This window comes from Calypte anna, chromosome 18, assembly GCF_003957555.1.
Source record: "Calypte anna isolate BGI_N300 chromosome 18, bCalAnn1_v1.p, whole genome shotgun sequence".
In the NCBI taxonomy this organism is placed as follows: domain Eukaryota; kingdom Metazoa; phylum Chordata; class Aves; order Apodiformes; family Trochilidae; genus Calypte; species Calypte anna.
This window is the reverse complement of record NC_044263.1, coordinates 5,963,873-6,085,230: the sequence shown is the minus strand read 5'-3', so window position 1 is coordinate 6,085,230 and position 121,358 is coordinate 5,963,873. Positions and strand designations below refer to the sequence as shown.

Below are 121,358 nucleotides of genomic sequence, written 5' to 3'. Positions count from 1 at the left end.
CGAGACTCTTCACCACCCCTCAACACCGTCCCTCTGACGGCAATTGCGGGGCCGGGGGGATCGCCGCTTCGCTGCCCGTCCCCCTCAGGGCCGCCTCCGGGGCAGCGGAGCGGGGGCTCCCCGGGTCCCCCCTCAGCTCCGACCGCCTCCCCCTGACAGGGCGGACGCTCGGCTTCGCGCGCCACCCCGCCCAGCCAATCACCGCGCGGCGTACGGCGGCCCGCGCCAGATCCCACCAACCAGACAGCGGCTTCTTGAGGCGGCTGCGAAGCGACACCGCGGGGTCCCCAGCGCTGTGGCGTCCCGTTTGCCAGTGACGCTGATGGCGGAGCCGGCGGCGCGGGGGGGAGGCCCGGCGGGCTAGCGGCAGCCCCGCCGAGATTGCCCGGCGTGGCTGGTGAGTAATGGCCGAGCGGCGGCGGGGTGCGGCCGGGCTCCGTCCCGTCGGGGAACAGGGCCGGGAGGGCCCGCCGCTCCCTCCGCGGAGTCCCCGCTTCGGCCCGGGCTAGCGGGGGAGGCCCGAGGCGGAGCTGGTGGCGGTCCCGCCGCGCTGCCCTCCCTCGGGTGTCGGGGCTCCCGCGCAGCACAGTTCCCTCAGACACCCTTCGCCCTGGCACCTCTCCGGAGCGTTACGTAGCGGCTTGTTAGGGAGAGGAAATAAAAAACTCCCGAAAAGGCGCTCCCAGACGTGTCCGGCTCAGCGCAGCCGGCGGGGTTCTCGCACTGCTGAGGGACAACCCCGCGGGCTCCGGTTCCCTCAGTCCCGAACCAGGCCGAGCCCCGGCAGCTCCGGGGGGTTCCAGTTCTGCTTTGTTTTCTGCACAAGGATCTTAGGGGTAATCCCAGATTCTAACTGTAATCCCTCAAAAAGTTCGCCTGGATCCTTTACGAGCTTGGGGTGCAGGCTCGGCCTGGCAGTTCCGTTCTGTTTCCCTCCTGCTCCTGCCTTCCCGGGGTCAGTATCAGCAGAAGTTTGCAGCACACTTCATGTAACCCCAGACCTCCTCTTGTCTGGTTTCCAAAAGCTTTGATCCATGTACTTGTCTCATGACATTATCAGTTGTCTGGGAGCTTTCCCCTATGGGATAACACAGGCCATTATTGATAAGGAAAGACCTGAAAGTTCCAGTTAGCAATCTCATTACATAAAGTGCAAGAAGTTTGTCCTAGGTGATGGTATCCACCCTAAAGATTTTGGTTTTCTACAAAAGATAACTGGAGAAGAAGGGGAAAGCCCACAGACAGACAGACACATGGTGTTTTAGTTATCCATTTAAGACAGTTTTCACAGGACTACTTGTGCCACAGGTATTTGTTAGTCTTACCAGTATTTAAAAGTCACCAGGATGGCAGCAGATGAATCTGAGCACCCTTCCATCTTCCCCAGGCAGCTACCAAGCAGTACATATTGTCATATTTTCTGAGAAAAGCTTGTTTAAAATGCTATTATTTACCTTAGTGATTGTAGAAAAAAAATACCTAGTTGAACAGACAGTTCACAGTGCAAAACAAAGATTTAGTAGTGCTTGATCTCTATGAAACACTACAGGTTCTTTAGAAATGTAAATTTCTATAGAAACTTATTTAGCAGCTGCTCTACTGCATTACACTACACAACTTGCTCAAACAGCAAAAGTTGAATAACCTGGCAAGCAAACTACATTTACTTTCTAAGAAGCCTGCTTTATACAGGCACATGTCTTAATAGCTACACCGTGCTGCTTTTTACCTTTTGTTCCTTAGAACAGCACTTTGTATTTCTTCGGTTTTGTGTTTTGTTTTGGTTTTTTTTACAGCTCTAACTGTTTAAGTCTCTGTATCTTTGAGGCCACCCATGCTTCTTAAGAGATTCCTACCTAAACAAGCTGCTGGAAGCCACAAGCACTGCAAAAACCAAGATGCTCTAGGCAGAAGAACAGCCCTGAGGAAGGGGTGTTGTGGGGTTTTAAATACCCACCTGGCTGGGTGGGACTTTCCAGGAGCAGGGCCAGGGGACACATGGGATTGGCCAAAAGGCAAATCCTTCTTTGGGTTGGCCAGAAAGAGCACCTGGGTGGGCAACATTGTCCAACAGGGAGAAAGTGTTGCTTTGGGTTAACAGCTGTGATAATGTACAGGATACTGTGAATCCCTGTCCAGAACACTCTTGAATAAACAGTGAGTGAGAGAAGTTCTTAAGGGTCTGCAGAGAGAGCTCCCCTGTTTTCACAGTAGTGAGTCAGCTCTCTGCCCAGCTTCCAGGTGTAGTTGGTGATACAAGTAAATACAAGTGATTCATCATAAAAATTTAATGGAGTTTGTTGTGAGAAAGGGAAATTCTCAGTGCACTGAACTCAGAGCCTTTTCTGTGTAAGGGCTGTGCTTGGCTTTGAGTGAATGTGTGAGCTTGATCTTGTTAATCTCTTTCAGGTGCTGGGCCTGCTTTGGGGAGCTCCTAATAACACACCTTCCCATCTGCATGATATTTATTAAATATCTCCAAAAGGCAGACACTGATGAAGGAGTGGTTTTGCCTAAATTTACTATAAACAACTATGGATATAACACTCTTATTTATAAACTGAAGAGAAAAAATGCACTTGTATCTATGAGTCAGTGTACCTCAGCAAAACATTGGTTTGCTAGAAGGCCATATAATTGCAGCACAAGCTTTTTTTTTTTTTTTTTTTTTTTTTTTTTTTTGGCCTGCTGCCTTTTTGTGGCTTTCTAGCATTTCAGATTTTATTTTTTGTTTTTAATGGAGGTAGTTATACAGTCCTGGTTACCATAATAACCAATATCATGATGATGAATGATAGCTGTCACTTTTGCAGTGAATTCTTTCATACACTTGCTGTAAAGTGTTTTAGCTGTCATCTAAGGCATCGTGCCACAAAGCAGATGGATGTCTCATTGCTCTGCAGAAGCTGAAGGGGTCCTTACAGCCTGTGGAATTATGCCTTTTGTTGCATTTTTCACTTTGATTCAGAGTGAATACATGCTGTGTCTTTTTCTGGCAGGCCTCGAGTACCTGTAGCAGGAAAGATAAAGTGATCCTTTAATTCTCAGAAACTTTTTTTTTCCCCTAACCAAAAAAGGAAAAATGAACACAGCAAAGATCTTTCAGATTTATTATACTTTTATTTGAAACAGGGTTCTCCCAAGTGGAAACAGCAAGGTGGACAGCACTAGTTTGATCATACTCATCAATTACTTCTCAACTCACTGAAACAATACTGAAACAAAAATAGATGCTTTGTTTCACTTTTGTAGCATCCTGTTTTACCAGTAGTAATTTTGCAAGTAAACTGAGGGTCTGCCCCTGACAGGTGTTCCAAAGCTATTTCCGACTCCCCTTCTCCCTCCTGGTTGCTCAGATTTCATTTTAAGCTACCACTGGCCTTTGGAAACAAGTCTAATGTGCAAGTCCTGTGCAGAAGAGGGAAGGAAGGAATTGGAGATATTTTCTATTATCACTCAGCAAGTAAATTTCACACCCAAATGGCACACTTGTCAGTTGAAATGCAAACTTTTACGTTCAGGTTTAATCATGTTCCTGATTCATGGTAGAATAGATCTCTCTCTAATTCCTGTCATTTAGCAAGGGAATCAGAGCCTGTGTGAAATACTCCTGATTCTTCACAGGCTTGCTCAGCTGAGATACTTGTTCACTACTGAGTTGATAATACTTAGCACATATACAGCACTAATTCAGAAGATCTCACTTACTTTTCATGTACTAATAATTCTACTCCCCAGTTTCTCTCAGAAGTAGATATTCAAATCCCTATCTAGAGTTATTGAGGCAGAGAATGTTTATCTGGTCCAAATTTTGACAAGTTTTTCACAAGCAGATACTGAAGCTAAGAAATGTGGCTGCCAGCTCCCATGCTGTAATTATTCTGTGCTTTCAATTTGTCTCAAAGCAATTGACTTGATGCACCTCTGGAAACCCATATATCAACAAATGTGCCCCTGTTGCAAATGATCAGGCAGGCAGCAGCTACTCATGAGTAGGAAGACTGTATGGTTCTGCTGACAGCAAAACAATCAGCTCTAATCTAAGCCATTTTATCCAAGGCAGCTGCTTTTTTGGTTATCATCTGCTCCCCCGTGTTTCTATTCTCAGTGGTAGATCAGGGTTCTGTTCTAGAGTTCACTTTTGGCAGCAAGACATGTTCAGATTCCCCATAATTTTCATAGAGGAATCTATGTTGGGAATTTTCAGTAAATCAGATGAAAGCGTCAGTGATTGAACACTTTAGGGAAAATAGTATCATTAGCTTGAGTTATTTTTCTCCCTAAAGACTTGCAGCTTCTGAAACACATTTTTCTTTTTAAGAATCTATAGGTTGTATACTTACCTTTCTGCTTGCTAGCTATTTGCTAGGATCTGTACATAGTGTATCATGCTGCATAGTTTCTTATTAAATTTCAACACTGATACCTCATACTGAATTTGTGATGTTTGGTAAGATGACAGTCCTGCCTACAGAATTAAAGAACACCTTCAGCTTCCTTGTGTGAAGCTGTTTTCTGAGTGTTTGAAAGACCTTGGTAATGTATGTGAATATTTGGTTGGTATGATATAAGTCTTGCAAAATTTTTGCACACTCTTTATTTTGATAAATTATGCAATGCTGCATGCAGCACTGATTACTTTACAGTGATTACTTTTAAGATGAGAGATGTCCTCTGGCTCCAGTCAGCTAATACAGTTCAAGCTTCAGAAATGGCTGAGGATCAGAGTTTGTCAGGTGTCAGACTGCCTTACAAGATTTGTTTCTATTGTTCAATATAACAGCTTTTGAAATTGTCTAGGTAGAGAGATTCACTCTTTAAAACCAATCTTTCACCTTTTTACACCCTTCTTGTGTATCCTGCTCCCTGAAGGACTTCAGGGTGGTGTTCTTAACATGTGGATGATGTTCCTTGAACTTGATGTTCCTTGAACTTTAAGGAATGGCATGTTTTGCATTCAGGATCACATTTCACTTTGCTGCCTAAACCAGAATGTCACTCATACCAGTGCAGCAAATCCTGCCTTCTGCCATCTGCCTCCCAGTGTGGTCCATACCTCTCAGCCAGAGCCACCCTTGATGATGGTATGGGCTCCATGGGCTTAGCATAAACAGTTTAAGATGTTTTTTTCTTGTTCTGCTTTTTGTGACTTTGGCTTCCCAGTTACCCAATTGTGCCATGAGTAATTACCCCTTTGAAGTCCAGATCCAGAGAGAAATTCAGGCACTTAACTTTTGTTTTTCAATGAGTGAGAGCACAGTGCATAAATCCTTCAGTAGATCTACTAATAAATCTTATGTCGGAGTGGAGTAAAAAAACCAATTATGGATTTATTTCTTAGCCCTTTTATTGTTAGTGACAGTTTTCTCCCTAAAATGGTCTCCTCTTATATTGAAGTCACTCTCTAGTTAAAGACAAGATACTAAGGCTCTTAGCTTCTGCATGCAAGAATACAAAAGTACGTTTATCCTCCTGCCCACTCCCAGCCCTCTTTGTCAGCATCACTCCAGTAACTTTGATCCTCTCTTTGCAGGATAATTGGCCTGGCAGGGATATGAGGTGACTGAGCTTCATTCTCTTGGTGTGTGCACATTGACAAGGTCACAGAACAGAAAAGTAGGGCAGAGTCCAGGCTTGTGGCTCATGCCAGCCAGGCAGCAGCCAAAAACTGGCACTCGCAGGTGCTGGTTGCTGTGCTGCAAGCAGTTCTTTGATAACCAGCAGCCTGAATACTGAATGCTTGCTGCTTCCCAGAAAGCAGGTGCAGAACTTGCCTGCATGAAAGGAAATACTGACATTAAGCCTGGGGCAGCAGTGGCTTTCTGAGTAAGCTTTGGGTACCTTTTGTTTTCCTTGAAATGATGCAGCATCATGGAATGTAGTGCTGTAAGTGACTGCCACAAGGATGAGATCTCCAGAATCTTTGAAGAAGGCAGTATGGTATAGATCATAAATGCCAGCTGGCAAAAGCCAGTACTGTTGTATCTAGGAAGTGTGTGGGTGGTTTGGATTAATTTGCAGCTCTAGCTGCTTTCTTGTTTGTTTGGATTTACAAGAAGTGTATGTCCAAGCTCTGAGTTTTTGAGTGATAATAATAAATAGAACCAAGAGTTACTAACTGCCAAAAAGCCTTTCCCAAGATCAGTCATAGCATAATCTTATAATAGCTCATTGTGTTTATATGTAAGAGACTCTTCTGGAGCAATGTACATATATCTTTTGTTTTGACCAGAAAAGACCCTTTGCATAAGTGGTAGGAGAACAAACATGTAGCACTGTAGATCAAGGGGGAGATGGGCTGGAAGAAAGATGTGAGTTCCAGATCTGCTTTCTACCTCAATTCTCCTAGAGTCCCAGTTTTGCTACAAAGGAAAAAAAAAACAAAACAAACCAACAAAACAACAACCTAGGTCCTTGCTAATCTGGAACTGGTTTTATGACTTCTGGCCTACTTAATGGTGGTCAGATAAATGCTCAGCCCAGCAGCACAGCCTTGTCAAAGACTGGATGTGTTGTTCAGCAAATGGAAGAATCATTACTGCAGGCTCTGTTAGAGATTAGGAGGACAAAGCTCCTGGTAGATAAGAATAGCAAGACAAATAGCCCTGGGTGATAGCATGCTCCAACACCTGGTGGAATCCAGTGCTTTGTCAGCTTTTTTTGGAGGCTTGCCCAAAAGTGTGTCAGGGCTGCAATAATACTCTTACTCTGAGCTATAAGGAATTTAATTCATCTACTGTTGCCAGTTTTTTGGGGGGAACTCAAGCCAATGGAATCATCTGAGTAAGGAGGGTTGATGTATTGTCAGAAACACTTGCAGCTCCTCAGTGCTCCTTCTTTTAAAGATCAGCCCTGTAATTTGAATATTGTGGATTTCATCACTTTCTTGTCCTCTATAGAGTGATATGGGGAGATTGACTGCTTCCCCTGTTTCCACAGATGGTGATGTGATGAGTGTAGACAAGCTCATCTCTACCTAGGAACATTGTCCCCTGAGGAGCAATCCCCTTTTGCTGGACATGCTTACAGAGCTGCATAGCCATGGACCTCAAAGAGAAGTGTCAGGTAGGTTTCCTGATAAGAGTCATGCCCAACCTGAATGAGTCCTTGCTGAATCTTTCTCATTGTCTTGCATTATTTCAGTTCAAGACCCACTGTCTGGCATTATTGTTTGATGGTACAATCCACAAGTAGTGTCAAATTTGAGAGTTCTGTCAGCTTCACATTCCTAGAGATGTACATGCTTGTAAGTCCTTTGTAAACTGGGACTGAGGAACCATGGTGAAACAATATAGGTGAAGCATGAGCTGCCACATATGCTGTGTCTTTCTTGAGGTTTAAGGTAGGGCTTCAGGCCTCTGAGTGCTTGACTTGGCATTATTTGAAAGGCTGAGTTCACTGAGAAGATTTTAAAAATAAACTCAGGTAATGAGCTTATGAGTCCAGTTTTTCTGATGATAAGTATGTATGTATGTATATATGATAAGTATGATATGTATGTATTTCTTGAGCAACTGCATGTCTTTCTAGGGTGTGCTGCAAGATATTATTTCTAGGTCTAGTTCAGAAAGTGCCAGATACATTTAAATATTTTAGGGAGGGGTAGTCTGTGTCTTGCTGTCTTGGCATGCTTTGAGCTTCAAGGGAAAAGAGAATGAGATCTTCATGAATAGCTGCTGTAGAAGCTAAAAAAAACCAAACCTGCTGTGACTGACATTAGGCTGTTAACTTTGTACAGTTTACTGCTTCCCCAAAGTAAAATATTTGTGATCACCTCACTGAGTAGTCTTCTGGTCACTTACTTCTTAGCCATGTTTCAGCAGCCACCTGAGTATTAAGTGTATTTCTGACTCAAAAAAGCTAACTGGTCCTTGTTCTGGATCCCAGTCAGAAATGAGGCAGGCAGTTTGGGACCAGTGGAGAGCAGTATATATGCCAAGCTCTCAGTTGGCTCTAGTAAGAACATTATTTGCTTTCCTTTTTGGTCTCCCTCTGTCCATCACACTGAAAGCTTTGTCTGCCAAACTGTGTTTTCTGTCTCTGACACTCTGTGCATCCCCTTCTTGCTGTTTTGTTTACAGTGCTTCCACCATCAAGAAGTAGTTTTATTCATTAATGCAAAGTACCTGTTAGATGATCACTTAGGCCCAGATCTGCTCTAAAAGATTAGTGAAACAGTGGAAGTGACTTAAAAGGCACTCAGTTTTTCACACCAGCTCTTGCCCTTGCCTACTAGGGTTCTTATTTGCAGGGTTTTCAGTTCTCTAGTGTACAAAACCAGGAAGCCTGCATTTACTCATGCCTGAACCTCTCACCACTGGTATGCTCAGAGGACTTGTTTGAACTACATTTTCTTCATATCAAATTGCTGTATTACTATGGAGGTAACATTCCAGTGAGGATAATTATCTATTTATTCTCTTGTTAATGACATCATGGGCTTATCTGGTATTGAACATTTCAAGAGATGACACAATTACCATTCTGTACAGGAGTGTCTTCTGTGTAGGATCTGAGAGCACCAACACCAGCATTGCACCAACCATGGCAGAACACAGTGTGGACACTTCACTGCAGGTCACTATCTTTGGTTCATCTTCCTCCCTCATATGATATTCTTCACTGAACAATGCAGGGACAGCATATCAAATTGCTGGGCAGGCAGCAGAGGGGACAGGACTGTAACAGACCTTTAAAAGGCCTATTAGGAGAGTGTCTTGCACAGGACTGCAGGGAACCATTGTGTTCTGCAGTAGCAGTTTCCTCTCCTGACTTTCAGATTTTTTTTCTCTCTCCTATCTGAAAGGAGGTTAAAATTGAAGGCAAAAAATTCACCAGTCTTTTTAATAGTTAGGTTTTGGGTTTTTTCCAATACTGTAGATAACTCTTTCATCCCCTTTAAGGTGGAACTCATCTTTCTTTCCAAAGTGAAGAACTTGGACATGTGTCTGCTGATAAGGGAACAAATTAATCTACTATGTAACCTCAGCAGTAAATTTGGAGTGCGAGGTTTGTTTTAAAATGCTAAAAATAAAATGAACCCAAGTGAAAACATCAGTCCTAGATCTAGGTGAAAGCAATCTCTTTGCTCTCATATATGTGTGTGATGAAGAGTTAGCACTTCTGGAACAGAAGATGTGCTCAGAGCACTACTTCAGCACAGACATCTGCCACTCAGAAGATGAGAGACATCCCCTGGCTCCAGTCAGCTAATACAGTTCAGTTTTCTGAAATAGCTGAGGATCAGAGTTTGTCAGGTGTAAGGTAGACTGCCTTACAGTTTTTGCTAGAAGCCAGACACTGCAGAGACAGGCAGAAAGTATTTTGGGAACAGTGCCAAAAACCTTCTTAAATTAAATGTGCTGATATCTTTTTCTTCACCCTCTTCTCCTGACTTTTAAATTTTTTGTGTATTTCTGAAGTGAATTTAGTACTAGTGAAAGGTGCCAGAATCTCTACTCCAAGACCCACTCAGCATATTCCAAGACAGACAGCAGCACTGATTGCAGCAGCACAGTGTTAGGCTCCTGAGTTTGAGTTACTTTAGACACAGGCTGTGTTTGCTGGAGCAACATATATTAAAAATTATTGCCATCATCCCTACCACAGTTACCAATAACAACTGAGCTGTATCATCCCAGGGTAATGGCTGCAGCTGGGATATAGCACCCTGCCTCCTGGACACAGTCTGCAGATGCATTCAGGGAGCCTGAGCCTGCTCCAGCTACAGCACTCTTGGTCCTGAGCCATTTTGTTCCAGGATGCCAAACAAGAGCTGCAGTCCTACCTTTAAACTGAAAAGTAGCCCAGGTCCTTTGTCTATGCTCATCTTGCCAGCAACTGTATCTCCATTCCTATTCCCTGCTGTTCTCTAAAACCTCAGCTTTTCTTCCAAGGACTTTTTCACAAACTGATCCTTTCTACCCAGGTGTCTCTCACCTGTGCTGCAGTTCTTGTATGGGTCTCAGTCCCTATCTTTAAACTCAGTCTTTTATTTCAACCAATAGTTTTATCTTCAGATCTCAAGTTTACAGCCTCTGTTCTTTCATTCTGTTATTTAATGCACAAATGCATGTCCAGGTGTAATTTACGATAGCAGCTGATATCAGAAGGAGGCTACATAGTGCAAATTACTGTCCTACACAGAACACTTCAGAGCAAGGTTCCCCAAGAGTGAGGTAGACAAGAAGTGGCAATTTGAACTATTTCCATTTGTGTTCACAACTAAAATTGGTGTTTCAGAGCTGGGAGAAAGTTGTGTTGGGACCTCTTAACCACCTTCACTTGAAGCTGAAGGGTAATTCTGGTACTGCACTGTCACTAGCAAGCAGTTTCACTCAGTCATTTGAGTCTCCAGAAGGTGCAGAACCACAGGAAGCAGCTCAGCAAGGACTAAGAAAGGAGGCAGCAGACACGTGTGTTGTGTAAGGGTTTGCTCATTCTAACCCCATATTGTTGTTGATACCTTTGTTTTTCTTCTCTCCTTTTATTCGTGTAGCAGTGAGTAGGTGGGTAGTTTCTTAGCAGGAAAAAAGAAAGGAAGGAAAAATTGTGCCATCAGGACATATTGTTCCTCTCTGCAGTTTAAAACTGTTGTCTAGGTAACAAAATACCCTACAGAAGGATGAAGGATGCCTTGCCTCTTTCTCTCTCTCTTTATTCTGAAATGACATTTAATGCAGTTTCTGCTTCCCTTCAACTTTAAGAGCTTTGTGAGATTACACACTGATGTGCAACTCAGTGAACAGAGGTGATAACTTGTCCTTTCAGGAGTTGTCTTAGATCTGCCCTGCACTGGGTACAGAGAACTCTTAATCTCTGCACTTCTGGCTTTAAATATAATAATTTGAGCATCTGAATCCCAGGGATGGGGAGGAAAGGAAGTGAAGAGCTTGGCCAGGAACAGCAGGTGACACCTGTACACAGTTCAAAGCTACATGGGGTGCTGAGACAAGAAGCCTTTCTTTTGGAATCCTTGGCAAACTATGGACATTTTTCTTAGCTGGGCTAGTTCTTCACCTCATTCAATGTGGATTGAAAGTAATTGTTTTAGTGGTTGCTTTGCAGAACTGGAAAACCTCAGACAGAACTAGGACAGCACTGAAGTCAGAGCTATATAAAACTCTCATAGAAAGGTGCTTCCCTCCAACAGCAAGAAGGAAGCATACCTGTAAAAGATAAGAATGAGAGAGAAGGTTCATTCCTCCTTCACCCCCAAGGGCCTTTTTATCCCATTATTTGTTGTACTACCCAGCACTTCCCTGTCTGCACTATTCCTTTGCTTTCGCTGTGCCACTGTCCAGGTGTCAGTAAGCAGAGTGCCCCAGGGATGGGGCTCATGACTGCAGAATTTACTTGCACCTTTCAGTTTAGGTTGTGTGGCTCAGGATGTACGAATATTAGATGCTGAGAGGGACTTTTTCTGCTTTCTTTGTCAATTAGAGAAGAGGGAGGGAACATTTAAGACTCAACCTGTAACTCTCTCAACTTATTTAAACAGCAAATGCTTATATTTTAAAATTGAGCTGGAATCACAAAGCTGTGGAATCATCTGGAAGACTCTCCTAGATTTATGTGGAGGAGTTAGTATTCCTGGGTCTCTCTGTCTCAATCTGGTTTTTTCTTTGCCTGCTCAGGTGCTCCCTTCCCTGTAGTATATTTTACAGCACTTTGTCCTGTCTGATTTGCCATCTGCTTTTCTACAGACCCCTGTCTGTCAGCATCAACCCTTACTGTGCATGCATATGCATCTCTACAGGCAGGGAACACAGGGATTCTGGCTGTGTCGGCTCCATCAGATGAATGGACCATTCTTCCAGACATCTGGTGCTATCCTGGGCAAACTTTCTTCTCTTCTCTGCTTCCCCTCCTTCCCACCCCCCCGGGCCATTCTCTCTCTCTCATCTGCCACCCCCATCCACCGCCTCCTTGCTGGATCTGCAGCGTGACTGGGAACAGCCTGAATTAATCAGCAGACTGGTGCTTCACTCTGCTGCTTCTGTCTCATTCTCTGCAGCGCTGGGCTCTGCACAGTCTTGCTCTCTCTCTCTCTCTTTGCTCAATCATTTTTGGAGGGCAGCAGCAGTACAAGTTGCTGGGGAAGTGGTGCAGGAATTTAGCCCAGATGATCTTCAAGCAGGCTGATCTCTGGATCCCCCACCGAGGCAAATGCCACAAAGTAAGTTTTTCTCCTTAACATTTAAATTCAAAATGGCTTTTCCTCTTTCCCTCCCCAACCTGTATCCTGCCTGATGCGATGGTGAACCAAGAGCTTTGAGAAGGTTATGGCAGGACATGAAGCAGTGAATGATTATTTTTGCTAGAGAGTGGCTTGGTGTTGGAGATGATGGGGGAAGAAGCTGTGCTTTAAACTGCAGATTTAACCCTGGAACCAACAGCAGGGGCCGAACATGATTTTAGCTACTGACTCCTGCTTTGCTGCCCTCCTGCCTCAAAACTTCAGTTTGTGTTTTTAATTCTGTGGGCTGTGATCTGTAGCTGTTGAGCCTCCTTATCCTTTTGAAATGTCTCACACCCGCTAGGCTGTACCTGTTGTAGTTTTAGTCTCAAAAGTCCTCAGATAAAGAACTGGGGACTAGAAGGAAGCTAATGTGGGAATGAAAGATGTGCTGAAGTCCTGGGGATCTCTGAGCACTGCTGGCCTCTGGGAGGGGATTAGCATCCTCTGGAGTAAGCCCTGCATTGACATAAAGCAGTATGCTGTGTGTGGAAGCCAGAAAAAATATGGATCCCTAACTGCTCTCTGAACTTGGAGGAATATTGTACCTGGATAAATTACAGTAATTAGAGCTTGATAATTGCATAGTACAGGTAAGCTTCCAAGCGGTGCATAAACACTGCCTCACCCTGCCAGCAGCCTGCTGGGGCAGGTAACTATGGTTGGGGATTTGCTGCTGCAAACAGGTCCCAAGAGACAGAGGAGGGAATGTAGGATTCAGAACTGGGCTGCTACCTGGGGAGTGGTCACCTTTTTCTCTGCCATTGAGCTGCTGTGGGCTGAGGGTGAAGCAAAGCACTGGGCTTTGCATAACCCATGTGGTAAGGTTGATTTTGCTTCTTAGCATCTTACTCTGTGCTTTATGGGGGGGTGTAAAATCTGAATCTCATTGCCTGGGTTAAAATTGACTCCATTCACATCAAAGTACAATAGTGATTCAAATGGCTGATTAGCATTGCTTTGGCCAGGTCTCTCAGAGATCTGTGCTCCTGCAGCTGTGTCTCTTCCAGTGTAAGTTTGCAGGCCATGTTAGTGCTGAACTGTGGAGAGCCTCAAGGCCATGGTCCACTGGAGCTCCCCCAGTCACCCAGTTACTGAGCTGTGGGAGCCCTTTTGTCCAGGAAAGGTCTAGGCTCACCTCCATACTGTTGCTGCAGGTGCAGATGGAGACAGCTGTTGACTCCGTCCATTAATTTGGGCACTGCTGTGCTAAAGACTTTTTCTTGTTCCATTAGATTTGAGACCACCAATAGCTGAGCCATGGCTACCAAGCTCCCATCAGATGATGTTTAAACTGAGTTCAGTAGCTGTGTTCCTTGTGCCTTCTGGTGCCATTCCTGGCACGTCCAGTTTTAAAGACAGTGGTCTCAATAAAGCCACGATCTCTTTGGTGGAGCTGCCTTAATTGTGTAGGTATCAAGACATGTTTCTTTTTTTTCTGTGCTTTCCAGCAGTGTTCAGGTGGGTTGGTGAATGTCACAATCTTCACAACACCTACAACTGATTGGGAGTTGGTAGTCCTCATGTAGAGATGAGAAACTAAGGAGCAAAAGAGCATCTGAGGAGAATCAGATGCAAAGGAGCATCTGATTTTCACATTGCCATGCTGGAATTCTGTGGCAGAAGGAAGAACAGAACCAGCTGTCCAGATGGATAGTCCAGAGTCTTATTCATAAGATCCTCCTGTGGAATAAGAATATGTCAAGGTGGAGGCTTCATGTAGCCTGGATGCTTGTCCTGGACTGGAGAAGCAGTCTTGCTAGATGTCAACCAGACATCTTTTGAAAAGTAATCAGGTGAGCACTAAGAATGACAAAAAGAGGACGTAGGTATTGAAGGGAAGCATTTGGCCAGAGTGTCCTGTTTACTGGCTTTGTTGGCTACACCTGTATCATTCTCTAGCAGAGAAATGCCATTTCAGGCACTCAGAGTGCACTGAGCAGTTGGGCAGAGCTGTAGCATATTGCTGATTTGCTTTCGAACAAGAATAAATGTCTCTAGCACTAGCCTGTTGTAAGGAGTGGTGCCTCAAGAAACTGGGTGTTGCCATGCATGTGGTGTCTGTCATCCTCTCTGTTGAGACCCAAAAAAACTCCACTATGGGTCATATTGTGCCTTATCCTAAGCAAGAATCTGATTACAGTACTAAATACAAATATATTCAGTGGAGTTACTTATGTGTTTTTGAAACTGAATAGTGCTTACATTTCAGGAGGTGTAATCCCTGAAGTAGATTAATAGTGTGCAAATTGTCAGTGTTAAATTAAAACTTGCCTCCTTGTTTCTGCTAGGAATGCAGAATAGCTCTCAGAAAAAAAGGAGAACATTCTGTTGCCCAGTTGCCCACTTCCAACTGTTGAAATCTGAAAAGCAACTGAGTAGAAGCATTTTAAAAAGGGACCTCGTATGTGCAGCCTGGAAAGAGGGAAACAAACTGCCAGCTTCCTGGAGGGGGTTTTTGTACCATTTTGCATCAAAGGTCTGTGAAACTTTTGCAACTGCAGTCTGTGAAAACTGAATCTTCTAGCACAAATCTTCTGTTTTCTATTCCTGTTTTGTTTAAACAATCTTTGTAAAGGCAGTTACACTGAAGTGTACAGAAGCCCTTATTCTGCAAGGGACCCACAGAGGATGAAGGATGATTCAACCCACTTCGTTGAGTTGAACCAACTGACTTGCCTACAGAAGCAGTTGGAAGGGTGACTTCTGTAAAGCAAAGAATATATCTGTGCTCCAGTACTACTGACAAAAATGTTTGGCACATGTGATACACCACCACACATTATATCAATATATATATTTCCCTGACATATGCAGGCAAGCTAAGCAGTAATTTGAAGTGAAGAAAAGAGGAGCCCATTCGTGAGTCTTTTCATCTTCCCGCCCAGTCCACACTTGGGTGCATTCATTCCCTCTAGAAAATGAAATCACAGGTACAGAAACATCTCCTACACTGTGTGCTTTTTCCTTAACAGCCATCCTGCAGATTACAACTCTAAGTGAGACACATTATCCTCTGCAAGGCAGAAGGTTGCCATCATCTCCTGTTTACCTGGCTTCAGCTGTGAAAGCCGGGGCAGGGGTCAGCTCCAGATGAGCCATAAGTGCACTTAGAGGCTCGTGTGTTCTCCAACCTCTCAGGGCAAAGGAGGAAGTAACTGCTTATTCTCTCCTCAGGACATTTTTCCTCTAGACATCGGCAAAAGGAAAGTGCAGCCTTTTAAAATGCCTTCTGATACCCATCAGGGGTTTGCTTTCACTGTAACATGGCATTTGCTGTCTATTTTTTTTCTTTTTTGTTCTTCAGAGGAAACCCTGTGCTAAGGCAGCTGGGTAGGAGGGTTTCTTGCTGGTTTTGTTTTGACCAGAAAATTAGCGGATTACTGTTTGAATGCAGCTTTGCAAAGCAAAGAGGTGCATGCTGAGTTTTTAGTAATGAACTGACACCTCTGGTGAATGGCTTCTTCACCCTGGGGTGCTCATCTCCTGTTTCGTGGCAGGAAGAGCACTGGCAGCTGATGAAAGGCTGGGAAGATCCCTTTGGGACAGAGCTTGAAAGCACCTAGGTTTGCCATATAGAAAGGTTTACTTTAGGGCATCTGAAAAATGCCTCATTAGCAGCTGATGGCTTAGCAGGGCAGCTCTTGTTGTGCAAACCTCCAGCTGCCCCTTGCCAGCAGCTCGGGGTGGCTCTTCTCACCAGTCCCTTTCATTCTTCAGTTCCAAAGGCTTTCCCTTGATGTTCCCCAGCAGTAGGTTATCTGAGTCAGGCAGCCTCTCACTGACATTATTACAGTGTTTGCCAGGCTGGCTCTGCCTGCTTTGCTGAATACTCCACGTTTTAGGTGTCAGGATGGGTGTATAACAATCCCTGCCCTTCCTGCTCTTCTGCCTCTCCAGCCCTGCCACACTCTGCCCTTGTCCTTGCTCTCCTGCTACAGACACCTTCCTTTGTGGCTGCCCTCACCTCAACAGATACTACTGCAGAACAGTAACTCCTCTGTAAAGACTGGAGCAGGTATGCAGGTCTTTCAGGAATCTTTTTGATGACCTCTGGATTTGCTGCCTTTCCCTGCCTGCTGTCATGGGGCAGTTTCTCTGTCTGGCAGTTGTGTGCTGGCAGATGTTGGCATCAAGTGCAGCTTTCCTCTCAGTTCTTCTGTAGGTCTTGATGTGTCCATCGGAACCAGCTCAGTGTCTAAGCAGACTTTGCTTTTCAAAGTCACTCTTACTTTCATGCCATGTCTTTTATTTCTCTGTCTGACTTTCCTGTGCTGGGTGTCTCTGGGGGTGCTCTGCCATGCCCCACACAGCCAGCAGTCAGCAGAGAGAGAGAGGAAACCTCATTTTGTCACTTGCTTTGTGTTGCTCACAAGCACTCCTGTTTGCAGCACTCCTGTGGTGCAGTAGCATGTCTGTTGCCAGCTCTTCTGCCTGCCATCTTCTCCTCTGGGAGTCTTTGAGAGACTCCTACGTTTAGTCCTGTGCTGATGTTACCTGGGCTGCTTCCAAGAACAACAGAGAACTGCTTCCTATATTCCTAAAACTGACACAGAATGAAAACTACAGCAGGATTATTTTTAGTCCTGTAAAAGTGCAGCTAAAGCAGTGTTGCTAGACTCTGCCTGGACAGAATTTACTGTTGCAAATTGTCCCTGATAGATGGGGAGTGTGTGTGTAGGTGGTAGTTTAAAGAGCATCTGTCTGCTTCATGCTTATGTTACAGTTTTGGATTGGATTTTCAATGCAAACGAGTCTAAAGTCCAAGATTAGTTTCCTGTAAATGTTCATGAAACCACTCATTTAAGGAACAGGAAGAAAAGTGCAGACGATAACTGAGCTGCAGTTGCAGAGCTGGGTGTGTGGATGCAGCTCCTGAAGAGCAGAGCTGCTGCAGCTTGAGATCACAGTGGATTTGGCAGGGCTGAGAAGAGCTTGTGACTGCAATGACAGGAAGAGCTGCAGCTCTGTTGCTGGGCTGTGTCCCACTGGTGGGAACTGGAGGGGAAAGCTTCCTGCCTGTTCTATGCTCAGTAATTCTGAACTTTCGTAAAGAGTGTGATACACCTGAGCATTTCTAATGTGCAGGGTATCCTTTGCACTGCACACCATCAGGGTATTTGTATTAAAACATGAAATGCAACTAAGAGCTCTCACTGACCATTACTATGCTACCTGCTGTACCCCTCTCACAGCCTCCTGCCTGCTTGTCATTTTTAACCAAAAATTTGTAATGAGTAGTTGTGGAAATTCGACCACTCTCATTTAGAATTGCAGATTCTACTTAGCTGTTATTACTGTCATCAGAATCCATCCTGTATCATAAAAATTCTATCACAACTGTCTTCTGTTGTCTCTACAAGCTGGTACCAGTTCAAGTCTGTGTAACCTCCGAGCTGCGCAGCCTCCCTTTGTATTGTCCCCAGCCTCTGCTGATTAGAATCTTGTTTCACAGAAATAAATTGGTATTGTGCTTTGATAAAGTATTTATCTGGCCCAGGCAGGACCGGTTTGCTTACCTGATATTATCAAGGTGCTCTAATTCCAGGCAGCAGTCTAAAGTTCACAGGAGGGGTAACTTCAGGAAGATGAAGAATCACACTGGTGATGATGAGTGCTCAATCAGCCACTAGGAAAAAAGCATAAAAAGAAAATAGGAAAGGTACTTAACAGTTTGTTTTGCTGGCACCTCAGGATGAGATGACCTCAAGTTTGGGCCTTACTACACAGAAAGCCCTCACAATCCTGAGAGACCAGTTGTCAGCACTGCTGGAGGGGCATCAAAAGGAACGGAAGAAAGTGACTTCATGGAAGGTGAGAAACCAAACAGGTTGGGGACTCAGTCTCCCCATCTCAAAGTAAAGCTGAAGATTAAACAGAATTTGACTGCATCCCCTCCCCGACTGCTGCTGCAGTGTCTGGGTGTTGAATTGCTAAAGTCCTTGGGACCAAATGAAGGAATTACCTAAGGGTATGTTTCTCTCAACACTTCTCTCCTGGATGCTGGAGCTCTACAGGAACTTAGCTTCAACTGTGAAGGATCTAAGGGCCTCAAGAGTCACTAATGGCAGTGGGGGGGGTCTGTATCAGGTGGAGAGAAAGAGTTGTGAAGCTCAACAGTGTCCCCTTGTCCACCTTATTTCTCTGGTGTGTGTGCTGAATACAAAATGTTAGTGTTTATTTACAGTAATTAAAAGTGTTCCTCCCTTGGTTAGTGACAGTGGGGCAGACTGACACAATAGTTTTCATTCTTCTAAGCAGAAGCAGAGCAGAGAGTGTTCACCTGGATGAGGAACTGTTAGTGCTGTAGCATTCACACAGCTGGTCTGGGATGCTCTGTGTCATTTTCAGGGGTTTTTCAAAGTGATGTTCTCTCTGGAGTGTCAACTGCTGCCTTCATCCTTTCTCACTCTGCTGTTTCAAACTTGTGGCTCTGTATTTTATGAATACTGACTGACTGCTCCTCTCCTTTCGTAGGAGGTGTGGAGGAGCAGTTTTCTTTACCATGGTAACCGTTGCTCCTGTTTCCATTGGCCTGGTGCATCTCTGATGCTTCTGGCAGTGCTATTACTGCTGTGCTGCTATGGGAGCCAGCCACAGGGGAGGTAAGTAAAACATCCAATGCTGGTTAACTGAAGCAAGGTGGTAGTTTTATAGTGTTTCTACACTGTATGTGGCTGACATAAACAATGTTGTCCCTCATTCTGTCTAGACATTTAGATATTAACATACTCATACTGGTGATTCTGTGTTAGTCCTGTTTGCAAAACTTCAGCCAACTTGATGGTACTTCTAAAAGACCCATGGAGTGTCCTGTGGAGAGACAGATTTTTTTTTCCTACAAAATTCCTAGATCTTGAAAAATCCCAAGGCATTATCATAGTAAGAAAGGATTCAAAAATTGGGAGTAGTTAGTGGCTCATGCCACATGCACCATAGCATGCCTTGACTTTATTTGTAAGGGACATTTTTCATTGAGATGTGTGCTTTCAGTCTTCCCTGGTGACATTATACTAAAGAAGAAAAGTGATCATAGCTTCCCTGCTATCCTTTTTTAGCCCTAAGTCTGTGGGATGTAGGAATAAACAAACAGGCAGGTGCTCATTTATCTCTGTGGGTGGCTGGTAGTATATTCTGCTCATTTACTCAAACCTCATGTTTTCTGCTTTCTTCTGTTCTGCTCTGCAAAGCCAAGGTGCTGAGATAGTTAATGCACTGGCACTCTTCCTCCTCCTCCTCTTGGATCTCTTCATGATCGGGCGTCAGGAGAGGCTGAAGTGCAGAGAGGTGGAGAGGAGACTTCAGACAATCATTCAGAAGATAAATGGTGAGGTCTCATTCATCTCTTTGTGTTTAGGTCTTCCTCCCATTGGAGTTTTCTCTGAACCTGATCACATATGTTACTAATTGAGCTTGCTAGCCTTCTCCTGTGTTACACAGAAATGGGCTGTGAGAATTGTGTCCTACTCATGCCTGTCCTGTAGAATAGTTATTTTGAGCTGTCATGTGGCCATGTGTTTCCAATCTGTGTGTTATCAGGTAGGTGTCTGTTATGTCTGTACTTTGGAGTAATTCTAATCCTCAGTATCTTACAAAAATATCTGACTTGGAGCTGATGATGATAGGAGAATCTGTGGGGTTGTACCAAAACACAGAACAGAGGAAATAAATTGCTGTGTGTGAGCATCGTCTCAACAGGGGCATTTGAACCTGAGGAGGCAGTTCATTATAGTGCAGCAGTTTTAAGGACAGACTTTAGCTTTTCCATTGTACAAGTTTGACTTCAAGGTTATAAAATGACTGTTGAGCTGTTAATACTGAGTGGAGTAAGAGGGGAAAAGCCAGCAAGGAAAAAGAGAGAGAAGATAAAAGATCATAAGAATGGACTGAGCTTAGCACTGGAGGACATCTATAGCCCCTACAAGGATGTAAATTAATGCTTACTTGGCCCCTCCAGAATTATCACTTAATTCTTTTACACTTTGTACTTTCAGATACACTTGGCAAAGAGGTGAAATGGCCAGACTCCGTGTACCCTGACCTTCACATGCCCTATGCCCCATCCTGGTCCCTTCATTGGGCCTACAGGGATGGTCATCTTGTCAACCTGCCTGTGAGCCTATTAGTAGAAGGAGATGTCATTGCTTTGAGGCCAGGCCAGGAGTCATTTGCCTCTCTGAGAGGGATTAAGGTAACTTGCTTGTCTTATTTCCCTGGCCTGTAACAATGTATTTCCTAGAATTTTCTAATACTCTTAACTCCCAGTGGACAGAAAATTGGAGTGTTTGATTTCTTCTGACCTTGAAAAAAGTTTGAAATTCCATTTCAGTCAAGGACAGTGCTTCATTAGACAGACTACAACTTCTCTACAAACTCCCAAACCCAAAGCACTATATTTCCATCTATTCCAGGTCAAGGAGGAATAGTAATTTGTTGTTAAATATAAGTGGAGTGAATCTATCCACTAGGACGATGTGACATAAACCCTCCCTACTTTATCCTGCTTTTTATGTGGAAAAGTAAAGTTTGTCTGCTTTAGCCTTCTCCTTACTACTGATTTACTATAAAAGAACATACTATAAAATCCTTGGAAAAGAAATAAATTATTGAATCAGTGACAAGATCTATGCAAAGAATTTGCTGAAGAAGATTGGAAAATTTTTAAAGCTTGAAATATACACCTTTGTTGGGTTTCATGCTGACATTCATGTCAAATTTCATTAAATAAGCAGATGTTGAAATGAAACACAAGCATTTCATTTTAGCTAATTTAGCTAATGAATTTTTGAGAGCTGAGAGAGAGAACTGATAAACAGGGATTGTGTCCCTTGCAGTGGGAGGGATCCTGCTGGACTAAACCTCAGTCGCTTGCAGCAGGATTCCACCAAGGCCCTGACTGTGCAGCCTTTGACCTGTCTGCCCTTTTTTCTAGGATGATGAGCACATAGTTCTTGAGCCAGGAGATCTGTTTCCACCTTTTTCTCCTCCTCCCTCCCCAAGGGGAGAAGTGAAGAAAGGACCTCAGAACCCTCAGCTGTATCGTCTCTTCCGTGTCTTGAAGACCCCAATAATTGATAATGTCAGGTGGGTTAAATACAGTGCACAGCACCTGCACAGCTTGTCTGTGTCTTTGTTGCTGCCTTACATCTTACAGTGCTTTCCATTTTTTTAGGTGGTGTCTGGAAATGGCTTTGTCCCGTCCTGTGACAGCCCTGGATAATGAGAGATTCACTGTACAGTCAGTGATGCTGAAATATGCTGTCCCTATTGTACTGGTAGGTCTCATTTCAAGCCTTTGTTGTTGACTATAGCCATGATTTGTCAATAAAGGTGAAGAATTTGCAGCCATCAACAGGAAATTGTGGCCAGGCTGTAACTTATGCAGCTGACTCAGTATGTACCTTGGGTAGTTCAGAGAAGCAAAGATGCTGAGCCATCTAACCATGAGAGTGGTGAGAAGAACTGCAGCAGCAGACCAAGTATATCTTTCAGACTTTCCCAATGCTGAGAAGGTTAGAAGGCAGTGGAACCTCCTTTCCTACTAATAGTTAGCTGCCAGTGTCATCTCTCTTTGAATTGCAGGCAGGCTTCCTGATCACCAATGCTGTACGCTTCATTTTCAAAGCTCCTGGAATTGCTTCTTGGCAGTACAGTCTTCTTCAGCTGCAGGTAAAGGAGGGCTTTGGGCTCCACTACACCTCCTCTCCAGAGCACCACTGGGACCAATTCCCTCCCTTAGTCACTTGCTTCATCCTGTGACAGCATCTTATGCACAACTCCTGTGCGTGCTGGGTCCAGGAGCTCTTGGTGGAGCTGGGCAGCAGCTCTACTCTGGCCATTCCTCCTAGACTGCTCTTTGTGTTGCTTGCTCTCTCACTTGCCATGTGTGCATATATAGTATCCTTTGCCTTTAAACTTGGAAAATTCAGCAGAAAAAGATGCTGCACGTTGGTGTGGTTTTTTGATGGCCTCCTTCATTACAAACCCACAAGGGTGGATGTGTCTTCCCTTCTGTGCTACTCCTTGTGTTGCACTGCTTCCAGAGCAAGCAGTCTCCTTCCTCCCATTGCCTTTCAACCATCCTCTCTCTCACTGGTCATGTGAGAGTTCTGACTTCTTGTTGTCTCTGCTTGCTGGTGATTACGGGTTTTTTTTTCAGGTGAATGGTGTCCTACCCATCCTTCCATTGCTCTTCCCTGTCCTGTGGATTCTTGCTACAGCCTTTGGAGAAGCCAGAGTCTTGGCCCAGATGAGCAAGGCCTCATCCACCTCACTGGTAGGTATCTCTCAACATCAAACCATTGCAGGAGAGGAGAAAGGCTCTGTGAAGCGAGCACAATGAATTCAGCAGACATGTCCACATAATTATAAATGCTTTGGATCTTTGGTTGTCTCAGCTATGCCTTCTTGATGGAGCACAGGCTTCTTCTTGAGCAGGTGTTTTAATTTTTTTAACCTGTTTAGAGATATCCCAACGTTTTAGGAAGCTTCATGATTCCGTAAATCTCTTCAAGGCATATGCTTTCTATCAGGTCTAAATGTAATCTCTCTAAGAGGTCAACATGGAGATAAATGCCCTGTGGTGGCTGTAACTAGAGAACATTTAGCCAGAGGAGGAATGGGATACATGAGATCCCCTGCAATCCCCTGGTTTAACATGTGGCCTGAACAGCCCCTTCCTGAGGCTCTGGGGCTTTGCTTGCAGGCATGACCTTTGCAGTAGGTCAGGGTGTAAGAGGAATTTCTGGGGGTTGTGCTGATTTGAGGAACGGAGTTTGGATATGTGATCCTGAACTGGATGTGCTGATGAGTGTCTCTTGTTCTCTCCTGGTGGCAGTATTGGCAAGATGCACTGTGTTGTGTTTGTCTTTTGTGCTGACTTCTGTTTAGCCTGTTCTCCAACAGAGTTTCTCTCTCTTTGTCCTTCCATGGCCTCTGTGACCCTAGGTTTGTGTTTTCTGTTCTTTTTCCTATAGGTTGTACATGACTAAGCTGCCTGTGTCCTGTAAGGGGGGACAGGCATTACTTCCCTCAGTGCATTTGCACCTTTATCATCTCTCTTTTCAGTGTTTTCTCCACTTTTACCTTTCCCACACCTTCTCAGCATCTCTTGCTTTCTGTCTCTGGAACCTTCCTCTTTCCCCTCATACCTTACTATTTGGTTGGGAAAAGCCAGAGCTCCTTGGCTTCCCTGCTTCATTGTTCTCAACATACCATTTACCCTGTCACTCATAATTGCACCTTCCTTGTGTTCTTTCCTCTCCTTTTTCTTGTCCAGGCAACTTACTCTGTCCAGCCAGCTCTTTCTGTGACATCTCAAACATGATTCTCCATCTCTGCTGCTGCAGAACAAGTGTTGTGATGTGCCTTGGTCATTCTCCCCTTGACTAGGGTAGTCTTCTCATGGCCTCTCTATTTCACCCCTTCCTTCTCTGTACTCTGTTCAAAATGTGGCAGGTAAGACCCTCTTGTCTCCAAGCACCTGACCTGTGTGATGCTCTTCTCTAACTTCTGCCACCTCTCATCGAGTTCAAGCTGTTTGATTCCCAGTTTTTCAAGGCCATAAGTGACCCTTGTGACTGATTAGTCAGACACCCTGCAGGACACAAACCTCAGCCCCCCTAAACAAGCCCCTCCCTCAGGTTGCATTACTACAGTTGGACAACAGCAGCATTCCTTTCAGAAAGGAATTTGATATTGGTTGGAAAACATTTGTACTGCCTTTGGTGCATTGGTTCAGTAATTATTTACCTTCACTGCTAAAAATGGGCATTCTGTGTTAGTGGGAATTTTTGTGCTATCTGACTTCCAGCCCTTGGAACATTTACATCTTTGTCTCCTATATTTAAGAGAGCATGTCAATCAAATTTCTGGTTTACTTTGGATAAGTAAACAGTTTAAAACACCTCAAATCAGTATAAGTATATTGTCCAACCCTCTAAGCTTTCTCTTGTCTTTCCTCCTAGCTATCTCCAGTGCTTCAGGATCACTGTAGAATTATGAATCTCCAAAACTCACAAAATATTCCAGCAATATTCCAGTTGTGCTTTTGCTAAATTTCAGAATAATTTCAACTTTCTACTCCGTGTTCCATTGTTGTGCAACAAAGGATCATATTAGATCTTTTAGACAGTGTTTTAAATGGCCAGGCTTTGTTCAGCAGTTACTGCTTTCTAAAGCAGAGCCCTCATCCTTTAATTTTGGCTCAATTTCCTCAACCTTCATTTTTGCTCCTAGGTATGCAACATGACTTTTGTGGCTGTTGGTATGCATGGTTTTGCTTATTTAACAAGCAATCCATTTGTTCTGTAACAGTGGTCTTTTTTTGTCTTTATTATTGGACCCTGCACCAAACTCTGTATAGTTATAGTTTTATAGTTATAATTCTATAGTTATAGTTATATTACCATAAGTAATGTTTTTTTAGTTTGCTTTCAGGCTGTTAGCAAAATACCCAGAATTTGTCCCTGCTTTAACTAGTAACACATCTTACTGAGGATAATTCTTCAGTTTTTATTCCACTTGCACATAATTTATTTCTATTATATATAATATGGGCCCAATTTCTCCATTATTAATCTAAAGCATTTTTGTATCAAGTCAAAGGACCAAGTAGTTTACATCCAAAGCCTTACTTATATCACTCAAATTTGTAATTTTGTCCCACCCAAAAATCACAATATAGAAAAAGCCTGGGACACCACCAGCAAGTGCCCCAGTTACAGTGGGGAGCAGCTGAGCCTAAGGGGAGGACAAACAATAGTTTGTTGAGATTTATAACCCATATTCTTGTGGTGTTTGGCACTGATCTTATTGTTCACCTTTTAATTGAGTTTCATATTAGCTGCTTCGTTTTTCTGTCTGAAGTCAAAGTCTGGAGTCCTGTGGTCACTTGGTTTGTTCTCCTTACCCTTTTTTTGGCATTGGCACCATGTTAGCTTCCTTCTATTGCACTGGGACTTAATCCATGCTTCAAGCCTTTTGCAAAATCAGCAGTAGCAGTCAGAAAGTTGTCCAGACCTGCTAATTTAAACATATTTACTTTCAGTAGCTAGTGTTGGAATGGAAAATATTTCATAGGTATCATATGGTTTGATTATATCACTGGATGAAGAATGGCAGTATTTTATTTAACGTGTCTGCCTTGCCTGCAATATCATTTGCAATGCCACTGTCTTCAGCAGGCAGTGGACTAGATTTAGTTACCTACTAATACACTTTTTAAATTTTATTTTTTACTTATATTTTAATTTCCACTTAAAACTGGGCTTTTTAATTTTTGCTATGAGATTATTACTCTTTAAACAGTTCCTAATTATCCTTCATAGTTCTCACTTTAAATTATTTCTAACATTTATCTTTCAGTTTTGTTAAACATCCTTTTAAAGTACTAGATATATGCATTATTATTTGGGGTGTTGTTTTATTGAGGTTCAAATGTAATTGCCATATTCACTTATGCATATGAGTATACTTTAATGCAATATTTTTTTTCCAAGTTACATCATCTGCTGTGGAAATTCTTTGTGCTGGATATTTTGAGTTAGTAGATTTCTCAGTGTCATTCCAAGGGCTCCAGGCTGATGCCTTGCTGTCATTTCTTTTCATTTCCTACCCGCATCCCATTCACATCACCTTATTTCTCTGTGTCCATTGTGTTCCAGGCACCTGCTTTTACAGCCACTCTTCTAACTCCTGCATTTTCACTGACCAATATAGCCTAAAAACAGATCAGTCAACCCAGGCTCTTTCTGTCTAAAAATAACCATCCAGAGAGAGCCTCCTCTGGGCCTAATTGCTGTTATTTTCTCTGTAGACATTTAGGTAATGACTGTGTCATCTTCTGTGATGTACAGCACCCAGCACTTTGACTGTGCTTCACAAGTAGATAAAGACATAGTCCATTAAAGACTTAATTGCTTTGATGAGTTATTGGTCTGCCTTGGTACAGTGATTCCCACCGAGCAGGGCTGCTGCCTTTTTCTCTCTCAAAGCACAGTATTTAGGGAAGGATGTTCCTCATGACACATTTCTGAGCACAATTATAGTAACTGGTCTCTTCTCTTGCTGCAGCTTGCTAAGTTTTCAGAGGACACTCTCAGCAGCTACACAGAGATGGTATCTTCTCAGGTACTATTATTATGAATTGTTTTCTTCCATCTTCACTGCAGAACTTCATGATATCCTTTCCCTTCCTCTCTGATGTCCTGCTTGTTTCTAGACCCTTCTGAATTGTGTCAGTTGTCCATTGTCACTCATTTGCTGCTTTAATTTGCTGTGCACGCAGGTTGCATGTCTTTCCCCTACTCCTTCCCATGTAAGCCTGCTCTGCTGACCAGAGGTTAAGGTGACTTTGAAACTGAGTCAAGTTTTGCCTTTCTGAATATTGCAAATGGTTTGAAATCAACTTTTTCTGTCCTGAAGAAAATGCTTCTTTCAAGTCCTCCTGTGCCAGGAGTAAAATAAGCCTTTTATGGTGAGTGTCAGAGAGAAGGGAAGTATTTTGCTCGTACTTAGAAAACTGCCTTCTTCAGACCAAAACTAAAGAACAGAGGGGATGCAGGTCAGCACCAAGACTGAATGTGGAGAGGGGGCCATGGGGTGTTCAGGCTTTTTAAAAGTCTGATCCTGTTTCATAGGCTCCTTAACAAGCTTAAGCACATTACTAGGTCTTCCAAAGCTGGGACAAATAAACATTCAAAAGATCTTTTTCTAGGGAGGAACTGCATCTGGCCACTCGATAAACTGCATCAGCCAGATTGAACAGGCAGGTAGAAGAAAGAGTTACTATCTAAGCTGGCATTAAGATCCTTTTCTCCATAACGAGACAGATGGACTCCAGGAGTTTTTAAAGATCCCTAGATAGTATAAAAATGAATTCAGTATCTCCTTCCTCCCAGCCACACATGAGAATGCACATGGATGCACACATACACACACTCATGCTTCTTTAGCTGAATATTTTGTTATCTTTCTGTGCCAGTACATAATTTATCTGAGGTGTTTTTCAGGTATTAAATGGGAGTGATTTAAGCTAACCTTTGTTTAAAACATATGCTGCTTTCTTTTTGTACCTATGTAGCATTGTTGCTTATGAGAAACTGGTTAGAGATTTTTTTTCTTCCTGATGATAGCTGTGATTGTTGTGCATTTGAGTTTAGGGCTGTGCTAGCACTCAGGATCTAAGGAACTTGATCTGAGGAGCTTTGGGAGGAGTGCTCTGCAGTGCTCTGCAGTGACAGCATTCCAGAACAATAGCTAAAAAGCAGTAAAATAACACTGTAATGCAAACCTGGTTTTGCTGGCTTCAGGAAAGCATACAGCTCTGGTGCTTGGCTTGATTGCTGCCACCCAGACTCCCTCTGAATCATTTTTGTGTGGCAGATGATGGGTGACAACCTGACATTTAAATTTTGCAAAATATTCCCTTCTTTACATTTATTACTGTGTTGCTTACAATTATTTTGTAATGAAGGAGTAGTCAGGGCACCTGGGCTTGATTTTCAACATTGTCACTGCCTCAGTAACCAAGCTTGGGCAAGTCCTCTCCCCACACTGACTCCACTTACTCAATTCACAGCCTGGTGATTGTAAGCTCAGTGCTTCAACCTCTATAATCCACCGGCATGAGAGTTACTTGAGGAAAAAATACCAAGAGGTAACAACTGATTCAGCCCAAATCAAATCAGAATTCCTTCCTGTGTTTTGGGGTAGACAAAGCTAGTTTTTGTGAATTCTCAGTTCAGCAGTCAGACTGCCGGCTGGCATCCCCTGGATGGGGGAAGAAACGTCTGTCCCTGGAGAACATCAGCACCATATCAGTTAGCAGGTTCCCACAGAGACTGATGGTTATCTTACAGTGTATCATTGTGTTGAACCTGAAAGCAGGTAATGTCATACTCCCTTTCTTCCTTCTCTCCCTTATCTGTCACTGAATGAGTCTTTAATTGGCTGATGTCCTCTGCTTCCCTCGGCAGGAAATGATACGCTGTATCTGGAGCCACTTCCTCTGTGTTTTAAAAGGCAAATCCCCAACTCTGAGCTTCACTTCCAGCTTGCTCCACAGTCTAGGATCTGTTACTGTGAGTATTGCTGGGTTGTCAGAAAGAGGAGCCCTACATGGATGCTTCATTTGCATCATTCATGTTTTCTTTCTCTGAGCACTGACTGTTAGCAATCAGTTCACTGTGCTGGGAGTAGAAACCCCTCAGGCACTTACTTTGTAGAAGAGTTTATAACTTTCTTGTCTTGTCTTGCCCAAGCAGTGTATTTGCTGGCTAAAACACTGGCTAGAGGTACTCTGTGGCATATAACAGGGTGTCTGTATTTTTCCAGCTCTGGTTCTGGTCCCATAACCCTCTTGGCTCAAGAACCAGCTGGCTCTATTTCTGATAAGGTACTAACTGGTGAAACAGTAATTGCTTCTTTCAGTGGTCTGTGTGCCTAGTTTTGTAATATCGTGAGATAAAACTGATGTCAAACAACCCATAAATCCTGCTAGAGCAAGGTTATTAGGCCTAGTTTCTTAAGAAAGAAAGTTGGTGAAGGAGCAACTTCTCCCATGTGTTTGTAAAGCTTACAATATTTACAGCATGAACACTGAAACATTTTCACTGAGATTTTGCTTTCCTGGGGGTGTTGTGGGATGTTCTAGGTGCTCTGCTGTGTAGACAAGCAGGGGATTCTTTCCTGGCCAAACCCCAGCCCGGAGACTGTTCTGTTCTTCAGTGGGAAAGTGGAACCACCTCATGATAGCCATGAAGATCTGACTGATGAACTCTCTACACGATCCTTCTGCCATCCTGAGATGGAAGATGAGGTGAGGGCCATGTAATCCATAATGTAATATACTGGCTCTACTCATAGTTTGGCTGACACGCACAGTGGGGTTTTACAGAGCAGGCCCTTTGCTACTAGAGAAGTTCTGTTCCATAATGCTTTGCCTAAGAGGCAAAGCAGCAGCGAGGATGAGATCCTCTTCTACAGGAGTCCTAAAGGAGCACAGGAATCAGCAGTGGCTCATGTTCACCCCCTGAATCAGCACTGTTCATTTGGCTGGTCTCTTGCAGCCCCACGAAAGAGATGCTTTGCTCTCTGGCCCCCTGGCAGACACAGTCCACATGACCAATGAGCAAGAGAGGAACAACTGGTCTAGTGACCCTCCAAAGGCTCCTGACACCCATGCCCACCGAAAGCCAAACAGCAGAAGCAAGCATCCCTCTGGGTCCAATGTGAGTTTTAGCAAGGACACAGAGGGTGGAGAGGAGGAACATACTCAGGTAAGATTTGCTGAAGGGGCACACATATGAAGCTATAAGACAGACTTAAACCCATAGAGTCTTCCCCTTTGGGAACTGAATTGGGAATTCCCTGCATGATTTTAGGCTCAAGCTGTATCCATTATAACCAACTCAAATTTTCCTGTCTGTTGGACCAGGTTGTTGGTGACAGTGAGGTGCTGGCTTGTGAGGCTGAAGACTTTGTGTGTGACTACCACCTTGAGATGCTTAGCCTGTCCCAGGACCAGCAGAACCCTTCCTGCATCCAGTTTGATGACTCCAACTGGCAGATGCACTTGAATTCCCTCAAGCCTCTGGGCCTGAACGTGCTGCTCAATCTCTGCAACGCCAGCGTGACCGAGCGTCTGTGCCGCTTCTCTGACCACCTCTGCAACATTGCCCTCCAGGAAACTCACAATGCAGTGCTGCCTGTCCATGTGCCCTGGGGCCTCTGTGAGCTTGCCAGGCTAATAGGTAAGGAGAAATTGGATGAGCAGACACAGGGAAATAAGAGCTGTCGATAGGCACTTAATCCTTAAAGAATACAAGAAAAATACTTCCCCGGCCCTGGTTGCCGAGGAGGTGGAATTACAGAGCTGACTCTGTTGTTCAGTTGCCAGAAGAGTCTATTAAAGACTTTGCTTTTGGCAAGTTTTGACATTGTAAAAACTATCAAAGGAATAAATGTCATCAAAGATATTTCCAGCTTGCTCTGGCTAGGCTTGGTATTCTCCTGGCCTGAGTCTTACAATCTCATCAGGTGACAAAGAATACCTGCTAATGGACAGATAGCTGCTCTGTCTTAACAATAATGCTTTACCAGTTCAGGTATACATTATGTGAGGAACCTCAGCCTATTTTGTAGACAGGAAGACAGGCATAGAAGAGATAAAAGGTTAGAGGTAACACTAGGGTTAAAATCTATAAGCTCTTGGAAGTCCCTTCTTGTGAATTCCTTCAATGTCACATTTCCTTTCTTCAATGAACTAGAAACATGAAATCTGTAATTACTAATTCCATCTAGTCCTTCTGAATGTTTTTCATCATAAAACTTGAGCCATGTTGGTGTCGATGCAAAGTAAGCACAGCTCACCTACATATTGCTGGAGAAATGTCAGAATGAGCATAGGCAAAGTGTCACACAAACAGGAGAGAGGACATTTCTTTGGTTAAAGCCTAATTTTTTCTCCTCATTGTGTTCACATTTCAGGTTTCACACCAGGTGCTAAGGATCTTTTCAAGCAAGAGAATTATTTGGCTTTATACCGCCTGCCAAGTGATGAGATGGTTAAAGAAACAATCCTGGGGAAGCTTTCATCCATCACCAAGAGGAGACCACCCCTGAGCCACATGATTAATTTGTTTGTGAAGGACACCACTACCAGTAAGGCTGCCCCTTTCTTTGGGCATCTGCTTAGGATGTGAGGATCTTATCCACAAAGCCTAGAAAATGTCACACTGGGACAGTCTAGAGTCATAGAATCATAGAATATGCCAAGTTGGAAGGGACCCATCAGGATCATCAAGTCCAACTTCTGTCCTTGTGTAGGCTGACAGCTTTGCTCTGCCTGGGACCAGTGCAGAAACACCCCACAGACCTTAGTGATCAGTGTGACAGGGGTATTTTTCCCAGCTCTGGCTCACTCCAGAATCATGCATAACTTCAAAAAACTATCATATTAGCTAGCACTTAGTAAACCTATTTTCTGGGACCAAATTGCAGAGCAAGGTGGGGTTTTTATTTGGTTTTGAACACATTTTGTTATGTTAGTGAAACTGGTAATTACAAAGGGTTGAATATTACTCAGGAATTTAGCTGATTTTGCTCATCCCTCTGATAAACCAAATCATAAATCATGATGAGGCAGTTGTCTAGTTTACTATATTGCATACTCTAGTTCTGTATTTCATACTAATAAGAAATTGCAGAAATTCTGTGCAAACTCATGATGATTATGAGTACAACACTTGAAGCCACGGTGACTTCTCCACTCCTCTACTCCTTCCTATTCTGATAGGAATAGGCTGGGATGGAAAGCTGAGCACCATGAGGTCTTAAAGCACCTCAGAAAGATTTAAGCACCTCAGCTTGTCTGTCAGGGCTCTTAGTCACTTGCTAATACCTTAAACTGACTGAACTTGGCTCTCTGGAATTGACATATGTTCAATATTGAATCTGAAATATGATTGTTATGCTGGCCAGAGATTTATGAGCTAAACTGTCTTCTCTTGCCCAATTCTTGTGAAATTTTGTATCTTAATCTGGGGAAGAGCTTTTTTTTTTTTTTTTTTTGTCCTGATTGCTTCTATCTTACCTTTGTGAGCAAAAGCTTTTCTGATGCTGAGATTCTTAGTGTAGGGAAAAACCTGTAATGTTGCCTCATTTCAACTCCTTATCCTCATTTCTAAACGGTTTAGTTTAGAGGCTGGAGCTCAGACGAATATTTGTGTGACCTGGATTATGCTGTCTAGAGTAAATTCTAAGAGGAATTTATCCAGTGGGGTTAGTTAACCATTGGAACTCCTCTCACATGACAGTCTTGTTCCTTGAAACTCTCTAAAATGTTTGCAACCAGAAATAATGGTTCATGCAGATAATACTGGGTGAAAACAAATGTCTCTCTTTATGCAGAAGCGTCAGACCAGATGATCATAACTAATCTCTCTTAGTACATTGTTTGTGAATAAATCTTTGAATCCACCCACTCCCCTGGTTGAAGTCAGGGGGAGATAGGCAATAAATTCTACAGCTGTAGCAGAAATAGGAGATGGCTTGTCTGTATTTTCCTTTGCTATTCCATTGAAATGTGTCTAGCCAGCTGGCAGTGCTCATCCCAAATCCACAGAAAACCACATGGAAATAAGGGGCTCAGCAGCATCTTCAGGGCAGTTACCACCTCTGTCTTCCTCTGATTTAGGTGCACTTTTTGATTCCTTTTCTCTCACTGCCTCAGCTGTAATGGCTTGGTTATTCCAGAGGAGTCCCAGCAGTCATGAATCCCTACTGAATCACTCAGTAATGGCTCCTCATGCTCAATGTCCCATTCATTACATTTTTTTCCCTTGTGGCAGAGAAATTGTGGCCTTCAAGTTCATGATTTAGGAAGGGAAGAGGCTGAGCTCACTTTGCTGGCAGTGACAATTGAATGAATCTCTTTCCAGTTTATAGCATGTGCTGTCACTGTTATTTGCTCCTTAGAAGGATTGTTGTGTGGGACACTGATGATACTGAATGGGGAATGGATTGCAATTGCTGCCAGGGTGTATGTGTGTGGTCATCTGCAAGCTCTTGCTTTGTGTCCAGGGCAGAAGTTTTGCATGAATCAATAAACATCTCTTCTTCCCTCTTTCCTAGCAAGGACTATCTGACCATAGGCCCAAGGTGGGAAGGATTAGGTGTTTATACAGTAAAATAAACCAGAGCCCTGCACAAGTACTCCTTTGTGTCCCTGAAACAGGCTCCTTCTTTCACACACAGCTCCTATTCGTCTTGGAGGTTTGTTATGCTGATAAACTTGGCGTGTGATGACTATTTATAGCAGAAAGCAGAGAGCTGCTATGTTTTGGAAAATCCTCCAGTGTTCCTGAAAGTCCCTGCTTGGCTTGTGCAAGTGGATTTTCTTGGCTCTTGACTTCACCAGCTAGTGTGAGCACTTCCAGTCAGCAGCAATGCCTGCAAGAAGCCTCTGGGCTCATTTTTCTTGGCAGTGATGTTTTTTTCATTAGATCAGCTTTGAAGCTGTTGGGGGCAAAGTCACAGAGCAGCTGGAGGAGGGAACCTAGACAGAGAAGTCTACGTGCTTGCAATGCTAATGGATCAGTGGTGATGAAAGGGAGCAGGAAACATGGAGGGGGAGGAATCTCCACGTCCTTTAACTTGTGTCCTGTGCCTGGGACCTGCATCAGACAAGTGAAATCAGACACCTTTGGGAAGCACTTTTTAACATCTTTGTCTACAAGAGGAAATGAAAGATTTTAAGTCTGTATTAAAGAGTAAAGTAGTGGAAGGAAAAAAACCAGGACAAGCTGTGGTGTCCATTCATTTCCAGTTCTTCCCTGACCACATGAGTTATTTTTTTCAGTCTGTTGTATTGAACTTTTGACTCATACTGGTTTAACTCATTTTCAGGGCACTTTGTGAAGCAGGTTGCTATCTAATGGGTCTCACTGTTAAATTATCTTCTGCTACCTGAATGGAAGGTAGTCAAGAATACCTCTTATCCTTTATATCCACCTCTGGTCTAAAACTGAATGCCCTTTCCAGTGTTGGCAGACTTTGGTCCCCATAGGCTCATCACTGGTTCTTGTATTCTCATGAGAAGAGGCACACAGGAGTATCTTTTCTTTTGTTCTCTTGGATACAGAAGCAAGATATTATCCAACCTTTTGCAGGAGCAGGATTTTTATGCAGTGTAAAGGAGGACTAGGAGCTGACTGCATGGCTCACTTATCTAAAGCCTTGTTTGAACTCACAGTTAGACACACAGCTGCTGAATACTTATCATCCAGTCTTGAATAATTTCTCATTGGAAACTGAAGACTTTCAACAGAGGGAAGGGGATTTCTGGAGTGCATCAAGGCACTTTGCAGAAACACCAGCTTTTAACAAATAAGGGAGCAGTTGGTATGTTATCCCTTTCCTGGAAGTTTGTGATGCTGACTTATTGTTCTCCTGCACCCCAGGTACTGAGCAGATGTTTTCACATGGGACAGCTGACATCATCCTTGAGGCCTGCACAGACTTTTGGGATGGTACTGATATCTACCCCCTCTCTGGCTCTGACAGGTGGGCAGCTTTGTCATTTTGGCAGATCAGATACAGAGGGAACCTGGTAATTATTTGTTAAAATTCCCTTTACTGGTGCTTGTTAAGCTATTTAATAGAAGCTTCAGGTAGGTTATGAACATGAGCTATCTCTGCTTATAATAAATTGTTATAATTATAGCAATAGAAGAGATTAAATAGCAACAAGCCATGTGTTGAACTGAAAGACTAAGCCAGATCTTACTGTATCTGTTACCATGTTAGCTTCTTATAAGGGGAGTCTGTCTGTACTGTGTAGCAGAATCATCAATTATCATCAGATCATATACTGGTGGCAGAGAATATGTTTTGTTATTCAAGACAAATGCCTTGTCTTACATGAAATGCAAAGTGATCAATTCCACCTGCTGCTGACAGCTTTGAACCAGTCCACCTCCATGATTCACACCCTTTTAGTCCTGCTGCAATATCTGACAGAATTGGTGGCATTTTCATCTACAAGCTACATTTCTGTTCCTGCTATCAGAGCAGACCAGTAATACTTAGTTTCATTGACTGGTAGCACATTGTTCTTGTAAGTCTGCTTATTGTCAGATGTAAGAAAACTCTTACTGATCCTTTCTGAAATACTTATCACCTTAGAAGGCAAAAAATCACTCCCATGTGTAGTCTTAATTTGTTACCACTGTGACTTTAACTTAGAGAACTTCATGCTATTCCAAAGACTGAATATTGACTAAACAGAGACTTCACACACAGCTCCTGGGACCTAAACTCTGAAAGGGGATAGGAGAAAAGTCTGTTACTAAACAATTTCTGCCATAGATACTAGATTACCAGAGTTATCATGTATGACTCTGGTCATACATATTACCAGAGTTATCAGTTCCTTCCTTCGTGTATTTGCCTACAGAAAATCATCTCTAATGATAATCATGATAAATCAACTGCTGTCATGCAGTTAACTTCCTTGGAGTCATGTGACAGCTATATAGAGCATATTATATTAGTAAGTGTATTCAAAGACCTCTGTGTTCATACTCATCAATCTGTCTGATGAACAAACAGAAACACTCAACACTGCTCCTCCTGGAATGTGTTTTTGTGCTGTAGTGCCTGCAGCTCAGAAAATGCAGAAACAGTAAGAAAAGGCTTTTTCAGAGTCTCTGACCACTCCTCATGGAATACATTTTTCCAAATACCCAACTGATGGTTTCTACATCGAACTGCAGTGAACGTTATCAGAAATGCAGCACATTCCATAGAATGGTTTGAGTTGGAAGGGACTTTATTTCTCCTATATTTTTTTCTCTCTTCCACACAGGAAGAAGGTGTTAGATTTTTACCAGCGAGCCTGCCTCTCAGGATACTGTTCTGCCTTTGCATACAAGCCAATGCATTGTGCCTTGTCCTCCCAGCTCAATGGCAAGTGTATAGAACTGGTGCAGGTCCCTGGGCAGAGTGCTATCTTCACATGCTGTGACCTCCCTGGGACAACCCCCATCAAGCAGAGCAGTCGGAGGAATAGCTGGAGCTCAGATGGTATGTGTCTTCTGTGCTGTCTATAATCAAGTCTGCTGCTGGGCTAGGTGCTTGCTTTCTGGTCAGTCTAGAGCTGTAATGGTTGTTCAGAGCATCAGACAGAAATTGAGAACTAGTGATTTCTGAAGTAGATTGATTTCCAGAGGAAGTAATGATGTAGCAGCTGGCAGGTAGGTTTCTAGTTAAGTCATTGAGGCTCGCAGAGAAATTCTTGTGGGAAGTCTGTTTCTTAGATCAAGCAACAGAGAGTCAAGACTTCTGGGTGTCTGAATACTCGGTTTGTTATTTGTCTAATTCTATGTAAATCACATATATTGGTTTCTTAAAAGGAACTGAATGTTTGGTAATATGCAACTGTTCTACCTTGATGGATTTGGTTGCTGTGCTGTAGAAATTGCTTCCCTCTAGAAGAATTGTACCTGTACCCCAAAATAGCAATGGAAACTGAGAAATAAGCACATACCGTTGCATTACTCCAGGAGGCTCTTCTGGAAAACCAGTCTTAATCTCTTTCTGCCTTGGTCTCCCATTCTGTGAAAAGTGGATAATGGGGTTTCAAGAGCTGGGAAGCAGTTGTGACTGAGTGTTTTCAAAACACTTTTTCACTCCCACCTGTGGCAAGCTTTCCAGCTGTCTGAAGTGTTTTCTTATTTTGTTTCTCATGCTGCATCCAGCTGCCATTCACTATAGGCTGATGTGGTGATGGTGAAGGAACTCTGCCAAAACAGCCTTTGCAGGCTCTTTGAGAGTGTCTGCAGTGTCACTGGCAGGAACACCCTCCAGTTCCTTTGCATCAGCCCATCATACTCTGATACCACTGCCTCAGCTACACTCACCGTGTTCTTTAAGCACAGTATGATGTGTTTAAAATGCACATGTGAACATTATGCAGCATACATCCTTCACCTTTCTGCCCCAGTTCCCTGTGACTGACCCGTGCCTTCTGTTTTGTCTTTTTCCTTTCCATGCTCACTGTATCACACTTCTGCTCTTGGTGACATATGTGGGGATGACCTGAAACTACTCCTGTGATTGGGTATGCTGGGACAAACGGATGTCTCTTCATCTTTCCTCCTCTTCCTCTGCATATCTGCATGTTTCTGGGAATCTGGGTACTGTGTCCTCGGGTGTGATCTTGGTGGCCTCTCCCACCATGTGTGCTTTGTCTGATGCGCACCTGGCCCCTTGTGTCTCAATGTGATTGGATGTTGTTTGCATGCCTGAAGAAGGGATTGGGGAAGTGATGGAGAAGGAAGACTGTATCCAGGCTCTGAGTGGACAGATCTTCATGGGAATGGTCTCATCTCAGTATCAGGCCCGCCTTGACATTGTCCGCCTCATTGATGGATTGGTCAATGCCTGCATTCGTTTCGTCTACTTCTCCCTGGAAGATGAGCTCAAAAGCAAGGTAAGCTGCCTCTGTTGAACCCCTTGAACTTGCATGTCCCCTGGCTGTCTGACTGGAGAATTTATCTCCAGTGCAATCTAAGGTTAATCTGATTCAGTTACCTGGTGGGTCCAGAAGGTGCCTACACTGCAGCGTGGCATTGGTTTGCAGTACCTCTACATTAAAGCCTTTTGTCTGCTCACTTACAGGTGTTTGCTGAGAAAATGGGTCTTGAGACTGGCTGGAATTGCCACATATCTTTAACACCTAATGGTGATGTGCCTGGCTCAGAGATCCCTCCCTCTAGCCCCAGCCATGCTGGTTCTCTGCACGATGACCTACATCAGGGTGAGAGAACTGCACCTAAGCCACTTTGAATGCCACAAGTGTCTCCTGGATGTTCTTTTAAACACCTTCAGAGGTTTCCATGTCCTCACCAGATCTCATACTTCAGAGCTTTGAGCACAAAATTGAATGGGCACAACACTGAGATGTGTGTGTATGAACAAGAAGGCCTTACATTTATAGCCTTTCTAACCTCGCTGGGACCCTGGTCAAGCCACTGAGGGTCTCTTGCCTGTGCATTACTTGTTCTTCCTACTTCAGATGTGATTTCTTTATTCTTACCCTAGAAGGAGACCAGAACAGATAAACTACTGTGTTAGTTTATCTAAGAGCAGAGACTAGGCTCATATATCTACCTCTGAGCAGATTAGTCATCTAAAAATACTGCATTTTAGATGACTGAGTGGGATCTTAGTGTTGCTAACCTAGAAAATCAGGCCTCACGTTTCCAGGCTTCTGCAGCACCACATGAATTTACCATGTAGGTGGCACAGGGGGGTAGAGGCAGTTTTGTGCTTATTGCTGCTTCTCTCTGCTCCAGTTTCTAGAGATGATGTGGAGGGGCTTCTGCTGATGGAAGAGGAAGGACACTCAGATCTCATCAGCTTTCAGCCAACAGACAGTGACATCCCCAGCTTCCTGGAGGACTGTAACAGGGTGAGGCCCTCTTTCCCCGCACATCTTGTGCAGCTGTCATGGGCAGCAGTATTATCTCATTACTCCCTGGGGGTTTTCCTCTTTGAAGCAGATTGATTCATTTGCACTGGAATTCCTCATTTCCTACACCTTCTTCCACACTGGTACCTAGAGCTTGGGAAGTTTGGGATTGTCTCAGTTAATCACTTTTGCTGAACAGGTTTTTTCTTTGGGGTTTGGGAATGGAGATGACCACACATAGGGTAACCCTGAGACCCACACCTCAGTTTGTCTTGATCTTCTTTCCATTTGCTGAGCAGGGACCAAGAACATCTTCACAGCAAAATCTCTGACTAGATTCTCCACATATGTAAAAAGTCCTTAGCAAACCTTGAGCAGAGGATTAATTTGCTAATCTGACAAACCCTGAGAGCAGGCACAGACAGCTTGGTGTGGCAGTGTAGGACTTTAGGAGAAGACTTTTTATTGTGCTTGGGAAAGCCAGGTTCTGACTGCTGGGACACCTGTTTGTATCTGATCTTGAAGTTGCATAATTGTGGGAATCACAGTTCTCATTCCAGGAGTTCTCTCTGAAATGCCTCTCCCTCACACACACTCTCCCCTGCTTAGTCTTTTCTGGCCAAACTTCAAATGCAAACTTTCAGGCCTGCTTCTCTTTTTCAGGCCAAACTCCCAAGGGGAATCCACCAGGTGAGACCTCACCTGCAGAACATAGACAATGTGCCTTTGCTGGTGCCCCTCTTCACAGACTGCACCCCAGAGAGTAAGTGACACAGAGCCTGGATCTGTCCTACTACTGCCCAGGAGTACCTTCCCCATCTGTTGGCTCACCTGGGATACAGCAGGGGATACAGCAGGAATCATCTTTGATATTAAATTCATGATTTTGATATTAATGACCCTCTATTGCTACCCGTGGGAAGCCAGGTGTTAACTTCATTTTCGTGCAGCTGTTTCCTAGCTACAGAACTGGGCTAAGAACCACTCCTTCCAATTTGCATGTGTAAGAGACACAAAAGCAAATATCCAAAACGCTGCTGCCTTTTATTAAATAAGCATTATCAGTGTGCTAGGAGGCTTTGATCTCTGCTCACAACCCTCACTGCCTTATATAACTCGGAAATCACTTCCTAGAATAATTTTCCTCTGACAGTTGCTGTTGACACTTTCGGCTCCTTTGCAGAGTTTTTAATTGCAGAGACCAGAAAGGACAAACTCTGAAGGATACTATTTTATTTAAGAAAGGAGCTGAGTGCTGAGCTGGCTAATACCTATCCAGTCTACAGTGGAAGTGCTAAGCATCACTGTGATTTGGCATAGCTTAGAGTGCCAGTGAGAACCAGTTACAGCCCAGTCAACCCAAGCAGTCATCTCCCAAGAGATTTCCTCTCTGACATAAGTGGCACTTTCAGACTTTATCTAACCCCTCACTGTGCTGTGCATCTGCGTGCACCAGATCATTTACATAAATTGTGTACACAGGAACTGCAGAGGGTGGGTTTGGATTTGTGATGGGTTTTTTTGCCTAGAGCATTCTAGAAAATTCATATACACACTGAGCACTGTGCAGAGCTCCAGAAGAAAAATCAGATCAAGCAGTAGCTTTGATTTCAAGGCCCCAGGAAGGTATAAAGATTGATGAAGGCTAAAGGTAGTGGTGGGAGTGCAGTAATGGGCTGATTCTGAGGATGGCTAAGTGTAGCACTGCCTTTAGAGTTATTTGTTATATTCCCTCTGTTGATTTAGACTTGCAGTTTTGATGTGCTGCTGAGCTGAATTTAAAATTTATTTCAGGTTTGAATTATTTAGGTTTATTTAATTTCTGCTGTTTTCTGACAAGATCATTCGATGCTGAAGCCATCTGTATTATAAACTCAGGATATACCTACAGCTCTGCAGGAGGCAGGTATACAGAGCACTTGGACTACAATAAAATTAGCTGTCTAATTGTGTACTTCGACTTTGATCTCACTATACAAGAGTGATGAATATCAGTTGGGGGTAATTTTAAAAGATCTGACTGCTTGTTACCCAGCCTGGAAAGGGTGTGTGAGACACTGCATCCTTGTGTGCATAATGAGGTAAACTGTGTTTCTCCTTTGCAGCCATGTGTGAGATGATCAAGATCATGCAGGAGTATGGGGAGGTGACTTGCTGTCTGGGAAGCTCTGCCAACCTGAGGAACAGCTGCCTCTTCCTGCAAAGTGATATCAGGTGGGGCAGAATCTATACTCTTCCAGCTGCCTTTGCCTTGCGCTTAGCAAGTGCCCAGCCATTGTTTACAGCAGACCTGTGGGTTGTGCAGGGGATGCTCACAATTGCTCTGCCCATTCTTAGCTGCATTTGTCTCCATAAGGGAGATCTGGGTGGTATTGTTTGGAATACCTTGCTGCCTTCACACAGAGATTTCTCTCCATCTTTGAAAGGAAGATGTTACTCTTGCATGATGAACTATTGGGCACCAACTGGCATTAAAATGCTTCTCATTGTATGAAAGAGTGGAAGTGCCCCTCTGGATCAGTCAATTTGTTGACCTCAAGCTACAAATCCACATATGTTCATTATTTCTCTAGGAATCACTGAAAGTCTTGAGAGATTAATCCTAAACTGATGTCTTGGCTCAGTACTTCTCTAGCAGCAAGGCAGACAACAGTGGCATGGACTGCCAGCTAAACAATTTCTCCTCTGGGGTGAGGACTTCAACTAATGCTCCTGTCTTGCCCTTGCAGTATAGCCCTGGACCCTCTCTACCCATCCCGCTGCTCCTGGGAGACTTTTGGCTATGCCACCAGCACCACCCTGACTCATGTCTCTGAAGAGCTCACCCCCCTGCAGCTCTCAGGGCACCTCAACAGCCTCCCCTGCTCCATGTCCTTCCGCCAAGAGGAGAGCACCAGCATCATCAGGCTTATTGAGCAGGTGAGCCAGGCACATCCCCTCCCTCTTACTCACCCCTCTGCCTGCAGCTCACAAAGAGCAAACCCAGGAGCTGAGGTGAGCATTCTTGTGGAGCTGCCCACAGCAAGCTGCCAGCATTAGCTTTGCTCATGTCTCCTGTCCATTGTTCAGGAAGCACAACAAGAGAGACTCTTCCTGCCTGGCCCTACCAGACCAAGATGTAGAGGATGGTTTGGGAATGGTGCCTTGTGGAAAGGGGGCATGAGTATTGTTCAACTGATTAAAGAGTAAACTTGCAGAGATCCCTAGCCAGACAACAATGCAGTGCTGGGGAGAAGTGTTACCTCAGAAAAGCCACAAGGTTTAAACAAACTTATCCCTTGGCTAAATTCTGCCTTTCCTTCCAACTTCTACATCTAGGCAAGAGACCTTCTCCTTTTGCTTACACTGTGTCCAGATCCTCTCCTCTCCCCTCCCACTTCCCCTGCAGGCCACATGTTCTGCCCCTGCCTGCCAGTAACTGCTCTTGGCTGATAACTGCTCCCATCACAACCAGGGCTCTGAGGGCTTCTGCTTCCTTCCAGGCCAGGCATGCAACCTATGGGATCCGCAAGTGTTTCCTCTTCCTGCTGCAGTGCCAGCTGACCTTGGTTGTCATTCAGGTGAGTCCTGACCTGGCTGGGGACAGCATTTAGCTCAGAGGGCAAGAGTGCTAGCACAAATATGGGTGGCTGCAGCAGGGCCATCTTGCAACAGAGGAAGGTGGCCTTTAGTCAGGTTTCCACAGCATGTTTGAGGAAGTTACAGGTAGAGACTACGTGATCTCAGCCTGGGTTGCCCCTTCTCCTCAACCCTTATGCAGAGGTTTCTTTTATACTCCTTTTTCTTTGAACAAAAGCAGCACCCAGCAGCCTAGATCATGTGAAGGGACTGCAGTGGCAGCCTGGTTATTAGCTCATCCCAGTGTTTTGGGGTAGAGGATGGTAACAAGGCTGTCCTAGCACTGCCCATGCTCTTTACTCTGGACTGTTTCTCTCCAGTTCCTCTCCTGCCTGGTGCAGCTGCCCCCCATCCTCAGTACCACAGACATTGTGTGGCTCTCCTGTTTCTGCTATCCACTGCTCAGGTAAGTATCAGAGTGGAATCTCCTGCCTCCAAACCACAGGATGCACACAGCTTCACTGTGCTTGTGTTAAGAGAAAGCTGATATCACCCACTGCATGCTAAGAAGACTGCAAGGGTTATTCGAAGCACCTGCTTTGACAAGGCCTTTGAAAACACAGATAGGAACATTTGCAGTCTGCTGTGTTAGCCCTGCCTGCTGTCTGAGAGTTGCTGTTATCTCATCCCTTGACCCTCCAGCTGAAAATCATCTTCTAATCCTGATACTGTTGCACTGGCTGGGTGTCACACAGAGAACAAGGTACCATGGGTGGGTTTTGCCTATCACACATTTGGAGGTCACCTCTCTCCCTCTCTGTTTCTGCCATGAATGACACCTTTTAGAGCACAAGTTGAGGCAGTGGCCAGATCAGTTTCAATGCTTCAAGTAATCCAACAAGGTTGTTTTGGTTCAGATATCAGACACAGACAAAAAAACAGTAGTTCTGTTCTGTGAACTTAATACTGACACTAACTTACCTTTCTCCAGCATCTCACTCCTGGGCAAGCCTCCCCACAGCTCCATCATGACCATGGCAACAGGAAAAAACTTGACTTCCATTCCTAAGAAGGTAAGTGGCCTATCAGATTAAAATGTTCACACATTTTTCTCTTCTGCTTCATCTCAGTGATGATGCATACCTAAAAGGCCCTCTGCATTCCCACCTCCCTTGGTAAACTGACCCATGGCATGAGCCATGCTCTCCAAAAGCCTAGCATGAGCAGGAAGGGAATCCCTTAGTGCCAGCAAATTCCCTGGACAGATCCACAGTGCAGGGTCTCATCTGTGCTACAGCTTGTCTTTTGGAGCCACCAGTTCCCTGATGGTTCCTGCAGGAAGGTTACATAGGGCTGGTTACATAGCTGTGTCATCCTCCTGCCTCTCCATTATCCACAGACTCAGCATTATTTCCTGTTCTGCTTCCTGCTGAAATTCAGCCTCACCATCTGCTCCTGCCTCATCTGCTTCGGGTTTACACTGCACGAGTCCTGCAAAGAAGTGAACACTACCAGCCTCAACCTCACAGCCTGCTCCTCCATCATGCTGCACAGGTGAGGACCTGAGCCTGGCACACACACCCCTCACCCTGCAGGGCCTGTTGCTCTCACCCCTTCCCAGGCAGAACTGGTTCCCCTCTAACAAGCCTCAGGCTGTTGCATGGTTCAACTATAACAGCTACACAGAGGACTGGGTGCTCTCCTTATGCCCTGAAAATGGCATCTTTTGGGGACTTGCTCACTGTTCCCTGCTGGCAGGAGGACAGCCTGACTCCAAGCTCACTTTTAGTTCTCTCAGCTATCAGAGGAGGACCTGGCCCAAGTTCCCACTGTTGACTTCTTTCCTATATTCTCTCACTTACTAGTAATGCTGATGGTGCTCCTGACTGGTTTGGGACATTCTCCAATGCTCTTCTTGTAGCCCAGAAGCTCACAGCTGGCCTGATTGTTTTACACACAGGTAAGTCCCTGCTCCCAGACTCCTACTTCCCACTCTGAAGGAAAACTTACACCTTTTGCCTCTTTCTTTGACCCCTTACCAGAGTACGAACTCCCTGGTAGAAGCAGACACAGCAGTGTCCTCTCAGCACAGGGGTTAAGCCCCTTGTTTTACTAAACTTTGCCCACACAGATTAAAGGCAGAACCTTCAGGGCTGATTCTGCCTCCTACCCACCTGGTGAAGTGCCCACCCCTTTCCAGTCTTGCCAGAAGAGCAGCATCCATCCTTGCCTTCTTGCAAATCAGCCAGCAGCATACTGCAGCTCTCCAGAAATATTCCCTATCTTGTAAAACCTTATGTGCCTGCAGCCATTTTGTGAAGCACCCCATTTCCTCCCCCCAAGCAGCATCCCTGCTCCTGTGAGTGCCATGGGGCTTGGAAGCCTTTTTAAACCCTCTGAAGGGGTGGGGAGCCAGCACCTGGCTGACCCTCATCACCTGCACATGGCTGCCTGGCAGAGTAGCTTCAGCTGCTCTCTGACAACCTTAAAGGGTCTCTACTCCCTTTTCTCCATGCCATGGGGTGCTGTGCCTTGGTGCCAGGCAGAGCACTGCATGTTGGGATGTGTCCAGGCCAACAACCCAGGCCTCCTGGTTTGAGAGGCAGTGTGCATTGCTGCTTTATCTCCTTCAGACTGCTGAGGCAAGGCAGGGAGGCTCTGCCTGGCAGGTGGGAAATATTGGTTTGAAGAGGCCACACAAAAGCTGAGCAAATGCTCTGCCCTGTGTTGCCTCTGTGTGTGATCCTAAATAGCCTCCTTGTCCCTCTGTCCCCACAGTGTTCATCTCCATCACCCACGTCCATCGCACCAAACCCTTGTGGAAAAAGAGCCCCCTGTCCAACCGGTGGTGGACACTGACTGTGGCTGTGGTGTGAGTATCCCCAGGCCCTGATGGGGCACTCAGTGCTGCAGGAGGGAGGGCTCTAGACCTGACCCAGCACCAGTTTGGTGGTGCTGAGAAAAATGTTCCCCACAGCTTACTTGGTGAAGGGTCTCTTGCAAATCAAGGGTGTGACATCGGGGCCTGAACCCTGATCTGCTGGTCCTGAGAAGTTTGTTGGCTCTGCTGAAGTTTTCTGTGTCTGTTTATGATCTCAGATTGCTGGGGCAAGTGGCACAGACTGTGCTGGACCTGAAACTCTGGCAAAACCTCGATTCTTCATTGACCTTTAATCACATCTCCATCTCCCCGGTCTCGTGGCTCCTGGGTTTTCTTTCCTTGGTCCTTGTGGTGATCATCAATGAGATTGTCAAGCTGCATGAGATCAGGTGTGGGGGTAGTAGGGAACATGGGGAGAAAAGGCTGGAGCCTCGCTTCAGCCTGGCCTTGAGCTGCAGAAAAATGATGCACAGGGAACAGGGAGGGGAGTAGAAAGGAAAAGATGATTGCACTGTGTAAATCACCTGGGAATTGTGTGCAAACCCCTGTTCCACCTCTCAGGGAGGAAGTGCAGGGGAGGAAAGAGGGTCAGGGAAGGGCAGTGGCAGTGATTGGCAGCAGGAAGGGAGACCAAAATTTCCTTATCACAAAGCAATATGAGGGAGACAGCCAAGGCCTATGAAATACCAGTATGAGACTGGAGAGGGCTGTTCTCTTCATCTCATCTCAGGAGGACAGAGGGGCATTGAATCACAGCAGAGGAAACATCTTCACACAGTGCCTGGACTGTGGGACTCAGTTTCACGGGAAGTGGCTGAAGCCAAGAATTAGTAGCAGGCAAAGTGAGTGACTGTTCTTCCCACCACAGGGAGCAGCCAGAGCTGGGAGTTCACATTAATGAGGACTGGTGCAGGAAATGGGCTGGTGAGGAAAGGCAGTGGGGATTACAGGGAATCCTGGTGGGGACAGAGTTGTTGCTTCTGTTCCTGGGAAGGATTTCTGGACCTGTCTCTGGTGGCCCTGGAGATGGGACTTGGCTGGGTGGGTTAGGGCTGAGACCATGGGTTGGTCTCTGGATTCAGTTCCTCTCCCAGGGTACCACAGAGTCCAGGACAGGCTCTGCTGGGCTTCTTGGGGCTGTTCAGCTCAGGAATTGCAGTGGGGCAGCTTTGCCTACCACCCCTCCACCTGCTGACTGTCTTTCTTCTGCCTTCTCCAGGGTCCGGGTCCGTTACCAGAAGAGGCAGAAGTTGCAGTTTGAAACGAAGCTGGGGATGAATTCTCCATTTTAAACACTTCAGCTCGAGTTCCTTGGAGCCAGGGCCACACAGCCACATCCTGCACTGGGAGAGTGGCTGCACCAAAGGCTCAAGGAGTTTTCCCTCACACATGCACACCAGACAGCCTCCTTGCAAAGCCAAATTGGCACCTTCTAGGGGGCCACAGGCAGGGCACTGCTGTCAGGATCCCCCAGCAGGTATGCAGTACCCTACCCCTGCTAGGGTACTCTCAAGGGAGCCTGCAAGTTCTGGTGGCTGTTCAGGCTGCTCTTCCTTTATTTATTTATTGCCAGAGGTTTTCGTTGGTGGTGATGCTGAAATGAAGCAACTCCTTCCCTCTGTGTGAGCAGGTGGATTTCCTCAACCTGGCAGGAGAATCTGGGGCCAGCAGGGGAGACATAGGGCTGCAGAAGCAAGAGATCTCTATTGAAACCCATTTTATTTTTCCATCGCCGTGTGCCCTCCTGGAGGATGTGTGTGTGCATGGCCTGTGCCCTCACCCACCTCACCCCTGCACTCCAGGGCAAAGGAGCCACATCTCATGCTGCTCCAGGAGTGCTGAGTGCCAGGGGAGGGACTGGAGGTCACATTTCCAAGGGGACACTGGGAAGGGTTTCTGGCAGGGTGCTGGAAAAGCCCCTATGATGCTCAGGCTGTGCCAGGCCTGCCCTCTAGCGTTGCTGCAGCCATATGTCTGCTGCTGAGTGCTGAAGGGAGGGAGGAGATGGGGCTGCAAGAGGAGATGTCTGCCCTGGAGCCTGGTGCAGAGGGAGTCAGCATGGCTGAGCTTCCTCCAGCCCTGTTGACCTAACTCTCATCAGCCCACAGAGAGGTTCATAACTGCTCTCATTTTTGTGATTTGAAGTGCCATTTGAAGTGACTCCCTTTCCAGTTCTAAAACCTAGCTAAAGCAGGTAAATCCTGGCACTGTTTTTGCTCTCAATATCAACACTACAATATATGGCGGCTGCTGGTCCTTACCTGGCAGGCAGGGAGCTGGCTGGGAACCCCCAAGCTCTGCCCTGCTGCTCTACCTTGTCTTCCTTACCTTTCAGCATAACCACAGAGCACACACACCCCTATGTGTCTCTAAGCAATACCCCTCCCCCTGCTGGGAGTCTGGTAGGAGAGCAGAGGTGGTACAGTCAGCCTCTGAGCTCTGGGGACAGACAGAGGGTGCTGGAGGGAGGCAGCTGGGGGGGGGGGGCTTAGAGGCCTGGCCCCTGTTCCTACATCCTGAGAGTAATGTTTAGGTTCTGTTCTCCTGGCAGGGTTGTGCAGGGGAAGGCAGGGCAGCTCTCCTGAACACAGCAGTACCAGGCAGCCCTGCGTACCTTCACCAGCTGGGCTGAACTCTGCCTTCACTCCTCTGGGGCCTGCAGAGCAGCCTGGGTTGAGAACAAGCTGCATCTTTCTCAGTCTCACTTAAAATGCCAGCTCCAGATCCATTACCTGAGAAATCAGCTTTTCTATCTGATTGCCAGGCTCACTCAGCAGGTGTCACACACTCCCCTCTGTGGCCAAGCTGAACAGAAGTCAGAGGCAGCAGGGTACTCCCAGCTCTTCCTGCAAAGCAACCTTCCTCCCTGCCTTGACACCTTAGCAGTTGCCCTGTGCCACTAATTGTAGGTAATAAAAGGCAGCAGATACCAGGGCTTCCTGCTGGCCACACCTTCCTCCAGAGGAGGCACCTCCAAGGTTTCCTTCTCTGGGTGATCATAAATGTTTTTTTTCCTGCACCCTCCTTCCCCTGCTAGACTTGGAGGGACTTGAGGCTTTTGGGTGGAGGTATCTGAGGGTCAGGGTGCATGGCTTCTGAAATTTCCTACATCAAAAGAGGTTTATAAATGGTGTATATTTTATATTAAATTTTGGGGATGTATGTAAAAATATTTGATTTGTATTAAAACTTGTAAATTGTATTAAAAAAAACCCCAAACCAACCCTGACCCATACGCATCCAGTGTCTGAATGGCAATAAATGATTGTCTTGGATAACATACACACTGTGAGAGTGGGAGGGAGTTTGCACCCAGCAAAGTGAGGAGGAAAAAAGGTGTATGGCTGCCCCTGACATAGGGCAGGAGTTACCTGGCTCACCTGCTGTGGGGACACAGCCTGAGAGTTGGGTCCTGGGACCCAATTCTGGCACTTTTCCCCACTTTCTACTCAGCTTTGTAACCATTTGTCCAGCTTTGGATGCCTCTTCTTACAGAGGAACAGTTGTCCTGGGTTGGGCTCACCTGATGCTCTCCTGGAGCCCTGGCACAGCACACGAGGTTGTTCCCAGGTGCAGCTTTGTCCCTGGCTGGTTGAATGGTTTGAAGCCTTCTGAAGAAGGGTCAGGGTGAGCTGGAACAGGCACTGCAAGCGCTGGAGAAAAGCAGAATGGAGAGCCAGGAGCTGGGCTTGTTCTGAGCAAAGCAGGACCTGGTGTCACTGAGGAGCTCTGTGCCTCTGGCAGGGGGGGCTGAGGCTTCAGACCTCCCAGTGAAGCACTGGGAGGTTGTGTTGGTCCCCAGTGCTCTCACCTCACGTTACTGCTGTGGTTGTAAGACTCAAACTGAACATTTCCACTGGAGATTAACTGGGGAAACACAGATCTTAAGCACCTAAAGGGCAGGATAAAGCTGATCCTCAATGAACTTCAAACAGAATAAGAACCATGTTTGGGAGATTGGACATGAAGGACAACCAGGCAAAACTATCAAAAGGGTAAAATATGCCCCACTGTTTAATAAAATTTAGTCTTAATGAGTGTTAGTGGAAAACAAAACACATGATTAACACAAACAGAGCAGATGGTTTAAAATCTGTTGTCAGTCTGGTGATTACATGGGCTATTTTTCCCCTCACTGTCTTGCTGCACAGAGCAGGTGCAGCTGGGGTCAGTTAGTCCCAGTTGCAGTGTACATAACTTAGACACCATACAGTAGCTTCAAAATAGAGATCTAGAGCTTAAAAAATAGGCATTCTTCTGCAAAATCAAATGTTTAATTCCCTTATTGACAATGAGAGCAGCGTAGTGCTGCCCTCAGGTGGCTCAGACAGCAACAGCTCCACCCCAGTGTCCTCTTATCCCTGACCCTAGAGTACAGGACTTGCAGTTCTGGTTAGTAAATATATATAATAAATCACATTTAAAATATGTACATTGGCCTTTAAAAAAAACCCAAAACATTTACAGTTTATCAACATCGGAAAAAAATAACTGGGCTTGTCCCAGGTTCACTTGTGAGAGTAGAATCAGTTTTAAAAGGTTTCTGCAAACCCTTTAATAAAGTGCCACTGGCTGTAGCTATTTAAAAACAATTGGGTCCACGACGTAGCACTTGCCTGTCAGACACAGTCATTTACAGACACTCGATGGATTGTGTAAATCTGAGCAACCAATTAGTCAGGAGAGAAATGTCTTAACCGCCTCCAACTGACATCAAGTCCCAGCCAACAATGTGATTTTTAAAAATTATTTTTTTTTTTTCCAGGGATTTTTTGTCTTTTCAGCCAGGCAGGTGCCTCCCCCCCATCCAGCCTGTGGCACCACTGCTGCTCATGAGCAGAGACCCTCAGGAGGGTCGAGGTGGGCTCTGCTTGCAGGGGCTGCAAACAGTGCAATTCAGTAGCAAAGTCCTTAAAAGACTGGGAAACTGCCTCTTCAGCCTCCTCCCTTTCCAGTTTGATTTCTCTTGGTGATTTTTTAAAAAAGGATATGTAGATTATTTTTTTTCCCCATTTTTTTTGTAGCAAATAGCACTTTAGTACAATCTTCAGTTCCCTTCTGGTGCTCTGATGCTTTCATGTGCTTGGCATGCCGAGTGCAAGCCAAGTTCGGGGCTCTTGGACATATTTAGACATGCACTACTGAACAGATCCTGCTGGAGAAATCTGTCTCCAAGCTATGCAGCCGTTCCTACCGCTTGGATGTGACAGAGCTATCACTGCTGCTCCCCAGCTGCAGCCACGGGGCTGAAGTCACCCCATGCACGTGGGGTCACCTCTCCCTCTGGCTTTTAGTGCTGCAAGGGAGCACCTTGGAGTCCCAAGTGCTGCTACTCCTGATACCAATGCTCATGGCAGAGTTTGTGCCAGCAGCTCCCCAAGAGGAGGTGGGGTGGGAAAAGAGAGTATTTTCTCCCACCAAAAAAAAAAAGAGATAGGGGAGGAAAAGAAAAAAAAAAAAAAAAAAGATGGGAGGAAATATAAACAAAAGTAACCACACTGCTATTTCACCCTGGAAGCAGTGGGTTGATGGTTTCTGCAGGCATGGTGTCAGAAGAGGGCAGCCTCTGGTTAGCAGCACGATCCTGCTGGACTGGCACACACAGAGAGAGAGAGAGAGAGAGAGACAGACAGACAGACACACACGGCTTCAGCACTGCCATCACCATCCTCATTGCTCCAGGGAAGGGGCAGGTGACCTCCATGTCTGGCAGGGCCATGGTGGAGCATCCACTGAGCTGCAGGCTGTGCCAGCCCCATCTCGAGGGGTCTGTGGGTCCCACTGGAGGGATTTCGATCTGCTTGGATTACACGCTGCCTGATGCTGATGCGTTTGGAAAAGCAACAAACAAAGCAGAGAGGTTCCTTCTCACTCTGCAAGCTGCCAAACTGTGACAAGCCCCGTCTTCTTTTAGCTGCTGTCGGGCCTTGCCGGGGCTCGGATCTGCTCAGTAAATAGCCAGCTCGGTGGCGGCTGCCTGGGGAGGTCTCTCCTTTGACACATTGTTGGCAGGGGATAAATAATAATAAGAGGCAGAACTCAGCAATGCAGCGGCAAAAGAAAAAGGTCCCTTGTAGAGGCTCCTCGGCTCTGTGCAAGGGAGTGAGGGCTTCTCCAGAGCCTCTAGGACTGCATGTGCAGCTCTGGGCTCTCCTCCTGCTGCCAGTCTGGTGGGAAATGCCTGACCCCCTCAGAAACCAGCCCGTGGCCACGCTGGCACATGTGACATGGAGCCAGGGGCAAGCGAGGAGAGGCTGCTGTGTTCCCATCTGCAGTGCAAAGTGTGGAAAGGGAGATGGCTGAAGAGATCTGGAGGCACAGCTCTGTGCTGGATCCGCTCTCCCCCTGTCATGAGGGGCAGTGGTGGAGCGGTCAGAGGTGGGGAAGGGAAGGGGGAGTAAGCCTCAGTCCAGCATCGCGTCCAGCTGGTCGGCCAGGTCATCAAACATGTTGCTGATGTCTTCCAGGATGTTTTTTGCTGAGTGCACAGCCCGGGGGGTGCTGGGGAGGAAAGGGAGAAAGTCAAAATGCTGCCCAAAGGCTTCAGGTGCTGATGGGGTGGGGTTGGCCAGAGCAGATCTGACTCTGCTGGCATCAGCTCGAGCTCAGTACGTAGACTCCAGCACCCATGACCTGGAGTGGCACAGGCACGTGCCAGTGCACAACCCTTCACCTGCCCTCACTGGGGGCTTCCCAATTCCACCCCAAGGAGCCCAACCCCAGTGTTTCTCTCCCCCCAGAGCATCGTTTCACCTCTCTGCCTCCTCAGCTGTGATCTTCTTCTTGGCTGCCTGCAGCGTGGTGGCCAGGCTGGAGTTGGTGTGCTGGGCCAGGGCAGCTCCCGGGGCAGCTGCCAAGGGCTTTCCTGACACCTTGCTGCCTGCCTCCAGTGCCAGTGAGCCTGGATCCACCAGGGGCCCAATCACATCTGGCACTGCCTCAGCAGCTGCCCAGGGAGCAACAGTGTGTCGGGAGGGCTGCAGGACCTGCTGGTAGATGGTCTTGGGCCCGGAGAAGACCAGCTTGGTGGATGCCACAGAGGTGTGCTTGGCGGGAACATCTGCAAAGGAAGGGCACTTGTGGCATGCCGGTGCACACGTCCTCCTCGCCTGCCATACTGACCCAGCTGGGCAGGAAGCAGCCTCAGGCTTCACCACCACCTCGGAGACAACCCCACAAGGCCACATACCTGAAGTGGGTGTCCTCACCACGGCAGTGCCGAGCATCTCTGTGGGGCTGGGGGCTTTGGTGGGGCTTGGGGCTTTCTTAATCCCCTTCTCCAATGACAAGATGCTTTTCTCTATCTCAGCAATCCTGAATTCCACACTGTCGTCATCAAAGGCATCCCCAGCCAGCCCGGCCCGAGGTGCTGGTGCTGGTACAGTGGGTCCTGCGATGCTCACCGCTTGGGCCTGGGCATACTGGGGCATGGGGGGGCTGGCCCCCCCCCTCAGCCTGTCCCGCCATGCTGAACGCCTTCAGCACAGCCTGCAGTGGCTCCCGCTCCTTGAAGCGGGGCCGGCGCTTCACCGTGTCTGACTCAGTGAGGTTGAACTCCAGTATGGGCGGCTCCTTAGTGGTGGTGGTGGGCGCCGCTGTCTCCTTCTCAGAAGAGCAGGGGCGCTCCACCGGCTCGGAACCGGGCTCCTTGTCTGGTGCAGCTGCGTCAGTCTTGGGGTGCCCAGTAGGCTTGGGCCGTTGTTTGATGGTTAAGTTGCCTTCTTCTGCAAAGGGGATGCACTCACTGGAGCTGTTCTGGGAGGATGAGGAGGACACTCCTGGCTTGGCCTCCTCCTCCGTGTCTGAACAGGCATCCTCCCGCCCACCCTGTGCTGCCGCTTCTGTCACAGGAGCGCTAGGCTCACTGTATGTCCGTCTCCGTGGCTTGTTGCTCTCAAACGGGTCCCTGCTGGCACTGGAAAGCAGGGCACAGCTGCTGTCACCGCCATTGCAGGACTCATTGTTCACATCTGCCCTGGGGAGGCAGTCCTGAGCCACGTGCAGTGGTTTTGGGGCCAGGAGGGGCCTGGGCAGACTTGCTCCTGGTGTTTCCTCCAGTGAAGCCGCCAGGCTCTTCACTGTCCCACCACGGCTGGGGTCACCGGGGCTGGCACCCGTGTCAGCCGCATCCTGGGGGGCTGTGGGCTGCTGCTCGGGGCTGGGGGGCTGCTCGCTGCCTGCCTCGGCAGTGAGGGTGCTGGAGACGGAGCTGAGGCGCTTGGGAGGCGGTGGCGGAGGGCCCTTGCGCTTGGCACGGATGGCGAAGGACTGGCTGCGGGTCACCTTGGTGTCCGTCTGCAGACAGGCCCGTGGCATCTGGCTGCGGCCTGGGCGCCGTGTCAGGGTGGCGTAGGAGCCCAGAGTGCTGGTGGGCACCCCCCCCTCCTCCTCCTCGTGCTCCCCGTCTGACAGCGCGTAGCGGTTCAGGCTGTGTGAACGCTTCTTGTACTTGAAGCCTTTGCCCCCGTTGTGCTGCTCCCCGGCCTGCCAGGTACCTGGGGCTGCCCCAGCCAGGGGTGGCATGGAGGATGGCTCTGTGGGGCCACACTGACTGTGCAGGTAGGAGAAGGCTTTTTGGGCTGACGTCTGCAGGCTGCTCTTCTGCCCAGGGGAGATGGAAGAGTATGGGTGCACCAGGGTCTTGGGCTGCTCTGGGGCTGTTGGGGATTTCAAGGAGACGTGCGGGTACATGAAGACATACGGGGCTGTTGTCTTGCTGGGAGTCTGAGGAGGGCTACAGGGGGTGACTGCTGGTGTGCCGCCATTTTTCTGAGCCACTGGCCGGGCATGCTGATCCGTGCCTTCGGGCAGGTTCCTCTCCTTGAGAGGGCTGCCCCCACCACCATTGGCACAGCCATTCAGCCCCTCAGGGGACACAAGCTTCCCGTAGGGCTCAGGGCTGGGCCGTCCCGGCAGGCTGGCCGGGCTCTCCCTGCTGCGGGGTGGTGCACAGGACTGCCCACTGCTGCTGCTGCTGCTCTCCCCACTGCCCAGGCTCTCCTGCGAGGGGCTGGAGAGGTGCCGGGACAGCACATTGTCCTGTGAGTGCCCTGAGCCCCGGGACCGCATCCCAATGCTCTCCTGGCTCCGTGACATCCCCTGGCTGCTCTTGATGCCAAGTGTCTCATGGCAACTGTTGGACATGGCTGTCTGGAGCTCATAGCTGAGCTCACTGTCCTGGAAGGTTGTCATTTTGGGGGTGTGTGGGGACTGGCACTCCCCATTCTCCAGTGACTCTATGGTGACAATGTCCAGGGCACCAGGGACTTTGCGTCTTGCAAGTGTTGCTTCAGCTTGATTGAGGCTTTTGCGGAGGTCTCTGAGCTTCTTTACAGCCAACATGATCTTCTTCTGGTGGCCTACAGGAAAGTTGCAACAGGAAAGGGGTGTTACTTGGCTCTGACCCTCAAAGCCTTTGTTTCCTGGCCAAGGAGAGTTGTGTTCACGTCACCAACCAGGGCAAAGGCCTCCAGGTTTTCAAAACCCTGCTTATGGGAGGAGATAAACTAAGGCCAGAATCCACCTGGCTGGCTCTACCACCTGGCTCCAACCTGCCAAAGAGAGTACTTAGGACAGCCATGAACTGCCCTTTCCTAGTGTGCAGGGTGTGCCTGCACCTTCCAGCGTGAAGGAGAATGGGGTGTGGGCACCTGGGTGGGAAATGTAACTGCCTCGGGCCACCCCAGTACTGTGGCAGGGACTCACCCAGCTTGTTGATGCCGATCTCTTGCAGATCCTCCCATGTCAGGTCTGTCACGATGGTGATGGAGTCATAACCATTGTTCACCAACTTTTTGTGGTACTGGGGCAACCCAATGGCACTGAGCCAGTCCATTAGGTCAGCCTGCAAAGAGCATGGACATACTGTCCTGAGCTTCAAGGGATAGACAGCACCTTCATCCATTCCCTCCCTGCCCCTGGCTGGAAGACCTTAGTTTTGAGGGCTTTCTGGTTACATTAACACAGGCCACTGCAGAATGCTTTACTTGAAGACCCTCATTCATTCTTCAGGAAGGGTGGTCCTGAGAAAAGAGCTGGGGAAAAGATGGTGCTGGACCGAAGCCTCAGTGCCAGGGACTCACCGGGATGTAGTTGGGCAGCCACTCAGCGATGCTGAGCTGCCCAATCTCAGTGGAGATCTTCTTCCTGTGGCCCGGTTTGGTCACACCAATGGCTGTCAGATCCTAACACAAGCAGAGTGAGGCTGTAGTCAGCAGTGACACAGGGATCACAGGGCAGTGGGTATCTGCTGCTGGCAGCTCAGGGAGGGTGTTGGTCAGAGAACAAGGACCTGCCTTACCTCTGGGGTCATGCGGCTGATGGTGGGGACGTCGTAGCCAGCATTGATGAAGTTGGCAGTGTAGGACTCCAGCTGGAACTCGCTCAGCCAGTTATAAATGGCTTCTGCATCCTAGGGAAAAGGACAGGTCAAAGAGCAGCCCATGATGGTAGCACGAGCTGGAACAACCTGAATGCTCCTAGGCAAGAGAGAACTGTGCCCACCTCCGCCCCCAGGACCCAGTACCCTGTGTCTTCAGTGCAGCAAAAGCTGGGCTGAGAGTCCCAAATGTGGCCCTCCCACCTGGGCACATAAGGTACCCAGTTACCTTTCCCTCTAGGAGCTGCTCAGGCCGCAAGAACTGGTGGGAGAACACTCTGTCTCCAGTGGGGCAGCTGCCCAGGGGCTGGTGACCCTGTGGCCCTGGAAGAGAAGGGAAAAGAGAACGGTAAAAGGGTACCTGGGAGGTGAGCAGACCCCTAGGGCCAGGGGGACAGCTGTCCTCCAGGCTTCATGGTGGTAGAACACCCCTCACCTGCTGTGGAGGTCAACTGCCCATTGTGTGGCTCTGATCCCAAAAGGTGTTGTGGGAGGTCATCACCGGTGGAGGGCAGTGGCTGTAAGGAAGAAGTGAGTGGAGGAGGGACCTCCCTCCCTGTCCCCCCACAAGCTAGGTGCCAGAGTCTGCCCTGCATCCCAGAGAGTGGGGTGGGTGCACACCAGGCACAGTTTCCCCTAGTGGAGGGCTGGCCCCTTGCAAGAGATTTGGGAGGGATTTAGCCCAGGACCCTTTTTATCCCTCTCAGGTGGCACAGGACACAGTGGAGATACTGTGTGGTACCAACCACAGTCTCCAGCCCCACCCAAATGGCCAGCTGTGCTGTGAGGGGCAACCAGGGACCCCCCAGGAGCATCTCCTCACTGAGTCCTAGCAGTGAATATGTATTTGGCAGAAGATGCCCAGCTCCTGCAGCCCCTTGTTGGCTAAGGAGGTGCAGGGGTGACAGGAAAAGTGCTGGGGCTCCATCTCCAGCCCTGGGGAAACTGAGGCTGGCACCTACCCTGGCGTTCTCAATGAGGATGCTGGTGCTCTGCCCATTGGTGCCCTCGGTGCTCTGGCCACTGCCTGCACTGCGGATGCTTCCGATGCTGCCCTCACTGCCCACGCTGTTCCTGTCTCCTGCTGCTCAGAGGCAGGTGGGGAGGGGTCAGCAGCACCCCGGGATCAGGGCTGACACATGGCACAGATGTGCCCAGCAGGGACACACGTGCCAGTAGTGACACCAGTAAAAAAACAGCCTCCCACAAGACCCCTCTGATGCATCGGTTCTCCCACCTCCCAGCCCACACGGCACAGACAGGGTGACCTGGGCTGGCAAGGGACACACGAAGGGGACGTGGGGACACAGCCTGGTTGAGGACATGGGGAGGGAAGGGACTGCTCTATGGGCTCCCCTAAACTCCCTTTGTCTGCGCCTGTTTCCTCTTGTCTGTTTCCCCATTGGGAGGTGGAAGGAGAGTCTCCTCCCGCGTGCCCCTGCATGGGCAGGGGGCAGGGGAAGGTCCCCAGCCCCTCTCTCTCCCCAGCTGCATCCCTGACCTGAGCTGTCAGGGCCTGGGGCCGTCCGGGTTAGGGTGAGGTGGCCATAGGCTGGGATGCTCGGGGCTGCCTGGTGAGGACACTCGTCGGGGAGGTGCTGCAGCCCACCAGGGGAGGCCGGGAGGGCCCCGGGGGGACCCTGGCGCTGATGCGTGGGCGCCACACGAGGGACAACCATGCCTGCATTCAAAGACAAAACACGCGCGGTCAGAGCTCATGCAGGAGGCAGGGCAGGGGGGAGTATCTGAACCTCAGCCCCCAAACTAACACCCCACTGGTGGTGCAACCTCCTGTGTCCACCCGAGTCCTTCTCTTCACTCCTAGCTAGCCAGGGCTGTGGGGACCTGTCTTACAAGAGACACCAGGAAAACTGGGATGGTTTCACACAGGGACTGTCCCCAACATGCCCAGAATGGCCACTTACCTGTTCGCTTGCTGATGACTTCAGCGATGGAGGGGGGGAAGTACCCGACCCGATCAGTGCCTTTCTGAGTGTCATGGATGTGCCCCTTCCATCGCCCATCTGGATGCTGCTCCAGGACCTGCCATGGGGATGAGACAGACAGAGTCAGTACCTGAGACAGTGGTGGGGCAGAGGGAAGGGGAGTGGGGGAGCAGCCTCACCGTGATGACATCTCCCGCCCGGACATTGAGAGCAGTTGGGTCATGAAGGTTCCAAAAATCCTTCAAAGCTCGGACCTTCAGGATTCCTGATGCCTCTGAAGACAAGGGACACAGGGAAGAAGGGAAGTGCCAGAGCACAGGGAAGAAAGAAGTGGTTGAGGGAAGACAGAAAGAAGGAAAGAAGAGCAAGGAGAGGGGAGAAGAAAACATTAATACTGCAGGAAAGACTCAGTTCCTGGACAGTGCCCACATGCCTGGTGGGACTGAGATGCTGATGCTCACAGCCAGGCTGATCTAGGCTGTTCAGGAGAAGCACTGGGGGCCCCACATAGGTTCCAGGGGGCAGAAGCTCCTCTCAGTGCTGGGCAGGCACCCAGTTGTGTGCTGGCCCCACCTCACCTCTTAGCAGCTGCTTGATGTCCTTGCTGGCGTGTGAGGTGGTGAACTGGTTCACAATGTCCAGTGCTGTCTGGTTGTAGGTGTTTCTGATGTTCACATCAACGCCACCCTGCCCAGAAGGGAACATGGTCATGTCCAGACCACACAGATGCTGCCAGACCCATGGGGGGAGCAAAGTGAAGGGGAAGGAGGGTGACCCCCAGGAGCTTGTCCCCTCATGCAGCCCCATCCCCACTGAGCTCACCTCCAGCAGCAGCCGCACCACCTCCGTTTTGCCGTAGAGTGCAGCCTCGTGCAGAGCTGTGCCTGTCTTTGTCTGTTTGTTGATCTCAATCCCAGCCTTCAGCAGCTGCCTGGTAAGGTGGAGGGAGAGGCATGAACATAAGGGCATGGACATCAGGGCCAGGCGATTGTCTGCTTTGTGATGGGAAGGGGACAACCCCTAAGGCCACTGAGGCTTTGGGGATGAGGGACTGACAGCTGCAGTGGGTTTGTGAGTTTGGGAGAAAGCAGAAGTTAAGCCACAATGGGCTTTTTCAGGATATGGCAGTAGCCAGGGCTGGAGGGAGGTTACCTGATGATCTCCTTGTGCCCATTCTTGGCTGCCAGGTGCAGTGGGGTGGTGTAGTTGGGGTCTGTGGCATCCTTGGACTGTCCCTCCAGGAGGGCAACACACAGATGGCTGTTCAGTAGCAGCTGTGCCACCTGCATGAGGCATAGGGGTGAGCAGAGGGATGCTGACACTGCACCTTCCCAGCAAGGGGCTCACCCTCGGTGCCAGCCCTCTGTTCCCAACCCCTCTGCTTTCCTCCATCCACAGCCCCAGGGCTCAGACAGTGCTTGGCAGGGCGACAATGTCGTGAGGGGCCATAAAAGCTCATGACAGTCAGAAATAGTATTCCCATAATCAGAGTTTTCAGACCAAGCCCTAAAAAGCTCCAGTCTCTCCAAGCCCTGAGCTACTCTCAGTGTCTCAGGGCAGCCCAGAGGCACAGAGGAGTTATTTTTACTGGCCTGTTTATAGCTGCAGACATTATAGATACCCCAAAAATGGAAATATCCCCCTGGTCCCCTCCCTGGTGGGGCAGGGAATGGTCTGGCTGGCCAAGCTCCAGCTGAGCCCTGCAGTGCAGTGCTGGCTGGGCCAGGGTCTGCTGGGGCACAGGGTGGCCCACGAGCCATGAGCCATGCTGGGGACCTGGAGCAGCTGGGTGCTCAGGGCTTGCAGGGATTATCCAGCTCACCAGCTCAGCCTATCTGTGCTTAAGTGAGACCAATGCTGGGGTGTGCGGGGGAGGCTGTGGGGAACCAGGAGTGAGGAATCCTGGCTTCTTCTCAGCTTGACTCTGCTCTGCTGAGAGGTCAGGAGCAAACCCCATGGCTTCTGGGTGCAGCATCTGGCCTCACCCAGCCATAAGAGGAGGCACAATAGAGGTTCACAGTTCTACAGGTTCACAGTAGAGGGAGAAGGGCTGCAGCCAGACCCAGCACTTTGCTCCCTGAGGAGCCATCCCTGAAGAATGGAAGCCCCACAGTGCTCACCTTTAGCCGCCCAAACTCACAGGCCAGGTCCAGGGGTGTTTTCTTCGCCTTATTGATGAGGCAGGGGTTGGACTGGTGCTGGAGCAGCATCTCTGACTGTGGGGGGAGCAATGTGGCAGAGGGGCTCAGCATCATCCCACGCCCCTGCCTCCTTTCCACCGGGCTCGATGAGGTTTTCTCCCAGAGAGACCCGGGGTGGGCGCATGGGTGTCTCTGGGCTCTCACTTACCACCTCGTAGTGGCCGTACTGTGCCGAGAGGTGCAGTGGGATCTGCCCATCCAGGGAGGCCATGTTGACAGAGGCAGCAGCGCGCAGCAGCACCCGCACTGGTTCCACACGCCCCTGCCAGGCTGCGTAGTGCAGGGGCCGCATCCCTGCGGAGGAATAGGGCTCAGCAGGGATGGATGAAGCCCCCAGACCCGCTCCAAGGGCCGAGCCAGCTGCCCGAGGCAATGGGTGGTCACGCTCGGGTGGTCACGCCCTTACCGTTGCTGTCCTTGATGTCGACGGTGGCCTGAGCCTCCAGCAGCAGGGAGATGAGGTCCAGGCTGCCACCCAGGGCCGCGTGGTGCAGCGCCGAGAACCTGTGACACAGAACAGAGCTCAGCCTGGCCCAGGTCCCTTCCGTGCTGTCCCTGCAGTCCCTGCCTACATGGTGACATGAACTGGGATGGTCACCAGCTGCTACATCTCTCCTTGCTCTCAGTGCCTCAGTTTCCCCACAGCAAAGCAGAGATAAATGCTGTCCATGCTCTTGCGCTCAGTGAGGGGTGCAGGGACCCCCTCTGCACCCCTGAGACAGGACCCACACCCCACTGCCCTGAGTGGGGGCAAGCAGGAGGGATGGACAGAGCTGCATTACCCTGCTCTGTGATGCAGTCAGGCAGCCCCCAGCCACGCTGCTCACAGCATCCAGCAAACACACTGGCCCTGTGGCTACTCCTGGCCCCTCCACCAGTCAGCCACCCCTTCCCTGTGCCAGCAGGAACACCAGGAGTTCATGGCACAGTGTGGGAGGCCACCAGCAATGAAAGAGCCCTGTGTCTTTGGGCTGTGAGAGGGGCCCTGTCTGCCCAGTGCTACCCCTGTGCTGTCACATGAAGGGCTACAGCCAAGAGAAGAGTCCCATCACTGCTGGGGATCAGCCTGTGTGCTGCTCCAAGGAACCCACTGGAGCTCCAGATAACACCACTTCAGGGTTGTGACAGGCTCAGCAATGTCCCAGCCCCATGTTGGGGATGCAGCCTAGATGGCACAGCTCTCCTCCTGACCTGTGGTCTCAGGTCACCTCCAAATCCCTGCAAAGGGTCTCTAGGCACTGTAGAAGGGACACTGCTCCCTCCTTCAATGAAGCCACCACATCACTAAGCCCACACTAAAACCTCTGGCTTGAAGTGAGAACAGAGGGGGTATAAAATTCACCCTTTACCCACGTTCCTTTCAACAGCCCTCGTGGAGCTGCCTGAACACAAATCCTGTGCCTTATCAGAATCAGATCATGGCTTCTATTATTACTTTCTTTGTTTTCTATTAAGCTCCATCTGCACAGTATTATTTTAAGACAGAGCCATCCTGCACACTTTCAACCCCCTTCCGCTGGTCTGTTAGGACTCATCACAGACACCTCCTTCTACAGAGTCCTCAGAAAGAAAACATGTAGAAATTAGGTAAAACAACAGTATGTAAAACAGGGCTAATAACTCACAGGTCAGAGTTAATTCAATAAGAATAACATGCTTATTTATTTTATAGGCCTTTGCGGTTTCTTTAACTCTCAGTATCCAACTTACTAAGTGCTTGGATTTGGGAAGTGAGGAGCTACACAAATATGCTGTGGTCACTTCGCAACCACACCTCTTTTTCCTCTAACCCCCCAAACAAAGGGACTATGCTCTTGGGATATTAAACATGGACACAAGCATGTGCAGGTGCCATGGCCAGGTGGGTGCTCCTCTGTGCTTCAGCCAGCAGGCAAGACACAGGGCACTGTCTGGACATGATGCAATTCCTTTTCATCCCCAGTTCCATAGAGGTGGATGCAGAAGAGCTCTATGAAGGATTTTGTAGGGTGAATTGAGCACAGCCCTCAGCTCAGCTGCAGGCAAGGGCTGAGTCTGCTTCTGCAAGGCTTGCCCTGGCTTTGGGATGCTGTTGTGTTCTTCAGGGCTCAGCAGATACCCAGAGCTGCAGAACTGACTGGATACTGGGCAGAGCAAGCCTGCCCAGCCACCCACACTGGTGGCAGCAACACCCAGCACCCTGCCCAGGGAGCACTCACCCATCAGCATCCTGGTAGTTCACATTCAGGCGCTTGGCAGATCCCAGGAGCTCTGCAAAGAGAAGAGGTGAAGGTCAGGGCAGGAGGCAGAGCCCACGCTGCCCCACATGGCCCCTGGGACCCCACATAAACTCCATCCGGCAGCCACACCGACCTCCCAGTGTGCAGAACAGTGCCTGGCCCATCCCGGTAGCCTCTCCTCTCCTCTCACTCCATGTTCTCTCCTCCTCTCACTCCATGTTCACCTCCACAAACCCTCAATATGCTGACCCAGCTTGAGCTCAGACCCTTTCTTTCCTCTGCCCCTCCTGCTCCATCTCTGCATGCCCCCGGGATGGGTGGAACCCCACAGCTCCTGTCACCCCAGTTCAATGGGATGGTGCTTCTCTCCCCTTTATAGTCAGTGGTGCCCCAAAACTGCTGAGCGGGGCCATTTTGCCCCCCACTCACTCCCTGTGCCCGCCACTGCTGCCAAGGCCTGGCCCACAGACTGCATGGTTGGCATTTTTAAGGCTGGGGCAGGGGCTGAAGCCTCTCAGCCATGAATGCAAGGATTGTGCCACCTCAGATGTCCCCATCCCCACAGCCAGCCGTCCGTCCCTCCCTCCCCTCCAGGGACCACTGAGGGGTGAGGATGCTCACCCCACCCTCAGCACAGACTCACACCCCCCACCCCAGCTCCCTGCTCCTTCCTGCAATTAATTCGAATGAATTCCTTCCTCCCACACAGAGAGGACTCTTTATTCTCCAGCAAGGGGTTGAGAGAGGATTAACATCTCTGGAATTCATCCGCCAAGTCAAAGGAGAGAGAAAAGGGAAGGTATGTGGGGGGCAAGAAACGCTGCAGCTCCTCCTCTGCCTTTCCAGGCAGCCTTGTCACTGAGCTGGGGAGGATTAAATGCTTTGAAAGACTTCTGTGCCAGTTCCTATGGAAAATCAAAGTCCATGAACTACAGTGAAACAGGTATTGAAACCCTGTCCTGGGGAAGGAGCCCCCTCCCTCACAGCCAGGCAGAATGTCCCCTCCTCCTCCCTTTCCTCCTCCTCCATTCTCTTCTCTTTTCCTTCTCCCAAGCTCTCTCTGCCCATCTTACATGGCAGATCCCATACACCCTGCTGCATGGCCCCTCTGCAGGAGAGTTGAAGAGGGGTTCCTTCATGATGCAAACAGATAATTAAAGGAAATTAAGGAATGGTGTGTTCATTACTGCAATTTGCAGTGTTTTGTAAACAGCCCAATTAATGCAAAATAGGCTTGGAGTGGCTGCTGGTGGAGGACTCCTGACTCCTCACTACAGCTGAGGAGATCAGGACAGGATCACTCTAATTACCTCTTCCAGGGGCTGTTTGTCTTCAGAGCCACAGAGAGCTCTACCACCCTGTAAATCCTTCCCAAAGGAACTGGCTCCTAAAGCCACAACTCAACGGAGCTCCCGCTTCTCCCTTCCAGCTCCGTATCACCCAAGATACCCAGGGCACCCGAATGGGGTGGTTGGACCCTTCCCAGTCACATCATCACCTCCTTTGGGTTTGCACCAGGGCAGGAGCACCCATGGGCCTGACCTGCACCTCCCTTCCCTGCTGGGAGCACACTCACATCCCATGAAGCTGAACCCAAGAGACCATGAATCCAGCACTGAAATGCAAAAAGCTGCAAAGCAGAGATTTCCAGGGGTAAAGACACCTTTGCACCCCCTAAAGGTTAACTCTGACCATGGATTCCCCCCACTCAGCCCTGCCCCACAACACGACCCCTCCGGGGGTCCCACCAGGCTCCCACCCCGCTCCGCTTCTCTGTTCCAGCGCATTTGCCGGCGCCTGCCCGGGCAGGACGAGGCTCAGCAGCATGGGGCCAGGGCTCAGCGAGGCCTCCAGGGAGCCAGCGAAGCTTCTGTGCAGCGTCTGCCTGCCAAGCAGCAGGCGGGAAGCAACTCCGGAGCGCTCCGGCAAATTACTTACAAATGCAGGACCCGCCCGCTCCGACCCACACTGGCCGGGGCCCCTCCGATGGGGCCAAGCCCCTGGCACAGAGCACACTCCTGCTCTGGCCAGGACAAAGTGCTGGCCTTACAGAGCCTTGCTGGTGCAGAGGGGCTGTGACGGTGCTGCCCAGCGTGGCACGTTTCCAACCAGCTTCTCCCACCCAGTGAACCAGTCCTTGTGCCCCCATGTAGCTGGGCTGTACCCCTGTGGCTGGGATGCCAGGTTTGGCTGAGGTCTCCAGGAGGTGCAGGGGCTCCCGGGGAGCAGCCAGCCATGGTGAGAGCCTCATCTGCACCACCAGCAGCCACCCAGGCACAAACCCGTATTTACCCCCTCAGGGTGCTTGCCTGGCACCACCCGTGCTGGCTGCATGGAGCCAGGCGTGCCCTTGCCCAACCTGGCCTGCACCCCTTGTGCCAGCTCACTGGGCACCCTGTGTCACCCTATGTCTTTCGCTTTGCTTCGATGGTTGGGAGATGGACACATCCCCTCTGGAGCACTGACCTGCTTGCTGGGATGGCACAACACTCACCTGGGTTTGGCTGGGGCAGGAAATGCCCAAATACCCTGTGTGTCCCCAGAAGCATCCCCTGGAGACTCCTGCCCTGGCTTACACAGAGAGCAACACTCCTAAAAGTAGTGACTCCCTCCAATTTTGTCCATCTAGTCTTTGAGTCTGTGCAGTACAGATAAATCTCTAATTGGAGAGCTATCTCCTTGCCAGAGACACCTTGAAAAAAATACAGCTTTTTGCTCATTCTGTGTCACAGGCCCTCAGCTCTTTCCCTGGGAAACCACAACCTCACATGCTGGCTGCAAGTATCCCTGTGGCATGAGCCCCCATGCAGGGCAGGTCTGAGCACCCTGGTACCATGAGCATCCCTGTACTGACAGCTCCCTCAATCCATCCCTACAACCATCCCTGAACCATGACTCCACCTGCACCTTGAACCATCCCCTGAGCATCCAGCCATGAGCATCCCTGCACTGCTGGCAATGAGCATCTTGCAGCCAGGGATACTCTGTCAGGACACAGCAGTAACACCATCCCACTGCCTTTGGCAGTGCCAGAAGGATCGTGTGCTCTGGACACACCAGATACACAAACATACCCTCTTTGGAAAATAAAATTCACTTGGGGAATGTCACCACTAAACCAACAAACCAGCTGGAGGAGTTAATCAACTGTGATCCCACAGAGCACCACAGTCTCCAGTGGTGGTGGCAGACTCTTAGGGTGGAGACAGAGGTGGCAGGAAGTGGTGGCTTCATCTGACCTGACCTGCCTGGCCTTGACCTGGACTGACAGCTTGGGGTGACCCTGCCTTGGCACAGAGTGGGTTTGTGCTGGGGCTTGGGAGAAAATGTCTTGCCCAAAATCTAGATAAGAAGAGGTGATGTGGACCCCTCTTTAGGAATCACCCTTTCTGTCACCTCTCTGTCCACAGCCACATCCACCGTGGCTGTGCACACCCTTTTCTTCCTGGCACCACCTCCTGGCAAACCAGCTACTTCAGGTGCAGTTTCCCAATAGGTTTGGAAGAGACTGACCCACTTCAATAGGGAAGGAGCTTGGCCACAGAGACCTTAAGAAAATCAGCCAAAGTTGTCCAGCAAGCTTGAGATGGAGGTTGTGAGAACGCCAAGGGCTCCCGACCCCCACTGCTTGCCACAGCCACCAGCTGGCACCTCAGACACTAAGCCCAGGTTGAGCCTGGCTCCCTGAGCAGGCAGAAGCCCCCTGGGCTCTGTCGTTATGATGGGTGAATTTGGCTGCCAGGGTGCTGCTGCCTGGGATACCCAGCTGTGCACTCATCCCTGCATCCAAACACCCCAGGTGTCCAAGTGCCACGGGTGTCCAAATGTCACAGGTGCCTTCCTGCCTGCAAATGGCCTGTGCCAGGGTTTGAGGCTTCACAGCATCCCTACAAATGGGCTCCCCACCAACGCTGACAAACAGGTCCTTCACCAAGCCAGGCACCATGGGGTGAGTCTGACTGGGGCAAACACCTTGGGTTACTTGGGTGGGACAGGGAGGCTGCAGTCAATGAAGAAGATTCCCATCAGCACAGGGCAAATGGCAGCAACAGGAGATAGTGATGCAGGAGGGGACCCCTTATCATTCCCTACACCAGTGTCTGTCAACTCCTTGAGAAAACTACCAAACAGACACAAGACATGCCAGACCTGGCTGGAGCCCTGCCTGCTGCCCAAGCTACGTGATAGTCGTTGCACACAAGTCTTATTCCTGGTGTTGGCATACTGGGTCCAGCTGGGACAAACCCACTGGGTGCAGCAACCTCAGCGAGCTGAGAGCCAAACCTGGGGGGCTTCTTACAGCACCCCAAGGGCTGCACACGGCATCCCTGCATTGTTGAGCATCCCCCCACCAAAAGAGATGGACTCTGCATCTCTAATGTCAATGGCCTCCACTACTGCTGGCTTGAGGTTCAAATCTTTGGGCTTACAGTCACAGAGCCCAAGGTGTCCCTGCCACCAAGTTGTTTCTACAAATGCCATACCTGAGTCTCCTCTGGCAGCTCTGCCTCCCTCATCTCTCCTTTCTGCTTCTCTAAGCTCTCCCATCCTGTGACGGGCTCAGACAGGATGGTGGGTGATGGTGAAGGCCAAGTTTGGGAGTCTGAGAGGCTCAAAGCACCTCCTTTTCTCCCTCAGCTGGGCTGAGGATCTATGGCAGGTGAAGGAAGAAGGGTCTGGGAACATAGTAGCAGGAGCATGGAGTCAACTGGAAGCCTTTTTTCCTTCTTTGGGCAAGACTAGGAGCCTTTATCCCAAGGAAACCTCACAATTAACTTTTTTTAAGAGGATGGCAGCAGGGACAGCATCTCTATGCAGCACAGACATCAACCACTCACCCCCAGCCTAGCCGGCCCAGGACCCCCAGACTGACCCCCAATTTCCCGCTGCCACTTCCGCCCCCCAGGCAAAGCAGGAAAAAACAGGCAGCTTGTTCAAAGAGAAGGCTCCCAGAACAATGAAAGGAAAAGCAGAGTCGGAAACCCTGTCCTCATGTGTGCAGCTGGGAAGAAGTTTCAGCTCTTGCCTCTCACCCCCAAGGTTTGGCGGCCACAGTGGGGATGGAGAGGACAAATGTCAAGGAGGGGAAACAGCATCACAGGAGTCCTTTGGGGATGGATTCACCCCTTGCAAAATCCTGCTCCAAGTTTCAGGCCCCCAGAAGGACCTCAGCTGTGAAGTGGGATGGTGCTCACTCACTCTTCCCTGCAATAGTTTGGGGGGGTTGCACTGGGCACCCACCCCAAAGGGCTGCAACCCAGCCTGGTTCCCATGGGAAGGGGAATGGTAACACCCCTTCTCCATGAAGTTGAAATTGCATCCCCCAGCCCCATCCAGGATGGAAACAGCTGGGAAAGACTTTGGGTGGGAGTAGCTGGGCGGCTCCTTCAGAGATACAAGGGCTCCTTTCCCAGCTGGCCGGGGAAACACGTTACCGGGAGGTGAAGTCACCATCCCTGCTGGGACCTGGCTATTCCGCTCTCCAGGATATGAACTCAGAGGAGCTGTATTTGCCCAGGGAAGAGGTGGAGCCTTTTCCATTTCCCCCATCCTTCCGAAAGGACAGGACGCCCTCCTGAGCGGGAAGAGATGGGGCGATAGCAGCCAGGGCTGGCAGCCAAGGGTGAGCTCTGCCTGCACCCACAGCGCATCACCAGGCACAAAGGGACACTCATGGTCTGCAGGACATGGGGACCAGCAGGGCATCTGGTCCAGCACTGACAACACCTTGACTCCCAATCAACTGGTTCCATACCAGTTCAGTACCAGTCCAGTTCAGAACCAGTCCCAGCTGGTTCTCCTGGGAGCTGGGAAAGGGGTTGTGTGGCTCAAGTGCCTCCCAGGTACCCAGGCAAAGGGGCTGCACCTGCAGACTCAGCATGCTCATTAGTGCAATACCACACACATGGTGCATTAATATGATCTGTAGAGGATGCTCGAAGGATTGACAAGGGCAGAAATAACACAAAAAAGACTTAGGGAGATTAGGAGAACAAACCCAAGCAGATTCAACCTGGGAAAATTGCAGAATGCAGCATCTGGGGAAAAATAATCCAACCGGCAGACAGTCAATGGGAGGAAGAGGGGAAGCAGGATGTGGGGGGACGGTGAGAACAGCACGAGTGTGGGCACAGAGGCAGACACCAGCCAGGAAAACAACCCAGCACAGGGGGATGCAGCTTCCCAGGGCACCACCTTCTATTTCATACACAGGGCTGTGAACATGACATGGGCTCACAGGGGACACAAGAGGCTTGAGGGGGCACCAGAGGTGAGCAGCAGGAGGCAGCAGCTGAAGGGCTGGCCTAGCACGGGAAGATTAGGGCAGGTCAGTAAGTCTGGATTTGCTGAGCAACAGCTAATTAGGGAGGGCGGGCAGGGACGCAGCAACCCACCTACACCTGGAGGGTTTTGACGCTTGAGAGAAGCACGTAGCTATTTATTTCATGGTTCTAACAGTGAGCCCCAGATAAAAATTAGAGCAGCCAAGAGCAGCCAGCAAAACCCTGTGAGCTCAAGGGAGCGAAACAAGGATCCAGCCCTCCACTCTCGCTGTGAAAAATCATGCAGCTCCGGGGGCAGTGGGGCAAGGCTGAGGCTGGGGGACTGGGCTGTCGTGGTCCTAAAGCAATGTTCTCATCACTGCCAGCCTGGTGCCCACACGTGGCAGTCAGCACCTGGGAGCTGCTCCAGCCGGTGGAGCCAGTACTCAAAGTACACAGTGACGTGGCAGCTGGAAGTCCTGTGACAACCTCCTCCTTTGGCCTCGGGGAAGCTGCCATGTGTCCCAGGAGCAGGCACTGTCAGGGTGGACATAGTGGCTGTCCCCACCCTGGATGCTCTAATCTAGGCAAGGCACAGACAGGATGGGAGGGGAGGCACCGGGAGGTGAAGCCATTTGCTCGAGGTCATCCAGAAGGTCGATGGTTCAAGTGCCGCCACTCCTTCCAGAGGCCCTGGCAGATGGGAACCAAATTTTCTCCAAAGCCCCCTCGTCCCCCCCTGTAACCATCCCATGGGCCATCAGTCACCAGCAGCCGGACGAACCTCACAGTGCTCCTCATGGCTGTGCAGCCGGGGCCTGGAGTCACAGGCAGTTAAAAATACCTTGCGGATGCCTTTCCTCAACTCTGACCCTGAGAGCCAGGGCTGCCGCCAGCCCCGCTCAGGGATGTCCTGGAGGGGTCCCCTGGGACACACAGCCCAGTCTGTGTGGGGATGGGGACAGATGCTGCCTGAGTTTTCTTCCCTATGAACCAAAGATTTCTGCCCTGGGGGGGCTGCTGCCTCTACTCTCTACTGCCAAACCTAAAGGAGAGGCTCTGCTTCCTACAGCTGCCTTCCAGCTATTGGCTCTTTCTGCATGGCAGCCCAGATCTGAGCAGCTTGAGCTCCCTTCCCTCCTGGACAGAGCTGAAACACAGCCTCCAGCTCCCACTGGTCCCAAGGGATGCTGGATGGGTGACACTGTAGCCATTCATGGCATCTGCATCGGGAAAAGAGCATGAAGGTCTCACCCAGCAGCAGCTGCTTGGTCCTCCCAAGCCATGAGAGATGGGTGAGATCCCTGTCCCAGATCTCCTCTGTAATGACAACAAGGGGACAGAAGGCACACATCTCTCTTTGCTGCTCCCATCTCCTGTGCAGAGTCACCTCTCAAAGCAAACAGGCACTGCCTGGCCACTCCAAGCTGCCACCCATGGGAAAGGGAGATCTGTCCCAAACTACTCCAGCCTGTGACAAACAGCTCGAGAGAGACAAACCCATCACCGCTCCCTCCTCTTTGGCTTTGCCTGTGCCCGTCACGAGGGCTCTTTGCCAGCCAGGTCAGACCCTCTGGCTGCCTGGCAGAGTTTCCAGCTGGCCGGGCAATGCCACAAAGCTGGAGAAGTTGTTGCCAAAATCCAGCAGAGCATCTGTCTGGTGGCACTTTTCTCACGCCTTGGCTGAGGTAGGATGCTGCAGCAGCAAAAGATTCCCCCAGGACCCCTGCCTGCAGGGAACAGGAGAGGGTTGTGACACTCACATCACCCTGGTGCCCTGCAGCACCCCACATGTCCCCGGTGGAAGCAGCAGTGGTAAACTCATTTAGCAACCGGTGACACAGTATTGTCCTGGGAGAGGCATCTCCCTGTCCCCATGGTGGAAGCAGGAACCCACAGCAGGACCCTGTCTCACCATCCCCATGGGGGCCTCGGTGCCTGCCAAGTTATTCTGGGAGCCGCGTTCCTGTCCCCCTCCCCTCATCCCAGCTGCTCTGGGGGGAGCAGGGAGGGCAGTGGGTTCCCCCCATGGCCCAGCCTGGGTGCCGGAGCTGGGCAGCAGCTGCTGAGGGACCAACTGGGGACATGGGTGACACAGAGCAGCCCCGTCCCCATGCATACCATGGAAGGGACAAGGGCTGATTTACAGCAAGGTCAGAGGCATCAAAATACAACTGCCATGGACGATGGGGTTGGATCTGAAGACCCCCAGATCACAGACTGAGCTCTGGGCAGCAGCTTCCCATGCTGAGATGGGAAAGGGGCTTGGGGGATAGCACATCAACATCTCCAAAGCCCTAAAGAGCAAACTGACCTTAGCACCAGAGGTAAACTGAGGTAGGGACAGCACGCCTTACCCCTCCACAAACCAAGGTCATACCCACCGTTCTGCAGAGACCCTGCCACCAGGTCAGCCCCCTTTGTCCCATTCCCCTGCCTCAGCACTCCCTGCACCCCGGCCCGACCCGGTGGTGGTGGGACACAAGCCAAGGCCTGCCTGCTCCCTGGACCCCTGCCTGCAACCCAATCTGTTTATGCCTCCCCAGCAGGGCGGGTGCGTGTCGGGAACGGCCCCGGCAAGCCCGAGTTGGCGGCAGAGGCAGGAGGTGGGAGCTGAGAACAGAACCCCCCCCTGCCTCCTCCCAGCATCCTGGGGGGAGGAAGTGAGGAGAAAGAGGGAAGCGTGCAGGAAGGAAAAAAGGGTCCCCTCACCTCACTCAGCTCTTTTTCATAGAAAAAGGCAACTTTTCTTGCACCCCTCCTGGTGCACCCAATGCCCTCCCTCCTAGGGCATCACAGCAGGTTGCCTCATTCTGCTTTCCAAGCTATGCCAAGCCCGCTGGGAAAGCGCTGGGAGAGCAAACCAGCCCTGGATCTTGCACGTCCCTTCCTGAACAACCAGGCACTGGCTTTGCAAGAATGTGGCCAGCCACATGTCAGGACTCAGGAGGCTGCTGTGTCTGCACACTGGTCCCCCATCCCAGTGCCCAGGTTGTCCCCAGGTGGGGCTGAGAGAAGGCATCCACCTGCCCTGCTCGGGGAAGTTTTTTATGCTGGACAAGGCCCATTCCAGACACTGACATCCAGCATGAATCTGGCCTTGAAAAGCTGCAGGTGTTTGGAGCAGGATACAGTGGGACAGAACAGAGCCATGACTTTGGGGGGCTCAGAGCTGGACCTCAGCCTGTCCATACTAGGGTTGGGGTGGAGGGAATAGAGAAGCAGCTCCAGGATGTCTATGCACAGCCCAGCACATGCTGCTAAATATAACCAGTGGGGCAGATACTCTGAAACAGGGAGATGCCTGTGCTGAGGGTTCCCCTAAAGCTTGAGCAGCTCCTGGGTTTTGGACACAGAGCAGCGTCAGAAGCAGCTCCTCCACAGGAGCCTCTTCTCCCACATGGAGAAGCATTTCTCCTCTTTTTAACCTGGCAGGATAAGCAGGTACTCATGCAACAAAGCCAAGAGGGCTCAATCCAGCCCTTCCCACCCACACCAGCCCAGCAAAACAAAACCTGAGGTGCTCCAAGCCAACAGGAGCAGCCCGAGATAGAGCCCAGAGCAATCCCTGCTGCCTTGCCTGTGCTGGCCCCAGCCCCAACACCACTAGGCAGGCTCAGCATGCACCAGCACCCACTGTGTAGGCAATGATTGGCCTCCAGGAAGGACTCTGGCCCCTTCAGAGGCCACCAAGGTGAGTGACACTCACAGCCTCATTGCAGCAGGGTGAGGTTCCTCAAGGGCCACACATGCTGTGAGTCAGGTCTCCCTCCCAGGGAGAGGAAACAGTCCATGGGACTCCCACTCCATGGGCTCCACTACTGTTGTTTGCAACCAATTCAGCTCCAGCTGGAAACCCCCCCTCTGGGCTCACCCACACCTGTCCTGGCAAAGAAACAAATTGATGCCCCCAGATGAGGTGCTCAAGGAGGGCAGAGAGGGCCCAGAGCCAGCCAGACCGTGGCACTGATGCTCTAAAGGGGCAAGAGGTATCTGCAGAGTGGGTTGGGAGAGCCCAAGCCAGCCCTGCCACCCTCCATTTCAGGCACCCAACACCCACCCCATGCTCACCAACTCCCTTGGCAAGCAGTCAGGGTGCCTTACCCAACCCTGCCCGGTATTACAAAACCGGGGAGTTTTCACCCCCTACGGCACCACCACCCACCAGGGTCGCTGGTACAAGGCTCCAGCTCCCAGGAAGGCACCAGGGGGGAGGCTGGGGCAGGGGTCCAGGCAGGGCGGTGGTGCCGGGGGCTGCGTGCTCTCTGCACAGCCTTGGCTGGGGCTGGGAGGGGAGCGGCGCCGGCGCTGGCAGGGATTGGCGGAAGCGCAGCCGGACGTGTTGCACCAGGCCTGGGATGCCGCATACCTGCCGCGCACGCAGGTTTTCCCTGCTCCCTTATCTCCCCATCGAAGCCGCGCTCGGCTGCAGCTCCGGCCTTTCTCCCCAGGGTTACAAACAACCTTGGGTGCTCGCGCACCCACCCTGGGCACAGGCTGCTGCAGCCCCGGGCATCCTGCAGGAGCAAGGGATGGGCAAAAGAGTCCTGCCCTTCCCTGGGAGGGTAAAGATCATCCTGGCAGAGCCATTTCCAAGAAGTTTGGGCATCTCCAGACAGGTCTGTGACTCACCGGGACACCCGGGCAATGATGCAGCCCCAAGGTTCAAGCAGGTCCCTCCCTCTCCATCCCAAGCACGATATTTTGGAGAAGCCAGGACAGGATTTGGGGGAGTCAAGAGTGCTCGCAGCTCCTCCCCACCCACCTCGCTTGCTAGAGCAGTCAGAAAAAGGTGGTTTATTGTTATTTAGTTTCTGCCCCTTTCATACTCCTTTGCCGGAGTTTTTGCCAGCGGCAGCCTCGGGTCTGGCGGGGGGCCAGGCCAGCCGAGGAGCTTTTAAAAACAAAGCAGGGCGCGTGCATGCACACACACACGCACGGCACCCAGCCCCTCTTTTAACTCTTGCCGGGGCAATGCCGTGTGGAAGATGGTTTCCAGCCAGCCAGGAGCTTGCTACTGAGTGCTCCTGGCCAGCTGGAAAACATCTTCCAGAGCGGATTCTGTCAATCGCTACTGGGGTCCAATAATTCACTCCCCTCTTCCCAGGGAAACCTTCTTGTGGCACCAGGATCCTGATGCAGAGGTGGCAGGAGTAATGGTGGTGATGCTGTTGTGGTCCACAGGGACTCACTTGTCCTAAAGAGGGATGATACTGCAAGCCTTTCTAGGCTACAGTCAAGGTCTTTGGACCAAGAAGCCCTGGGTGCATGAGGAGGAAGAGCACAATGGGGTTTTCACCCAGAACCAACTTCTCCCCCCGCTGGCAGAAAGCCAGGGAGTGCTGGAGGCACACACGCAGCATCCCACAGGGCACACTACCTTTTTGCCCAGGTTGCTGATAGCTGGGAAGTTTTTATTCACCACCTCCCTCAGACCTGCAGCAATCCACCTCATGCCCCCAGAATGTCCCCAGTCCCAGATGGAGAACAGGACGGCTGTGTCAGCAGTGTCCTTGCCATGTCCCCTCCTCCTCCTCCCCTGCCCAAGTGCAGCCCTGGGGAGCACCGTCCCCATTACAGTGTCTGGGCACACGCTGTCCCACAGCTCGGGGCTGCCCTCCCTGTCTGCCTTCGAGATGTCAGCATCCAAATTGTCCCACGTTTCTGGATCAGGGAGCTAAAAAAGCCTCCACAGCCCTCAGGAAGGGGGCACCAAACCCCCAGGTCTGGGCTGAGTCACTGAGAAGTGCCTCAAGGATGGAAATCCCTTCCCCAGACCTCAACCTTCTCCTGTCTGCAATATTATGGATGGCCACCTGCCCAGCTCCATCTATAGCCTTGTGGGACCTCTGCATCCCTGGAGAGATGGTCAAGACCTGGGATGTCTCAGTGCTGCTCCCAAGGGAATGCAGTACGGCCCAAGGTGGCCTCAACAGTCTGTCCTCATCCCATTTCCCAGAAGCAGTTCTTTTTTCTGCACTTTTATCGAGGCAGTGAAAAGGCAGCTGGCTGACAGCAAGGAGCCATAAACTGCCCTGCAAAAGGGTTTTTAAAGGATGAAGACACACATACAGACCTGGAAGGGGAGCAGACATGGACCTGTAAGCATGGGGAGATGGGGTGCAGAGGGGCATTGGGCTGGCCACCCTGATGAGGCTGTGCCCACTGGACCAGGTGATGCCCAGCTCTGGCTCCCCCATCTCCCAGCACGATGCTGTTTGCTTGTGCCTTATCTCCCGTGCTCGGCACGGTGACGCTTTCCCCGGCTCTGGGCACACCGGCTCCTTTCCAAACACAACACCCGCTAGGAGACCAGCCCTGAAAAGCAACAGCCTGCTCACTCCTTTCACCATCACTGCCCATGTGAAGCTCTTCCTTCCTGGCCAGAGCCACAAAAAAAAAAAAAAAAAAAAAAAAAAAAGAGGAGGCTAAACCCCACCATGAGCTGGGACAACCAGCATCTGCGTGGGAAAACCTAGCAAACACCAGGCTGCCAGAGGAGCCCCCATCCCCACTGCCATCCATTCCGTGGCTGTCAGAACCTTTGAAGCCTCTTTCCCTCTCACCCCCTCACCCCATGGAACAGGCTGGTTCCACAGCAGGTTTCGGCAGGCAGTGGGGTCCCCAGCACAGGGTGGCCACCAGCCCTGGGCACAGTGCCTCACCCTGCTCCTGGCTGGGGCTCGGCAGAAGGAGTTTTGCCCGTTTCGGCAGCATTTCTCGGCGTCTCTCCGCAGGCGTGCCCACGGCCTTCCCAAGCCAGCGTGCGGCTGTGGAGCCGGTCCAGCTCGTCAGACCTACAGCACAGGGTGAGGAGAAGAACACGGCCAAGGACACTTAGGAACTCGTCTGTGAAACCTGGGCTTCAAGGGACATATCCAGGCCCAAATCTTTGGGCTCGGTGGGGGAGCCAGGTACAGCTGCCTGCACTGCCTGGGGCAGGACCAAAGTGGGCAGCACGTCCAGACATCCCTATGGCACTGCCAGCAGGGAAAGCCATGGGGTGCAGCAGAGCCTGAAATATTAAGGATCCTGACCAAGGCCAGTCCTGGCTCTTCCCTGCAGCCAGACCATGCAAAGCAGCTGGAGCACTCAGGGCTTGGGAGCAGGAGCAAAGAGGAGGATGGTCCTTCTAGGTGAGGAAGGATGGTGTGCTGGGCTTGCCAGCCAGGACAAAGGCACATGCAACATCATCACAAAATAACCCCCAAACTGCAAAAAGGAGCAACTTCTTCCTCAAAGAAGAAGTGGACCTACTGGTGCTGAGAGAAGGAAAAAGCCTAGCAGGGTATACAGGGAGGGCGGGTGTTTCAGCAGAGGATGGGGACACGGAGTGCCAGTGGCAAAGACTAACAAATCACAGGAGAGATATTAAACCTCATTCTTCGGGGCTTAAGCTGATACAGCTACTAGGGATTAGGCGAAAATTTAAGGGGGAGGGAGCAAGTTATCCCACATCTGCCAGCTGAAGTCTCATTGCATGCAGAGCAGCACTGTCCCTCTCCTGCCCAGCTGCACAGGTGACAGCAGACTCCAGGGACCAGCACTGCTCTTGGGAAGCAGCTTCTGTGCTTTGTGCAGCCGGGATACAGCAGTGGGGGGCCCCAACCCAGGGATGGGGATAAAGCCAAGACATCCCTCCAGCAGTTTCAATAGTGTTTAACAACTTGCCAAGTCATGGCCCAGACAGAGTGGAGTCCTAGGCATCTGTCCCCTGCTCTTGACATAGCCAAGGCATGGAAAGCACCAGCACGGATGGTGAAATGGGGTATGACACTCATGGAAGTAGGGCAAGAGGACATCCCCAAGGCAGCGGCTGAACCACGGCAGGGCTTTGCTCCCTGTCCTTGAGAGTTTAACACCAGTTTGCTCAGCTGCCACCCTTTCTTTGCACTTCGCACACGTTTAAACAAAAACCTTCACCACTCCCTTGAGGAAGGCAAACAGTGAGTCCAGCTCCCGTTGCTTTCCATAGCTCCTCCAGCCTCTGGTTATTATGAGGGCATCACACACATCCCCAACGTCATCCCTGCACCTCCAAGGACAGGGACACACAAACCTTGCTGGGCACTGTTCAGCTTGGAGCTGTCACCTCTCCCCAGGGACAAGAGCCCCAGCTGGGGGGGGCTCTGCCTCTCACCTCACCGGGGAGCCCCAGCCCCTCAGTGCTGCGGCGGCCACCCTGGCCCGGCCAACTGGCGCATTGTTGGTGAGCGCGGCCAACCCCAAGACATGATTGATTGTTGGGGAGAAAGGCCAAAGCCGTGACGGGTCGTTTAACAATTTCAATTAAACTCTGCAAGCACTCCAATGGGGAGGGGAGAAGGAAATTAAAAAGCAGGACGCTTCCACTGCTGTGCCGGGGAACCTCAGCAAAGTGCAGCTTGGCAGGAGCAGCACAGCTCTCCTGCAGGAGACACCTCCCCCCGCCCTCTACAGCTGCATAAGTGACCACGGCATCATCCGGACATCCCCTTCCCCCAGGCAGGACCCTCCACCCTTGTCGGCCCTTCCCCTTCTGCCCCCAAAACTTTCTCCCTGCCTGGCCCACCACCTTGCAATAATAGGTGCTGTGACCCACTTGTGTGGCAGCGCCTGCGCAGGGAGGGCTGTGCAGGGTGAATATTAAACAATGTGTCCCTGAAGTTCCTGCTGCCGGGACTGGAGCTTGATTTTTGCTTACGTGCGGTGACTTTTTTAAGCACAGGAAGCCCCGGAGGGCTGATCACAGCAACCGAGCTCCCAATCCACTGAGACAGCAGAAGGACTCTTAGAGGGATTAAAAAAAATATAATAATAATATTCAGCATCTCAGACTGTCATATGGAAAAGACACTTCAACAAGCGGCAAACACAGCAAATGCTCAGCTCACAGCATCACAGAGAGGAATGAACTGTAAGGGATGGGGAGAGGCGATGCGCTCCATGCAGAGGATGAGCCCCTGGGGCCAGGCAAACCCCCCTCAATGAGTCTAGCATGGGAGCCCCAAGGGGGGCTTGCAGCGGTGGCCTTGCAGGAATCTGGGCTTTTTGCTCCTCCCTTCTCATACAGGAATAAAATGAAAATAAGCAGAAGGAGCTGCTGACACTGCTGGAGCAGGGAAGCTAAACACACACATGGGTGCCCCATGGCTGGAGGGAGGGAAAAATGCCAGAGAGAAAATACAGGCAGGCTTTAACTGGGAGAGTGTTACTGGAGGGGGTTAGGAAAAAAAAGGTGTAACTTCATGCTCCCCAGCCTGCTCACACTGCCCAGCAACAGGACACCAGCTTGGGGGAGTGGGGCAGTGTCAGCCAGTGGGACACTCATGTCCTGACATTATTTATTGCCTTGGGGGTGTCCTTCAACTTGTCTGCACACACAAACCTCTCTCACTCCAGTTAAGAACCCTGTATGGGTGCAGTCCCTGAACTTCAAGCAGGGGCAATGGCACCCAGTCCCTCTAGCCAGGGAGAGGGCACCACACACCCCCGTTTTGGGGAGAAGGTGGCCCACAGCCCTCCTGCAGGCCTGACAGTCAGGATTTGCAAAGTTTTGGCCCCAGTCAAAGCTTTTCAGCAGCTGACCCAGGAGTCTTTATCCCCTTCTCACATTTATAATCCTCAGCCTAACTCACATTTCTCAGCACTAGCCTTTCCACCCTGAGCCACTTCTAGGAAGCCTTAAAACTTCTTCTGCCCGAGTTTCTCCTCTCCCTCCCCAGAACACTTTTGATTCCCCTCCAGTTTTTCTGCACACACACACAAGACCCCCCACGATGTGCAGCCCCAGCAGGGGGGTCCTGTGTCCCCCAGCCTCCCCCTGTCCAGAGCAGATGCTGCAGCCTGCACAGGCACAGTACACCTTCACCTGGCCAGACACCACACCAAGCTCCCTTCTATTTATTTTTACCAGTTTCTTTCTCTCAGTAGGTGACAAGAAGTGAACAGAAGCCCAGCTCTCTATGAGGACACCGTGGCACTGGCCAAGACCTGCTCCTCCACCTTTCCACCCTCCCCTTCTCCAGACACTGTGCGGCGCCTGCAAGACCCCAGCGCCCTCAGGAACCCCGGTGAGCCTGACATTCGCTCTGAGCTGTGTTTGCCACTGACCTTTCAGAGAGCACATGCAAGAAAAAAGCCCTGCTGAAGGGTTAAACATTACCAGACTGAAATTCAAGGCCTGACGATTGGTTCCAGTCGACTGGCTGGGATGATAATTTTTCACAAGACAAATACGGCTGAGAGCAGCAATTGCTAAAAACCCTGAGTAGCAGCATCGCCCTCTCAGGAAGCTCCACTTGCCCCCAGTGCTGCCATTTCCCTTTGCCCATCCCTGCTCAGTAGCCCACACTTCAGATCCCCTGGCCCCAAGCCTGAGGGGAACCCCAGCCTGGCCAGGAGGATCGCTTACAGCCCAGTCATCCATCCACATGGGCTGCAATTGCACTTCCACCTCCAGCTGTGGTGTAACTCATACACTGGGGTGCAGAGCCAGCACTTGCACCCCAGCTGGGACAGCAGCAAACCCATTGCTGGGACTTGCACCCCAGCACAGGCAGCAGTGCCCAGCCAGGGAGAAGAACCTGCAGCTCTGAGCCTGGGTACTCACTGCTCTTGGATGCCTTGATCTTGGCCACCAGTTTCTGCACGCTGGGTACATCCCCGTTCTTCACAGCTTGGATCAGTTCCTGCTCTCGCCCCATCGCAGACAGGTGGGAGCAGCAGTGATGTGGAAGGCAGAGACCTTCAGATCCTAGCAGTTTATAAAGCCATGGGAACAAGCCTGTAATTCCTCAAAACACACTTCAAAGGGAGATGAAATCCAGCAAGAATGATGCTTAATGCTTCCACGGGACATAAAACCCAGAAGGAAGAAGCCTTTCAGTTAAGGGCAGAAGTCTCTTTCTACATGAGGAGGAGCAGGGCCCGGATGGAGTTTGGTGGGAGAACATGCAATCAATTAAAACAAGAAATAGTTCAGCACTCAGAGATGGGCTCCCAGGAGCACAAGGGCTCTGTGAGACAAAGCCAGGCAACTTGGGGCTGGGCAGTGGGCATCGGGATATCCTCGGCCTCTTGCAGCAGACCTGGAGCTGGAGGTGTCGTGCTTTGCTCCCCTCGCCAGTCTCTGCCGTGCTGATGAGTCCCTAATTCTTCCCAAAGGGATTACGGGCTCATCGCCATCTGGAAGTTATAGATCCTCCCTCTCTGGTGCTCATTAGCCCCTTCGTTTCAGCATTCCTCTTGGCGACGGCACTGCAGCCACGCTGGGGAGCCCCACACACAGCCAAGCCCCAGCGAGGCAGCACAGGACCTGCAGAGGGGAAGAGCAGAGTCAGCCCTCAAAGGCCATTTACCTCCCGGCTCCGTCGCGACAGCTTTTGTATCCGCGCCGAAGAACAAATACTTTGACTATATTTAGTCCTGGTGGGACTTGGCTTGTCCTCGTGTTAAATAGAGAGGGAAAAACCTGCAGAGGAAACCTCCTGAGAGTGCCACTGGGGGGGTAGCCAAGAAGCAGGACAGGGGCACAGTTCCTTCCCCATCCCCTTGGGGGAATCACGCTGTTCCCTTTCTAAAGGCATCAGAGGGGGCTCGGGGCACTGCAGTGTCTCCCCTTCTCCTCTCCTGATGGCAGCACCCAAGGGATGGAGCTGAGGTTTTTTAGCCACAGTCCTTTGCAGCCCATGGGAGCGGGTCAGCCTGCCCCCCACTGTTCCCATCCTGTAAACCCTCACCCTTTGAATTACCAATGAAGCTCAGTACCCTGGGATCCAAGACACTCTTTAAGTGACACGTGAGCTCTCTTCTGGCCCAAGTGAGGAGCTAGGTACAATTTAGCAGCACAACCACTCTCCGGAGAACAGGACCAAGCTCACATCCTGGCCAGCTAGGGTACCCCTAAGAAGGCACAGGGTTTGGGGGCAGCATTTGACACCTCCCAGTCCTTTCCTGCTGCAACTGGGCTACCCAAATTAGGTGGTGAGAAAATCTCTCCTGGTTCAGGGCCATGCATCTGGCAGGCTGCTCCGATGCCCGGGGAGGAGCATGCATGCAGGAGGGCAGGGAGCACCCGCCATACCAGCTGCAAGGCAGTTGCTAGATCACCCCACAACTCTTCCAGAGCCAACACGGGTTGGATCAGAACTGGCTCTGGTTCCCCAGCCACAGCTCAGGCTGCCATCTCCCTTACCAGAGCGCTCACCCTCAGCCATTTATATAATAGCGGGTGTCACTTCCTTCAAGCAATCCAGGTCACTGTTTTGAGGAGGGAAACCACAAGAGAAAGAAGGCAACAGCAGGGAGAGAAATCCTGCCTGGATCGGGAGGGGCAAAATCAGAAGGGGTGTCCCATTGCACAGCATTGTTCAGCCCACCTGCAGTGAAGCTGAATGCTCCAGCTGCCCAGGAGCAGGGACCCCGGTGGGCTCTCCATGCTCCAGCCCTCCCAGGCAGTAGTCAGGGCAGCCAGAGAAGTGATGCTCTAGTGCTAGTTTCGATTCTGGTATGAGGGGGTACTGAGATTTCCACACCACGCTGGGGGTTCTCCCCCTGTCACTCCCCTGGGGGGCCCACGGTTCATTCAGCTGATGAGCCCCCCAGCACTGGGGCTGCCTGGGGGTTTGGTACCAAGCACCCAAGCCAATGCCCACCGAAGTAAATTATCACCTCCCCACATCCCGGGGCACCCATGCCAGCTTATCTACTTTACAACAAAGTTTCAGGCACTTGACTCAAACTAACCTCTTGCTGCAAACAAATCCCCTCCCAAAACCTGCGTTGCACCGTCTTCAGAACTATTTCATTTAACCCTGTGTGCTACATCCAACTTTGTGCTGCTCTTTTTAAGTGCTCACAAAAAGCGAGCACGAGGGCACTGAATCTATTTACTTATTTATTTAGAAAGTCTGCACAGCCTCACAATTCTAACAGCCCCGTGCTGCTGCCTACCTCTCCCGAAACACGCGAGGGAGGCTCAGGTACCTCGGAGGTAGCGAGAGCTCCAAAATCTGATCTCCAGCTCTTCAGCCTCCCGAGAGCGGAGCAGCAGCAGAGTAAAACTCAAGGAACGCACAAAGCTGGAAAAGCAACTGCAAACATCCCTCCCACTCCAGCAAAGCAGAGCCTCCAGCCCAGGAATCCACCTGGAGAGCTAAAGTATCCCAAACATTCCCGCAGCCAACGGCAGCGCCGGGAAGGAAGAAGAAAAAAAAAAGAAAGAAAAAAGAAAAAAAAAAGAGGGAGAGACGGAAAAACAAAACAAAACAAAAGCAATTACGTCAGGGGAGAGGGAAAGATGCGAAAGAGCAGTAGGCACCAAGGCTGGGTGCCGAAGGGGCGGGCGGGGGAAGCTCAGCTCGCCTCCCCCGGGAGGCCCCCGGGAAGCACCCCCCGCGCTGCCGCCGCCGGGGCCAGGCCGAGCGGTGAGCGATGGGGGCACCGGCCGAGCCTCCGCTCCCCCCGCTCCGAGACCCCTGGGGGTTCTCTTTCGGAGGGAGCTCGGGGGTTGGGGGGGGGGGTGGATTTTTGCCCACACCGAGACTAACGGCCCGAGCCCGGGGGGGCTCCGCAGCCGGCGGCCCCCACTCACCTGCCGGCGCTCCCGGACCGCCCAGCCGCACCGCACCGGGGCGAACCGAACCGAGCCGCACCGGACTGCACCGAGCCGAGCCGTGCGGTGCCGCTCCGGACCGAGTCACACCGAGAAGTACCAAACCGAGCCGAGCAGCAACTTGCCGAGCCGTGCGGGGAGCGACCGGGACCGAGCGGTGTGGTCCCGGGTGCCCGGCTCGGCGCTAAGCAAAGTCCCGCTCCGGCTGGCCCCGTCCCGGCAGGAAATCCCTCCCCAGCCCGGCCTGATTGGAAAAGCCCGGCGGGTTGTGCGGGCTGGGCAGGGCCGGGGCTGCTGTCACTCACCGTGATGCGCCGGCAGAGTTGGGCAGGGCCCCAGCAGCCCGCCGCACCGGCACCGATCCCGCACCGGGGCTTGCTGCCGGACAAGAGGTTCACTTTGAACGGGGCCCGGCTGGAGGGCTAACGCGGACCGCGACAGGCTCCGAGACCGGCTCCGGAGGGGCGGGACCGACATGGTGCAGGACCGACCCGCTGCTCCGGGACCAGCCCTAGTGGGAGGTTCTGCCATGCTCGACCCAGGACCAACCCGGTGCTCTTGGTACCGGCCAGGAGGCGCGATCCCTCACCCTGGGTTCGACACAGAGCTCCGGAACCGGCCCCGGGGGAAGGCCGTCCAGCTTCAATCCAGGACCAACACGGTGGTGCGGGACGTGTCCCTATGGGCACTCCCCCATTCTCGCCTGGGACCGACCCTGCAGTACGGACTGGCCCGGGTGGGTAATAGCCAGCCTTCAACCCCAGGCTGACCCGATCAGCCCTTTGTCCCCTTCACTACCGACCACCTCTGCAGAGGGGCTGCACAAAGCTGGTGACAGAACCCACAGGACTAAAATCCACCAGTCCCCAGATGTCCCGGCCCCCAGTCAATCCTACTATCTCAAAGAACTAAAACCACACACAAAAAAAATCACCCATTTCTGCCAGTCCTTAACAGAAAACACCAGAGCTGAGTACTCCCTCAAGCACAGTTCTCTTAAAACAAGAGATTGCCAAATAAAGCTGGACAGCTTTTGCTGCATGATACCACTGGATTATCATCAACTAATCAGATTAAAAACACACGGAGGCTTTGATTTTATTCACTGGGTGCCCGGCCCACAGCTCACTGGGGGAACTGCAATGATCCAGTACCTCTTCGAACCAGGCCCCAAGACATTTTGCCAAATGATGGTTTTGTGAGCAATCCCAATAAGGGGGATCCTCAGCAAGGAGGAAGAGCTGAAGTTTCAAGACACACCCTGTCTTTTCAGTTCGGGAATAAAGAGATTATTATGCACATCCAATTATAAATGTCAACATTTTACGGCTGCTATGTTGAAGCATGAAGCTGTAAGTAGGAAGGGCTGGGAAGTGAAAGGTCTTGTTATTCCTCCTCTGAGTTTTGCCAGAGCTTGTAAAGCGCAGTGACATTTATAATAATCCCCTGAATTTATGTAGCACCTTTTGTCCTTTTAAGGATCTTAATTAAGCTTTGCAGCTCCCTGAGCACAGACTAAACCCACTTTGTAAAAGAGAAGCCCATGCCCCACTTTGCACAAAATGTGTGTCCAGCTCCAGGCAGGAGTTAGGCACTTTTCCACCCCAACACCATTCAGCAGCACACTGTTACACTGCCATGAGGACATGCCACACAGATACTCCCACCCAAAAGCTATCCCACTTCAGTTACACTCATGTGGTTAAAGCTGGATAATTCAAGCTTTGATCTCTGGTGTCACACAAGCCTTTTGAATGGACGGTGCCACAGGAGGGTTTATACCAACTTACTAGAAATACACAATTTCTAGTGCAGCCTTTGAACATTAAATCACACATTGGAGCTCCCAGCTCCACACCAAAGTCTTCGCTGCATGGCTCTGCCAACCAGCAGCAGTGCCCACTTCCTACTTAATTAATATCTCACAGCTTTCCATAGACTCTTGGAGGCCAAACATCTCATGGGTGATCCCCGCACAAAATACTGTCAGCAGCTCCAGCTGTGTCTGCCCTGCAGATCTGACAGACTCATCATGATACTTATTCCCCCGTGTCTGCAGAGCAGGTTCTGAGAGCATCGACTGAATTTCCACTGCACAGAAACCTTTCCTAATATTTTGCTACTTCTCTGCACCAGGGTGAGACATTTGTAGTCTGGGGGTAGTTTCTGGGGTGCAGGCACCCTTCAGAATCCAGCACTGTCCTCAGCCCCTGCAGAAAGGTGCTCAAGGTAGCACCAATTCTTGTCCCCCAGTTTGGGTGCAGAGCCTGGGTCTTCCACCCAGGCCGGGCTGCTCAGGGCTGGAGGGGTTCCTGCTCCTACTTGCAGCTTCAGGTCGATGTTGCCATCTAGAGGTCCCTGATACAACGATTGTCTCCTTGCAAAGTACTGGGAATTGTTTTCTAATTCAATACAGCATTTCAAAACATCTATTCTGGGGTAGGGGCTGAGAGGGAGGAGCAGATTAGCTGCTCCAACAGACCATACGTTTTTGACTCAAAATGTCACTGCTCAACACTCTGCCAGCTCACCCCAGCCCGTATCTTATACAGCTGATTGATGGCCCCAGCTGCTGCTCAAACCAGTCTCTCTAACTCTGAGATTGTGGGGGTTTTTACCCTAACCTCAAAATGAAGTGATGCATTTGCTACCAGGGCAGACAGCAGCCCTGCCGGCAGGAGGGATGCAGGCAGTGGCCACAGCAGCTCTGCTGCCAGCAGGTGACTTCAGGTGAGGCTGTGACAGATACGGCTCCAAGATCTGAGACTGCAAAATTCCCACGTCCAAGTCTCACCCATGAAAGCCAAACTTAGAAAGCTGTGGAAATCCCATTCACACCCAGCAGGAATGGGTAGGAGGGCTGCAAAGGCCCACAGCAGACATCCAAAACATCTTAAGTATGTTATGAACCAGCTGGATGGAAATATACTTCTCTCCCCTCAGCTGCAGCTTAGGCTCCTCCTGTTTAAAATTGCAGGAGCTGGACCCAGCAAGACCCAAAAGAATTCCCATTACAACCCCAAAGCTGCCTCTCGCAGCCAGCTAGAGGGAGGCTAAGGCTGACATGGGAGCACAGGCAGCCATGCAGGCAGAGGAGCTCCCAGAGGCACTCAGGATCACTTTCCCTGGGTGGGTGTGCAGACACCACTGACTGCACACTCCTAGGTCAGGGTCAGAGTGGGGCTGGGGCTGGGTCCTGCTGGTTCCTGGTTCCTGGAGGGCAGCACCACCACAGTAGAGGCCATGGCACCATGGTCTTTGTCCTGCAGGGAGAAAAGGTGAAGGCTGAGGAAGAGCCTCTGCTGCACTGAATCAGGCCACAGCAGAAAGCAGATTATTGCCCAGATTTAAAGCCAGCCTGAGGAGCCCTTCCTGCTGTTCATTCCCATGGCCTCACTAAGCACCAAAGGCAATGGGTGCCCCACTGCTGGGCTTTGGTACTGTCTGTAAGCAGCCCACCAAGTCTTCATCTCACTCCTAGTGCTCAGCAAGAACATCCTATCCCTGGGACCCTTCCCTACACAGGCATCTGTCACCTCCTGCATGATGTCCAGGACAGGCATTTCCCACCTGGCTCAGCACTCCACTAGCCAGAATGTCAAGGACAAGGCTAGGGAAGGATGGGGGATCCAGACACATGCAGTGCTTGCATGCACATTTACTCCACCTCTTGTAAACCTTCCTGGCAATAACTGCTGCTAGATAAAGTCCAAGGAGGAAAATCAGGGGGGTTGATCAAGAGGGAGGTGCACTGCCCACAAGGAGGAGGATGAGGATGCTGTACTCTCAGGGACTGGGTGTTGGCAGAGCAGTTTTTGAGCCAGTTTGGCCTGACACTTCCTGCTTCTGCATCACATGCAGCACAGCTGCTGCCTGCAGCCTCAGGCTGGCCACTTACACTGGCAGGGCTTCAATGTCGGAACACAACCCAGCCCTAGGCCAGAACCTGGACACAGCTCCTATGTGCACGTGCCCTGGGAAGCGGAACAGCAGCCACAGTCTGAAAAGCAGCAGTGAATATTCTTTGCAGAACTGGTGGTACCTGCTGGTAGCAGCCAGCAACATAAACTGTACCTAGAGTGGGCTCTTCAGCAGGTAGCAGGGCTTTGGAGATGATTTAGGAAGCTCTGCTCAGCTACAGTGTTTTACAGCAAGGAAAACCCCCTCATACTTGTAACCTGAGGTACCCAGCCCCCAGTTACATCACAGTCCAGCTTTGAGCTCCATTAAAAAGCAACTCCACAGCTACAGCTCAAAGACATTAGCTGAAAGTTACAGCCTGCACTGGCCTCTGCCCAAAAACTTCTGCATACAATCCCTTCCCTTGCATCCACCTTGGAACTTCAGCAGGCTCTGACATGGGCTCCTAGCAGAAGCAGTCTTCCCATGTGCAGTGCTCAGCTCCCACTGGACTCACCTCTCCAGGCACATGTGTGCTGCTGCTCTCACCATCCTTCCATCTGCCTGTTTTACTCCTCCTCGACAAGCTTCCATGTGCTGACAGCCACTTCTTTCTGGTCCTGTGCCCTTCTTTCCTCTCTGTCTCTGTTGCTCAGTCCCTCTCTCAGGAAATTAAAGATAATCCTTCCTTCTTTTGCTGCCGGATTCCCTGTTTAACATTCGCTGCGTGTGCTTGTGCTGATTCAAAATGGGATTAGTCTTTCTGTTGCTTTGGTGTCAGTTGGGCTTTGCACTTAAGGCAGAGGGGAAGAAAAAAATTAAAATGTCTGTTAACAAACCTCATGGGTTCTGCTCATCCACTTGCACCTGTCCTGGAAATGAAGTTCAGGAATATTTACATGCAGAAACTGTGTCTGCTTCCAGTATCAACCTGGGGGGAATAGACCAACTTGCAACTCCAGCACTACAGTCCCTGTGCTGGGTGTTATTCTCTGGAAATGCCCAGTTTTCATCTTGACTCTGTTATCATCCATCAGTGTAGAGGCTGAATGGCTCCTGTCAGGAGGGAAGTGTCATTAATCATCAGAAAACCACAACTCGTTGGCTGTCAGTGAATATCACAACCTCCAGCTGCTCCATGGCAGGGAGCACATGGGCCACCAGCATCGCTTCAATAGAGACTGGGGCTCAGGGCTCCCTGCTGGGAGTACCCCAAGCTGCTCATTTCTAAGGGAGAAGCAGGTGCTGGGGAGTAATGGAAATCCACACCCTGCCCCCTGTGGTGTGACACTTGTGCTATGGCAGAGTCTGGGAATTTGGGTATTTACCTCTGCTTTTTTGGACCTGAGCTTTTCACTTTGGAAGGCAAGGACTTGGGGTTATTTTCACTGGTGTCTCCAGCACCAGTCCAAAGCAGACAAAGAGCATTTTTCTCATGCTGTCTGTAAGGGTCTTGCTTCACCTCCAAGACCCAGGTTCTTGAGTCCACCATGTCCAAAGCAGCCTGCAGTTCAGTGCTGTGGTGTGATCTCACTCATCTCCTCCCTGCACTGATCTCACAGCAGAAAAAAAGAGCCTTTTACACAGGCTTCTGCAGAGCTGCAGCCAAGGCTGGGATTTGATGGTGCATCCTATTCCTCCTCACCCAGGACAGGTCTTTCTTGGAGTCTCCAGGGCCTTGCAAGCTGTATCTACTGCATGATGCTTCTTCTCCATTCACATCTGAGCTTTGCTGCGCAAGTGTTCTCTGGGCACCCAGCAGCTCTGGGGACTGCAGAACTGGAGATGTTTGGTTGTAACTGGAACCATTCCATCAGCTTTTGCAGATTATTTGGGAAAATGATGCCAAGGATGAGCACAGTCCAGCCACAGACAGGACCCACCTCCCAGCACTGTCCCCAGAAAGCCAGCACCCCAGAGCAGAAGCAGGGACACACAGCTCTGCAAGGGATCTGGCAGCCACAATCCCTGTCACCCACACCACAGCACTGCAGTTCTGGCTGGCACTGCTACCACATCAGGCACCCTCCAGGAGTGCCCAGGGACTTGGGACACACCTCTGCCAACGGCACAGTGTCTCATCCATTTTGCCTGGTGCACACACACAGACTTGATTAGTGCCTGCAAGGAGCTCCATCCATCACCAGGCAGTGAAGGAGATTAACTCTGCAGCACGCCTGCCTCACGTTAATCCCATTCTCCAGGCCTCCTGATTAATGGTGAGGCCACCTTATCTGTCAAGGCCAGGAAACATGAATATCCATGTTGATTGGGGATGAAGGGAAGCTGTGGGTGCTCAGGCTGCAAGACAGGGCACTGCCAGCCTGACCACAGCACACTCTGCCATGGGGTCCAAGCTATCACACCCCTGCTCCCCATTCCTACTGCTCCTCTGTTCCCATTGCTCCCTGCACCCTCTGCTTCTTTCTCCCAGCCCTTCCTTGTCACGCTGACAGGGTTGTCCAGAGGGAGAGGAGCAACAGGAGCACTGATGCATCCCTGCAGGAATGCAATCTCAAAAGCCAAAGTCTGGGGTTCTATTTCCCCTCAATGGTCAGTGGGGAAGATGTCACTCCCCATCCATGGGAGGAATTCAGATGGAGGCTTGAAGTAACCCAGACAAATCCCCTCTTGAGGCCATGAGCAAGGTTGCAGCTGACCAGTGCCATGGAGAGCAGCCACTCACCCAGGCTCTTCCCTGAGAGGAGATGCGTGTGAAGTGGATGCAGGGAATCAGCAGTGCCATCTGGATGGGCTCCAGCTCCTGCCCCTGGCTCGCCACTGATGCTTCATTAACAGCTCCCTCCTTTCAGCTCCCATCTCCTTGGCTTCTGACATGATCAGCTGGGCTGGACTTTTGTTGTTCTGGGTTTTTTCCAAGTGGAAATTATTTCTCGTTTCTTTTAACAATCCGGACACAGAGAAAGAGACAGGAGAGGAAGGAATTTCCAGGAGATGAAAGGGCAGGATTAAGGACACAGCTTTTGCTTTGTTATTCCTCCAGTATGGCTAAGAAATTCCTTTCAGGAGAAGGCTTTAATTAACTATGTTTTTCTGACAGGAAAGAAACCTGGATGGGTCTGGTTTCTTGGGTTTGCTGACAACCCCAACTGCAGCCTCAGCAGCCCAGATTCATGCACACACACATGTTTTTATAGAAAACTTTGTACCAGACATTTCTAGTTGCTTTACAGAGGCACCAACTGTCACCCCAGTTGGAAAAATAAGGCACAGAAGAAAAAAACAAAACCAGACACGAGCCAGGCTACCATGCACAGTGCCAATGGGAAAAGGATTCAAGTTCACTGAACCACAGTGCTACAGTGGCCCAAGATGTGGAAGGGGAGTTTGCACAGAGGAATAACCCAGGGCAGGCAGCAGTAGAAATATCCCCATTGCCTTCTAGACCAACTGTTCTTCTCACACAGCAGGGGAAATAAGGGAGAGAGGAGAGAAAGAGGCCCAGTGGCAAACTGGGACATTTAGAAAGCATCACACTGATGTATCATCTGCTACAGCTGCAAAACCCTCCAGGAAGAGAGTCAATCAGAAATAACATTTGGGGCTGATTTTTATCCAGATGAACCCTCTCAAAACATTTTACAGCAATCAGCAAAATGGCCAACTTCTGGCTTGTTTAACCCTTCTTCCTGAAACCTGCATCAAGACTGAAATAAAGCATCACCTCAGAAAACACCTTGTTTTGTGAGCTTGACCTGCAAAACTGGATGTGGTACTGGGTCTGCCCATCCCCAGCACCACCCCAATCACCTTCTTGTGTCCTGACCTGCTTAATCTTTGTGTAGCTCAACTTTTCTATGGAGACCTGGACATGAAAGACCAAAAATCCACACAGGTTTGCAGAGGAAGTCCAAGCCCCATCTTGCACAACAGCAGCAACTTCTGCCAGGGAAACATCTCGCCTGATCCCTCTGAGAATTGCATTTGCCTTTTTTTGAGCCATATTAAACAGGGAGTTCACACCAAACCCACATCTTGCTTCCCTCCCATCTTTCCAACTAATGAGCTCCCAGCTGATAACAAATGCTGATTGCTATTGCTGTCTCTCTCTGCTCTTAGCATTTAACAGCCCAAGGGGCTAAGTGGTTTACCTATTATTATTTTCATGAATGAGCATCATTTTACTTTTTCATTATCATTTTAAAAGGCTGCCACCTCTTCCAGTGCCCTCAGCCACAGCTTCCAACCCTGGCAGATGCCTCCATGCCCAGCAGCACAGGGCACACATGGCTGATATGCCATGTGTGGCAGAGAGGAAAGAAACATCTGTCTGCTCCAGCAACCTGACTGTCAAAGCAAGCAGAGCTTTTCCTGGGGACTGCAGGTTCCCTTCAGGAAGGTTTCCCATCTCATGCTACCACCACTAACAGCCCTCCTCTAAACACAAGACTTTAGTCTCACTTGGGATTTTATTCCTTATTCATATTACAGGTTTTCTACTTCTCCAACCAAAGAACGTCCTGGGACCTGCTGTATTAAATGCTTTGCTGGGCTTCAGGTAGATTCAATGTACCATAGCTCAAAAAAATCAGCTATTACTGGTTCCTTCCCTCCTGCCCCTGCTTAGAGTCAGGCATGAGGATTGCAGTGTGGTTATAAAACATCACCTCTTTTCTTTTTTATTAGCTCTGTCATAAATCCTCAGTGCTTGGATTTGCAATTTCATGTGACAGCTCTTGCCAGGCATCTACTGGAGTTTATCTTGTCTCCCTGACTTGAACCTCTCAGGATTTTTAGTTTTCCTTCATATCAGACTTATAATTTCCATTTCCAAGTTCAACACCAGAATTGTTATTGAAAAGGGTGCCAGATCCTCATTTTGGGTTGGGCAGACATCTATTCTTTGTCATCAGCCCCCCTGCATCAATCCTCCTGTTTTCTCTCCTCTTGGGCCCCGTGCAGAGTTATCCACAAGCTACAGATCTGCACTAAAACTTCTTTTCCCCCGTTCAGACTCAAGAGGAATTCAGGTAACAGATACCTCCTCCTCCTCCTCCTCACATTAATGCCTGTTTTTGTAAAAGGGAAGCACAGTGACTAACACCACAGCCTGCAGCAGGATTTGCCTCCCTGGGGGCTTCTGGCTGCTTCTGTTGGATGCTGAGAGCTGCCAGCAGCTTCTGTCTCTGACGCTGGGATCTGCTCCTTGTGCCGAGCACACATCCCTGACCTCAGCACATCAGCTGTGGACAGCCAGGGAGCCCACTGGCCTCCCAGCTGCCCTGTCACAGGGCAAGGCCTGCTTGGCCCCTCTTCTTGTTGTTTTTGGCTGTGCTTTTGTCTCTGGGATCCTGTAACCTTTAGCAATGAAAACAAAACCACAGAAAGCTGCTGCCCTGGCCACGAGTAACCGGGATGGGCAGAGGCTGAAACCTCAAATTAGCAGCGTGGGACTGGAAAGAGCCAGGATTGACCAGGCAGCTGGAACCTCTCATTTCTAGGGCATGAAGCCTGTGGAGAGAGGAGGGGGGCAACTGGCTTCAGATAAATGTCTACTTTGTGCTAATTAATTAAAAACCCAGTATGGATAACAGGACGGTTCAGATGACTGTTTTGCTAAAGTATTCCTGTAAAGCCACATGTGAGTTTATCAAGCAGCTGAGGAAGGGAATTCACTCCACTGTGTTCAGAGATGCACAATTATAAGAGAAAGCAGAGTCTGCAGGCTGGGAAATCAGGGCTGTGCTCATAGCTCAGTCTCAGGCCACAGCTCCATGTTCATTAGTAGCAGCTCAGGGCAGTACTGGATCACACAGTAGCACTGATGTGAATTGAATCAAGAGTCAAGACATGACAGCAACTTCTTTCCGAACAGCCAGACCATATATGCAGCACACATCTAGATTGATGACAGCAACGCCTGACTCACCATCAAATTGCCTTGCCAAAGCTACTCCTTCAAACCTTTGGGGTTTCTGGGGTTTGGTTTTCTTTAATCAAATAATTACATTCAGCACACATCCCTCTGTGGGGATGCAAGCTGGAATTATCATTGCAGGAAGACGGATAAGATGCTGCCTAAGCCAGCACTGGTGTAGAGAGAATTACTGTCAATTTTTGACCTCCAGCTCAGCATGTGGCTTTAGGGAAATTATTTAACTTTGTCACACAACACTTTCCTTCCATGTAGATGAGAAGTTATAGCAAAGACTCATTTTCCAGGATCAAGGGAGGCAAAACAGATCAGTGCCTGAAAACTGCTTTACCAATCTTGCTTGAAAAGGGGTGAGACTGATGGACAGCTTGAGACAGCAATAATCAAGTACTCAGCCACTATGGAGGGTTGATGCACCATGTCTAACACCTCCTGAATGAAATCATCCCTACCCCTAAGGCCACTGCAAGGGCAGAACTTCACCCATTAGGCTCAATATAAACAAAGAGCCAAGTAATCAAAATGCAGAGGCCCATTCTCTAAGTCTGGAGTTGTCAACAAGAGTAAGTTAGAGGGGAGGAATTGCATCTTGGCTTTTAGTGAAGGGTCCTCTCTCTAGAGTGCAAATCAGAACAGGAGTTAGGTACTAAATAAATACCTAGCAAATGAGAAAGTCTCCATTTAATGAGAAATTATTTGGTGAAATGAGCTGGGGAAATGGTTTCAGTAGCACAGTAACAGAAGCTGGCACTGCAGTCTGCCCCAGGGGATGCTGTGGTTCTACTCGTGTTGCATAAGACAGGATCTCCAGCTGGGACAGATGCAGGAAATATAACTCATTACTGAAATGCTCCAGAGCCTTTCAGGGTTAAGCCACTGCTAGACCAGCCAGGTATTCATTCCCTACTCACAGAATTTGCCTAGCAGCAGCTTTGGTATATCACTATCTTTCTTCATAACAGTGATGTGGCAGACAGGATGGTCTACGGAGAGTGGTGATGCCAAGTTTGTAGGAAGAAGTAGTTTCTTTTTCTTTTAAGGGCTCAACTTCATTTCCACACCTTTATCTAGAGCATCAGGCTGTCGAGATGGCAGCTCTCTGCTTAAATGTTAATTACTATATCTCTCTTTTAATATGTGTTTCCAAGGGGTTAGTGCCTCAATCTGCCTTATAATTACATGGAGTGGTTAGTACAACTCCTTGGCTCCTTGGCTATATCCCAAGGCCTCTTGAGAGCTCATTCCTGCTGCAGTTTCCAGTCAATGAGCACTCACAGAACTAGTCTTTCAGAGAGCTGCTGCCTTCAAGTGTTCAGCCAGATAACGAGCAGATTACCATGCCTGCTCCTTCTGGCAACAGTCAACTCCATGCAAAGGCAAGATGAGCATCACCAATTGCTGTGGTTAACATTCCTCTCCAGTCCTTCAGCTTGGTGGGGCTGTATTTATAGAGACCAACTTCCACAGATTATTGACATAGCAAAAAAGGGAGAACCAAACCTTGTCAAATTCTGTTATACAAACCCAATAATAAAATAGTCACATAGCCATGCTGGTGAAGCGAATTTCAAGTGCTGAGCATGGCTTTCTCATTGAAGCTGTGAACGTAACAGGGATGGAGCAGTCGTGGTTTGTGATGCCCCTACAGCTGAGAAGACGAAATTACAGCTTCCTCAAATGCCAGGTGGTTTTTTAAATGAACAGCAACAACTCAGATTGCAACTTAAAAATAATGCAGTCCTTTGGAAACTGCTAAATTTAAATGTCAAGTTCTTTCTTTGAAAGCTACAATATAGCACTCTCCAGGGAAAGTGAGTAAGAGCTTTGTCTACACAGGGAAAATGGAATAGCAACTACCCACCAGATTCCTACGCAAACACTCCAACTCTGCACTTCAAGGCTGGATTAATCATGACATGAAGACACTTCCGAGGACAGCACCCTGTTCACAACAGCTTCCCTGCCTTACTTAGCTCCATCACCTCTGCACATAAACCATAGTTTGTTTTGCAGTAATATCTCCATATAGATGAGCATTAAGATTTGCTCAAGGTGTGAGAAAAAAGGATCTTAAGAAATTATGACATGACTGCAAAACATCACTTTTTCACAAGCTGTGCAGGTTCAGAACTATCTTCTAGACCACAGATATCTACCAGGGGAAAAACTCTTGGGAAAATTACTCCCTGAGACAGCGCTACAGAGTCAGTAAAAACCTCATGGCATAACAGACAAATTGGCCCCAGCCTGTCTCCAGTTTGCAAGAGCTGCAATGCCTGGGTGAAGCATCTCCACGATTCCATTTGCTGCTGGTCCACTAGAGGACAACCTCTAGTGATGATGAACTCCTTTGGCTTACATAGTAAAAGGCCCATACTGAAAATGCTGCTGCCAAAGCTGGTTTACAGCCCATACTGGGACTGTTGGTGGTATGTGTGTGTTGGGCCTTGTTTTTAATGGGACATATTACAGATTTAATGGTACAGTCCTGACTGATACAGCCTTATGAAGCTTCAAGTAACGGCTGATGCCAGCCCTTACAATGACAGAGAAAGAAACAAAAGCAGGGGAGGTTTCCAGGCAGACAGACGTAGCTTTAATAAAGCAAATTAAATTCCCTACACTGCACTCAACCACAGAGGAAAAACCTGTTTGTTGCTTCTGGGGTTTTTGCATGCTTTAGACATGATATTGTGCTTTTCAGTGCAGGAAATGATCAGAGGTACAGAGTGAATTTTTTGTCCTGGTAACATGTGATTTAATCAAACCGTAATGGAGGAACCCAATTCATGTATAAACAGTAGGCAGGAAGCACAACAAAATCATCAGTGCAAAGCCACAGAAAAGAGCAGGCTATTGCTCTGGCAAGGCACAGAAAAAGAGCAAAGCAATTTCTCAGAACCCAAAGGGCTTCCTGTCTCATAATTTTAAGACCAGAACACAAATAAAATCTAAGCTAGCAATAGAACTAATTTCTGGAGCTAGGAAACAAATGGCCTGTGACAAGAAGTGGAACAAGTTGAAAATAGCAGAAAACTAATTACCAGTGAAGTGTCCCAGGTTGGAATTAGAGCTATATAGGTCAGAGGGTCAAAGCAACAGAGTTTTCAGTGGGTAATTTGGTGCCTTGACATCCTCCAGCCCCACGAGTAGGGATGCTCCTGTGACTTAGGGAAGAAAACCACAGGTATCCCTCCCCGCAAGAGAAAGATACACAGTGAAGGCAGGAGAGCAAAGCTACTTAAAAAGGCAAAATCTCCTATTCCTGTACCACTGAGGACTGCAAGAACAGGCTGGCTGTAATTGGGAGGGTACAGGTCCTTTGGGGGCAGCATGTGATGGGGAGGGGGCTCACTGCAGCCCTACCGAGGCACTGCCCAGCACACACACCTCCCCTGGGCCCCTCCATCACTAGAGGAGGAGGGTACCTCTCCTCTGCCCCGCTCAGCACCGGCGTTCCCTCCCACCCGACGGAGCTGGAGGGATGCTCTCAGACGACGTGGCTGGCGGAGTCAGCTGCTCTCTGATGTCAGTCCCTGCTCCGGGCTCAGCAGGGCGGGAGTGGGCGAGCGGAGCGCAGCGCAGCCTCTTCTGCTTGCCGGCTGCGGGAGGGCTCCCGCACCGGGAAAAGAGGGGGGGTCCGTCCGCCCCCTCAACCACCCCGTCTCCGCCACGAATCCACCCAGGGAACTTCACCAACTTTCTCCGTCCCTGGTACCGAGACTCAGTGCCATGGCTCCCGCAAACTCCTCCCGCAACTTCTCCGCACCGGAGGCTCGGAACGGCTCGGGTGAGCAGGGGCTGCGTGGGGATGCAGCTCCCCTTGGGGAGTGGGGGGGGGGGGTGGCGATTGGCTTTTTTGGGGGGGAAAAGTCCACCTGGACGTGCCCCTTGCGCTGCTCGTGCTGAGGGGCCCGGCGGTACAGCCTGACGGGGGCGAGGGGGAGCGCAGGGGCACAGCACCCCCCAGACCCTATCCCTGGGGCGAGACACCTTCAGCACCGGCGGGCGGACAGCTCCGGACCGGGCCGGTGGTGCCGGGTCCAGCTCTTACCCCCGGACACCGCACGGCACCATCACAGCACCCACACAGCCCCAGCGGGTCGAAGTTTCTGTCTGTGACACTACCAGCTCCAGCTGGACCGGCCCAGCCGGGCAGGGAGGGCAACACGGCACGGAGAACGTGAGACGTGAGGGGGAAGCAGAGATCCACACTAAGTTCATGCTTTTGCTGTGCTACCACTGTTCCCAAAATCAATGGTTTAGGGTCAGGCAGGTCAGTTCTCAATGGTGCAAGTCGGGGAAACCCTTCAACAGGTGTTTTACGTGTGGTTTTTGACTCCCTCTCCACCAGCATGTCCTTTATGAGCTGAAAATGTACCTTAGTAAGGGTGCTTCCTTCCAAAATGCAGTTAAAGAAGGGTTTCTTATGTATCTGAGCATGGCTGAGAACAACTATTCCCTTAGAGAAAAAAAACTGGTCCCATCCTCATTCAGTTCACACAGTGCGGTCCTTTGGGACCCTTCTGAAGAGCAACAGGGCAGCCACAGACCTCCAAGTAAGGACAAATCAATATCTGGAACTCTTTCAGTAAATAAAGTACAGTCACCTGGATGTGCACAGAAGCAGCACTGAAAATACAGATTCAACCATATCCCAAGATGAAAGAGGCTTTAGAAAAGTGATGACTTTTAAGTATTTGATAGGCATGCACATCTGATTCCAGTCCATAGGAGACACTTGGAATACAGCTTCAAACTAGCTTCCAGCTAATAACACTTGGAAGTGCTGCTTGTACAACCACCAGCAGCAGGAAAGATGCTGCAGCACTGTACAGATCACCTTCCATGCAAAGCCTTTGAGCTTGCACACACTTTGCTCTAAGGCCAGCTGAGTTGATTCTAAATGTTACAAGATCACCAGGAGCACACAATTGATTTTACTGCAGAAAAGACATTTTGTTCCAATTTACAGCTTACCAAGTGGCCTTGACATTTCATTTATACAATCCATTCCCACCACATAACAGAGTTAGGGGCTAAAAGAGAGGAGAGCAGAACTCATAATAGCTACATACAGAACAGCACAACCACAGTCGTCATCTTCCAATTTCTAGTCTGCCACCTTTATGCATTAAGGAGGTGTGAGACCTGTTTGGATGTTCAAAGAATGCACAGGTCTCAATAGAGTGCTGATGACAGCATGGTATCTACAAAAGCCGTGTCACATGAGGCATTTCTTTGCTTTAGTGAGCAGCTGGGAAGCACAAGAACTTTTAACCCCCAACAAATGGACTGGACCAGGGCTGTCTTACCAGCCAAGATTGGCTTTCACCTCCAGGCCCCTGTCAGTTCTTCCATGTCTCATTGGCTACATCTGCACAGAGACTTTCAGATAAAATGGTGCAGCAACAGCTCTACTGGATTTTGATCCTGTCCTTGCTTATACCTAAGCTGTCTGCTTCTTAGTGCCAGACAGACTGAGGCAGCTCATGTCCTGCTTCTGAGAGCAGTGAAATATAAGATAGAGTTGGTATGGTGCACACCTACTTTTACAGCCACGGACCCAGTGTAGCTCCAGTAATCTTGCCAGTTCAGTTCCGTCAAGCTTCTCTGTTATGCCAAAGTAAATCTGGAGAAGTTTGTACTCAAGAATTCTAGAAGTCAAAATTCACAAGCACCTCCTCAACAGACACCACTTTGGCAGAGACAGAGCCGATGTGTATCTTATTTCACTTAATTTCATTTTCAAGATTTCCCTAGGTTCTGTTGGAGGAGATTTCCCCAATTCCGTGGGTTCAGGCTGCTAAGAAGATGGAACAGTAAAGTGACTGAAAGCATTTCCAATTAACACATTGAATCATCTGCAATTCAATGAAAGGCACACGCAGTCTAGGCTTAGGGGCTCTCATGCGTGTCTCTAACAGCTACACAAATAATTCACACAAAGCCTTTCCTCATAAAAAAATCAGGTCCCATAGGAGAGGAGTAATGAGATGAAATGAGATTTGCCTCAGCTGAGAGGATGATTTAAGACTCCATCACACACTGCACATGACAGTCATGCAAAACAGGGAGCACCATAATCAGTGTCTTAGACAATCACTCCCCAAGCCCTGGGACTCAGGGTTTGTGGCTTCAAAATATCATTTTAACCTGGGTTGGGAACAAGGCAAATGTAAATTTGATCATGTTTGGGTCTTCCCAGTAACAAACAGCAACAGTCAAGCATCAATTTTGCTAAGTGTTATTGGGCAAGAAGTTCACCTTTGAAATCCACCTACATCCAGAACCCAGAGACAATAGCTTGAAGGCATTTTTTGACCCGTGTCTAACTAAGGCATTCCCTAGTTAAGAGCCACTCTGAAACATGCTCCCAAAATCCCTGACTGGCCACACACCTGAATTTATTTCTAGAAAATAAACTAGAAAAATTGAGAAGAGCAAGCAAGGAAGTAAAGGAGTGGATCCTCTGGCCTAACTCTAAAAAATAGAGATGAGACACAGTCAGGGAGCAGTCCCAGACTTCACACTTTAGATAAGCATTAGTTTTCTGCCTGCATGGTCAATGAACGATGTGTCTCATACTGTACAACAGATAACTCACCCAACAGTTGAGCTGAAACTCTATGACACAACAGCTTGAGCATTGACTGTATTGAGACTTTGGCACTCACAGAGACTTATCTGGCTGGGGTGGAAAGCACCAGCTGCCTCAGCCACTCCCCTCACAAAGGCTGGACACCCAGTACTCCCTGGAAGAAAAGTTACTATCAGTTCCATGTTTGACACTGGCAGGTGCAGAGGCACACCACCCTGATGTTATTCCCCCACAGAGAGATGAGGAGTTTCAGGGCAGGGCAAAAATACACCAGGAGAGCCAAGGAAAGATGTCTACACATGGTCAGATCTAAGTGGTGTGCTGCATGCACTGGGTGACAGAGGAGAAAGTGCTAAATCCCCAGCTAAGCCTCTCAAAGTACAGCAGAGGATCTTAAACATCATTCTAAGATATATTTTTGAGATAGATCCAGCTGCAGGGCAAGCACACAGAGATGGGAGTAAGTTACCTCTGGGTTGCACTCATGACTTTGGTTTGTTTTGTCAGTAGCAGAGAAGCCAGTACCATACAGCAATGTGATCATGCCCAGTCTCTTCAGCATCATCTGTTTCCTGGGCATTGTGGGGAACCTCATTGTCATCTACACCATTGTCAAGAAGAAGAAGCTGAGGTGCAAACAGACCGTGCCTGATATTTTCATCTTCAACCTCTCCATTGTGGATCTCCTCTTCCTCTTGGGCATGCCTTTCCTCATCCATCAGCTCCTAGGTAACGGCTCATGGTACTTTGGAGCTCCCCTGTGTACCATCATCACTGCTCTGGACACCAACAGTCAGATCACCAGCACCAACATCCTTACAGTGATGACACTGGACCGTTACCTGGCGACTGTCTACCCTCTCAAATCTACCTATGTCAGGACCCCGTGTGTTGCAGCTCTAGTAATCTGCTTGGTGTGGCTCCTCTCCTTCCTGACCATCATTCCCGTGTGGATGTATGCAGGTCTTATGCCTCTGGAGGATGGGACAGTCCGCTGTGCTCTCTTGCTTCCCAACCCAGAGACTGATATCTACTGGTTCACACTCTATCAGTTCATGCTGGCATTTGCTGTGCCACTGATTGTGATCTGTGTGGTCTATTTTAAGATCCTCCAGCACATGGCTACCACTGTGGTCCCATTGCCCCAGAGGAGCCTTCGGGTACGTACCAAGAAAGTCACCCAAATGGCAGTTGCCATCTGCTCTGCCTTTTTTATTTGCTGGGCCCCCTTCTACATCCTCCAGCTGGTTCACCTTGGCATCGACACACCATCCATGGCCTTCTTCTATGCTTACAACTTTGCCATTAGCTTGGGTTATGCCAATAGTTGCCTCAACCCCTTCCTCTACATTGTCCTCAGCGAGAACTTCAAGCGCCAGTTCTTAGTGGCCATCCGCCCTGCAAAAGAGCCATGTCACAACAGCAGCTCTGTCAACAACAACAGCATGACAGAGGCCAGTGTTTGTCTAAAACTGGCACCAGAATCCACCCAACAGACTCAGTTTCTGGAGGACTTTTCCTCACGTTCACTGCCTGTGACTGTGGCTGTTCACTAGGATGCTCTCAAGTGACCACCACAGCAAAAAGCCTTCAAATCTCTAAGTCTGTAGAGAAGCAGCAACTTCAGGCAATCCTTGGTGAAGTGTATGAACTACAAGCTTCCACTTCCAAGAGTCCAGGTTCCTCCTGTTCTCATTGCAGGACTCTGCTCTTACACTGCCACTGGCACACAAGGTGCTGCAGAGTGCTGCTTCTTTCCACTCCTGTACAGGAGGGCTCCATCACACAAGGCACTACACACACCCCTCCCCAAAGAGGATGGATGAAAAAGAAAAAGGACAGAAAAATAAGATTTCAAGAGAGAATGCTCACCCTGGAATAGTAAACCCTCCATCAATAACACTACCCAGTGATTCCCTGACTCCTGTCCTGACCAGGATTCCTAGGCTGTGTGCCAACATAGAACTCCTTCATTCAAAACCTGAACCTTTGAAACAAATGTCACATAAGAAACCTGACTCACAAACTTTGAATACTGTGCTCATATTGTAGAAGCAGACAACAGAGAGAAATCTCAAGGACAGAAGTCTCACCTAGGTCTGCCATTGGCCTTTTAGTCCAGCACTGCCTCCCTCCTGCATTGTTTGGCAACCAAGATGTTTCACAAACTGTCTAATTTCAACATTAATCTTAACCATTTCAAGCAAAATCAGACAGATAACTGTTGCACTGCTTCAAGAGACTGCAGACAATTCTCAAAACTACTGATGCTAACACCAGCTCTGTGACTTTCCATACCAATGAGCCCATTTTTACCCTGCTAGTTCCTGATGCTGCTCTTGTGCCTCACAGTCTGCATGGCCACTGGGGAGCAGAGGCAGAGGGTTTAAACATGATTGAAAAACACAACGTGAAGATCTGCAAAGCAAGGTAACATGAAAAGGCAGCTCAGAGGAAGCAGAGTTGCCTATGTAGCTTCCTCAAAATAACAAATGCTTCACAAAGTTAAAAGAGGGAAAATTGAACGCCTGTTTCTTGCGTACGTTGCTTTAGCAGTCATAGATTAGAAAATAACTGCTGAACAGTCTGGTCTACAAAGACCAGAGAAAAGACAGCACAGATCAGCTAAGCACAGGGGATAAGACTGACATAACCTGTGCAGGGCTCACAGGGGCCATGCAGGTATTGTTCAACACTTTGTAAGACATGGAACTGGTTACTGTAGGTTAATTTAATATAAACAATTAAAACCATCAAGCACCACAAAGAAGTTGTCACTTGCTTATGATTTCACGCTGCCAGCCACCCACAATACACCCAGAACAGAATTTCACCCTTACACAGCTACACAGCAAACGTGTCACCTGCCCAGGACTTCCCAAGCCACGTGCACAGGTACAACTGCACCTAAAGCTCTCACCCCACACTCAAAAGAGTTTAAGTACAGGGAACACACAGCCATTCACTCACCTCTGGTGATCAAAGCAGGCTGGGGTGCTCTGGCTCCACCAGATGCAATGCTGTTTTTTGAGTCACAGAAGAAACCTCATAGCAGGGTCTCTCTATTTGCATTCCAGGCTTTGCAGTGCACTCACAGCAGCAGCAAACCCACCCCGTGGCCGTTCAGTATCCTGTCAATTTTTTACCCCTGCTTCCCTTGGCAGTAAAGCCAGACATATACAGAGCTTTCAAGCTTTAAAATCTTCACCCCATTTTAGCTGCCAGGAATTTTCACCTGTGCTGGTTTTCATGGAGCTGCTTTGCTCTTGGGTCAGCACTCTCCCTGAAGGGCTTGGAGCAAAGGTCCAAGGGAGGTGTGTGCTGTGCCAAGCCACAGTAGCTCTGAGGACAAGGGGAGCTATTGTGTTACCTTTCTGCCATAAGGAAGTTAAGGGCTGGCATGCTGCTCTGTGAAAGGAAGTAGTAACACTTGAGTGGGTTTTTCCCCTCCATTAATAGCAGCAATGAGGAAATTACCAGGGAAGTGAAAACAGACTGAATTGCCAGGCCCCTCAGAGATCAGCACATTGAAGATACTACCTTACAGAAAAGGTGTTCATGATTGAACCAGTCTGTTCCTACTTCAAGTGAGTCAGTCTTGTCCCAGTGTGGTGAAGCCATGTGCTAAAATCCATTGGGGCAGCACGGCCTGACCAAGAAGGGCAGGCAGCATAAGCTGGTGTAGCACTGGAAAAGGTCTTGTAGGGTAGACCTTTGTCAGATCTCATCAGACTGAAGTCAAGGCACAGTACACAGGCATCTTTCCAGGCTGAAGTCCTTTTAGATCTCATTTAAGTGACGGGGAAAGCCATGCTGAAGGGAACCTGGTCCCAACCCCAAGGTTTCCCATTTAGTTGGCATCCCAGCAGAGGCACCTGTCCCTGCCCTTTCCCAGCACTCTGCAAAGGCTCATGGTTTCCATTCCCTCATGTTCCTCCTGCCTGTCCTCAAGGGGTTTCCTAATTCAGATGTCAAAATGCTGGCTGTGAGGTCCCCTTCCTTTCTGTATATATCCATAACAGCTGTGGTGAATGCACCTCAGGAAGACAATGATGTGGGTATGTGTGGATGAGCTGGGAGGCTGGGAAGAGAGGCATGACAAAGGACCAGACAGCTTTTTGCCATCTTCCCTAAATCACCTCAAAGCACAGGGCAAGGTGAACAAAAGCCTGCCCTTTAAACACAAACCTTTTGATCAAACACCTTCAGAAGTCCATAAGGACTTCAAGTAGATATACAGTCTCGGTGCACCTTGGTGTGACCTATCAGAACATCCTAACCCCTTTCCCTATTTTTCAGAGCTGGCTTTGTTAAGTGGAAGAGTCTGTTGATGTTCCGGGTTGTATAAAGCTCTGTAGAGCTTTACCTCTTTGTCTGTTCTGTTCTTTGTGTTCATTATGCGATCTCCCTGTCTCAATGCCTCAGTTACTGTTTGCAGAGCCTGAATAAAAGACAACACTAAGTAGAAAAGGACAGGGCTACTCATGCAGAGACAGGCAGCAGAGGTACTGCAAGGTCCATCTGAAAGATACAATGAGGAAGGCAGAGATAACACAGGCTGTGTCCCTGCAGTCCTGTCTCCCACACACAGCCTGCTCTCTTGCTTGAGATAAACTAAGGGAGATCCAGCTAAATAACCCAGGCAAAAGCACCCCCAACACCAAAGACTGATAACAAGAAACTATTCCATCTAGTTCAGATCAACAGCCTACCATGCTGGATGAGAAATTCCCTCTGCTCCTTTTGCCAGCACCTTTCCCTGTGTGTTTGTGAGCTGCCTCGTCAGACAGCAGGAAGACAGATGGGTTCACTTTCCACCCCCTCCTCTTCCCACCCTTGTCCTTAGAGGTGTGACTGAAGCCACATGCCACAGCTCTGCTCTTGATAAACTCCCACCAGGGGCAGATGGCCCAGATCCTTTTACTCCTACTTTCCCAGGTAGCAGCAGGTCCCTCTTGGCTGGTCACTGCAGGATTCACTCCCTGGCTCACCCTTTACCGCTCTGAGATCCTCATGTCCACTGGGCAATAAACATAGCCCTGCCTTCCCCAAAGCCACAGCTCTGCCAAGCTAGCCTGAAGAACAAGGGTGAGCTGAGGTCCCCAAAGCCTTGCCAGGCAGTGGGCTAGGTATCATCCTTCTCCAGACACCCATCTCCACCTAAAGTCTCTGCACAGCCAAACCTGTCCAGGAGCAAACTGCATCTGTGATGGAGAGTGAGCACCATGCTGGGAGGAGGGAAAGGTGGGTGACTCACTGGGCCCTGGGACAGAGCCAGAACCTGACTAATCGGGTTTCATCAATTCTCCCGAGCTCCTAATTGGACAAATTTTATTCAGCAGGCTGAGAGGAACCACACTGCAGGTAGAGATGTTCCCAGCCCAAATGCTTTAAATTAGCCCACCTGACAGATGCAGGGACCACACAGCAATGCCCTTTCTTGCTCACCTCCTGTTAACAAAGCAACGGGGCTAATCCCTTACACCCCCAGCAGCTTTTCCATTCCCCCCATCCCTGCTGCGGGGCTGGGGAAGGGGCAGCACACAAGAAAGTCTCATCAGCATTAGAAAAGTAAAGGGAGCAGAGATGCATCATCTACAGCCTCCACGAGACGGCTCCTCCAGCAGATGGGGCCCTTCAGTGCCTCCAAGGCAACAAATGATGTATTTTAAAGCTGTATTTACAGGGATGCACTTGAACAGGGAACTCACTGCACCACTGGGGGAAAACAGTCGTTGAGAGGTGTAAACACTGATTCCAGGAGGGTAAGAGAGATGATACCTGCTCTCTTGGAGCCTTTGTGTCCTACCCCTGTCCTGTTTGGGAAATACCTTCTATAATTGTACAGAACTCAGTTGTTCTTTTCACAGTGCAGTGGTGTTGGCTGTGCACTGGCAGCCAACAGCAACAGTGCCAAGCAGCACTGGCTTCTCCTGAAGGGTAGAGCTGGGCTTCAGCAACTGCAAAGTTACATTTCAGAACAGACTTCAGTATGAGACATGGTGGCGCAGAGAGTGGTGCTTTTAGATGCACTTCTGGGTGTGCTGAGAACAGGAATGTTAGAAAAGCCTCTAGAGTTGTCAGCTCAGGAGTCTTCACCATTTCTAAATGCTGCTGGGGCACTACCAACATTCCCTAGGGTCAAGCCTCTATACAAAGGATTCCTCCTCTAAAGATAAATCAGACTACATCAGCATTGCCCTCCCCAAGCACAGCAGCCGAACAATGCAAGCACCACTGAAGGCTCAAGGCACTGCAGGTCCACACAGGGTTGGTCCCCTGGAAATGAGAGCCAAGTTCTTCCCATCACACCAGGTGAGTCTGAGTTTACACCACAGCAGCCAGAGGGGTTTTAGCACAACAGGAAGCAGACTCTACCCCAGGTACTGACTACATCCATCATCATCATCCAGCAGTGCATGAGAAAAGAAGATCTGCAGGCTCTTGGCTCCACAGAAACGCCTTTGGGGCAGTGACTTTTCCAAGCTTCAGTTCACAGTGACACACAGGTTTTGTTTCAGGCCTTAAACCTTATTTCTTCCACTTAAAACCAACAGATGAGTCAGCCCTTCCCTCCAACCTGTGTTCTTCTGTCCCCTGCAGGTTTCCACTCGCGAGGTAGGCAGGCTGAGAGTCAGTGACAACATTTTAATTATTTTGGTGTTTGGTTATTAAGTTGCCTTTTCTTAGTCTGTGGGAGCTATTAAAATTATCTTCCCACACACTCTGCTGGAAGCACAACAGCTTGGCTGCCATGTCCTGCTCTACCAGCCACCCCACAGGAGAAAGCAGAGCTCTCCTTAAGCAGCCACAGCAAGGACAAGATTCCTGCCTCATCCAGGTGTTGTCCACAGGAGCACTGTTTCTCACATCCACATCCTACTGTGTGGATGAAGTGCTCTACCTCTTCACTAACATTTTTTCCATACATTCTGGCATAGAGCACTCGATAATGACAATCACGGTGATGGAAATGAGGGTTGAAGTTACCGCTGATGAGAACGTCTTGAAGCTCTTATTGACTTCTGCCGTTAGGAGGCTGGTTCTTGGAGGTCCCCTATTCAGGTCTCTCCCACCAAGAAATGGAAACAGGTTTTGAAAGGAGCCAACTGTTCACATCAGGGTTGCCTCTGTCCTCCTTCCTGTTTGCTCATAAATGAAGACTCTGGATTTCAACTTGCACAAAACACTTTGGGGATTGAATCTTTTTTTTTTTTTTTTTTTAATTTGAAAGTCATTACAACCTCCTAGACCACAAACCCCAATTTAGATCTCCAAGTGTGCTGGTTATGTCCATTTGTTGTGTTATCAACACAGAAACTGCTTTAAAAGAGAAAAAGAATAAAGCACCACCTCAGAATGGGAGCAAGTTGCCTGTCCTTTACTTTTATTCAAGCCCAGATACTTTTCCCCAGCCAACTGCTCCTACTGAAGCAGCACAAACATTTGCTCCCAAGCTGAGCTGTGCTAAGCCCCAGCCCCCAGTACTGACACAACCTTTAGGTTTAAGAACACAAACGCTGGCAGCTCAGTGAGAAGGGACTCATTTGTTAGAATGAACATTCAGACTTTCTGCAGCAATTGTTTGGTGTGAAATAAGTTGTGTCTCTTTCTTGGGGGAATTTTTAATGAGACATCCCCTCCTTTTCCTCAGACTCCAACTAAGAGGAAAAAAACAAAACAAAACATTCCAGCATCTCCCCATCAACCCTGCATCATAATGGCCCAATCAGGCTAATCAGGATATCTCCTGTGAGCTCAGGGAGGCTTTAGCCAGCAAATCCAGCCCACTGTTCACTATATTGCTGCAGCATAGCTAATTAGTCCTGGTTTTAGAGGGAAGGGGAGCAGACCAGCTTTGTATGCAGCTGGGAAAAGGGCTATGCTGAGTACAGCCAGGTTTGTGCTTTACCTCTGGTCCTACCAGATCTCCTGGTACTGAAGGCTACAGGATGAACAAAGAGGCTGGTCTAGGTAGGTAGTTCTTAAAAGAACCAGTATAAGGACATATACATCCTGGAGACCCCAACATGGATCCCATCACCCAGAGAGGTGCTCTGGAACCATCTGTAGCCCCCCTCACAGCCACTGGCTAACACGAGAGCACCTCAGCCCACATCTCTACACCACCAGCCTGATTTATCATCTTTCCTGTCCATGTGGCATCATATCCAAGCACAAGCTTGCTAGGAATTTACTGGTGCTCCACTGTTGAAATCCTGCTATTCTGTTACCTTCAGTTTTGGCTAAATCACACATCTGAAGTGTTGGTGTACAGATGTAAGATGAGGGAAGACACCACTGGGGTTTCAATCAAGACTGCACTGAGCTGGCCACACAGCTGCACACTAAGATCTGGCCCAGGTTACATCTACATCTGCTTATTTCTTCACAACAGTTTCCAGGCAGGCCTGGCAGATAGGCTCAGTCCCTTCTTCCATGGCTGTCTGCCTTCTCTAGGCTTGAGGAAACTGGTAGCAAGAGAGTTTCTTGAACAGCAGTAATTCCCAACTCAAATTATAAAGTTTCACAAACGTGTATCATCTGTGCTTGGAGAGAAAAGGCTTAAAATAGTGAATGGAGGGAAGTTATAAACCAAAATCTAGATGCAAAAGCTGGGGGGGACTTGACACAAGCAGATGTGGACCAGACACCAAGCATTCTGCTGTGTTTCTATATCATAGTTCCCTTTTGTAGACCTATAGTCTAACTCATTCCTAGAATGAGTTAACCACACATGGAATCAAACTGGCCCTCCAAAGGAGTACCACCCAGTCTCAGCACCCATGTTCAGACACTTAATCTGTTCCAAAGTGGGATGGCACCACACATGGCACTCATACATCGAAGAGGTTAAACACTCATCAAGCAATTGCAGGCACTGAGAAGTCCAGGATCTCACAAGGAAACAGCCCAGGCACAGGCAGCCACAGAACCCCTTTACTGCTCAGACACAGGAAGATATCCAGAGGATGCTGGATTCACATCACTGCCCTCACCAAAATTAATAGCAGAGGATTAGAGAAAAGCCAAGCAAACCAAGGTCTGACTCATGTCAAAAGCTTTTTCTGTGGCTGCCTGAGAGTGGAGTTTAGCATCTCAGGGCTCTGATTTCACCACCAAAATAAGCTGCCAAGAAGGAAAGTTAACATGATGCTGTCCTTTAGTTCCTTGAATCTAATAATTTCAAATGCTTTACAAGCATCAATGACCCAGACTTCAGATGATGGTTGGAGACAGGAGAATAATGATGACCATTTTATCCTTGGAAAGTGTAGGCTGTCATCTCAAAATCTACACCAGTGCTGAGAAAAGCCACTGCTTATCTTTACTCTGTTCCTTAGCACAGGAAAAGAAACCAGAAAGAGTAGTGGGTGATTCAAGACAAAATTACCAGAACCACTTGTTTGCAGCATTACAAGTGACAGATACAACCTGCAGCACTGTGAAGCCTGCCAGCATCAGGGATCAGGCAGACCAGCTGAGCCTTGATGTATTAAAGACAGGGCATCACCTTCATTTCTTTAATCTACTCAAATCACCTCATTGTACTAATTCTTTAAAATGTGCTTATTCCAATAGCTGCAAAGATATTAGATATACCCCATGAACTGGGAAAGATGACCCAGCAGTTAGAGTATTGCTTCAGATGAGTATCAGAGTGACTGGGTGAAACGTAGCTGACTGAGGAGTAGAACACAAGCTTCTGCAACCAGGAACAAGCTGCGACACATTAGATCTGTCAGGAGTGATGTTCAGGAGAATTTAATCTCTTCTTTAAAGAGGCACCATCAATACTAATGAACTGCAATTGTGACAGCTCGGTGCAGAAGCCCAGATTTTAAATTCTGTATCTGACTGTTGATGCAGTAAAAGGACTCAATGCTGCAGTAGCACCAGGTCTTCACAGGAATTCTTCCACCCTTTTGCTTCTGTATTAGATGTTACAGACCTGATGGAAGACCTAAAAGACAACATAGGCAGTTCACAAAGTTACTATGTAAGCAGCAGTTCGTATTTTGGAACACCTTTTCAATAAAAACCCTGCAGAAACTATTTTATCTGCTCACACAATCCCCAGAATATAACCATCTCAGGTCAGAAAGCAGCAGGACACAGTCCAGCTACTGCAAGCGGTGGACCAATGGGATTTATCAACAGAAATCCTTTGCTGCACCTCCCATGGAAATGGCCACGGGTTCAGTTGTATTAAGATACCTCAGCAACATGCAGTCACAAGCAGAAAATCCACATCATGTTTCTCCCTGAGCTGTTGGGTGGTGTCCATCAACTCATTTGCAAAAGAAGCTTTTTAAAGATGTCTCATTTTGAGGAAGCAATGATCCCAGATCACAGATGGAGAAAAGTTTCTCTATCTCACCCTTCCATCAACTAGGATGAGAGAAATTGAGGCTATCAATCAAGTTTTAAGCAAATTCCACAGTTCCTTTACTCTACTCCTTCCTTGCTTTAGTAGGATAGAAAAAGCAGCAGAACCCAAACAGGGTTTGACTTGTAAAGCACTGCACAGAGGGGGGGAGTTTGGGGGTGGCATTTGTGGTGGTAAAGGGACAAGAGCTGGCAGAACAGGGCATCAGGAAAAAAAAGAGCTTACTGACAGTCTTTCAATCAAGCAAGCCTGACTTCTGAACGGGCAAACCTGACACGTCTCAGGGTTAAAAAAAATGGAGTATAAAGGACAATAAGAAGACTACAGAAATTTTGAAGTATATATTCATCTTAACTAAATAAAAGGACAAAGAAACAGGAAAAAAAAGGAAAGGCTGAAACAGACTTGGGCTCATGAAATCCAAACAGAAACTTTTATGACTTGAAGCTTTTATTAAGTTCCAAAAGGAAAACTGCTGTATGGAAGTGTGAGCCACTCAGCAACCTGCAAGACATCAGCCTGCACTTGGACAGTGTCACATAATGAGGACTCAGCTGGCAGTGGCTGCTCTGCAAGTGGCTTCTGCTACCCCATCCTGCTGCTTCCCACAGCTGACACTTGGATCTCAACAGCAAACACCTCAGGGGGGGGAAAAAAGTGTCTTATTGGAGTTGTAGCTTGCTGGCAGAAGAGGGAGTGGGAATTAGTATTGATTAACAGATGCTGTACTGCTATTGAAGCTTGTGAAATTGTCTTAGGTGACACTTCTACAACTGCTTGTGTTATGAGCATGAGTATTTTCATGCTGATAACTTGCAGAAAGGGGAGAAAGGAATTGCTCTCCATTTCTACAGTTGGAGAAACCAGTGCTCACGGTGACATGTTCTAGCAAGACATATCAGAACCTGACCATTCCCCTGTGATTTCCTCCCCTTGGAGTATCACAGAATTACCTTGATTGGAAAAGACCTTCAAGATCATCTTTGCTCCCCAGCTTGCAAGATGAAGCAGCAGCCTTTTCAGCAGTCTGTCTGGCAGTGACTGCCCACACAGGGAAACTACAGATGCACACAGACATCCTGGATTAAAGTGAGCTGAGCTGATAGCAATTCAGAGGCTGTGCCCTGGTTGATAGCACAAGGTAAAAACATCAAGTCTGGCATACATTTCTTTCCTCCTTTTCACTCCTGAGTTTTCCCCCCTAGGCTTCTAGTAAGAGATTTCCTGTTATGTTCCCAGGAAAGATGTCACCAGCCAGGGTCAGGACACCATAATGCCAAGTGTGTCAACTGGACAAAGCTGGTCAGTCTTCATCAAATAACTACTAGAGAGACATTTTTAATAAAAAAAATAAAATAAAATCCATGACCAGGGGAGATGATACAGGTACTGTGAAGGGACAGAGATGCAAGGAAGCCTAAGGGCTTGGCAAAGAGACCAGTCAGAACTGTTTGTGCTACTCTGGGAGAGGAAATAGTCAAGGAAACAAGCAGCACCCAAGGGGCTTGTTTTAAGCTTCTGAAGGAGCAACGGGCACTGAAGAACCAGTGAGCCAGACAGTTTAGCACTGAGGCAAAAGTAGCCAAAGGGAAACAATCTCCTTGTTTGTGTATGAAAGAAAGAAATGGTGGTTTGGTTTGTTTTAATTAGACCACCTCAGAAGATGGTTCATGCAAGGAAGGAAAGAAGTGGGGAAATATATATAAAAAAAAAGTCAGTTCCAAGTCTTTCAAGCAGAATTTGAAAATAGAACTAGTGTGCTAATTAAAAACAGGTGTTTTACCATAACCTATTGCAGTCTTTGCCTTGCTAGTAACTCTGCCAGGACAGTTGATTTTGGCTACTTAGAAGACTGCTGCTTATAATACTGCTTTTTTGCTGGCACAGGGGTTTCAACATCTCCATTCAGCACCTCTTCAGACTACCCTTCCCTGGGCATGTCCTGGCCATGCTGTTACCAAAACACCCCATAGAGCAAACTAAAACCCACCAAAGCACAAAGCAATATTCAGTGTCAGCAAGGGGATGCTGGTTACACCACCATCTAACACAACAATGAGAGGTCCTTCCCAAGCATATGAGAGCTTCTAGTCTGCACATTTCCATCTTAATTTTCTCCCTGACAGCCAATAATATTTTAACTGGTCAGACTGAACCTGGTTGCTCAGAGCATCACTGAGATATTCCAGAAACCAGGTGACTGAGTGAAGATTGAAATTTCAACCTTTTCCTAAGGAAATCCCTGCCCATATACACATTTACCTGCAAGCAACTGCCTGGCTTTGTTGGGTTGGGCATGGGATCATCCCAGCAGCCTCCTGACCAGATCTGCATCTGAAAAAGAGGCAGCAGCAGTCCCTGAGCATCCATCATAAGCAGAGCCAGCAGGGCTGGCACACACCTGGCTGCCTCCAGGTTGGCACCTGTTTGGTTCCACAACCATCTTCCAGGGTCAAGCAGGGACACTTTTTCAGCAAGATGTCCTTTTCCTCTGGGCATTCATTATTGATAGTGTTATGGTTCCCATCTTCAGCTCAGGTCTTAAAAGTAAAGAGAATTGCTGTGGACAAATTAAGGGGATTTTTTTCAATCACAAACTCAGAGCACAAAAGGACATTGTCTGCTTTTGTACCTTGTTTTTGTTTATTACATTTGTGCAGAGAGACAAGGTCTCTTTAAGCCCTCAAATCAGCAGCACTTAAAGCACAGCTAGTCAATAGACCTTTTTTAATTTAAAAGCTGAATGAATTTCAGCTGATTCAATGACTGGAACAGCTTTTTTTCCCCTATTGTATAATTAGTTTTAAAAGTCAAACCTCATATTTGATTTTCTGTGAAGTCAGAAACAGTCTTCAGCCTATACTGTTGTACAGTAACAGATCCAGAATTGAGTGAATCAATATCTTTTGAACAGATTTCCCTGCAGCTGTGCTCCCACCTTTATTTACTTCCTGCAGAATTTGACATGAATTGACTTCAGCTGGATAAGCCAAAGCCTGAGCTTATTCTTCTAGGTGTGTATGTAAGAACTATCCCTGTTGTTCAGGCATGGTTGAGTCAATAAAACAGAAAGATTAAATATAATGTTTTATTATGAACACAACTGTGCACACACAGGCCTGTCACATACAGTACTTAACAAACCAGAAATGCACATTGAATTGCTGCAAATGCAGTGATTATTCAGATAGGGCATCCACACAGGGGAGGCAGATCTGAATAGCACAATTATAACCCTGCCATTATGCTGGATCATTTCCTAGCTGACTCCCCCAGTGCACAACACAGCCTTTGAGCCAAAGATCCATAAGCCAATTTACATGGAAAATTGGGAGGTGCCAGAAGAGACAAAACTAGACAGGTCTCAAGGATATTAATTCCTGCTCCCTTAGCCTTGAGCTTACAAGATGTCTTTAATTTAAGATTGTTGATGTTAGACTTTTGTCAACACTGTGAAAAGGGGGAATACTTCCCTTATGCTGCACTTGTGCTGAATGAAGATAAAGCAGATACAGAACCAGCCTGCATGTGCCCCAAGCCCTTTGCTTGTACAGCAGCCAGACCCCATCTCTGCCCTGTCTGCAGGGCTCACCCCAACCTGCAGCATCTCTCTGCAGCACAGCCCCCAACTCCTGTGCATCAGGGAGGAGACAGCAAATGACACTAAGCTACATTCACACAGAGAGGTTAACTTCCATCCCCTACCATATTTTCATCTCTGCTCAAACTCCCTGACCAAGGCTGTAAGCACCCAGGGCCACGATGGCTTCACTCTGGAGCACATCTCCCCCTGAGCACTGCAAGTTGTTAATCAGTTTGATCCAGAGGGGTGTAGAGGACACCCAGCACCCTGCAAACCTAGTCTACCATCTATGAGTTTATGATACAACTGCAAGCAATTTGCTCTGGGCCAACAAAGGAGAAACAGCCAATTAACTTGTGGCTGGGTGCAGTTACATCAATAACAAAGTGGATAAGGGATGCAAACGAGTTGTGGAGGTTACAAGCAAATTAACAATCCAGTCAGGCAGAGCAGCACACAGCAATGAGCTGACAGTGATACCACAGTGAGTCAGAGGAGAGGCTGGAGCTGGAGCTCCTGTTGGATGCTGTTGCCAAGTTTAAGCTCTCCCCAGGAGCTAGGGCTTCACAAAAAAGCAAAGCAGAAAAGCCATTTCCATCACCTTTAATAAATACAGCTGTGAGATGCTGAGCTTTGGGCCACAGCGCCTCTCACAGCCTCCAGCCCACAGCTGAGGTGCTGCCCAGCCTGGCTCTGTGTCCCCTGCCAGTGACCCCCTCTGTGCATCCCCACAGTGAGCAAGGGCTCATCCTCACTGGCTCTGGGAGGCTGCTCAGCTCCCCAGGGAGGGCTGTACCTGCTCACCAGACAGTGCTGAGAGCCTGCCCACCAGCACACAGCAGCCTCTGCACATTTGTTGCTTTGAATTCCAGCCCCTCTGGGGTCTGAGTTTTTTCTGTTCACCCTTCTCCAAGCAGCAAAGGCTGAAAAGCCCAGAGGATTGTTATGTCTTATTGTGTCTGACACAGCAACTCCTTTCCTGGATCTTCAGGTCTGACCTTTGGGGCCATCGCAATATAAATAACTGATCTGCTCAGGTTAATGCCTGCAGTGCTGCAGCCCCCAAGAACTGAGGAATATCATACAGGCTTGACACCATCTATAAACCAATAACACTAGCAGCATCCTTTCTCTTCCAAAGCTCTCCCCCACAGCACAGAAAGCCAGCCTTTCAGGGGCTATAAGGATAGATGGCAGCAAGTTCTCAGCTCTCCAAATTCTTGGATGCTGTGAGATCTGCTTGTGAGGTCTCTTCTGCCCACTTGCTGCCCTATAATCACAAGTTTTGAGTTCTTATACTTGACTACTGGTACTTGGTGTGACAGGACTCTAACCCTCTGGCACTTCAACTCTGCCTCAACAGGGTTAGCATCAGTGGAATATGCACTGGGCGTGACAAATCTCTCTCCTTGGGATCACATATAATTTCTTCCACCTCGAGAGGGAAGCTGCCTCTGAAGGAAAGGGCAGCAGCACTTAAAAATCAAACCAGACAGCTAGAGCAGGACTGCAACCACATTGCCATGCACATGGCTACTGTAGGCAGCGCTGCTCCTGGTGCCTTCACACTGAATTCTCACCCTCAATAAGGCCTTTTGAGACAGGCAATAAAATTACACAATTCTAAATTAAAAACCAAGAGTACTGCATCAGAGACAGTTCTCTTCCTCCCAAGAGCCTGAATGCTTTTTGTAGCTAAGAGGACTGGTGAGGGGAAAGCATTGTGTTTCTCTATTTGCTTTTCTCCACTTACTTTTCCTCAAAACAAAGAAAAAGCAACAACAGCAGAAACTCATTTCTTTTATGAGATAAAGCGGCAGAGGAGATGCAACCAGACAGCACTGTAACAGAGCAATGGAAGAGGGAGGTGGCCTTGACAGCCCTTTCAGTCTTCCAGCTGAAATAAAGACCTCTCCCAGCAGCAGATGCAGCTCCCCATCCAATTTCAACGCTGCAAGAAGGCAAACAAGCTTTGGCTTCTCTGTAGACACCCCAAAGCCTGGACTCCAGCCTGCCAGCTGTCCCTGCAGCAAGGCACTTTCTCCTCCCCAATCTCTACTGCTACCTGCAGCTTTTACAAGACCTTTAAATTAATTTAATGCCACAATTAAGGTTCAACCTTTCATGTTCTTCATCCTTGAAGAGCTGCAAAACCAGAAAATCCTTTATATCTGAGCAGGGCCAGGTCATCGTATATTAAAGCTGGGGCAACAGAGCTGCATTTGTGCCATGGTTAACAACTAAGTATTAATTAGCACACACTGAACCCAATCCAGGCCAGTCCCGTTTACAGCCACAATGAGGAGGAAGCTGAACATCTTTCAGCAGCAAGCACCTGCCTTTGGGGAAGGCCACCCTTGACCTCCCCTGGTTTCAAGTTCAGAGCTCAGCTGGGTTCTCTCCCCCTGCTCCAAGGGGAAGGAATGACACTTCCACGCAGCAGAAGGACCCGTGACTCACCGTGAATCACCGAACAGGCTCCTCACCTCGCCCACCCGGTACCCAACCCTGCACATCAACAATTGGAGAGCTCTCTTGTCATGCTAAGCAGCCTGCCGGGACCCGACAACTCCTCTTTTCACTGTCTGGGTTGCAGGGGTAGAGGTATTTTTAGTGCAGCCAGTGGTTTTTTTAAACAAGACATGGAAATGGCGTTTTTTCTGGCTGATTTCTCAGCCGCGGTTGCAGAGCTGTGCCCGAGGGAAAGAGCGGGAGTCCGCAGACTTTTTTTTATCCCAAGCGGATAAAACGTGCAGAGAAGCGAGGCTTGGGGGGGCTGAGCCTTTGAGTTGTCATCGGAGCAACGCACAACTTGAGAGACCCCCTCTGCGACCGAGGTCAGCCCGGATCTGTGTGCTGCAGCCTCCAGAAAGGACCGTGCTCCGACTGCCTTCAATGGCTCAGTTTACTCATTCTGATCAAGCTGGAGACGACTCTCACACCTTTGCCTCTGGGGAATAATGTATGTGTGTGGGAGGAAAAAAAACAAACCCCCCAAACAAAAAAAAAAAACACCACAAAAAACACCAAACAACCAAAAAACCAACCACACCCCCAAAAAAAAAAAAAACAAACCAAAAAAACCCACAACAAAAAAACCCCCAAACACAAACAAAACAAAACAACAAGAGAAAAAGGTCACCAATACTTTTCCCAACAGACAGCAGCTCTGCCTCCATGGAGTGGCGAGTGCAGCACAAGCACATCCCCGGCAGGGATGCAGCACAGGTTTCTTGAGGTCTTGGCCTCTCCAGTGCTGTGGTAGACAAAATTTTTCCCAGACTGATAGGCAAAAATTACCCATTTTTCCAAGCATGCTGAGGGATGAAGGAGATAGCGGAGAGGCAGTGAAGGACTGTCAGCAATGGGTAACAAATATCCTTTATCCTATAAGGTAGGATATCCTAAGCTCTATCCTATGAGAGAAGAAACAGCACTGCTTCAATTGGATGGAGATAAAAGGGCTCATCCAAAGCAAAACCGAGGCAAAGACTCCTAAGCTCACTTTGCAAGAAATAATTCACTATGTTGCTCTCCAGAAAGTGATACTAACTAAACCCTGTCCATCATACATTAAACAGTTTAACAGTTTCTGCTTTCTAGGTTGTTCAAGAGCAGTTTTGAGAGGATGACATTTGAGATGGAGTACAATTTAGTTCTTGATGCCAAATGCAAGATATCATTTGGCTTCCAGGACAAAAACTTTATTTCCAAAGACAGATAAGCAGTTTCCAGAGCTCATTACTCTTTTGGACAGTAAATGTAACTGTTAACTGTTCAAGATGGAAAAGTCCCTCGTATGAGACAGGACAAGACATTCAAGGACCTGCTCACCTTTAGAGACACTTCAGAAGGCAGCAGTAACTTCCAGAGCACCTCAGACGCCTGAGCAGCTCAACATCTCTGCAAATAGGGAAACCTGCAGTTTAAGGATCAATCAGCGGGCTGCAGCAGCTAAAAGGCCTGTGCACATTCATCCTGGGAAGACTTATTTGATTCCACTTATGTAGGGAAAAAAAGATCAGCCTCCACTAGTGGACAAAAGTTTCCCAAAATTTCTTCTACCACCTATGCTGCCAGCCTAGTTCAGGCTCTGTAGGAGGTCCTTTGCCCCCATGTTCTCACCACAGACAAGAAGCTTGGGCTGACACTCACCCTGCACCAGTGACTGCAGCTCGTCAAGCTCGGGACAGCCCCATTCACCACAGACACACACTCTGCCCCAGCCCAGCTGTGGTGGGAAGCCAGAGAGGGGTTTTTTTGTCTGGAGTTGAAACTGCTCATCCAGCAAAGCTACAGCCAGAGTTTCCAATTTCCCAGCCCAAGACATGCTTAGGAGAAGGGGTCAGCTGGAATGAGGCAGGAGACAGGAAGAGATGCCATTGCTATCTTCTCCTTCTAGAAGTCCAAAAGCACAAGCATTCCACAGTTTCCCATGCAGGCTGCTGGGTTTGGAGCCTGTCTCCTCCAGACCTGCCAGGGCTCTTTGTGAGCACACAGCCAGGGAAAGGGTCAATGAACTGGCAGTCTGATTTGCAATCACACTCACAGTCCAGCCCAGAGCATATTCTAAAGCCACTGGATTAGGGGCTGTGCTGCAAGAGCCACACAGGAGTTTTGCTTTCTAAAAAAACAAGAGTAAATCAGCAAAACTCTTTGCTTTAATCTTGTTTGCTGGGGGCCAGAGCAGCAGAGGTACATCATTAAAACTGATCCATCTGCCCTGGAAAATTCATCTGATCCCCTTTTAGGAGGAGGTGAAATACAAAAGGAAGAGGACAATCTTCTCTCCCATTGTCCTTGCTCAACACCAAGGCTTCAACTCCATTATAGAAGACATCCCTCTCATCTGCACACAGGCAAATCTCAAAGAGAACAAACGATTTAAATGGACCAGCTTTTATTTCGATAGAGAAAAATTCCTATTTGTGCTCAAAATTTTCTCCTCATGCTGCAGATGATACGAACAAATGAGCAGTGAATGAAAGGGATTAACAAATGAATGAGTGGGACTTCAGGTCCCAGCTGCAGGAGGAAGGGGGGAAGCCAACCACAATGCAGGCAAGGGAACTGCCCAAGAGGCAGCCCGGATGGCTGGTGTTTAGCATTACAGATACCAAGGACTCCCAGGGACCCCCTGCTCAAAGGGAGATGAATTAACAAGCATCTCTGAAAGGATTCTCTTAAGGGAAAAATCAAACAAAGAAAAAGGTAAGAAGTGTTTAAAGCTTAGAGCAAGTATAGGAAAGGCTGGTTTTGCAGAAATGCTGAGACTTGGACTGCTGACAACAATCAGTTCCCAGAAGCTTTTGTCCTTGAGAGATGGACCCATATGATGCTAATTTCATCCCAAAATCTTAAAAGCTGTGGAAAACAGAAAAGGCATTTGGAATTTACTGATGTAAATACCAAGGATTGCTCATTTAAAGCCTGTTGACTCTGACCTGGCTGGATCAAGGGTGCAGAAGCTGCAAAACAAGCAAAAATGAATTTTTCTCCCCTTATCCTCAAGCTATTTTAGGCCAGGTCCAACATCAGGTGATTAAATGTAAAGTTTGGGGTTAGGATTAGTTTTTGTGCTTGTCTGATTCACATGGCAGTTTTTTGGTGCTCCTGATGCCAATAAGATGTATCACCACACCCTTTGCTCTTGATGGCCCAAAAAGATCTTTCTTTTGGCTCCCCAGTGCTCCAGAGTGATAGGACACACAGAAGTCACATTAAAGCCATCATGGTTTGAGTGGGAGAGACAAGTAACACCTCCGTCTAAATCTGAAGAGTTAGTTAGCCATAGTGCTACTATAGTGCATGGCTTGATTTAAAAGCAAGCTTAATTTGCAGGTTATTACAGTCTCTGACTGGGTGAGCTTCCAATTAATCACCTGGGTATGAAACTGCACAGCAATTACCTGATTGTACATTAAGCACATAAATGCTGGTAAAGAGGTGTTACCTTAAGGGGTCTGATGTTGGGGAACCCTAGGCTGCAGCCAGCAGAAGAAAGTCACAGTGCTAATCAGGTCAGGGGAATAGGTGGCAAAAGCAGAGAGCAAAACATTTAGCAACATTCAAATCAGCCTTCAGCAGCAACATGCAAAATCAATACAGGATCTTTAGGGACCAGCAAGTTGGGACAGAAGCTGCTAAATGCTGCTCAGGCAGAGCTGGGACAGATTTGAGACAAGCCCCGTCATTAACACATCCCATCCCAGCAAACAGGATCCTGGCACCAGCTGAAGTTGTGCTAAGTGAAAGCTGCAAAACCATCCAACACCGATGCTCTGCTGTTTCCTGGTAAGCTCCTGACATGAGGCAGACCTTGCAGGCAAGCAGAGGAAGCACAGACCTGAACCTCTCTCTTCCAGCAGGTTCATAGACACAGAAATGCAGCAGGATCCTTCTCCAGAAGGAAACCAAGTCCTGTAAGTGCTGCAGCCAACAGCAGGATTTGTCTCATGCTCCTCTTTCTCTCCCAAACACAACTTTTGGGCAGAAGTAGATTCCCTGATGCACAGGACAGTCTTGGACCAGTGTTTGGCATCTCTGTAGCCACTTCACTGGAGCATCAGTATTTGTTCAAAGTCCTACAGCAGTGCCCAAGAGCATCCAGAGATCTCAACCTTACCTTAACCAGCAAACCAGTAAGAGCCTCAGCTGCAGCTCCCATCTACTTCCCAACACACACAGAAAAAAATCCCCAAAAGGAAACAGGAAACAATATTTACAACTCCTGTTTCTCTGCATTATCAGGAAATTAGCTATGCTGTCAGGGAGAACCTACATAAACTGTTCCTCCAGCCCCTCGAGAGCCCCATAAGCCATGCCTGGAAGGACCAAAGACAGCAGGAAAAAAAAAAATCATTCTTCACCAGGAAAGGAAAGCGTTAGGAGGAATGTAAAGATGACAAAAGTTGCCTTGCTCTTGCAGAGCTGCCAGGGAAATGGGGCCAGTTACAAAACTTGCCAGGGATTTAGCAGACAGCTGCCAGGAGACATGTTGATTTGAAGGGAGAAAGAGAAACTAGGTTGGAGAATTATTAGTGATACAAAACAGAAGCTTTCCATTCACTAGCCCTGAAGCCAATGCAAGTGTCTGTAGCATTTAATCCTTATCAACATCTGCTTACACAGCTGGAGCTACAGGTCCATCACCCTGGGGATAACAGGGACTGCCCTGGGCTCAAGCCCAGCTCTCCATCCTGCTGCCTCTTGAAGCACTGGAGCCTTTGCCTCTTCCACCTGTGGCTGTTTGAGCTCCTTTGTTCTCTAACTCTACAAGGGGTGGATAAGGATGTTTTGGTTTCCAGGTGTAGGCAAGTTTTGACAGGTGGGATTAAGAATCAGTCACACATCCTAGTGCAGCAGAAAAGGTACAGCTCTGCCACTCCTGTACCCAGCACCATTCAGTGCTGTTCACATGATGAGGCCCCAGTCCTGTAGTCCCCAACACCACTCAGAGCTGTCTGCATTAGTCCCATGGAAGTATTTACCCTTTGGGCTGACACATCCAGTTTGTTTACTTGTTTGTGAGCCTGTTATTCTGGTGCTAGATGGCTGATTCCCCACAAAAAGAAAGAACTGAAAGCATCTTTGTTCTCTCTAAGAAGCAAGAGCATTTTGGGGGGGTCTGGGTCTTCACTAGTTTCCAGTTTTCCATCTCTAGCAGAAGGGAGAGAACCATTAAGAGGAACCATTCTCCACACAAGACAACAGCTAATAGGAAATCACTCCAAGTGACCTCCCGACACAACTAAATTAAACAAGGACTCTGCCTAGAAGGCACCATCACCCAGAGAAAAACTGAGCTGCCTGCAGCTGCCAGGGTTCCTTAGTAGATCACATCTCCAATGCCACTCCATTTTCTTGCAAATAGAGCTCATCAAGAGCAATGCTTCCCTGAAGCTTTCTCATCCCAGGCAGGGCCGGGGGGGACAAGAGGGGGGACAAGAGGGGGGACAAGAGGGGGGACAAGAGGGGGGACAAGAGGGGGGACAAGAGGGGGGACAAGAGGGGGGACAAGAGGGGGGACAAGAGGGGGGACAAGAGGGGGACAAGAGGGGGGACAAGAGGGGGGACAAGGGCAGATCCGGGCAGGGCAGAGCTGAGCTGGGATGGGCCAGGCCGGGCAGGGCAAGGCCCTGCCCTCCCCTTTCTGGCTCTGCCCTGCCCCGCCCGGTTTTGCCCTGCCTGGCCTGGCCCATCCCAGCTCAGCCCTGCCTGGCTCTGCCCCACCCTGCCCCACCCAGTTCTGCCCTTTCCCTGCCCCGCCCCACCCTGCCCAGTTCTGTCCTTTCCCTGCCCAGGTCTTTCCTGCCCTCCCTGGCTCTGCCCTTCTCTGCCCCGCCCTGCCCTGTATTGTCCTGTCCTGCTCTATCCTGCCCTGTCCCTTCCTTGCCCTGCCCGTCCTAGCCCATCCCAGCTTGGCTCTGCCCTACTCGGCTCTGCATTGCCTTGCCCTCACCGGCTCTGCCCTGCCTTTTCCTGCCTTGCCCTGTCCCTTCCTTGCCCTGCCCGGGCCAGCACGACCTGGTTCTGCCCTGCCTGGCCCTGCCCAGCCCGTCTCTTCTCTGCCCTGCCTCGCCCCACCCTTCCCTCCTCTGCTCTGCCCTTTCCTCACCCTTCCTGGCCTGGCCCGGCTCGGCTCTGCCCTGTCCGGCTCTGCCTGGGTCTGCCCTGCACTGCCGGGCAAGGCAGAATGGGGCAAAGCCGGGCGGGGCGCAGTGAGGCAGGGAAGAGAAGAGATGGGCCAGGCAGGGCATTGCAAGTCAGAGCAGGGCAGAGAAGATCAGGCAGGGCAGAGAAGAGACGGGCTGGGCCAGGGCGGGGTGAGGTGGGGCAGAGCCGAGCCAAGATGGGCCAGGCCGGGCAGGGCGGGGAGGGGAAGGGCTGGGCTCATCCCAGCTCAGCCCGGCCCTGCCATAGCCCAAAGCTGCACCATCCTATTTGCACCCTTACATACAGGGCTCAGACCTGGTGTCCCTCTAGCATCAGGGCAAGCACAGAGGGAACATGATTTTAGGTGGACATTCCCATTCTCCTCTATCTTCCTTCAAAGACCTGCTGTCTCCTTGAAGCTTGCAACAGAAGTTACCCTTGGCCCACACATTTTTCATCTCTAGTTCATAAAAATGAAAAAAAATCCTTTTTATCAGGTGTTCTAAGCCTGGTGGCTCCATGTCTCTCTACACCACCAGGAAGACCCACTGGCAGCTTTTCCATCTGCAGATATGTCATTTAAATGGAATTATGCCAGTAGTAGGGCTCATGCTGTTCCTGTTCTGTAGTCATGCTTTGGAAATGGATGCAAACTTCTTTAACATCAGATTCTGACTTTCCTCAGATCTGTCAGTACAGCTCCCTTGGCTTCAGCGCAGCTGAAGTGCTGGGTGCAGCTGAAAGCAGGATCCAGCATACAGCACTCCAGAGTTATTAACACCACATGAATAATCCCATTACAATGCCATTATCATGCCAACAGCAGCGATTAAAAGTGCAAGTACAGAGCCAGAAATAGTAATTTTTCTGCTCACGTTGAGCACAGACTGCCCCCCACCCACCACCTCCAGGAAACATGGCACTGGGGAAGCCCACGGCTGCTGCTCTTTCACCAAACATCCTCTGGACACCAGAGGTTGTGGAGGCAGAGCCCAAGGCAGGACCATCAGCCCACCTCACCCACAGATGGCTCATTGGAGCCAAAGCAAAGAGGTTGGACAGATGTTCAAAGGTGACCAG

At 49.2% G+C, this 121,358-nt stretch overlaps 3 protein-coding genes across 9 annotated transcripts; 2 read left to right on the top strand and 1 right to left on the bottom strand.

Moving 5' to 3' along the window:
* Positions 1-261: 261 nt before the first annotated feature.
* TMEM94 (transmembrane protein 94) lies at positions 262-47,927 on the top strand. 7 transcript variants are annotated; one of them, XM_030461557.1, is made up of 32 exons: positions 265-397; positions 6,940-7,065; positions 17,933-18,052; positions 18,716-18,843; positions 19,429-19,565; positions 20,233-20,429; positions 21,171-21,322; positions 21,411-21,513; positions 21,821-21,907; positions 22,398-22,514; positions 26,312-26,368; positions 28,216-28,320; positions 28,893-29,057; positions 29,308-29,517; positions 29,676-29,991; positions 30,728-30,901; positions 34,201-34,303; positions 35,607-35,824; positions 37,051-37,232; positions 37,421-37,559; positions 38,098-38,213; positions 38,877-38,976; positions 40,319-40,427; positions 40,943-41,132; positions 41,696-41,773; positions 42,152-42,237; positions 42,763-42,844; positions 43,171-43,325; positions 43,637-43,731; positions 44,550-44,643; positions 44,871-45,041; positions 45,872-47,927. In XM_030461557.1, the coding sequence occupies exons 2-32, from the start codon at positions 7,042-7,044 to the stop codon at positions 45,942-45,944; spliced, it is 4,083 nt and encodes a 1,360-aa protein (XP_030317417.1). In that variant the 5' UTR covers positions 265-397; positions 6,940-7,041; the 3' UTR covers positions 45,945-47,927. The 7 variants fall into 7 exon arrangements, with proteins under 7 accessions (XP_030317420.1, XP_030317417.1, XP_030317418.1 ...); XM_030461558.1 differs by having other exon boundaries at positions 295-397; positions 37,054-37,232; XM_030461560.1 differs by lacking the exon at positions 26,312-26,368 and having other exon boundaries at positions 262-397.
* A 710-nt stretch (positions 47,928-48,637) lies between these two features.
* CASKIN2 (CASK interacting protein 2) lies at positions 48,638-81,453 on the bottom strand. Its single transcript, XM_030461556.1, is given in 22 exon segments — positions 48,638-51,153; positions 51,406-51,712; positions 51,842-52,091; positions 52,093-54,011; positions 54,358-54,496; positions 54,735-54,836; positions 54,953-55,063; positions 55,260-55,354; positions 55,467-55,548; positions 55,993-56,114; positions 56,532-56,711; positions 56,956-57,073; positions 57,156-57,250; positions 57,555-57,663; positions 57,799-57,907; positions 58,129-58,259; positions 59,097-59,192; positions 59,326-59,471; positions 59,584-59,681; positions 61,376-61,427; positions 78,251-78,955; positions 81,233-81,453. Coding segments are annotated over 21 exon segments (4,452 nt in total). The 5' UTR covers positions 78,345-78,955; positions 81,233-81,453; the 3' UTR covers positions 48,638-51,056.
* A 13,324-nt stretch (positions 81,454-94,777) lies between these two features.
* Positions 94,778-99,207, top strand: LOC103529192 (melanin-concentrating hormone receptor 1). Its single transcript, XM_030461937.1, has 2 exons — positions 94,778-94,839; positions 98,158-99,207. The coding sequence occupies exons 1-2, from the start codon at positions 94,782-94,784 to the stop codon at positions 99,204-99,206; spliced, it is 1,107 nt and encodes a 368-aa protein (XP_030317797.1). The 5' UTR covers positions 94,778-94,781; the 3' UTR covers position 99,207.
* The last annotated feature ends 22,151 nt before the right edge of the window (positions 99,208-121,358 follow it).

Coding starts and splice junctions, on each gene's coding strand:
- TMEM94 (XM_030461557.1), top strand. CDS start 7,042: ATGGACCTCAAAGAGAAGTGTCAG. Junction 34,304..35,606: donor CCCCTCTCTGGCTCTGACAG/GTGGGCAGCTTT, acceptor TCTTCCACACAG/GAAGAAGGTGTTAGATTTTT. Junction 42,845..43,170: donor TGACTTCCATTCCTAAGAAG/GTAAGTGGCCTA, acceptor CATTATCCACAG/ACTCAGCATTATTTCCTGTT.
- LOC103529192 (XM_030461937.1), top strand. CDS start 94,782: ATGGCTCCCGCAAACTCCTCCCGCAACTTCTCCGCACCGGAGGCTCGG. Junction 94,840..98,157: donor GGAGGCTCGGAACGGCTCGG/GTGAGCAGGGGC, acceptor TTGTTTTGTCAG/TAGCAGAGAAGCCAGTACCA.